Below are 107,500 nucleotides of genomic sequence, written 5' to 3' on the forward strand. Positions count from 1 at the left end.
GCTCCAGCTCAAAGTTCCCACACTTCCTCACGGAAATCCGACGTTTAGTTCAGCTTCCGCTTCATCTCCTGAAATCTGGACACCTTCAGACGACCCGAGAACCCCAGTGAACACCATCATTTCATACGTCAGAGGGGTTTGGACCATTTAGGCCACCATAGTCTTGGTTGGTTTATGCACACGTCCTTCTCTGGTGTAAGGAGTGTGTATATATGTCTGTGTTATGGTCATGTGGCCTTTAGGTTTGGGGGCAAGTGGGCACTGCCTTAACGGTCTGTAACTGTTAAGCGTTTTAAAACAAAGTGGAACCAGTTCGGTTCTCATTTGAAAGAATTCCTAATTAGGAACTATCGGGGCATTTTCCAGCATCGGAAAAGCTCATCCCCAGCTGGAACCAAACATTAGTAAGTTCTTCAGTAGGAACTGTGATGCCGTCCATGGGCGAGTCGTGATAAAGAAGCTCCAGAAAGAGCTCAGAGCCTCAAATAAACCCTTGTAGGGCTTTTCCCATTCAGGGTCGCGGTGGGTCCAGAGCCTACCTGGAATCATTGGGCGCAAGGCGGGAATACACCCTGGAGGGGGCGCCAGTCCTTCACAAGGCAACACACACACATTCCAGAGTGTTATAGAAATAAATAAGAAAGGAAATAAAACAGGAACTTGCTCCGTCATGTGTGTGTTTCTGGGGTTGTGGTCAGTTGGACTCAAGGAGTGTTTAATCTAATTTAATCTTATTTACATCTGACTCTGTCCATTTATCTCTGGCACCAAATTCAAACACAGCGATGCTGGAACCCAGCCACACAGCGCCCCCTGCTGACGACATATCCTTGGTTCCCATCAAAACTGGCGAAAACAGGGTGGGGGGGATAATAGAAAAAGTAATCCAGGTAGAACACCCTCTACCCCCTGACTTGTGTAGGATTGAGCATGCAAAGGCAGGTAAAAGACTAGCAGCTTTAGCCTGCAGAAAGGCCTCTTCATGAACAATGAATGCGAAAGGAGTCGTTTTGAAGAGTATGGGTGTCTGCAGCAGTCCGTGGGTGTATTCATACAGTTCTTATGAAGTCACTCCCACACATTAGGATCTTGTGCCCACCTCATCTAAGACAGGAGGGCTGGGCCTAATCACTGGACCCCAACTTTAACTGCAGTAGTGTGGAAAAAATTATACACTAACATTCTACCTGGACTAAGGTTCAAACGCCAACACAGCCATCTGCAGGCCCCACACCCACCCCCACCCACACACACACACGCGCCGCCCCCGTGATGAATTTGCACCTAGTGCAGGTTGTTTTAAAGCGCCTGGACTCCAGCCTGCAATTAGCAATTAGCCTCCTCCTCAGAGTCTGCAGGCGCTGCTCTAATTAGTATGCGTTATCAATTAACAGCCTTAATGAGCGGCAGATTGATCACATCCTCCATCTCAGAGGCAGCACAGCAGAGCGGGAATGAAAAATCACAGACTCTCTCTCTCCTCTCACTGTCTCTCTTTTTCTCTCTTCTCTCTCTCTCTATTTCTCTTTCTCTCCCACTCCCTGTTCTCAGCCTTTTTCTCCTTCTCTCTCTCTCCTTACCTCTGCTTCTCTCTTGTTCTCTCTCCTTCCCTCTCTCTGTCCTTTTCTCTCTCCCTTTTTCTTCTTCACTCTCCTTCTGTCTCATTTTCTTCTCTCTCTCTCTCTCTCTCTCTCTCTCTCTCAGTGACATTAATCTCAATCCAGCAAACATTTGTTCTGTGATGGACACTGGAACTGTTTTACATGGGAAAGAGTTGCTGAGCGCAGGGGGTGGGGGGGATGATGATAGAGACAGGAGTTTAGAGAGAGAGAGAGAGAGGGAGAGGGAGAGAGGGAGAGAGAGAGAGAGAGAGAGAGAGAGAGGGAGAAAGAGAGAGAGAGAGAGAGAAAGAGAGAGAGAGCGCAAGATTCACTCTCTCTCACCCCTCCTCATCCATCTTTTCTGCTGGGTGTCATTAGCACGCTCTAAATCAAAGCGCTGATGGCGGAGTGTTTTCTGAAGACGGATTGATAGACGGAAAGAGAATTGCTGTCGAGAAAGAAAGAAAACACACTTTTGTTTTACTTTTCCCAAGGAATCAATTTCACACACTCGTCAGCAGAAACCTATGGTGGCCCACATGGTCAAAACCCTGCTTTGTGTTGTGCTGGTGTAGAGTGGATCAGACACAGCATTGCCGCTGGAGTTTTTAAACCCCTCAGTGTCTGAACTGAGAACAGTCCACCGACCAAAAACATCCAGCCGACAGCGTCCTGTGTCACTGATGAAGGACTAGAGGACGAGCGACACACACTGTGCAGCGACAGATGAGCTACTGTCTCTGACTCTACATCTACAAGGTGGACCAACGAGGGAGGAGTGTCTCACAGAGTGGACAGAGAGTGGGTTTAAAAACTCTAGCAGCACTGCTGTGTCTGATCCACTCCAGCACTGAGAACGGTCCACCCCCCAAATCATACCCACTCTGTGGGGGGTCCTGAACATTAGAACAGGGTGAAAGGGGAATAAGAAGGTATACAGGGAGGTGGCTTTAATGTAATGGCTGGTGGGTGAGTCTGTCTACTGAAGGAATGGTGAGTTTTAATGAAGATGAATTGTGAATGTGTTTGTGCTCACTTATTCACTAACTGTTGTTTAAGTGAATGTGATGAAGCTGCTGCCGGAAAAGGAAAAAAAAAACAGACTCCAACTTTAATCAGACGGAGTTCAATCTAAATCTAGACACAGAGGAACAGAGAAGATACTAATGAACATTAAACTCACCCGGTCACTCACACTGGTGGACAGCTTCACACACTCACACCTGTAAACCGTGTCACAACCTACCAACGTGTGTGTGACTGGACTGTAGGAGGAAACCCCTGGAGACACAGTGTGAACACGCGCCTGGTGCTGAACGTCTTGCACTCTCACTTTTTTGCTCTACAAAATAAAAGTTCATAATTTCCTCTTAAATGAGTGGATTAATTTGTTTACTTCATTTGAATAAACATTAAAACAAACAATTAGGCGACTCACGTGGCCTGCGGATTTCAACGTATGCATCAAAACCCACTTTATTTTCATTAGGGGGAATAAAATGAGATGATTATTATATTAATTAGACTGATTACAAACAATTACCCCACTGTGGCGCAGGCTCCCGGAAACCGGCTCACTTTGATGTTTCATTCTGTAACATTACGGGCAGGGAATTGATAAAGGAAACCCATCAAACAAATAATGTGTCACACTTTACGCTGCCTTTATAAGAACGTAGCTAAACCGGATTCATCTTGTGGTTTCAGCACAAAGTATCATTCCGTTTGGACCAATAGAAATGCTCCAAAAGAACTCGGAATAACATCTTTTTTCATTGGACAGTGACAATATGCAAATAAAGCAGTTTATAGGTTTATAAGAAGGCTGTATATCCATAGACACTGAGATATTGCTGTGATGATTTGATGGCACTTAGCCTAGAGAGAATTAATGACATCGGGTGCTCATTTATCATTGGATGATTACTTCTGGGAGGTCATGTGTGTGCTCCATTGCCCAGAGTAAAGCAGAAAAAGAAGGAGGAATCCACACACACACACACACACACACACACTCCTGGGAATTAAACAGAGGCCTGTAGCTGTGGCCCAGTTTCAGGGAGATTATCCCTCCTCAGCTGAGCAGGACCCATTACGCGCAAAACCAGGGCCTCGCTCAGCGTCCGGGAACGTGGCCTCGATTCACAGGGAAACGCTGGAATTGAAGAGTCAAAAATAATACTCGTCACGGGGCGCTCTGGACTGAGGCTGCGGATAGGAGGAGAGGAAGAGGAACAGACCCTCGTCCACTCACCTTGGGGTCACTGGCTTAGAGAACTTCCCACTGCAATGTGGTTTAATGGGTTAATAGCTGTGTAGCATTAAATATAGTGTTCGGGATTTTAATCCAACGCACTGTATAAATCAGCATTTGCTGCTCTCCATTCAGTTTGCGCTGGAAAAAGCTCCGGTGTTCATACATAGCCCTGGTTCAGTACGTGGGAAACAAACTAAATGTCTTGGTCCAAAATGGCTCAGACGTCTCTCTCTATTTCTCACCTGGAATTGTTTGGACGGTGGAGAGACTCTGAACGATGAGAAGCATGAAAAGGGATGAGGATGTTGCTCTATTCCTGCTCCATAGGGGGGTAACACTCACTTATTTTTGCTGTTACAGTTACATTACTTAAGGTGGAACTGACTCTAATTTCCGGAGAGCGCTAACTGCATGAAAGTAAACATAGAGAGAAAGTGCTACAAAACTAAACAGCTCGAGGTAAAAATGAGTTTCTGTGGGAATTCAAAAATCTTACAGACAAGTTACACTTCACACATCAACAAGATGCAGTCACTTCTTACTCAAACACACCATTCCACCTTAAAAGATGAGGAGTTTTGGATTAGCGCAAACGAGATTGACACACACACACACACATATATATATAAACATATACAAACCATAGATACAAAACACAGTCCTTTTTAGACTTTAAAAAATGTCCGGGCGGAATTTCACAAACGTCCGGGATTTAGTTTTTCTAGAGCTTACACAGAACTTCGAGAAGTTTCGTTCACAAACTAGTCCCGCCCTCCCCTACTCCGATTGGTTCGCTTGAGTGAGAAGGGGGCGTGGTGAAGTAGCCTAAAATCTTCTGATTGGACGGTCTGACTGTAGAGCTACCGTTATTGGTCGATAACCTTCTCTGTAAACATTTAATTGGTCAGTCTGCACGTCAGCAGTCGTCCATCTCAGATCTGGTCACCCTACCTTAAACTCTAAACCAAAACCCAGGTTATCTAACCTGTAAACCCAACCCTAACTTTAAACTCTCACCACTAGCCTGACCCCTAAACCTAAACACAAAGCCTAACCCCAGCCCTAAAACACACCTTAAAATGTAAAGATGACCAGTTTGTGGTCCCCAAATGTATGTCCCCACAGTGTAAAAACAGGAGTTGGTGATATATTAGGAGAGAGAGAGAGTTCTGTATAAAATCCTATGGCGGTAAATAAACCCTGCAGCCCGTTGTATCCGTGACAGGAATGGGTGCGTGTGCGCATGCGGAAAAGGCCGAGTCTGGTTGGCTGGTTGGTTGATGTATATTTCATTTTCCAGAAGCTTAATTTTGATTTATCGTCCGTCCACAAATTAGAAAAATATGTTTTAGAATTCCATCTCGCGGAAAAAAACACAGGCGCGCTGCGCTGCCGCCGGGGGAGCGCGCGCTATTTAAGATGTCAGAGATACATATTGGATTAGCGCGCGTGCGCTTTGTTCACCAGCACCCCCCCACCCCCAAAACCCCTGCCCCTTCCCAACACACACACACACACACACACACACACACCTCTTTCCCGCACACCCGTAGCAGGTGTTTAATCACAAGCTGATGCGCGCGCCTAAATGCGTTAGGACAGGAGCGGGAGGCGCGTTCACGCGACCGCGATAAATCACGCGCTGGAAAGAGCTGCTGCTACAACACACACACAAACACACACACACACACACAAATGTCTGGCCTCCAAAGCACATTAAGACAGCGATGCTAAGGATCCAGCTATTAATCGGTCAATAAACTCTCATGCAAAAGTTTTATTAAAAAATCTAGATAATATAAGGTGCAGTCAGTGATTTTTAACTTTCAAAAAGTAGGAAACAATGTGTATGTTCCTTTATTTTACACAGTTCTCTAATGAAAGATTACAGATATTTCCCTCTCCTTCTGGAGAAGAGAATGTAACACCACTGCTGTACCTTTAAATGTACATTTACACTGTTTGTACCTCTAGTGTCAATAATGTACCTGTCTGGTACTTTTTTCTGTATAAAGTCTGGGAAAAGTATTGGGAATCCAAAAAACATTTTCCAGAGTTGTCCTTTCACACATGTAATGAACAATGTGTCCTTAGAGATGGAAATAATGTTCCACTGTTGAGGCAGGAGGCAGGGCCTGTGTAGGGTGTGGTTTGGACATGGGGCGGTGCCTGTGCAGGGTGTGGTTCAGGCAGGGGGCGGAGCCTGTGCAGGGTGTGGTTCGGGCAGGGGGCAGGGCCTGTAGGGCATGTGGTTCAGGTAGGGAGTGCAGCAAGTGTAGGAGATACAGGGCAATACTCCGGAACATTTCCGGCTCTGCTAACACACATTACCCAGATTGTGCACTGAGGGCAGGGAATGTATGGGACATTGTTACAGAGGTTTGTGTTCACACACACAGTTCCGCTGGATAAAGTCTGAAAACAGTTTTGGGAGATGGGGCATGTGTGAAAGAGAGAGAGAGAGAGAGAGAGAGAGAGAGTCATTCAGAGAGCAGACATTTTCAAGGTCATGCAGTGAACCGGAACATGCCACTGGAGGCGTGTGGCGAGATTTTGACACAAGCTCCATGCTTTGATTAAAAGGTAAAGTAATGGGTTTAAACACACGCTCGCTGGAGTCTGTGGGCATTTGCTTTTCCCTTTTTCGCAAATGTCTGAACGCTGTCGTGGCACCACCCTCAGAGTAATGATCTCTAATGGAGGAGGAAAATTATCCCCACCCTCTGTTTTTCTTTTTCTTCTCCTTGTTTTCTGACACACAATAAATTACCCAGGCTAACAGGCATGGTGCATGTACATATTTTTTTATATATTTTACAATATATATATATATATACCAGCCTATCATCCCTCCCCCACTACCCACAACCCCACCATTTGCACACACCTTCAGCACGTGCCCCTTCAGTGTTCCCTTTCAATTCCGTGTTCATTATTTGGCATGATACTTGCTGAAATGATGAAACATCAAATGCCTAACAGACATTAACAGAAAGGTTCGACTGTAAAACACAACAGGTAATGATTTAAAGATGGCCGTCCACACACTGTGCACATTAGCCAACACACACCACTCAATCACGCGGCACAGACACAGTGTGCATCTTTTACCCACAGCTGCAGAAATGAGGAGCCAATAAAAACAGTGTAAACAAACAGTAAATGAGTGCAAACTATTGTTCAGTTACTGACCTCCACTGTTGCTGTTTGCTAAGTATTTTAACATTTACCTTACATTCTCCTCACTGTCTCCAAACACCCAACACACGGGGCTTTTCCACTGTATGGTAGCGACTCTACTGGACTCTGTTTGATCCCTAGTCCCTGGTTGGCCCCTACATACCTGAAATGTATTCAGTGTAGTCCCAAAACCCCACCTCTAATAGAAACAGCAGGCTTTGGAAACGTGAGTCGGATAAAAACAAATGTGATCTCTGCTGTAGCTGGAGATTTTACAGATGGAGAGTTAGTGCTGGTCGTCTGCACTGCGTAGCATAGAGTGACGACTCTCTCTGGACAATCAGCGCTCTGCAGGGTTTACATGCCACGGTTTAGTGCCTACTCTGCTCGCTCGGAACCACGAGAGAACAGGGACTAAAAAAGACCTGCTTCCAGGACAAGTGCTAATGTCCACTCAGTCTCTTTATTAGCAATAATATTTTTATTAGTAATAATAAATAAAATGCTTTGGTTTACCTTTATGTTATGGTTTAGAGTGTGATCACATGGTGCAGAGTTGTCAAGCCTCTGGATCTGGAGCTTCAGTGTGTGTGTGTGTGTGTGTGTGTGTGTCACTTGTAATTAGAAGGCAATTAAAAGGTAGTGGACCTAGGACAAACAGTGGACATTACCGGACAGCATGCGAAAGTGGAATGTCAACTTAACTGCTGTAAAGTGCCACTTTAATGGTGAAGTTACACACACACACAATGTTGTCACCATACCTCTACCTGGTAGGTCTCTATATGGCTTTTAAAATGGGTTCATTGACTCCTTACGATGGTGGAAACATTCTGGTCTCTTTTGATCATTTGAAAAAAACTGTGTTTACAAATTAATGTGGATCATTCTCAGCGCTGCAGTGACACTGACGTGGTGGTGGTGTGTTAGTGTGTGTTGTGCTGGTGTAGAGTGGATCAGACACAGCAGTGCTGCTGGAGTTTTTAAACCCCTCAGTGTCACTGCTCGACTGAGAACAGTCCGCTGATCAAAAACATCCAGCCGACAGCGTCCTGTGTCACTGATGAAGGACTAGAGGACGAGCGACACACACTGTGCAGCGACAGATGAGCTACTGTCTCTGACTCTACATCTACAAGGTGGACCAACGAGGGAGGAGCGTCTCACAGAGTGGACAGAGAGTGGACACAGGGTTTAAACTCCAGCAGCACTGCTGTGTCTGATCCACTCTACACCAGCACAACACACTACCACCATGTCAGTGTCACTGCAGTGCTGAGAATGATCCAATACCCAACTCATATCTGCTCTGTGGGGGTCCTTATCATTGAAGAAAAGGGGGAGAGGCGGATTACAAAGTTTACAGAGCCACAGATGGACAACTGTATGTAAGTGTAGAGCTACAGAGTGACCGGAGTGGACAGTGGAGTTGAGAAAATAGACAATGAGTGAAGAAATAAGGTGGTGATTTTAATGTTATGGCTGATTGATGCACACAAATTAAAGCAGCTGGAGGATATAAATGTAGCGTCTAAGCAGAGGAAGCATTACGCGCTCGCTCCAATCGTTGGATCCATTAAGCCCATTTATTAAGCGCAATTTGCCTTGTGTCATTGCTCTGAGTAATGCAGAACAGAGGAGGCGTGCGACCCACCGGGCAGGACGGGTGTGTGTGTGTGTGTGTGTGTGTGTGTGTGTACGCCTATGAGGACTACACTGTATGTCCAAAGGTTTGTAGACACGGCATGAACTCACATAACATTGATGCACGGTGCAGAACTTCAACCATAAAAGAATTCAATGAAAATTGGCTAAAATCTACCTAAAGTCACAATGCTGTGGTCGAGTACCATCAAATCTTCACAGCAATATTTCAGTATGCAGTGTTAAATCTTCGCAGAAGAGTCTGTGTTACTGCAGTGAAGAAAAGCACACTCCTCAGTAGAGACTTTCAGTTTTGAAGAGATTTCCTGAACTCATCTTCAATTGTTGGATGAAAACCGTGAGTTAATCCTTACTTATGTGTTTACGGTTTACTTCAGTAAGTTATTGTTTACTTATATGTTACTGTTTAATTCAGTAAGTTATTGTTTTCTCATGTGTTACTGTTTACTTCAGTAAGTTATTGTTTACTTATATGTTATTGTTGAATTCAGTAAGTTATTGTTTACTTATATGTTATTGTTGAATTCAGTAAGTTATTGTTTACTTATATGTTATTGTTGAATTCAGTAAGTTATTGTTTACTTCAGTAAGTTATTGTTTACTTATGTGTTACTGTTTAATTCAGTAAGTTATTGTTTACTTCAGTAAGTTATTGTTTACTTATTTGTAACTGTTTAATTCAGTAAGTTATTGTTTACTTATGTGTTACTGTTTAATTCAGTAAGTTATTGTTTACTTATTTGTTACTGTTTAATTCAGTAACTTATTGTTTACTTATATGTTACTGTTTAATTCAGTAAGTTATTGTTTAGTTATGTGTTATTGTTTAATTCAGTAAGTTATTGTTTACTTGTGTTACTGTTTACTTCAGTAACTTATTGTTTACTTATGTTACTGTTTAATTCAGTAAGTTATTGTCTTATATGTTACTGTTTAATTCCGTAAGTTATTGTTTACTTGTGTTACTGTTTAATTCAGTAAGTTATTGTTTACTTATTTGTTACTGTTTAATTCAGTAACTTATTGTTTACTTATATGTTACTGTTTAATTCAGTAAGTTATTGTTTAGTTATGTGTTATTGTTTAATTCAGTAAGTTATTGTTTACTTATGTGTTACTGTTTACTTCAGTAACTTATTGTTTACTTATGTTACTGTTTAATTCAGTAAGTTATTGTCTTATATGTTACTGTTTAATTCCGTAAGTTATTGTTTACTTGTGTTACTGTTTAATTCAGTAAGTTATTGTTTACTTGTGTTACTGTTTACTTCAGTAAGTTATTGTTTAGTTATATGTTATTGTTTAATTCAGTAAGTTATTGTTTACTTCAGTAAGTTATTGTTTACTTGTGTTAATGTTTACTTCAGTAAGTTATTGTTTAGTTATGTGTTATTGTTTAATTCAGTAAGTTATTGTTTACTTATATGTTAGTGTTTACTTCAGTAAGTTATTGTTTACCTGTGTTACTGTTTACTTCAGTAAGTTATTTAGTTATGTGTTACTGTTTAATTCAGTAAGTTATTTAGTTATGTGTTATTGTTTAATTCAGTAAGTTATTGTTTACCTGTGTTACTGTTTACTTCAGTAAGTTATTTAGTTATGTGTTACTGTTTAATTCAGTAAGTTATTTAGTTATGTGTTATTGTTTAATTCAGTAAGTTATTGTTTACTCATGTGTTACTGTTTAATTCAGTAAGTTATTGTTTACTTATGTGTTACTGTTTAATTCAGTAAGTTATTGTTTACTCATGTGTTACTGTTTAATTCAGTAAGTTATTGTTTAGCTATGTGTTATTGTTTAATTCAGTAATTATTGTTTACTCATGTGTTACTGTTTAATTCAGTAAGTTATTGTTTACTTGTGTTACTGTTTACTTCAGTAAGTTATTGTTTACTTGTGTTACTGTTTAATTCAGTAAGTTATTGTTTACTTGTGTTACTGTTTACTTCAGTAAGTTATTGTTTAGTTATATGTTATTGTTTAATTCAGTAAGTTATTGTTTACTTCAGTAAGTTATTTAGTTATGTGTTACTGTTTAATTCAGTAAGTTATTGTTTACTTGTGTTATGTTATTGTTTACTTCAGTAAGTTATTGTTTACTTGTGTTAATGTTTACTTCAGTAAGTTATTGTTTAGTTATGTGTTATTGTTTAATTCAGTAAGTTATTGTTTACTTACATGTTAGTGTTTACTTCAGTAAGTTATTGTTTACTTCAGTAAGTTATTTAGTTATGTGTTACTGTTTAATTCAGTAAGTTATTGTTTACTTATGTGTTACTGTTTACTTCAGTAAGTTATTGTTTACTCATGTGTTACTGTTTAATTCAGTAAGTTATTGTTTACTTATGTGTTACTGTTTAATTCAGTAAGTTGTTGTTAACTTATGTGTTATTGTTTAATTCAGTAAGTTATTGTTTACTCATGTGTTACTGTTTAATTCAGTAAGTTATTGTTTACTTATGTGTTACTGTTTAATTCAGTAAGTTATTGTTTACTTATGTGTTACTGTTTAATTCAGTAAGTTATTGTTTACTCATGTGTTACTGTTTAATTCAGTAAGTTATTGTTTAGCTATGTGTTATTGTTTAATTCAGTAAGTTATTGTTTAGCTATGTGTTATTGTTTAATTCAGTAAGTTATTGTTTAGCTATGTGTTATTGTTTAATTCAGTAATTATTGTTTACTCATGTGTTACTGTTTAATTCAGTAATGATTGTTTACTCATGTGTTACTGTTTACTTCAGTAAGTTATTGTTTAGTTATGTGTTATTGTTTAATTCAGTAATTATTGTTTACTTATATGTTATTGTTTAATTCAGTAAGTTATTGTTTACTTATTTGTTAATGTTTAATTCAGTAAGTTATTGTTTACTTATGTTTTAATGTTTAATTCAGTAAGTTATTGTTTACTTATGTTATTGTTTACATCAATTAAAGTTATTGCTTAATTATGTTATTGTTTACTTCAGTAAAAGGTGTTTAGCTATGTGTTATTGCTTACTCAAATAAACATTGTTTATTTCAATTAAAGTTATTGTTTACTTATGGTATTGTTTACTTCAATAAAATTTACTGTTTACTTCAGTAAAAATGTTTTACTTATGTGGTATTGCTTACTTAAATAAACATTATTGTTTACTTAAATGAAAGATAGTTTTGTGTTATTCTTTATTTTAATAAGTTATGGTTTACTTATGGTTATGTGTTATTGTTAACTTGAACTAGATGTTATTGTTTACATAGATAAACACATTTTACATACAAAATACAATATTTAATTTAATAAAAGCTATTATTTATTTCACTAAAACTGATTGTTCACCTAAATAAATGCTACTATTTACTTGAGTTAAATGAATTGTTTATTTGGATGCTATTGTTTACCTAAATAAATGTTACTCTTTACTCATGTACTATAGTTTACTTTAATAAACTTATCTATGCTTATAAGCTGTTGTTTACTTCATTAAAGTTGTTTACTTATGCACAGTTGTTTAGTTAAATAAGTTATTGTTTATTTTTTTTAAAAAAAGCTACTGTTTACCTAAATAAAAGGTATTGTTTACTTGTGTTATTTTTAATTTAAATTAAAGCTAATGTTTAATTAAGCTATTTTTACTTATACAAAAGCTATTATTTATTTATGTTCTATTGTTACTTTATATAAACCTGTTGTTTACATTTGTGACATAATATTTACCCAACAAAATGAGTTGACCTTTGACCTGAGGTTTCTTTATCAACCCCAGTCCCCCCACCCCCACCCCCCCCGCCCCACAGACGCTCTGAGCTTTACGGCGTCCATGTGCAGCGGCCATTGCAGATGTTACAGATGTTGCTGTAATCAAATTAGCGGCGCATGAAGGGCCCCGTCACCTGCGCGCGTGAGGAGTTATGGGAAAGGACTCTGCGTGCGCTGTGGTGTTGTTTTATGGAGAGTTTGTCTCTGTGTATGGGAGCATGAAGGACTTGGACTGCAGCGCACAGCCACATGCAGCATCGGCCCTCACCGTCATCTCTGTCCATAGGATTATTATTGATTATAAGATCAGGTTTGGCTCAGATTCTAAAGATTGTGTCCAGTGAACTCAACCACAGAAACACACAGAGGGAGCAGGTTCCTGCTTTTATTTCCCTTTTTTTTTTTTTACAAATCAGAAAAACCAATAACGGGTCATTTCCTGTTTTCCATCTCTGCATTTCAGAAGGAGAACCTCTACAGACCTGTCTGGTTATCTGGTCTTTACCCAGAACAACATCAAGGATGTAACTCTGTAAATGACACGTCTAGCCCCAGTGCACCACGATGCTTTATTTGAGGCTCTGAGCTCTTTCTGTAGCTTCTTTATCTCGACTGGCCCACTGACGCAGCCACGGTTCTCGCTGAAAAAAACACTGTTCTTTGGTTCCAGCTGGGGCCTAAATATTCTGAATCAGGAACCAATTTATGTTAGTGGATACTGTGCCAGGTTAGGTTCCATGTTGTTTGAAAAGAGCTATGCGAGTTCTGACCCGGTTCTGTCAGAGCAGCGTTATCTCTTTCAGCAGTGTGTGTTCTGACCCGGTTCTATCAGAGAGGCGTTAACCTTGGTTCTGGACACTGACCAAAACTTTATAACCATGACCACGTCGCCTTTCTCAGTCACGCAACCGGCGGGGAGGGGTGTAAAATTTCAGAAAGACATTCACTGCGTCAAGCCCCTTTAAGACAGCAGTGCGCACGAGAGCGCGGCTGTGCGGCTCGACAGTCTCCCGCGCGAGGTTATTTCGCTGTCACTCTCTCGCGCGCATTAATCGCGCCACAATTAGGTGTCAGCTCGAGGCGCTCTCCGGCTCTGATGATGGCCTCCGCGCGCCCTAATCACGAGAGTAAACTCGCGCTATATTTCAATTTGGGAAGGCGCTCTTCCGCGCGGAGGGCCGCGGCGAGGCGATAAATAAAGCGCCTGTTTACCCGCCATCACACACATACACACACACTCACACACACTCTGACACAGACAAGCGCCCGCCACGGCTCCGGCCCCGTCTAATCACCGCGCGCCTGGCGCAGCCGCCATAAATCAGCCCCTGATCACACGCGCTCATTACTGAAGCTATTTACACACGCGCGCGCTCCAACACCATCCATACTACTTTAAAAAACTAAACACACACACAGTCAGACACCTCTATATCACACACACACACACACATCCAGACACCTCTATATAACACACACACACACATCCAGACACCTCTATATAACACACACACACACATCCAGACACCTCTATATAACACACACACACACATCCAGACACCTCTATATAACACACACACACACACACATCCAGACACCTCTATATAACACACACACACACATACACACACAGCCAGACACCTCTATATAACACACACACACACAGCCAGACACCTCTATATAACACACACACACACACACACAGCCAGACACCTCTATATAACACACACACACACACACACAGCCAGACACCTCTATATAACACACACACACACACACACACAGCCAGACACCTCTATATAACACACACACACACACACACACACAGCCAGACACCTCTATATAACACACACACACACACACACAGCCAGACACCTCTATATAACACACACACACACACACACACACACACAGCCAGACACCTCTATATAACACACACACACACACACACACACAGCCAGACACCTCTATATAACACACACACACACACACACAGCCAGACACCTCTATATAACACACACACACACACACACACACAGCCAGACACCTCTATATAACATACACACACACACCTCTATATAACACACACACACACACACAGCCAGACATCTCTATATAACACACACACAAACACACACACAGCCAGACACCTCTATATAACACACACACACACACACCTCTATATAACACACACACACACACACACAGCCAGACATCTCTATATAACACACACACAAACACACACACAGCCAGACACCTCTATATAACACACACACACAGCCAGACACCTCTATATAACATACACACACACACACCTCTATATAACACACACACACACACACACAGCCAGACATCTCTATATAACACACACACAAACACACACACAGCCAGACACCTCTATATAACACACACACACACACACACACACACAGTCAGACACCTCTATATAACACACACACACACACACACACACAGCCAGACACCTCTATATAACACACACACACACACACACAGCCAGACACCTCTATATAACACACACACACACACACACACACACACAGCCAGACACCTCTATATAACACACACACACACACACACACACAGCCAGACACCTCTATATAACACACACACACACACACACAGCCAGACACCTCTATATAACACACACACACACACACACACACAGCCAGACACCTCTATATAACATACACACACACACCTCTATATAACACACACACACACACACAGCCAGACATCTCTATATAACACACACACAAACACACACACAGCCAGACACCTCTATATAACACACACACACACACACCTCTATATAACACACACACACACACACACAGCCAGACATCTCTATATAACACACACACAAACACACACACAGCCAGACACCTCTATATAACACACACACACAGCCAGACACCTCTATATAACATACACACACACACACCTCTATATAACACACACACACACACACACAGCCAGACATCTCTATATAACACACACACAAACACACACACAGCCAGACACCTCTATATAACACACACACACACACACACACACACAGTCAGACACCTCTATATAACACACACACACACACACACACAGTAAACATTTAGCAAAAGACGTATTTTGAATGTCCAACGTCCATTGACGTTATTCATTGGTCACCATTTAAATGAACTATTAAGACACACGAGACAAAAGTAAACACATTATTTTGAAATATAATGAGTTTAAATAAATAAAAAAATCCCCCCAAAACACAAATATTTCTTTAAAAAAAACTTCTTAAGTACCGTAACGAATTACATTTACATCATTACTGTCCACCACTGCTCTCTGCTGCTGCCATAGGCTACACGCGTGAAGGTCTGCGCATGCTCACATCCACCGCGCATTTTGCTGAGTTTAAAGGATCTGCTGCTAACGTCACATGACGCCTTCGGAGGTCTTCGCCTCGCAGGGTCAGAGGCGTTTCGGTGACATGAGGGGAGTGTTGAGGGGGGTGTGCTCTCAGAGCGGATTACACAGCTCCATTATTCTCTAATCTGCTGTTACACATGCGTCCAACTGATCCCTAAACACCGCCATTCACATGTTAAACACTGCGCTGGGAGCGCTAACTGGATAAGGGTAGTCCATTTGTGTAATCCCCTTATTTAGTGCCCCCCACCAGGACCTAGCACACACACACACACACACACACACACACACACACACATTGATAAACACTACACACACACATTGATAAACACTACACACACACACTGATAAACCTTACACACACACACACATTGATAAAAACTACACACACACACTGATAAACATTACACACACACACACACACACACATTAATAAACACTACACACACACACACATATATACACAGATACTATCATATAGATACAGATACTGTATACACATCTACAATACGCACATATACCAAAAACAGACAACACACACACACACTCTCTCTCTCTCTCTCTCTCTCTCTCTAAACGGAGTGGATTTGCATGAAGTACCGCCCATAATCTCTATTCAAATATCTCCATATGACAAACTGCTCACAATTAGCGTTCACGTCACTCTCCAGTCGAGCCGAACAAAAGGAGCAGGACGCCCCCCGACTCTATTTCACACAACCTGGGGGATTAGAGAGAGAGAGAAGGAGGGTGGGAAGAGAGAGTGATTAAAAGAAAGGGAAAAATTCCCATGCGGCCTGACTGCGAGAGAGAGCGAGAAATCAGATGCACATTTATTACAGGCCCTCAGGACCCTGCTGCTGTTAACTGTTATCAAACCTAAAGGTCCAGGGCATATGTCCACCTCCGCTGGGTGGCGCACTTTTCATCACCAGCCTCTAAACTCACAAAGGGTGATATAAGGGTAAAGGCTCCTCAGGTCGTTTTTATCCTAATGCTAATTATTTAAATAAGATTCTCATTCTCAGGAAATCAACATTAGTTAGTTAAAAACTTACTTTTTAAAAACATTAAGCAGTAAAAATAAAAAAGACCTACATTTCCTTTGCAATGTTCAGTGTGTTCCTGTGGCGATTGGGTCGTGGGTCGTAGTTTCGAGGCATTGGAGGAGGGACAAACTGCTCCAAGTTTTCATTGGTTTAAAACAGGAAATTACATCATCCGAACAAAGGTCGACTTTGATTTGATCAGTTAGCAACTTAGCGTGTGGTGAAAAAATAAGTTCCTCCCCGTAACAGCAGATGAATGAATACCTTTGTATGATTTGTATGAAGCGTGCAAACAGCAGTTAAACATCTAGCTGCTTTAGCCTTCATAGGTGCCTCTTCATGAATAATAGGGGTGAAAAAGTCATCATGAGGGACGTCTGTCTGTGTCTGCAAGGGCAGGGAGGGGAGGGTGTGTAAAGTGTTGGTGGAAGCTGTATTTTATTTTAATATGTTTTAACAAACAATTGAAGCAGTTTATATAAAAACAGTCTGAGCTGCCTATAAAGCAAATGAAGCATTACAGAAGATGAATGAATGAATGAATAATCCTGGTACATTTCGTGCTAAACCTCAGATCTTCACCTTCATCTTAAGCGTTTTGCTACATATTCATTCATTCATTGTCTGTAAGCGCTTATCTGGGTCAGGGTCGGAGTCTACCCGGAATCACTGGGCGCAAGGCGGGAACACACCCTGGAGAGGGAGCCAGCTCTTCACAGGGCGACACACACTCACACGTTCACTCACACATATGGACACTTTCAGCAGCCAATCCACCTACCAACATGTGTTTTTGGAGCGTGGGAGGAAACCGGAGCACCCGGAGGAAACCCACGCAGACACAGAGAGAACACACCACACTCCTCATAGACAGTCACCCGGAGGAAACCCACGCAGACACAGGGAGAACAGACCACAGTCCTCACAGACAGTCACCCGGAGGAAACCCACGCAGACACAGAGAGAACACACCACACTCCTCATAGACAGTCACCCGGAGGAAACCCACGCAGACACAGGGAGAACACACCACACTCCTCACAGACAGTCACCCGGAGGAAACCCACGCAGACACAGGGAGAACAGACCACAGTCCTCACAGACAGTCACCCGGAGGAAACCCACGCAGACACAGAGAGAACACACCACACTCCTCATAGACAGTCACCCGGAGGAAACCCACACAGACACAGGGAGAACAGACCACAGTCCTCACAGACAGTCACCCGGAAGAAACCCACGCAGACACAGAGAGAACACACCACACTCCTCACAGACAGTCACCCGGAGGAAACCCACGCAGACACAGGGAGAACACACAACACTCCTCACAGACAGTCACCCGAAGGAAACCCACGCAGACACAGAGAGAACACACCACACTCCCCACAGTCACCTGGAGGAAACCCACAAAGACACAGGGAGAACACACCACACTTGTAAAATGTCACCAGAAAGTTTAATTTTTCAGACCATAGGCCTTTTATCTGTACATTAGTTTTGGAGAATGTCAGAGTCTAATGAAAGTCACGGTTAAGAGCTGAATGAATGTCCCAAGTACATTTGCGTCTATGCATTCATCTCCAGAGTTGGCTATTTATTTTATTGTTACTTATATATCTATTTATATATTTATTTACTCACTCACTGTCTTCTTTCCATGCATGGACCCATAGCACGAGGGAGGATTCTAAATGGGGAAATTAGCATTCTGATGAGAGCGGTGTGGCGTGCAAAAATGACATGACAAGCGCTCCCCCCCTACACACATGACACCCCCCACCACCCCCAGGGACTCTTGCTAAAGAACCTCTGTGCAAACAGGGCTGTTAGTAATGCACACGGCGGGAGGCAGCTGCTTTTCATTCACTTCTCTGGACAGGAGGAGTGATCAGACTCCAAACAGGCCAATCAGACGGAGTGACATGGTTTTGTGAGGTCACACTTTGGCCCAGGTTAAAATGAAGATCCTCTCTGGTGTTGTGCAGCACACCAGGACCATCAGTAACCGTCAGACACTGGTCATGTGATTTAACATCTGATAGTTAGTGAATTAAACACGGGAGTCTTTAAAGGCCCTAGAGATGATTCTGGAGAGCTACTGTTCTCACAGCAAAACAAACCTCAACTCAACTTTCATACAGAAGCTCCACATCTTTTAAGGTGGAACAGTGTGTTTGAGTAGTAAGCGATTGTAGCTTGATGGTGACTGAAGCGTTTTTTTTTTCGCTATTTGAATTCCCACAGAAACTCATTTGCAACTTGAGCTGTTTAGTTTTGTAGCACTTTCACTCTATGTTTACTTTCATGCAGTTAGCGCTCTCCCGAATTTAGAGTCAAATCCACCTTAAGTAACGTAACTCTAACAGCAAAAATAAGTGAGTGTTACCCAGCTATGGAGCAGGACCAGTGCAACATCACAGAGAGATCATCAACCAGGTCAGAACGAGACACTGAGACTGTTTCCCATTTACAGAGCCTGGGCTGTGTACAAACACTGGCACTTTTTCCAGTGAAAACAGTATGAAGAGTATTAGATTACAATCATGAACATTACCTTTGAATTAAGGGCTTTGGCTCTGAATCTTATGAAATATTTGGAGCTGGAAAAGGAACTGGAGACAAATGAAGAACTTTTACAGGTCGTACAAGATAATATATAATAACGTTGTGGTCCCAGGTTTACATCAGAATGCCTCAGACGAGAGAGAGAAAGAGAGAGAGAGAGAGAGAGACACTTTAATTACAGTACTACTGCTGCCTACTTCTGTGCTCTGTATAAACGTCAGAAGGTGGAGAGTCTGAAGAACACACTTGATTTGGCGGCTGACAACAGCCCCCTAATTGTTTATGAAAGGGGCTTTAATGTAAAAAGCCAAGCCGACTGCAGGGAGCAGATGGGGGTCTTCCACTTCCGCGAGGGAAATGAAGAGAGCGAGGGAGAGAGGGGCGAGCGAGGCCCTGAGACGGAGATGCTTTGTTAAGTCGGGTCTGGAGAGTGTGTGCTGTTAAAGGGGGCTTTTGTGTGGTGTGTTCTGGTCACATTAGAACTGAATAGACCAGTCAAGACCATCACACAGAGCCACTCTCCGCACTCACTTCATTAACCCACATTAACTCACTCATTCACCACTGCTTCCACTTCACACCGGTAAGAAAGCATGTACAGGCACACACACACACACACACACACAAACACTGCTAATACCATACCCTACAATACTATACTGTATATACACACTACAATGTAAAGGTTTTAGGCATCTATCCCAGTAAACATTTAGCCGTTGATTTAACGTTGAAATAACGTAATGACTGCCGTCTAATCAACGTTCTCTTAAGGTTGAAAATGAAAGTTGAAAAGACGTCCAAACACAGACATTGAAAAGACGAGTGTTAGACGTATTTTGGACGTCCATTGACGTTATTAATTGGTCCCGAAATAAATTACTTGTATAAAACGCGTTTTAGACGTCCACTGACGTTATCAATCGGTCACCACTTAAACTTATTAAGATGGATTTTGGACGTCCATTAACGTCTAAAATATATCCTTGACGGACAGACTACTTTTAGACCTATTTTGAACGTCCAGGGACGTTCCTTGTTTACTGGGTAAGATTATTGTTATTATTATTATTAATTTTATTATTATTTAAAATAATTTATTCTCTCAGAAATCGTGGTGCTTGTATAAAATTATAGATAGTCACAGTAAACAAATGCTGAGGCATGATATTATATTTAGCTGTTGAGACTTTTGTATTTATAAATGAATATCTTGTCATGTCTTGTACATTAAATGAAATAAACGAAAAGTGTTTTCTGGTTTTCACACATTGCTGCACACAGATAAGTACACACATACACACACGGGCCTATAAATATTGGCCTGTTTACCTGGAATTAAGAAGCTGAAGTGATTCTTCGCTCGCGCTCCTTCGCTAATTAACACACTGGGAGACGCTGCTTTATGCTAATGCTAACACACACATTTCGGGCCTTTCAGCGCACAATCAGGGCTAATGAAGACACTATAGAGTTAACACGCTGCGTTTACCATTACTGCACTTCCTTTTCTTACACCCTAGTATGTGTGTGTGTGTGTGTGTGTGTGTGTGTGTGTGGGGAGAGGAAAACACCTGCTGAAAAGGCACTTAAGCCGTCATACAGAGCTATAACGGTGAGGCATGTCAACCTTAAATGGAGCTTTAATACGAAAGGAAAACACCCTTAATTATGACACCTCGTTCTATCGCCCAATTACAAGCCCCCCAACCCCTCCCTGAGCAGAATAATATCCTGCTTTTATTCGATGGTCCTCCATCCCTTTAAAGTTTAATCACTTGTACGCATTAATAAATAATAATAATAATATTGCACAAGGGCAACACACTCAAACATAACAGGAAATAAACAGCAGAAATTCACTCTGACCCCAATCGTCTCAGCCAATGAGAGGACAGGTCTGTGTTGAAATTGTGTATTAAGAACAAATTATTCTTGCTTCGTTCATTCATTCATTTATTAATCTGCCCTAACGTCTTCATCCTGATTAAGGTCACTGTGGGTCCAGAGACTACCAGGAACCTTTGGACACAAGGCAGGAACACACATTCACCCAGTCACTTACTCACAAACTCATACCTGTTAAGATTCACACATTCACCCAGTCATTCACTCACACCTGTGGAGTTTCACACACTCACCCAGTCACTCACTCCCACACACCTGTGGAAAGTTTCACACACTCACCCAGTCACTCACTCCAACACTTACACCTGTGGAGGGTTTTACACATTCACCCAGTCACTCACACCTGTGGACAGTTTCACACACTCACCCAGTCACTCACACTCACACCTGTGGACAGTTTCACACATTCACCCAATCACTCACACTCACACCTGTGGACAGTTTCACACACTCACCCAGTCACTCACACTCACACCTGTGGACAGTTTCACACATTCACCCAATCACTCACACTCACACCTGTGGACAGTTTCACACACTCACCCAGTCACTCACACTCACACCTGTAGACAGTTTCACACACTCAACCAGTCACTCACACCTGTGGACAGTTTCACACACTCACCCAGTCACTCACACTCACACCTGTGGACAGTTTCTCACATTCACCCAATCACTCACTCCCACACTTACACCTGTGGAGGGTTTTACACATTCACCCAGTCAATCAAACCTGTGGACATATTCTCACACTCACCCAGTCACTCAATCACACCTGTGGACAGTTTCACACACTCACCCAGTCACTCACACTCACACCTGTGGACAGTTTCACACACTCACACAGTCACTCACACTCACACCTGTGGACAGTTTCACACACTCACACAGTCACTCACACTCACACCTGTGGACAGTTTCTCACACTCACCCAATCACTCACTCCAACACTTACACCTGTGGACAGATTCTCACACTCGCCCAGTCACTCAATCACACCTGTGGACAGTTTCACACACTCACCCAGTCACTCACACTCACACCTGTGGAGTTTCTCACACTCACCCAGTCACTCACTCCCACACTTACACCTGTGGAGGGTTTTACACATTCACCCAGTCACTCACACTCACACCTGTGGACAGGTTCTCACATTCACCCAATCACTCACTCCCACACTTACACCTGTGGAGGGTTTTACACATTCACCCAGTCACTCAAACCTGTGGACATATTCTCACACTCACCCAGTCACTCACTCACACCTGTGGACAGTTTCACACACTCACCCAGTCACTCACTCACACCTGTGGACAGTTTCACACACTCACCCAGTCACTCACTCACACCTGCGGACAGTAACACACTCACCCAGTCACTCTCTCACACACACAAACACACACCTGTGGACAATTTCACTTAGCTTCTCATATACTCAGTCACTCACACACTCAAACGGTCCACCTGCATGGAAAGATGGACACAGCTGTGGATGTGTTCAAATCTGAAGCGAGGATGGAGCTTGACATTCACCGTCTTGAGAAAATGGCTACATATAAGGCCCTGCGTGATTGTTACAAGTCCCGTTTTCTTAATAACGTTATTTAACTCCAGTTTGGACAAGTGGCTTAAAATTTTACACAAGTTATGGCTAATACTTTATTGTGATTTAATAAAAACAGGGAGCTGGATGTGCTCTTGTTGAGAGGAAGATTGATGACGGTGTCTGTGAGCAGGAGGAGGCTGTGTTAGTGCACTGTGGTCATCAGGTCGGATTTTATTGACATTTACAAGACCAACTCTGACCTCTACCTTAAGGCCAATGCATCATCATGAACACGGGTCAGCACAGGTCAGCTATGACAGGTTTCAGAAAAACACACATACATCAGCGAACACTTTCTCGTGGATGTTTAATACAATGAAGCTTGTGTTTCTGTTCTTAGCCTCAATTTAGAACAAGTAAGAACTTTTAGGGAAAAATAAAGTATTCTATTTATGTTTTTGAGTTTATTGTAAACATATATATTTTTATACAAGCACCACATTTGTTAAAAAAATGTATGTCTCTCACCGTCCACCGTCCCAACACTGTGTAAGATTCAGGAAGTCCAGCAAAATCTCAGTCCGTGTTGGACAAGTCTGCACACCCACTGCTGAATGAGACTGACCTTCAAGCCCTCAGACAGCTCTACAGGAGAAGCTGATATATAAAACCACAGGCTCAGGAGGATTTCAGAAAAACACTGTCAATGAACAGAGTCCACCACTGCATCAGAAAATTCATCTACAACTACGTCTACTCCTTTGGGGTAATGCAGTTCTATGCTCTGCGACTTTTAAGGTGGAACAGTGTGTTTGAGGAAAAATATTGACTAAGCTGTTGGTGGCTGAAGTGCAGCATGAGAAGTGTGAGTTTCTTGGATGAGAAACTCATTTGTAACTCGAGTTGTTTAGTTTTGTAGCACTCTCGGTAATGGAGTTAGCCATCACCAAGTTTGGAGACATTTCCACCTTAAGTGATCCGAAACATCAAAAATAAGGCAATATTACTTATTATATAGGGTGATGAGGTCACGCCCCTCGCTGCCGTTGTATGCTTAGCTGAACCTGTGTGTGCTTTTAGGTCCTTTACACCTTTATTTGCTACACAAAACATGGGAATTTCTTTTTTAATTAATCCGAGAACTCACATTTATGTTTCGACAGAGCTGCTCGAGATGAGGGTAGGTTCATGAGCTTTGCCTGAGGTAAACAAGGACTACTGACGTGCAGACTGACCAATTAAATGTTTACAGAGAAGGTTATCGACCAATAACGGTAGCTCTACAGTCAGACCGTCCAATCAGAAGATTTTAGGCTACTTCACCCAGCCCCCTTCTCACTCAAGCGAACCAATCGGAGTAGGGGAGGGCGGGACTAGTTTGTGAACGAAACTTCTCGAAGTTCTATGTAAGCTCTAGAAAAACAAAATCCCAGACGTTTGTGAAATTCCTCCCGGACGTTTTTTTAAGTCTAATAAAGAGGACATGTCCGGGTAAAAGAGGACGTCTGGTCACCCTACATTAAACAATTAAGGTTTTCATTGTTTGGAGTCTCTCCATTGTCTAAAAAGCTCCAGATTCCAATCCTCTGCCGTGAGCAGAGAGAGAGAAAGCCTAGCTTACCGGACCGAGACGCTTTGTTTTTGTAAACACATTAAGCAAGTTTCCAGCACATACCGACTGGAGAGCAGCAAACAGGGAGGCAACATTCTGCTTTAATATTATTTCAGTACCACAACAAGCTGAGGTTCACTTCTTTACATCAGAAAACTGTCTTTTAAGACCTGGGAGGATAGATTTAGGTGAGTAACTGGAACTGGACAGAGCTAAGAACATTTTTATTGCATTAAATCTCAGACGAAAATGTTTTGCTTGGAAAATGCAATAATTGCTGTGCTACTGTGTCAATATTAAAAAAACTTAGCAGGTTATTTTCACCTATTTACATCCTGCTTTATCTTATACGCTGCATATGAAAGAAGTAATTACACAACGCTTGGTTACTGCTTAAAATACAGCGTGGAGGGAGCTGACTTACTGCAGTAATTAGCAGTCATCCTTCTATTATTCTATCATTCCTTTAGTAATTATCGCTCCGGGAGGTTTTTCCTGAAAAAGAAAGTCTAACACTTACACCACAGGCTCCTCTCTTTGTCTTCAGCGCAACACAGAAAGATTTATGTTGTGCTACAGTTCATTTACTAAATTCCAAAGAAATAAATTTTTCAAGTGTGTGTGTGTGTGTGTTCTTCCGGATGCAGCATCTTCTACGACCAAAAGTGTAAATACAAAAACATTTCTTCGGATTGAAAGAGTGTCAATTGAAAGGAGCTGAATTCACTGGTTATTGGAGGAGTGTTAAAATATTTTGACACTGTGTTGTTTAGATATGGTTTGAAAACGGAAATTACAGACACTCCATTCAATCACTACCTTCTCAAAATCCCTTCCAATGTGAATATTACATCAGCATCGTAAAATGTACACATCTTTGTCCTTTAAAACATCATTTTTCTTAGCAATATTTCTTTATGTGTTATTGTTTCTTAGTACTTCATACATTTTAATTCATCTTAATTTGTACGTAGTAAATATTAGTACAGGGGGTCCTCGACTTATGACATTGATCCGTTCCTACGTCGCGTCGTAAACCGGTTTTCGATGTAAGTCGGAACATACGTACATACTGTACGTAAATAGCATACTGTAAGCACTTATCCTATTCCTAACACCTATCGTCCTCGGTCCCGAGCCGCGTAACCGCGTATTCTTCCGCCGCGCCGCACACACCAAACACGACGTTCACGTTACGACGTTTACGACGCAAAACCACTTACGTCAAAACAAGGCTTTATACAGTAAATGGTAGATGTGTCGTAACCACGAAACATCGTAACTCAGGACTGACGTAACCCGAGGACCTCCTGTACTTAATATTTCAAAGTTAACATGTAAATAGTTCTTAGGGAAAGTGTGTATTTTTGTGGTCAAAATAAAAAAAAGCTAAAGCTCCAGAATAATGCGACCCAATCATTAAACAAGTACAACAATAACACACACACACACACACAGGAGGTGAGGATCTCCAGAGCCTGGGGCTCTTAAATTTGTCGTAATTGTAAAAGACCATAGTAAAGTCTAGAGGAGTTGCTGTTTCACTGTGAAGCTCTCACAGCCGAGAGGAGGAGGACCAGCCAGGGTCAATAATGCCCCCAGGTCAGTTTGAGTAAGTGGGTGGGGGTAAGGGGGCAGTTATTATTAATTTAACTGTGGGGAATTGACTTGTATGTTGCGGTAGCGTTAAGTGGTGATAATAAATTTGTTGTTGTCATGAAATGGGAGCTAATGGGTAACATTAGCATTACAACCACATCTGTATTTACATCTGCATCCGTAGATTCTGAAAAATATTTAATTACATTTATAAACTAACACTTGTGAAACAAGCTCTCATCTGGAGGCGTTTGGACGGTGGAGAGATGGGGATGTTGCTCTATTCCTTCTCCGTAGGTGGGTAAATCCGACTTATTTTTGCTGTTACAGTTACGTTACTTAAGACGGAACTGACTCTGAATTCGCTAACTGCATGAAAGTAAACACAGAACGAAAGTGCTACAAAACTAAACAGCTGAGTCTGTGTCCAACACTTCCTTTCATCATCGCTGTGAAAAGCAGTGGAATAACACTGTAATCACAGTGTGTGTGTGTGTGTGTGTTCATTTCTCCATCAGATTTTGAAGAGGAGTGCCAGTGTAAATAAATCACTTTCCTCCTCAGTGTAGTGGAGATGTGCTGCAGAGGCCAGAGATGAGGCATCATGTGCCACAGAGCCTCATTCACCAGAGTAAACCCCACAAACGAGAAATTTGTCTTTGGTCTGTAATGAGAGGCTGATTGAACACTTCAGAAGAGGAACATGCCGCCATTACAGCTTCCCTCCTTACAGATCAGCGGGGGGAAAAAAGAATCTAATTACAATAAAAGAGACATAAAATAGCTGTGAAGCCTCCATTTATGTTTAATCATATCAATTACTACAGCAACTAGCCCTCCTCAGAGAGAGAGAGAGAGAGAGAGAGATGGTTTCATTTAGCTGAAATGCTAACAGCTTGATATTTCCACCGTTTTTAAGTCGTTTCCTCACATTTGAAAGTATTAAGACTTTTTTAGGATTTAAATGATGAAGTAGAAGGGTGATGAACACCTAAACTGCGGGAAAAAAATTGGGTAAACAACTTTATGAGGTCTTCTCCTATAAAAAATACTCTCCAACTGCTGGACCCTCATCTATAAGCAAGACTTCTGAAAGCTGTGGTACTGCCGCGTACTGCACGAGTGTCTGTATAAAACACATCAGCACTGATAATGAGCCACTGCTGGGGAGGGATTTTCTTGCTGTTTTTCTTTTTCATTTTTCTTGTGATGGCAACCCTGTGGTGATGCTGTTACAGCTCAGCAGGGTCTCTGGGTCCTGTGTGGGCTCCTCCCCTCGGGTCACTGTCTGTGAGGACTGTGGCGTGTTCTGTGAGTCTGTGTGGGTGTACTCTGGGTGATCCGCTTTCTCTCCACAGTCCAAACACACTGTGGAGTTGATTGCGGAAGTGTACATAGGTGTGAGTGACTGGGTGAGACTATCCTATCCGTAGGTGTGAGTGACTGGGTGAGACTATCCTATCCGTAGGTGTGAGTGACTGGGTGAGACTATCCTATCCGTAGGTGTGAGTGACTGGGTAAGACTATCCCATCCACAGGTGTGAGTGACTGGGTGAGACTATCCCATCCACAGGTGTGAGTGACTGGGTGAGACTATCCCATCCACAGGTGTGAGTGACTGGGTGAGACTTTCCCATCCGTAGGTGTGAGTGACTGGGTGAGACTTTCCCATCCGTAGGTGTGAGTGACTGGGTGAGACTTTCCCATCCGTAGGTGTGAGTGACTGGGTGAGACTTTCCCATCCGTAGGTGTGAGTGACTGGGTGAGACTATCCCATCCGTAGGTGTGAGTGACTGGGTGAGACTATCCCATCCGTAGGTGTGAGTGACTGGGTGAGACTATCCCATCCGTAGGTGTGAGTGACTGGGTGAGACTTTCCCATCCGTAGGTGTGAGTGACTGGGTGAGACTTTCCCATCCGTAGGTGTGAGTGACTGGGTGAGACTATCCCATCCGTAGGTGTGAGTGACTGGGTGAGACTATCCCATCCGTAGGTGTGAGTGACTGGGTGAGACTATCCCATCCGTAGGTGTGAGTGACTGGGTGAGACTATCCCATCCGTAGGTGTGAGTGACTGGGTGAGACTATCCCATCCGTAGGTGTGAGTGACTGGGTGAGACTATCCCATCCGTAGGTGTGAGTGACTGGGTGAGACTATCCCATCCGTAGGTGTGAGTGACTGGGTGAGACTATCCCATCCGTAGGTGTGAGTGACTGGGTGAGACTATCCCATCCGTAGGTGTGAGTGACTGGGTGAGACTATCCCATCCGTAGGTGTGAGTGGCTGGGTGAGACTATCCCATCCGTAGGTGTGAGTGACTGGGTGAGACTATCCCATCCGTAGGTGTGAGTGACTGGGTGAGACTATCCCATCCGTAGGTGTGAGTGACTGGGTGAGACTATCCCATCCGTAGGTGTGAGTGACTGGGTGAGACTATCCCATCCGTAGGTGTGAGTGACTGGGTGAGACTATCCCATCCGTAGGTGTGAGTGACTGGGTGAGACTATCCCATCCGTAGGTGTGAGTGACTGGGTGAGACTATCCCATCCGTAGGTGTGAGTGGCTGGGTGAGACTATCCCATCCGTAGGTGTGAGTGACTGGGTGAGACTATCCCATCCGTAGGTGTGAGTGACTGGGTGAGACTTTCCCATCCGTAGGTGTGAGTGACTGGGTGAGACTATCCCATCCGTAGGTGTGAGTGACTGGGTGAGACTATCCCATCCGTAGGTGTGAGTGACTGGGTGAGACTATCCCATCCGTAGGTGTGAGTGACTGGGTGAGACTATCCCATCCGTAGGTGTGAGTGACTGGGTGAGACTATCCCATCCGTAGGTGTGAGTGACTGGGTGAGACTATCCCATCCGTAGGTGTGAGTGACTGGGTGAGACTATCCCATCCGTAGGTGTGAGTGGCTGGGTGAGACTATCCCATCCGTAGGTGTGAGTGACTGGGTGAGACTATCCCATCCGTAGGTGTGAGTGACTGGGTGAGACTTTCCCATCCGTAGGTGTGAGTGACTGGGTGAGACTATCCCATCCGTAGGTGTGAGTGACTGGGTGAGACTATCCCATCCGTAGGTGTGAGTGACTGGGTGAGACTATCCCATCCGTAGGTGTGAGTGACTGGGTGAGACTTTCCCATCCGTAGGTGTGAGTGACTGGGTGAGACTATCCCATCCGTAGGTGTGAGTGACTGGGTGAGACTATCCCATCCGTAGGTGTGAGTGACTGGGTGAGACTATCCCATCCGTAGGTGTGAGTGACTGGGTGAGACTATCCCATCCGTAGGTGTGAGTGACTGGGTGAGACTATCCCATCCGTAGGTGTGAGTGACTGGGTGAGACTATCCCATCCGTAGGTGTGAGTGACTGGGTGAGACTATCCCATCCGTAGGTGTGAGTGACTGGGTGAGACTATCCCATCCGTAGGTGTGAGTGACTGGGTGAGACTATCCCATCCGTAGGTGTGAGTGACTGGGTGAGACTATCCCATCCGTAGGTGTGAGTGACTGGGTGAGACTATCCCATCCGTAGGTGTGAGTGACTGGGTGAGACTATCCCATCCGTAGGTGTGAGTGACTGGGTGAGACTATCCCATCCGTAGGTGTGAGTGGCTGGGTGAGACTATCCCATCCGTAGGTGTGAGTGACTGGGTGAGACTATCCCATCCGTAGGTGTGAGTGACTGGGTGAGACTATCCCATCCGTAGGTGTGAGTGACTGGGTGAGACTATCCCATCCGTAGGTGTGAGTGACTGGGTGAGACTATCCCATCCGTAGGTGTGAGTGACTGGGTGAGACTATCCCATCCGTAGGTGTGAGTGACTGGGTGAGACTATCCCATCCGTAGGTGTGAGTGACTGGGTGAGACTATCCCATCCGTAGGTGTGAGTGACTGGGTGAGACTATCCCATCCGTAGGTGTGAGTGACTGGGTGAGACTATCCCATCCGTAGGTGTGAGTGACTGGGTGAGACTATCCCATCCACAGGTGTGAGTGACTGGGTGAGACTATCCCATCCACAGGTGTGAGTGACTGGGTGAGACTATCCTATCCGTAGGTGTGAGTGACTGGGTGAGAGTATCCTATCCACAGGTGTGAGTGACTGGGTGAGACTATTCTATCCACAGGTGAGTGACTGGGTGAGACTATCCCATCCACAGGTGTGAGTGACTGGGTGAGACTATCCCATCCACAGGTGTGAGTGACTGGGTGAGACTATCCCATCCGTAGGTGTGAGTGACTGGGTGAGACTTTCCCATCCGTAGGTGTGAGTGACTGGGTGAGACTTTCCCATCCGTAGGTGTGAGTGACTGGGTGAGACTTTCCCATCCGTAGGTGTGAGTGACTGGGTGAGACTATCCCATCCGTAGGTGTGAGTGACTGGGTGAGACTATCCCATCCGTAGGTGTGAGTGACTGGGTGAGACTATCCCATCCGTAGGTGTGAGTGACTGGGTGAGACTATCCCATCCGTAGGTGTGAGTGACTGGGTGAGACTATCCCATCCGTAGGTGTGAGTGACTGGGTGAGACTATCCCATCCGTAGGTGTGAGTGACTGGGTGAGACTATCCCATCCGTAGGTGTGAGTGACTGGGTGAGACTATCCCATCCGTAGGTGTGAGTGACTGGGTGAGACTATCCCATCCGTAGGTGTGAGTGACTGGGTGAGACTATCCCATCCGTAGGTGTGAGTGGCTGGGTGAGACTATCCCATCCGTAGGTGTGAGTGACTGGGTGAGACTATCCCATCCGTAGGTGTGAGTGACTGGGTGAGACTATCCCATCCGTAGGTGTGAGTGACTGGGTGAGACTATCCCATCCGTAGGTGTGAGTGACTGGGTGAGACTATCCCATCCGTAGGTGTGAGTGACTGGGTGAGACTATCCCATCCGTAGGTGTGAGTGACTGGGTGAGACTATCCCATCCGTAGGTGTGAGTGACTGGGTGAGACTATCCCATCCGTAGGTGTGAGTGACTGGGTGAGACTATCCCATCCGTAGGTGTGAGTGACTGGGTGAGACTATCCCATCCGTAGGTGTGAGTGACTGGGTGAGACTATCCCATCCGTAGGTGTGAGTGACTGGGTGAGACTATCCCATCCGTAGGTGTGAGTGACTGGGTGAGACTATCCCATCCACAGGTGTGAGTGACTGGGTGAGACTATCCCATCCACAGGTGTGAGTGACTGGGTGAGACTATCCTATCCGTAGGTGTGAGTGACTGGGTGAGAGTATCCTATCCACAGGTGTGAGTGACTGGGTGAGACTATTCTATCCACAGGTGAGTGACTGGGTGAGACTATCCTATCCACGGGTGTGAGTGACTGGGTGAGACTATCCTATCCACGGGTGAGTGACTGGGTGAGACTATTCTATCCACAGGTGAGTGACTGGGTGAGACTATTCTATCCACAGGTGAGTGACTGGGTGAGACTATTCTATCCACAGGTGAGTGACTGGGTGAGACCATCCTATCCACAGGTGTGAGTGACTGGGTGAGACTATTCTATCCACAGGTGTGAGTGACTGGGTGAGACCATCCTATCCACGGGTGTGAGTGACTGGGTGAGACCATCCTATCCACGGGTGTGAGTGACTGGGTGAGACCATCCTATCCACGGGTGTGAGTGACTGGGTGAGACCATCCTATCCACGGGTGTGAGTGACTGGGTGAGACCATCCTATCCACGGGTGTGAGTGACTGGGTGAGACCATCCTATCCACAGGTGTGAGTGACTGGGTGAGACTATCCTATCCACAGGTGTGAGTGACTGGGTAAGACTATCCTATCCACAGGTGTGAGTGACTGGGTGAGACTATCCTATCCACGGGTGTGAGTGACTGGGTGAGACCACCTATCCACAGGTGAGTGACTGGGTGAGACCATCCTATCCACGGGTGTGAGTGACTGGGTGAGACCATCCTATCCACAGGTGTGAGTGACTGGGTGAGACTATTCTATCCACAGGTGAGTGACTGGGTGAGACCATCCTATCCACGGGTGTGAGTGACTGGGTGAGACCATCCTATCCACGGGTGTGAGTGACTGGGTGAGACCATCCTATCCACGGGTGTGAGTGACTGGGTGAGACTATCCTATCCACGGGTGTGAGTGACTGGGTGAGACTATCCTATCCACGGGTGTGAGTGACTGGGTGAGACCATCCTATCCACGGGTGTGAGTGACTGGGTGAGACCATCCTATCCACGGGTGTGAGTGACTGGGTGAGACTATCCTATCCACGGGTGTGAGTGACTGGGTGAGACTATCCTATCCACGGGTGTGAGTGACTGGGTGAGACTATCCTATCCACAGGTGTGAGTGACTGGGTGAGACTATCCTATCCACGGGTGTGAGTGACTGGGTGAGACCATCCTATCCACGGGTGTGAGTGACTGGGTGAGATCATCCTATCCACGGGTGTGAGTGACTGGGTGAGACTATCCTATCCACAGGTGTGAGTGACTGGGTGAGACTATCCTATCCACAGGTGTGAGTCACTGGGTGAGACTATCCTATCCACAGGTGAGTGACTGGGTGAGACTATCCTATCCACAGGTGAGTGACTGGGTGAGACCATCCTATCCACAGGTGAGTGACTGGGTGAGACCATCCTATCCACAGGTGAGTGACTGGGTGAGACCATCCTATCCACAGGTGAGTGACTGGGTGAGACCATCCTATCCACAGGTGAGTGACTGGGTGAGACTATCCTATCCACAGGTGAGTGACTGGGTGAATGTGTGACACTGTCCACAGGCTCTGGACTCACCTTGACCCCGACCTTGATGAAGCGGCTGCAGTAATTAATGAATGATTTTTTGGTAATCTGACTGTTTCACTGCTGATCTGAGAGATGTAATCGCCACAGAGAGCGGATCGGCTGATTTCAGGGATTTCACAGCTCTACAGTGTGAAAGGGAAATATAAGCTGTGCATTTATTTCTTTTTTTAAAATCACTGCCCGTGTGTTCTCTTTCTTCTCGTCTTTTGAACCTCTTGTGAGCTGGTTTTATTTCTCCCGCGGACAGACCCCCTCAGCACAATTTATCGTTTGTTCTTAGCGTGGGCTTTTTATGGCCTTTCAACTGCTTGGTGCTGAGTGTATATCAAAAAAAAAATAAAAACACAGCCCCAGCAGGAGCGGCCTCCAGGCAACAGCGGCAGCGACATTATTAGGAGAGTTAGATATAATTCAGCCCATCAGAGCTGCACTTAAGGAAGAAGGCCTGAAAGCCAGGGGAACAGATTTATGGAGCGTTAGTGCCGTCTGGTTAAGGGAGAGGAGGGGAGAAAGCAGCTAAAAGGGCAGTCGGCGGCGTTAAATAAGCGACGGCAGCAGTGTTTCCTGCTTAACGTTGTGCCCGAATATATCCTGAGACAATAAACGGATGCAGAGGCTCTAATGAAGTGTAACACCAACGACTAATTCATTTACTGACATTACACTTAAGAGCCAAGGCCTAAGCTTCATTAATTGTAGGACTTCATTAGCACATTGTGATGCCCAGAGCATATTGGACTGGAGAGTCAGTGGGTCAAAGGAATAGCCTCGGTGTCCTGTGTCTGTGCTATTGACCACCACAGACACACACACCCAGAACATATATATATATATATATATATATATATATATATATATATATATATATATATATATATATATAAAAGCAGTTTTCCTAACTAGATCTCTAAACTGTTGGAGAAAATGCTAAAAACCAGAGCAGCTTCTCCTCACTCCTGTGTGCTCAGGGTCGGGGTGAACAGCGAGCAGCTCAATCATTTAAAGGAACAGAAGCCGAAAGTGGACGTTCTGAACAGGGTAGATATGGTCGGCCAGGTCTCCAGGTTCGACTGCCTTGAATGTAAGGAAAAACTGGGGCAGGAATGAAGGAACATCAACATCACTCCAGCAAGGCACCTAACCCCCAAAACTGCTCCCCCGGTGCTGGGGTAGTTGCCGGCTTCTCTGAATGTGTGTGTGTGTGTGTGTGTATGTGTGTGTGGGATGGGTTAAATGCGGATGAACAATTTTATGTTGTGCCATGACAATAAAAGCACATTCAAGAATGTTAATAAAAATCAGTGGGCTGCTGCTGAATCAACTGCCCATTACCCACCAGCTTCTGCATCTATGAGGTGTACAAATAGGTTTTAAAGTGTTTTTGTGTGGCGTAACTGTAATTCAATATTCAAACATTCTCCCGCTCTTTTGTCATACTGTGGTAACTGTGTAGTATTAAAAATGACAATTTACATTTTATTTAACAAAAATATGTAGAAATACACTACGTTCACAAGCGCTAACATCGAATTCTCCTTCTTTAAACCTTCTGGGTTAGAGCCCGCTAGCATTCGCCTGGTCTGCCCAGAGGTTAGCTGTTTGCTAACTCCGATGCTAACGGCGCGGCCTACTGACCAGGGGAGCTTTATCCATCCCCTGCTGGCCTTCTATGATGTTGACAGGGGGAGTGTTTGCTAACCTGATTCGGCTGAGGAGAGCGCCGGTGCTCAGCGGTGGAACGGTTTTTCAGTCGCCGCTCCTGGTGAAGGCCGGAGACGTTTGTCGTTAATACCCGCTGATTGTGGCTGTAACGACTGGCGTAACGGCCGCTAAACCGGATACTCTTCACAATGACTGTCGACCTTCGGACATTTTGTAGCTCGGTGCTGCTCACTGTCCTCTATGAACTTGTATCGTTCAGTTTTTTTGTGTATGATCTGTTTTGTAACTTTTTGTATTGCTCTGTTATTGTTTGTCATTTAATGATTTTTTTTGTCTTTGTGTCTTAATATTGTCAGCGCTTTGGGATCTTGAAAAGCACTTTATAGATGAAATGTATCATTATTATTACTTTTGGATACGATATTACCCCCAAGAACAGAACAAATCCATCACATGCTTTTCCAGGGCTTTTTTCTGATGCAACTTTTTTTTGTACATTTTTTTATAAAATGAAAATGGTAAATTTTAATACTACACAACAGTGTAATTAATTTTCATTAATTACAATTATACATTACACGAATGCGCTTAAATAGGGTGACCAGACGTCCTCTTATACCCAGACATGTCCTCTTTTTTAGACTTAAAATAACGTCCGGGATTTTGTTTTTCTAGAATTTCGAGAAGCGTTTCGTTCATAAACTAGTCACCGATTGGTTCGCTTGAGTAAGAAGGGGGCGTGGTGAAGTAGCCTAAAATCTTTGGATTGGACGGTCTGACTGTAGAGCTACCGTTATTGGTCGATAACCTTCTCTGTAAACATTTAATTGGTCAGTCTGCACGTCAGTAGTCCTTGTTTACCTCAGGCAAAGCTCCTGTACCTACCCTCATCTCGAGCAGCTATGACCAAACGTAAATGTAAGTTCTCGGATGAATTAAAAAATAAATTCCCATGTTTTGTGTAGCCAATAAAGGTGTAAACGACCTAACTGAAATGTGTCCTTTTTTCACCATCTCAGACCTGGTCACCCTAGCTTAAAAACATTTGTACACCTAACGCAACCACTATTTGCCATTTCCATGCTTCCGGTTTCTCAAACTGGTCTGATGTAGATCTGCAGCTTCCTTCAGGACTGATGTGTTTTCTTTAGTTTTTCCAGTCCTTTAAAATTCAGTCTTAGAAGTTGTTTGCTTTTTTCCCTTCTCAAAACCAAAGCAACATCCGAGAAAACGGTTCCATTGCTCACTTAAGAGTCTCCCTTCTGGCGGACGCTTGGCCTTGCACATGGCGGTCTTAGTCTTAGAGATTATACACACTGTATGATCTCTACTACATCTTAAAACGGCAAAATGGACCAATTTTAAGGGACGTTCCCAAAATCCGAGAAGTGGCGTCGCCCCCTTCAGATCAGGGTTTATAACAACATGTCATAACACTTTGATCACTCCTAATCTAAACTGTGAAATATCACACATTTACTGAAGGTGGAATAAGTATTTGCTGCAGTAATGTGTGTGTGTGCGCGCCCATGCCCTAATGGCATGGTGGCGTCCTTACAGCTTGCAGTTACAGTGATGGAGGGAGATGTCTCCTCCGTCTCCCTCTCGCCGTTTCTCTCTCGTAAAACCATCAGCAGCAGCCTGTTTGATGATGGCGAGAGTGTGTGTTGAGTTATGGCTGTGGTCTAAAAGAATGTGTTGTGTGTGTGTGTGTGTGTTTATGTATCATAATGCTCAATAAAGAGCTGCAGGATACAGAGGCTCTTGCTAAACACCAGCCATCTTTGCTATTGTAATTAATGTTGCCATTACAGAGAAGCCGTCCACACGAGGGAAAGCTGTCTCCGTGTACGCATTACTGTCTGGACCTGGAGCCCACCGACACTCCCAGTGCAAAACAAAACCATCCAGTCACTTTTCTGCAGGCTTTAAGTCAGAAAACATGCAATAAATCGAGCCGTTCTGATTCTGCTCTGCTTCTGACATCACATGCAGAGACTTTAAATTCTCTCGTCTGAGCCTGTCCAATCACAGCGCTGGATCACAGCGTTTACGTGACAGCACAAATACTAGGTTAAATGCAGAAAAACAAACAAGTGCAGAGAAATAAGAGCACTGAATAAAACGGAGAAAACGAGAATGGAGAAGAAAGAACTGCGCGTTTCTCACTGCTGTGCGCTCGGGGTGGGCGTGAACAGTGAGTGGCTCGCTATCATTTAAAGGAGTAGGTGCTGAAAGAGGCCGTTCTGAATAGAACGGGGAGAACACTGCTGTGGGGCTTTGACCAAAGGAGGTCACAGACGTTTCATTAAGAACCAGAAGAGGGAGGACGTGTTTTTGAAATTTTACACCAGTGTCTTAGCACTTAGGAAACAGTTAACCCAAGTCATATTCGGCAGCTTCAGTACTTCTGGGTTTATGTAGCGTAGCTTACTTCAATAACCATCAGGACTTGGGAATATTCACTGATTTAGTGACTGTCTCTCTACAGTGACTCAGGACACATTTGATTCGGCCTAAAAAGCTGCCTAGCTACACTGCACCTCCAAACTTTTGTTCGTCCAACACTGCTTCTGAAAACGACGGTATTAATCTGCCCTCTACACTTCTGCCTTGTTCCACGTTATGCTGGGTCATTTCTGTGAGTATGTGATAGCATTCAGCCATAGGAACACAAGCAATGCCAGGAAACTGGCACTTGGCAGAGCTCCCCCTACAGTTGCAGCATGTAATTCCTATATACAGCACTTTCCTGAAATCAAGGCAGAGGGAGGTGGTGTCCTACTGTCCTCTAAAATTACACAGTGCACTTTCTGCAGTGCTGAACCCAGAGAACCCAGTTCTCCATAATCGCAGCTCAGTGGAGCATCACATTTTTTGAAATTTTAGCTACAAAATATGACAGTGTTGCTTTAAGTTCATTATACTTTTGGACGCAGTCTCGTCTTGGATTCTTTCTTAGAAGAGTTTTGTGTTCACAACACAGAACCAACATCAGAATCATCCGAAAGTAATGAGACGATTGAGTTTAACCGATTTATTTTTTATTATATTGTGTTCTATTGTGTTTGTTTATTGTTTGGGCACTTGAGTTCAAACTGTAGGTATTTCACATACAGGCCTGGAGGACAGGAACAACGTATTCAGAGTGGAATCGCGCCAGGAATGAATAAACACTGATTCGTAAAGCCTTCGCCCCTGGTGGCAGGGAAGGGGAACTGCACACTCTCCTAAAAGCAAGTTCGTAAGGCGAGAAAAAGTGCAGGTGATTCTGAGTTGTGGACTGTAGTTGTGTGTTTAACGGCGTGGCTTCGGTCCTATCGTGCATGTGTGCAGTATAAGAGCACTGTGTACAGTGGGAGGACTCCCTCTAGGGGGCGCTGAGTGCTGTCTGGATCTCACGAAGCAGCATGGAGCCCACTATGGTTTTCTCTGTGTTGATGGTGAGTTGAGCGCTGGATTCCTTCTGGACCACACACACCAACACCAGTGCCCCAGAGCTGACCAACTTCGCCGCAAACCTGAAGAGACAGACACACACACATCAGTATACATTCTTCCAAACAGCGTCTGAGCTCAAGGAGTTTGGACTAGGACACACATTCTGTCTGAACACAAAGAACTTGTGAGAGTCGCGCTGGATAAGAATATCTGCTGAATGCTGTAAATGTCTAGAACAAGGCCTTGATCTGGGGGTTCTAAACTGGCTTTACAATCTGTGGTTCTCATCTAACATCACATTCTCAATGTTTGAGGAGATGTTCCAAGTATTAGCACTGAGTAGGTTTGTGTAAATACACCCCACAGATCTCAAGGTAATACTTGAGGCTATCATTCCATCCATGGTTTTAGTGGTTAATAAACACTTAAATATGTTACATCACACTTGCTCACAACACGGCTACTGTTTTTTGGAACCAATTCTCTTACTGTAAGCACTTATTGAGTTCAGGGTTGCGGTGCGTCCAGAGTTTACACGGAATCACTTGGCAGAAGGCACACTCACACATTCACTCAGACTTATGGACAAGGTTCAGTCAACAAACCACCTACCAATGTGCTTTTTTGGACAGTGGGAGGAACCCGGAGCACCCAGAGGAAACCCACACAGACACAGGGAGAACACACCATGCTTATTGATAAGATATTATTCATTCATTCAATCATTCATTCATTGTCTTTAACCGCTTATCCAGTTCAGGGACGCGGTGGGTCCAGAATCACTGGGCGCAAGGCGGGAACACACCCTGGAGGGAGCACAGTACTTCACAGGGCAACACACACACTCACACTCACACCTACGGACACTTTAGAGTCACCAATCTACCTGCCAACGTGTGTTTTTGGACCGTGCGAGGAAACCGGAGCACCCAGAGGAAACCCACGCAGACACAGAGAGAACACACCACACTCCTCACAGACAGTCACCCGGAGGAAACCCACACAGACACAGGGAGAACACACCACACTCCCCACAGACAGTCACCTGGAGGAAACCCACGCAGACACAGAGAGAACACACCACACTCCTCACGGACAGTCACCCGGAGGAAACCCACGCAGACACAGGGAGAACACACCACACTCCTCACAGACAGTCACCCGGAGGAAACCCACGCAGACACAGAGAGAACACACCACACTCCTCACAGACAGTCACCCGGAGGAAACCCACGCAGACACAGGGAGAACACACCACACTCCTCACAGACAGTCACCCGGAGGAAACCCACGCAGACACAGAGAGAACACACCACACTCCTCACGGACAGTCACCCGCAGGAAACCCACGCGGACACAGAGAGAACACACCACACTCCTCACGGACAGTCACCCGGAGGAAACCCACGCAGACACAGGGAGAACACACCACACTCCTCACAGACAGTCACCCGGAGGAAACCCACACTCCTCACAGACAGTCACCCGGAGGAAACCCACGCAGACACAGAGAGAACACACCACGCTCCTCACAGACAGTCACCCGCAGGAAACCCACGCAGACACAGAGAGAACACACCACACTCCTCACAGACAGTCACCCGCAGGAAACCCACGCGGACACAGGGAGAACACACCACACTCCTCACAGACAGTCACCCGGAGGAAACCCACGCAGACACAGGGAGAACACACCACACTCCTCACAGACAGTCACCCGGAGGAAACCCACGCAGACACAGGGAGAACACACCACACTCCTCACAGACAGTCACCCGGAGGAAACCCACGCAGACACAGGGAGAACACACCACACTCCTCACAGACAGTCACCCGGAGGAAACCCACGCAGACACAGGGAGAACACACCACACTCCTCACAGACAGTCACCCGGAGGAAACCCACGCGGACACAGGGAGAACACACCACACTCCTCACAGACAGTCACCCGGAGGAAACCCACGCAGACACAGGGAGAACACACCACACTCCTCACAGACAGTCACCCGGAGGAAACCCACGCGGACACAGGGAGAACACACCACACTCCTCACAGACAGTCACCCGGAGGAAACCCACGCAGACACAGGGAGAACACACCACACTCCTCACAGACAGTCACCCGGAGGAAACCCACGAGGACACAGGGAGAACACACCAGACTCCTCACAGACAGTCACCCGGAGGAAACCCACGCAGACAGGGAGAACACACCACGCTTATTGGGAAGTTATTATTATTATTATTATTTAAAAATAAAATAACAAAATTAATAGTAAGTGCCTAAGAAATGTGCCTAAGAAAGTTCTGTATATCACACAATCACAGGTATAGTTTGTATATTCTTAAATTTTATAACTTCTTTGACATGTTTTGTCCAGTTGTCACTATTTATTTCATTCTTTCATCCATCCATCTGACATGAACTCCTGGGATGATCAGAACCCATCTGTAGGTGAAGGCAACATCGGGTTTTGTGAGTTAATTCAAATCCGCTTTAAAAAAAGATCCACCTCAGTGGAAAACAGCAAACATAGCTGCCCATATGGTAACGTAGGAGTGTGGGGAGAGTGAGCATGTGGCTGTGTGTGTGTGGAGGAGGCATGGCTAGTCTATTATGCCAGTTGATTAAAAAGCTATTAGGGGCTGAGAGTCTCTCGCCTGTCAATCTCTCTCTCTCTCTCTCTCTCTCTCTCTCTCACACACACACACACTGCTGCCCTGCAGAGAGACAGAGGTCAAAGTGCACTGCAGGAGTGTGTGTGTGTGTGTCTGGAGAAAGAACACTATTGTGCGTATTAAACTCATTAATGGAGATGTGAAAGTAAACATATTTACCGAGCATTTCTCTCTGAGGTTACTAAATCTCAAAGAGGATTAATAGTAAAATACAAATTAAAAACTGAAAAAAAGAAATGAGACTAAAAGACGACAGCCCTGAATGTCACTCTTCTGGATAGTGTAGTGGATAACACTGATGGCACCCTCATATTAAACTGGGGTTCAGTTCCCAGCACAGGTAGGAACCCCCCACTACACAAACAAGGGTTTTATGTCGCTTGAACACTGCAGGTTCGTTACTCATCTGGTTCTGAGCGAGCCGAGTAGGGACTAAACCGTGGTGTGTAAACCTTACAGAGCGTTGATTGTCCAGAGAGAGTCGTCACTCTACGCCACACAGTGCAGACGACCAGCACTAACTCTCCAGCTGCAGCAGAGATCATGTTTGTTTTTATCCGACTCACGACGGCAGCTCGTAAAATGACGCCGTGGTCTTTTTAAGAGGTTCAAACGCTCCTTAGATCGGTGGCCGACGAAAGAATCCAGCGAGAGCTGGACGCTGCAACAAGGAAGGAACAAACTCTACTGATCTGTCTGAACTGATGACGGAGCTGTGTTCAGTCCCAAACAACAACAACAATAACATGTCAATAGACGATGAGTAAACAGCGCTTAATGTTACTACCGCCACTGTTGTTGTTTCCAAAGCCTGCTGTTCCTGTTACAGATGGGGTTTTGAGACGACACTGGATACATTTCAGGGGGGAGCTATGGGAATGGAAATGTAACCAGGGACCAAACAGAGAGTATAGTCCAGTAGAGTATGTACCATGCAGTGGAAAAGCACCAGTACATTCACCTGAATATCTGTAACATGATTATTATTAGTTGCTCTGGATAAGAAAGTTAAAATGTAGTTATATCACAGTAAAGACAGAGACTGCATTTGTTGTGGCTATTTGAACGTAGCCTGGTTTACAGGGCAGTGGGAGAATTCTCTGTGTCCCATAACCTTGGCAACGTCACGGACCGCCTCAGACACACACACACACACACAAACTGGTGCCATGACCCCACGAGCCCCTTTCACTTCTCCCTCCATCATTCCTCCCTCCTCACTCACACCAGGAGCCCCACGTGCCTCAAACGCTGCCATCTGCCTCCATTTACACACTCTTATATTGCAACAATGAACCGTTTAGCACACACACACAGGTCCCCCCCCATTTAGCAGTGACAAGCACACACACACCTCCCACTTCTCACCACAATGAGCCCCTCTCTAATCCCTCCTCTCCACCCACCACCACCATTTAGCGCTGACATCGAGACACAATGCTGTCCACAAGGGCCATCGCCACAAACTGCTCACCAACTGGAGGGGGCGTCACATCAATTACAACACACACACACACGAGAGAGAGAGAGAGTGAGAGAGAGAACGAGTGAGACTTACACAATGATAAAACGCTAACTTGAGAGAACTGAGACAAAACATTTCTCTCAATTAGAGCTAATGGAAGCTGAGATTTACTCTAATGTTAATGTTATGTCTATAATATATTTATGTATATTTAATACATATATGAATTTTGTGAGTGCCTATTCTAATATTGCTTACATTACTGATGACACTGCCATAGTTCCTTTAATCACAACAAAAGCCTGTCATTTTTTACGATTTTCCTCAGTTGTGAAAACCCCAGCAGTTCTTTATTTTTATAAACGAACAGAACCCTGTTTAAACGTCTCTCTGTGGAATCAATATTTTAGTCCTACACTTAACCATCAGAAAAATAAGGGAATTTGTGTTTCTTTATAAAATAAAAGTGAATAAAACTCTGTAAGTGTTTCTAGAAAAGACACACACACACACACACACACACACACACACACACACACACAAATAAATCCTGCTGGTGGTCAGCGGGGTGTGATGTGTTGTGCCCCCTTGTGGCTCTGTTAATGGGATTTGGTTCTTAATAAACCCTTTAGTTATAAACCTACTCAATGCAGTGCTCAGGAACACGGTGTGTGTGTGTGTGTATATGTATATGAGAGAGGGTGAGAGGGATACCCCACCCACCCTTGTTCTGTGCTGTCGGCTCCCTCTGACCTCTACAACTAGCAGATAAAACACAAACACACACACTCATGCAACAGAGATGTACATCTGCACACGCGCACACACACACACACACAAACACACAAACATCCAGACAACCACAGAGTCGTAATACACACAGAACATACAACACAAATGTAGATACACACACTAACAGAGTTCGTGTCATTGGTATTCCCCGCTGTCTCCTTTCTCAAACCATTAATAGTAGACTGAATGGCAGTGTGCACAACACACACACACACACACACACCCTCCAGACCACACGGGAGAGGCAGGGTATTTGTTCCTTTATTTAGGATTGTTATTTTGTTGCTGAAATAAAAACATTTTCCGAAATGCACAGAAAACTCAAAGACACCAACAGAAAGAACCTGCAGTTATTTTTCTTCAGCTTCACATTTATAAGAAAATTTCGATTCGGAATCGATTCGTATGGATTCATAAAGACACGTAACCTTTAGTGGAAACCATTTCGACGACATTAACATGGTTTACATTAATGTTCATGGCACTCAGCTGAAGCTTCAGTCTTACAGGACACTCCCTGGTGTAACGTTACCAAAGCAGGGAAATAAACACTGAGGGCGGTGCTTCCCAAACCGCACCAACTACATCAGTGTTGTCTCTGTCCAGGTCTGGTTAAACACACACACACACACACACACACACACATATATATATATATATATATATATATATATATATATATATATATATATATAAATACACACACATACAGTAGGCACCAGAGATTGAGATTTAAAAAGCTATTTATCTGAGCAGTAAGTGTTTATTTGCTAAATTAAGACAAACAAATAGCACCATAGAATAAAACCAAATCACATTATTCCAGTGTGATCCTCTGTGTGTGAATGTGTTGATTTAAATTTTTCCAAATCTCTCCTCATAGAGTCCGTATTATTTAAGGTTATCATCCAATTCCTAGTTTTAGTGGTTAATAAATAATGAATATTGTTATTAAATAATGTGTGGTGTTGATTCAACAAATTCATGCGATCAAGAAGAATCTGAACAAAATATATTTGTATTTACTGAGATTATATATACACACACACACACATATTCATTTAAATATATAAAATTAACTTAGGAGCCTAAGACTATTTATTTATATAAAATTCCAGGTTTGAAACATCAGGCTAAATTTAACCAATATATTTACTGTACAGCAGAGGTCCCTGAAGGTTCTTTAAATACTCTGTAATATCTAAATTCTCTGGGATATCTGTAACGTCAAATCTTTGGGGATTAAAAGGGGCATGTACAATACACGCACCCTAAAAACCTGCCATTAATACAGAACATGGTAAATTATGTCGCCCAATTTAAGGTCCCAAAGACATGCCCTTCAGGGCACCGCCACAGTGACAGTGTTCCGTTGACGTTACTGTGCGTCAGAATCGGGTTCGCCAAAATAAGAGCGTCTGTGTGGACTGTGTTTAAAGTGCATTGCGATGAGGAAACTCCGTGCATCTGTTTGGTTTTAGATAATGATTATTATCTAAGTGTGTATGAAGTGTGCTGGCGGAATCATAGTCCTCTGTAATAATGGAGGTTAATCTCCACAGATGACCAGCTGTCCTTCTGTCCTGCTGGAAATGAAGGACATCTTAACACACACACACACACACACACACACAGAGCCGGGAATGTAGAAACCCTGTAGCACAAATGCCAGGAAATGTCAGTATCACAGAAATAAAAAATTATGATTCCGTTCCACTGTGCTGGGACCGTACGGAAAAATCTGCATTTCTTCCAGGTTTAATCTTCCTGTTTCTATTAAAACATCACCACCGTTCTTATCACAGGGGCTCATAACCCTGCCATGACCTGGGAAGACGAAGATAATGCAGGAGATAAAGCGGCACGAGCAGGAGGATGAGACGGACACACAGGACACATTGGCAAAAACAGAGAGGGGATAACACCATGTGAGAGTACAGGGTAATTAGCTTTAAACCGTCTGGACTCTGTGTTTGAGTGTGTGTGTGTGTGTGTGTTTTATGTGTGTGTGTCCCTTACTCCATGTTGATTTATTAAAGGCTCACTTTTCCACCATCAATCTGAGATTTTTCAGTGCTTTGAGAATGAGTTTTAAACAGACAAAGCACTGCCCCCTGCTGCTGGACACAGGAACTGACCCACGTCCATGATCTGTGTGAGAGGAAAAGGAACTGAAAAGGGTGTGTGTGTGTGTGTGTGTGTGTATATATGTGTGTGTGTGTGTGTGTCTTGTAGTGGGGTCCAGCACCAACCTTATAGATGGGATCAGAATGTCCTGTAGAACATTATTCATCACTGACCAAATTGTGCAGTTAATTTATTTTAGGTATTCTAATAAATTTACACTCTCCGCTCCAAGGTCAAAAGGTCAGCGCAGCCTCAGAAGGCCCTGCATGGACACGCTGACCTTGGGATGTTACGTTAACAATTTCAAAGCTTGACATAAATACGCTGAAGGGAAATCGTATCGTTATTCCACTTCTGTTTCGTCAATGAAATCGATGTGCGTCACAAAAACACTATTTCAATGTTTTATTGAGAAGGCAGTGATTAGTAAATCCAGAGATAAACAAAACAACGTTTAAAGCAACGCTTTACCTTAAATTTACACCTACCGCAGAAACTGCACTATGTGACTTTTGGGAGGAGAGTAGGAAACCACCCTCATTCCTATCGATTTAAGGATTTCAGGAAGTGGGCAGCGGGGGAAGGAGGCGGAAGGAAAAGTAGTTCCTGTACTTTGCCACTATTTAAGGTGTCATTTTATTATTAATAGACAGCTAGCATCCTACAAAATAAATAAACCAATTCTATCGATATTTCGAAGCCTGAATACTATTCCTAAAAGTATCGTAAAAGCAAGTATCGGAAGTATCAATATTTAAGTATCAATGCACCCACAACTCTATTAGGATACATCTGCTCTGAAAATGATTGAAGATACAGCACTTAGACATAAATCTGTGATTCTACACCTCACTCAAACCCTGGCTGTCTTTGCTGGAGTTAGTTTGGTGTGTGTGTGTGTGTGTGTGTGTGTGTGTGTGTGTGTGTAGGGGGTGGGGGGTATATAAGACAAGAAGAAATCAGTGCTAGCTGCAAAACACACGTATAACCATATTATCCGTACGAATGATGTTTTATTGTAACCAAAGCTCCTGTTCATGTAAAACATTCTGAAAAGCTTGAGGTCCCCAGCGTCCATCTCCACATTCCTGCACACACACACACCTCTGTGGGACACTGCCAGGGAATGTGAGCTGTGATTGATGGGACCTTCTCATTTGTCCTATTGCTTATTCCAAATGAAATATGGGCGTTTTGCAGCAGGGCTTTTTCATGGGTGCGTTTCGATTGATTTCCACTCTTCCCTGCGCCCTTGCCATCGAAGACGCTCACTCTGCTCAAGGTTGCCTCATATTTTATAATAAAATTAAGCGCAATCCTCCTATCCAAAATACCAGAGAGGAACTAAAACCAAGAGAGAGGACCCATATGGATCTGTGTGTGTGTGTGTGGTCATTGTGTAGTCTCACAGTCAGCAAGTATTCAAGACTCCAGAAGAAACTACAGTTTTAAAGTTTGTACTGAGCTCATGAGAGGGAAGTGCTTAGGCACTCGTGCGCACACACACGGCCTTTTAAAACATCATGAGCTGACAGTGGGTGAACACAATGCAAATGAAGATATGACGTAAGTGAAAAGCGCCCTTGTCTCGTACCTGTGTACAGTGTCCTGTCCTGATGGGACCACACCCACATTTGCCACGGACACCACCTTCTTGCTGATTGGCTGGCTGGAGACAGTCTCAGGCTCCATGGTGACGGTGGCCGAGGATTCGTTCATTCCCTGCAGCTTTCCTGTGGGAGATGGAGAGATTCCTGAATGTGGATTCCTGACAGCTAGAAATGACTATGAACATTAGGAGGCTGCACTGAGCCACTCAGGCCCAAAGCTCTGGAACTGTCCTCCTGAGAAGCTCAGTGCAGTTTCATCTCTAAACACATTAAAATATTTCTATACAGCCTTATCAAACATTTGTGTAAGATTAGGCTATTCTATGATAAGCCATCAAGTCAGTTTGTGATATTTAATCTTAATCATTTAATATTTAAAATGATATTATTATAAGTGGAAGCATTTAGAAACCACAGCAACTCGGCCACAAAATGGCAGACCAGGTAAAGTTACAGAGCAGGGTGTGTTGAGTGCTGAGGAACACAGTTGGTAAAAATGTCTATTGACTCAATAACTACAGTTTTTATGCTTCACTCTGGTAGTCTGGTAGATCAGTCTGGGTTTGGGGACTGCCAGGAGAATGTTACCTGCCTGACTGCGTTCCTCTAACCTTAGAGTTTGTTGAAGGAGGGATAAAGGTATGGAGTTGTTTTCTGGGCTTGGCCTAAGCAACTTCCAGCGAAGGTAAATCTTTATGCATTAGAACTGTATGTGGGAACAGGGACAACCCTTTTCTCTTCTAGAATGACTGTGCACCAGTGCACAAAGCAAGGTCTGTAAAACAATTGCGGGGTGTGTTTGGTGTGAAAGAGCTCTAAGCTCACAGCCATCCAACACCTTTTGGGATGAACTAGAAAGGAGATTGCAAGGCAGGCCCTCTCACCCAACATCAGTGAGAGTGGAACTCCATATTAATGTATAGGGATTTAGAATGGGGGTGTCATAAAAACTCCTGCAGCTGTAATGTTTGTCCCAATACTTTTGTCCATACAGTTTATCCTCTAAACATTTGTCTCCTAAAATATAACTTGGACTTAATTGAATGTATATTATTTGTAGCAAAATATTTATGTAAATATGCTCTATATAAACAAAACTGTATTAATATTGCTCTTAAAGATTCAAATTCTTCAGTGAAGCCATTTTATGCAGAAGCCATTTTTTAAAAATAAGTCTATGCCTCTGAACTTTCTTAAACACACACAGAGAGAGACACACACTTTAATATGTGCAGAATGAAAATGGTGCATTTCTGGAGCACGGAGGGCTGCCTGACTCTCACAAAAAACAGCAGCCACTTGAAGCTTTTACTCAACAATAACAAAGAGCAAATACACAAGGGGCTAAACACACACACACATTCAGGGTTTTGCAAGTGCTCATTTGGAGGTCCAAACCAAGCACATTAGGCTCTATTGAGGAGCAAATAGTGAATAAATGAAAGCAGCGGCCCTCGTGGTAAAAGCCTCCGCCATGGCGGCCAATTAACAGGAAATGATTGGAGTATAAAAAGGGTCTCACTTCCTCTTCTGCAAAAAGAGGACTCACTCGATCCCGTTCATTAGAGAAAGTGTGTGCGTGCGGTTGTTACCGTGCTGTTTGTGTGTGCGCGTGATGGTATCGCTACCTTTCAAGCGAACGGGGCAGGAATCCATTGAGTTTAAATGAAAAATCAAACATGTTTCTCTCGAAGAATGCCTGCTTTATTAGAAGCTCACAAAGCCAAGGGCCGTCCAAACAAAGCAGAACCGAACGCATGTGTCGCCGCATCTTAACAAGCCACAACAAGCCTTTATTTTTCAGCCTGGCGCGGTTTTCTGCGTCGTTAAAAGGACAGAGGCGTAAACTCAATCAGCGCTAATTCAGGAGCGCTCTAACAGCTTTACCTTAGCGCGATGCTAAGTGCTGGTATAGTCTCTGTGTCTTCTATTCTGAGACGCTCTTAGGGAGAGCAAACAACAATCAAGAGCCAGATTCAAACACACTCTGTGTTTTTAAAAGCACACTTATCAACCGAACGCTCGCTTCTGCCCAGAATTTGTGGCGCCTTTGAATTCTGGGTGTACTGTGGAGGATTGTTTAGCTAATGTAGTATTTGTCTAGTACAGATACCGTAGTGCATTCTTCAATGACGAAAGTTGGTAGAGCACAACCTGATAGATGTCAGCACTGGTGGCTTCCTCACAAAACAGCAGTTACCACTGTTGTGTAAAATCGTACCTGGACAACTGCAATATCCCCATGCAGAAAAGAAAACAGTGCTGTAAAAAAGCCCTTCAAGCTTCAAGCACAGCCCAAAAGCATCAAAACTCATACTGGCCTTCACTGAAATGGTGATCCTAATTAGGACATGTTTTCTATGGTTTCAAACTCTATCTTTGAAACACAATCTGTGACCAGTTTGAGATGCCAAATTAAGCAGCAGGTCGTACCGCAGTAACACAGCTCCAGGGACCTGGAGGTTGTGTGTTCTCTCTGTGTCTGTGTGGGTTTCCTCCGGGTGACTGTCTGTGAGGAGTGTGGTGTGTTCTCCCTGTGTCTGCATGTGTTTCCTCTGGGTGAGTGTCTGTGAGGAGTGTGGTGTGTTCTCCCTGTGTCTGTGTGGGTTTCCTCCGGGTGACTGTCTGTGAGGAGTGTGGTGTGTTCTCCCTGTGTCTGTGTGGGTTTCCTCCGGGTGACTGTCTGTGAGGAGTGTGGTGTGTTCTCCCTGTGTCTGCGTGGGTTTCCTCCGGGTGACTGTCTGTGAGGAGTGTGGTGTGTTCTCCCTGTGTCTGCATGTGTTTCCTCTGGGTGAGTGTCTGTGAGGAGTGTGGTGTGTTCTCCCTGTGTCTGTGTGGGTTTCCTCCGGGTGACTGTCTGTGAGGAGTGTGGTGTGTTCTCCCTGTGTCTGCGTGGGTTTCCTCCTGGTGACTGTCTGTGAGGAGTGTGGTGTGTTCTCCCTGTGTCCACGTGGGTTTTCTCCGGGTGCTCCGGTTTCCTCCCACGGTCCCAAAAAAAAAAAAAAAAAAAAAAAGGTTTTAGGTGGATTGGCGACTTTAAAATGGTGTGAGTGTTGCCCTGTGAAGGACTGGTGCCCCCTCCAGGGTGTATTCCCGCCTTGCGCCCAGTGATTCTGGGTAGGCTCCGGACCCACCGCGACCCTGAACTGGATAAGGGTTACAGATAATGAAAGAAAACCTCACATATCAAACATCACCACCCAATCAAAGACGTTTACTGAAATAATGCATTATACAGTTTATTTAGCGTCTGCCTCATTAAGTTGTGGCCCTTGAGTACTGAGCATTACGACACCGCTTACACCTGCTGCTGAGTATCCGGATTAAATTCACATAGTGTTTATACATGCAACACAGGTGTAAACACACCCAACAGGTATTTAAATCTCTCCACACCACAATTAGGAACCAATCACATTACTGCGCAACAGATCCATGACTGTGAGGAGGAAATCACGGAGTACACACACGGTTACGACACGATTTTTGAAGAGGTTCAAAACGCCCCTTGTGTCGGTGGCCGATAAAAATCTCCAGCGAAAGCCTGACTTGCAACAAAGAAAAACTGATGTGTGAGAACTGGGGCGTAGACTAATATAAATATTTGTTGAAATGCAGTGTATTTGCACTTATTCTGTACTTAACACTTTATCTTTACTCTTTTATCTTTACTTTGATGGAGCCATCCATCAAAGCTGTATTTGAACTAAAGGGCTACAATCTCAGACTCCATCAGAGCTACGGTGCTTCAGCTTGACCCTGTCAGCGAAAGATGCTTGTACTGCCCCCTCTGGCAAGTCTTGGCATGGGGATGCATGGAAGAAAGCTGTATCTAACATCAGCAGATGCATCATGAGAAGAGACTTGTTCCTCAACTGCTTGCACCAACCTGCTGTCAGAAAACGTACAAAGTGAAGAGACGGTCATCATCTGACTAAATGGACATCTGTAGGAGTGTGTGTGTGTGTGTGTGTGAGAGAGAGAGAGAGAGAGTGTGAGTTCGGAATTTGTTTGTCTCTTCCCATCAGCAGGCCCAGGCAGGGTATGGATGAGGTGAAGGAGGTCGTGTGTCTCCATGTGACGCACATAAACAGAACAAATTTAAATATAAAGCGGTTTATTTGCCTGAGTCTGAACGCTCCACTTCACTCTGGCTTACACCTGCCACTACTGCTAAACCTGCTCATCAAACACATGCCACAAACTCCAGATTCCCTCCAAACACTCCTGGCTCGGTCGCGAGTGTGTGTCGAGATGTGCGAATGGCTTTGTACAGTTGCGTGGCTAATTCAGTCCAGTAGAGTCCATTAAAGTGCAGGAGAGTAGGGACCATGCGGTGGAAAAGTGTGTTGAGTGACTGTGTGTATTCTTTACCTTGCTCCCTGTTAAAATCCTGTTCTGTCATGGTGACAGGCAGCAGCAGCTCTCCCACAGCCGGCTGAATGGACACACTGAAACTCTCTGTTTTAGTACTGTAGGGGAAAAAAAAACACCTTATTATCAAACTGTGTTAAACACACAGTCAAAAAATACTCCACTTCAAAGAGTCATTTTTATCAACAGAAAGAAAAAGATTAATGAAATGTCTATGACATGCCACACACATGGACCCTGAACCAGTTCTTGTTCCATAAAATGGGTCACCGATGATCAAAAAAGGTTCAGTACAGAGTCTGTGATGCATCCAGGGCACTAGGTGTCAGTAGAACAGCCGACTAAGTCAATCAAGAAGAATCATTTTATTCAGGAAAAATGGAAAGTAAACAACTGCTGTGTGTGTGTGTGTGTGTTAGAGACAGATGGGCAGTTCTGAGTGAATTGATCCCCTCCTCTCTCATTAGATTCATCTCTCTGGTTCAGATCAGGTTTCTGATAGAGTTATTGATCTGAGCCCTGCCAATCGCATTCACTCCATTGTGCAACAAGCCAATTAACACTCAGACTAAGTGTTATTGCACAGTCAAAGGATCAATCACATTTCATAGAATACTCAGAGAGAGAGAGAGAGAGAGAGAGAGAGAGGACAGACTGAATGTGAGAGAGGGAGAGAGAGAGGAGAGAGAGAGAGAAAGAGAGAAAGACTGAATGTGAGAGGGGGAGAGTGAGAGGAGAGAGAGAGAGAGAGGACAGACTGTGAATGTGAGAGAGGGAGAGAGAGAGTGGACAGTCTGAATGTGAGAGAGGGAGAGTGAGAGGAGAGAGAGAGAGAGAGAGAGAGAGAGAAAGACTGAATGTGAGAGGGGGAGAGTGAGAGGAGAGAGAGAGAGAGAGGACAGACTGTGAATGTGAGAGAGGGAGAGAGAGAGTGGACAGTCTGAATGTGAGAGAGGGAGAGTGAGAGGAGAGAGAGAGAGAGAGAGAAAGACTGAATGTGAGAGGGGGAGAGTGAGAGGAGAGAGAGAGAGAGAGGACAGACTGTGAATGTGAGAGAGGGAGAGAGAGAGTGGACAGTCTGAATGTGAGAGAGGGAGAGTGAGAGGAGAGAGAGAGAGAGAGAGAAAGAGAGTGGACAGACTGTGAATGTGAGGGAGAGAGAGAGAGAGAGAGAAAGAGTGAGAGGAGAGAGAGAGAGAGTGGACAGACTGTGAATGTGAGAGAGCGAGTGAGAGAGAGAGAGAGTGGACAGACTGAATATGAGAGAGATCGAGTGAGAGAGAGAGAGGACAGACTGTGAATGTGAGAGAGCGAGTGAGAGAGAGAGAGAGAGAGAGAGTGGACAGACTGTGAATGCGAGAGAGTGAGAGGAGAGAAAGAGAGAAACAGAGACAGTCGGAGACGAGAAGTTCAGAATCATAGGCTAAGGATCAGTGTGTAAATAGCTGTAGGTCTTAGTCTCTAATGCAGCATAAGCCTCTTTAAATCCCCCCTCTCTCTCTCTCGCTCTCTCTCACACACACGGCAGTGTCATTGAACTCTCATTGGCGCGATCATTAGCAATAATCCACCTTAGCGTAGCGCTCTGACCCATTTATTTTGATGTTATTCACACCCCTCCATCGTCCAGTATCGATCCCCGCCCCGGCGCTCTAATCGAAAAAAGAAAACAATTATAACCCCCCGCCAACGAAGAGGAAAGAAAAAAAACGTTCACTCCAAATTAGATTATTTTAAAAAATTAAATGCAGATTACGCGCAATCGGGCCACAGAGGTAATAATTTATAAAGAATAAAACACACACACACACAGAAAGGGGAACGGTTAATTCAGGCCTGATCCTGCGCGAGTGTGTGAGAGCATAATCACTCGCAGTAATTCAATCTGTTAATGACACGCTTTCATTATCATAACCAACTGAGTGTGGGAGAGTGTGTTTCTCTCTCTGTGTGTGTGTGTGTGTGAGAGAGAAAGAGAGAGTTGCTGAATATGCTGAGGCCACTGGAGACAAATGAAACCACAGCAAAAAACATCTAAGCAATGCTTTCACACTCCAACACACCGCAGCGTCCACACACTTCTACACCCTTCTGAGCAAAGGGCAAAAAAAGCCTTATTCATAAATACCATTTCATATATATTTTTTTAATTTAATATTTCAGTGTGTAGTGTGTCCACCATTTTCTCTCCATCACAGATTCCATTCCTTAAAACGCTCACTTAAAGCTTCTCAAACAAATCTGCTGCTCTCCTCCAAGCCTGAGAACACAATCATAATCACTCCGCAAACACTCACCCTTAAACTCAGTCAGTCAATCCACAAACACTCTCACACTCATCCAATCACCCCACTCACCCTGTCACTCCACAAACACTCACCCAGTCACTCTTACACTCACCCAGTCACTCTCACACTCATTCAATCACCCCACTCACCCTGTCACTCCACAAACACTCACCCAGTCACTCTTACACTCATTCAATCACCCCACTCACCCTGTCACTCCACAAACACTCACCCAGTCACTCTCACACTCACCCTGTCACTCCACAAACACTCACCCAGTCACTCTTACACTCACCCAGTCACTCTCACACTCATTCAATCACCCCACTCACCCTGTCACTCCACAAACACTCACCCAGTCACTCCACAAACACTCTCACACTTATCCAATCACCCCACTCACCCTGTTACTCCAAACACTCACCCAGTCACTCTCACACTCACCCAATCACCCCACTCACCCTGTCACTCCACAAACACTCACCCAGTCACTCTTACACTCACCCAGTCACTCTCACACTCACCCAGTCACTCCACAAACACTCACCCAGTCACTCCACAAACACTCTCACTCATCCAATCACCCCACTCACCCTGTCACTCCACAAACACTCACCCAGTCACTCTTACACTCACCCAGTCACTCTCACACTCACCCAGTCACTCCACAAACACTCTCAAACTTATCCAATCACCCCACTCACCCTGTCACTCCACAAACACTCACCCAGTCACTCTCACACTCACTCCACAAACACTCACCCAGTCACTCCACAAACACTCTCACACTCATCCAATCACCCCACTCCACAAACACTCACCCTTAAACTCAGTCAGTCAATCCACAAACACTCTCACACTCATCCAATCACCCCACTCACCCTGTCACTCCACAAACACTCACCCAGTCACTCTCACACTCACCCAGTCACTCCACAAACACTCTCACAATCACCCAGCCACTCCACAAACACTCTCACACTCACCCAGCCACTCCACAAACACTCACCCAGTCACTCCACAAACACTCACCCAGTCACTCCACAAACACTCACCCAGTCACTCTTACATTTACCCAATCACTCTCATCCAGTCACTCCACAAACACTCACACTCACCCAGTTACTCCACACTCACCCAGTCACTCTTACACTCACCCAGTCACTCCACAAACACTCTCACACTCACCCAGTCACTCCACAAACACTTACCCAGTCACTCTTACACTCACCCAATCACTCTCATCCAGTCACTCCACAAACACTCTCACACTCACCCAGTCACTCCACAAACACTTACCCAGTCACTCTTACACTCACCCAATCACTCTCATCCTGTCACTCCACAAACACTCTCTCTCACCCAGTCACTCCACAAACACTCACCCAGTCACTCTTACACTCACCCAATCACTCTCATCCAGCCACTCCACAAACTCTCACACTCACTCAGCCACTCCACAAACACTCTCACACTCACCCAGTCACTCCACAAACACTCTCACACTCACCCAGCCACTCCACAAACACTCACCCACTCACTCCACAAACACTCACCCACTCACTCCACAAACACTCACCCAGTCACTCCACAAACACTCACCCAGTCACTCTCACACTCATCCAATCGCTCCACAAACACTCTCACACTCATCCAGTCACTCAACTCACCGTCACTCCACAAACACTCACCCAGTCACTCTCACACTCATCCGATCACTCCACTCACCCTGTAACTCCACAAGCACTCACCCAGTCACACTTACACTCATCCAAACACTCACCCAGTCACTCTCACTCATCCAATCACTCCACACTCACCCAGTCACCCTTACACTCATCCAATCACTCCACAAACATTCACCCAGTCACCCTTACACTCATCCAATCACTCCACTCACCCTGTCACACTTACACTCATCCAAACACTCACCCAGTCACTCTCACACTCATCCAGTCACCCTTACACTCATCCAATCACTCCACTCACTGTCACTCCACAAGCACTCACCCAGTCTTTCTTATACTGATCCAATCACTTCACTCACCCTGTCACTCAAGCCCTCACCCAGTCACTCTTACACTCATCCAAACACTCACCCAGTCACTCTCACACTCATCCAATCCTTCCACTCACTCTGTCACTCCACACTCACCCAGTTACTCTCACACTTATCCAATCACTCCACTCATCATCACTCCAAACACTCTACTCACCCTGTCACTCCACACTCACCCAGTCACACTCTCACTCATCCAATCACTCCACACATCCTGTCACTCCACAAACACTCACCCAGTCACTCTCACACTCATCCAATCATGCCACTCACCGTCACTCCAAACACTCTGCTCACCCTGTAACTCCACAAGCACTCACCCAGTCACACTTACACTCATCCAAACACTCACCCAGTCACTCTCACACTCATCCAATCATTCCACAAACACTCACCCAGTCACCCTTACACTCATCCAATCCCTCCACTCACCCTGTCACTCCACAAACATTCACCCAGTCTTTCTTACACTCATCCAATCATTCCACTCACCCTGTCAGTCCACACTCACCCAGTCACTCTCACACTCATCCAATCACTCCACACACTCCACTCATCCTGTCACTCCACAAACACTCACCCAATCACTTTCACACTCATCCAATCATGCCACTCACCGTCACTCCAAACACTCTGCTCACCCTGTCACTCCACAAGCACTCACCCAGTCACTCCACAAACACCCATCCAGTCACGCTCACAAAAAAAAAAAAAAAAAAACACTTTAAAATGTCTTTAGGGGTTCACCCACAGTCCACCTCTGAGTCAGGACGATGGCCTTTCCACAGTTTGAAACGTTATGGTAGTGTTTGCAAATGCCTGATGGTAACCATGACTCCATGAACCCAGAGACGCTTGTAAAAAAGTAAAACTGTGCTTCGTAGTTTGAGTGTGTCTGTTCTTTCTGAGTCAAAATGACGGAGGTTTACAAAGAGGGAAGAGAGCACTTACCACAGCTGGAAACTGGCGGCCTGGGTGGAGTCATTAAAGTCCACGCCCATGGACACTGTTACTGAGGCCTCTGGCTCCAAACGCTCTGAGAGAGAGAGAGAGAGAGAGAGAGAGAGAACATGATTTTGTGTGTAAGGAGACAAGGACACCCTGGATGAAAAAGTCATCCATCAATCTCACTCCACATGGCGAGATAAAGTGAGCACATCATAGCTCTCAATATGAAGAGGAACATCCGAGAGAATGATACCAAGTGTGTGTGTGAGTGAGTGAGTGAGAGAGAGAGTGCGAGAGGCAAGAGAGAGAGAGACTGACTCTAGGTCTAAATATTTCTTCTGATATTTCTTGTCCTGTATTTTTTTTTCATCACTTGAATCTCACTGGATCTTTGACATTTGGTTTTAATTCCAATCCTCTTCTCTGACTGAAAACAAGGCAATACCGGACAGCTCAACATGCACGGAGGAGAACACTAACTGTGCAGTGCTAGCATCATGCTGTTCCTCTAGAATTCCATCAGTAAACCCCAGGGTCTGGTATCCACCATTTATAAGTGAGATCTTGTGGATGGATGTTAAAGCTTTGGGTGGGATTTTATTTGGAATAATGCATTCAACCAGACATTTTATGATCTAGATACTCTCACATATTCTTAAAAACACTCAGACTAACAATAAAATGTGAAAAAACCAAATCAGTTTCTCCACAGAGGGCTCTTAAGAGTCCTTCAGCGTACTGCAGTGTTTTGGTCCTCACCCACAGGCCTGAAGCAGTGGACACTCTGTCCTGTAGTAGTCTTTTCTGAGATGTGGATGTCCTCCAGCACGTGGTCACTGTGGTTACTCAACGTCAGTTGTAGGGAAACCATGCGCTCGCCGTAAATGCACGGTTGACGGGGGAAGTGATACTGCGCAGACAGGCCTTTCCCGGTCATCCGGTGAAGGAGCTCGTGAGGACGAACAGGTACAAACACTGGATTGCTCACCTGTAACACACACACCAGGGGTATACAGACAGACCTTAGAATCACCCAAGAGGTGTCAACAGATTGTTAAAAATTAACGTTAATCAATGCATCACACTGTTGTACATTTTTTATTGCTACTCCACCCATGGACACTGTCTCAGAAAAGGTCTCGGCTGATCTCGGAGAGCAAGGAGAAACTGAAAACTGACCCACTTTCCAACAACTACAAGGAAACCCAACACACAAACAAGGAATACGTTTAAAACAAGAGCTATCCAAATTCGCCAGCATTGATTTTCATCCGTGTAGTGCTCCTGTTCAAATACAGCTTTTATGAGGATACAGTCAATGGTTGCCCTGGGGATAAATCAACAAGTAGCAAACTAACAAAAGCAACAGCAAAGTACAAAGGTCTTTTTGAGACTTTTGAGTACGTAAAATAAAAATTAAATAAAAACCGAGAAAACGAGTACGGAGAAGATAGAGAATCGAGCAAAAACGGCTAAAACAAGAGCTTCTGCTCCTCACTGCTGTTCGCTCGGGGTTGGGACGAACAGTGAGTGGCAAGACAGGGGGAGAACGCTGCTGTGGGGCTTGTGGGGATTCCACAGGCTTAAACAAACTTGATACAGGCAGGGTTAGAGCATAGAAAATGAGACACACAACCCCCACCCCCATCCCAAACCACACACACAGACTTAAGATGCACCGCCACTCTCCAACAAAGGCATAATCTAACGCTCCTCTTTCGCTATCAGACAAATTAGACTGCAAAAACACTTACGTTTTCCTTCAAATCAAACAGATTAGGAGAGAACACAGACTAAAAATACAGACAATCCCTCCATTCACTTGTTCCACCATTTATTAAGTCACCTGTCGCGTCCTCCTAGTCCCTCATTTTCAGAAGCGAGCGAGCGCGAGCCCCCCACACTCAGGAGAGCAGATAGAGAGAGTGGACTCTCATTATCCAAACATTAGAGGAGGCTACACACGGCCACAAAAGATTTGATGAATGATGTCTTTGAGTGGGGGGCATGCATATCTCCTCATTCAGAATGCATTAATCCATTCATTTCGCTGCTGACGTGTTCCTTCTGACTGAGTGAGTGAGTGTGGTACCGCATTTTTATCATCTGCCGCTCTCATGTTTTACAGCTAAATACAGAGTGATGCTTTTTATTTATTATTATTTTTTGATACTTAACTATTTATTACAATATGCAAAATAAACAAAAAAATCACACAATCATAATATTACGTACAAAAGTGGAAATAGAGAGGAAAAATACAATGTATTAGTTTTGAATGTAGGTTTATACAGTTTTATACGGTTCTGTTGTGTCATAGTGTCTATTTTCTTCAATTATTTGTGATTTTTTTTCTCCTTAGTTGAATAGTCAATTTTCCTAGTAAACATATTTTTTTATTACAATTCCTGCCCATTGTTCCACAGCAGGGAGATCCAAACAATACAGGTTTAGAGTTATATTCACTTTAAGTAAGTACCCACTACCCTCTAAAACATAAATACTGATATCACCAAGATACATGCGTTAGCAATCGGATTCTGTTAGTCTGCTTGTTAATTGAGCACCTGGAGGAAACCCACGCAGACACAGGGAGAACACACCACACTCCTCACAGACAGTCACCCGGAGGAAACCCACGCAGACACAGGGAGAACACACCACACTCCTCACAGACAGTCACCTGGAGCGGGAATCAAACCCACAACCTCCAGGTCCCTGGAGCTGTGTGACTGCGACGCTACCTGCTGCACCACCGTGCCCTGTAACTACAACATATACATTATTATAAATGCACTACAGAGCGCCACAGGAGGTCATTCCTACCTGTGGCTATCAAATTCTTTAACTCGTCCCTCAATGTGTGACAATATGAATCATCCAATCATCCAATACTCAATACTAAATAATACTGTTCATATGTGCAATAACAATAATAATATAATTGATGTTTATTAATTATATGTGTGTAATAACACGCAAAAATTTGAACTGCTTTATATAGTGTATTGCATATTTATGAACAGCCACTGGTACTTTACTGTATCTGTAATGCAAATTTTTCTTTTTTGTTTTAAATTATTACTAGAGTGTGACCTCAAATGTGATCTCAGCTGTAGCTAGAGATTTTACAGAGTTGCTGTGCTGGACGTCTGCACTGTGTGGCAAAGAATGACGAAAGTACTAAAAAACGGGGGCTAAAAAAAGATCCCGGTTCCAGGTACCAGATGTTTTTCAGTTGTTTTTGGGGGGGAAATAAAAAGCAGAGTAGAGTAGAAACCATGTCGAGGTGATGATTCTGGACTTTGGAAGTGCATCTGCAGATTTCTTTGGAAAAACTAAAAGTGAGTCTACTAATGATATAATATTGTTTCTGAGTCTTGTGTGTGATGTGTTCTGTGCCTTCCCCCCCCCCCCCAAACAACATTTTAAAGGGTGGTCTGCGTGTTTCTGACTGTATATAATTCTCCTGCAGTAATAATAATAGTAATAACTCCACGAGTGACTCGAACACAAACACAGCGTACAGGTGAATTTATGTCGGGACATTTGGATGTGTCAGGGCAGTCTGTATTGATAAAGTCAGCTGTAATGTTAACACTCTGATTTACCTCCATCCCTCCCTCGCTCTCTTTTACTCCGGCCAGTTTATCTCGCGTGACGACCGCACCTGTCATTCTGCTCAAGGACCAAACATCCCCATGAACAACAAGGCACTTATCACCACCAATATAACACACACAAACACACACACGTGAACCATGTCCCACAAAGTGATCGCCTCCTCCGGACGCCAAGAGTAAATAACAGGAGAACGGGAAGAGTAACCTTGACCGCGCTGTCAAACACAAGAGCGAAAAAAGGGCTTGGACATGAGCGAGTGTGTACGAGTGTGTGTGTGTGTGAGAGTGTGCAGTGGGGAGAGAGAGAGAGAGAGAGAGAGAGAGAGAGAGAGAGAGAAAGAGAGAGTGTGATTGAGCGCCTCCATTATGGATGAGCCTGAAGGAAGTGATGTGATGGATGGCCACTCGCTGTAGTCACCTTCACATTCCTGCATCCTCTCCAACTCGCTACAAAAAAACCTGCTGACAGACACAAAAGAAACACCATGGAGGGAGGGAGGGAAGGTAGAGAGAGAGAGAGAGAGAGATACAGGAGCTGGAGAAGATGTATTAAAAATCTATTTCTATATGTGCCTGAAATCTAATTCATTTGTGTATAAGACACTTCTGTGTCGACTGAGAAGGGAATTGAGACGCTTTTGGAGCAGGTTTCACGCGTTGAGCCATTGATTTCGTCGATGTCAATGTGACCCACAGCCAAAAAGCAATAAGGAACACACATCGCTTTGGATATTCACTCTTCCTGTAAACACATTGGTCAAATTAGAGGTCATTAAAGGCACATATGTGAAAACAGAACCTTCAAAACTAACACTTTCCCATTAAAATACTGCTAAAATTAGATGAACCTCACTCACACACTCAAAGAAGTTTCCGTACATGACACCAGTACATTCCAGCCACTGCAGATTAGCCCGATTTTAATATGCAAATGAGACTTTGAAATGAATGAAGAGCCTCTAAGAGGTCAAGGACACACTATCCACACCTACTTAGCTGTCAATCATAATCTCTCTCTCTCTGTGTTTTCATCACCCTATTCACTGGGGAAAAAATTGAGCATTGAGCTGCACAGTATTTTTTTTCTGTTAAAGCTTCTGTGTCCGGTGCTAAATTTCTACGTAAAAATACAATAAAACACCAGCAATTTAACTTGTGTTAGTCTCACGGTTATTCTTTAATTTCTATTAAAAAAGCAGGGCTGATGCGATTAATCGTGATAAATCGTGATCTCCGATTAATCAGCTCTTTACTTTTTTAAATTGATCAACAGCGCAAATGTGTATTTATTTAAATTATTCGATTTCTTTTATTTATTCAGATTGTGTGTGTGTGTGTGAGAGCGAGAGAGGGTGTGTGGCTCATAAATATGTGTATTTGAGAGGGTGTGTGTGTGTGCGTGCGCAGGGTATGCATGTGTGTCTCAGACAGGTTTTAGAATGAGGTGTGTGTGTGTGGTTGGTTTATATTTCTTCCATGGTGCTGAGTCATAATGAGGCCTGCACTGAGCGCGCTCCAAGCGAAGTGAGGTCACTGTGGCAACGCCGGTGGCTGATGGGCACCAAATGAACAAATTATGACGCGCCCCCGCGGCGTGATGGGGTCAAACGGCCCGCGGACCTTAGCGAACCTGCACTGACAGTTCAATTTCCCCCCAGCCAACCCCCACCGCCTCGCGCTAATTATGAATGAAAAGTTATCAGGCCACTCCGCCGCACTGTATTTCTCAACAGATCCTAACGTCAAAATGTTATTAGAGAGAAAAGAGCCAGACCATACAGCTGACCCACCCCACCACCCGCACCCCTAACACACCCCAAACAGAGCAGCTAAACACTGCCGATAACACCCGCACACCCCGTGTGCATAAACCCATACGCTTTCATGAGATAAAGGAGCTGGGGGATGCACAGTTCAGTGCTAAAATCATCTACGTCTGAAACGGTTTTTTGTGGAAACGTTCTCCCGCTCTTTTGTCATTTTGATGGTAAATTTCGTGCAGTGTTAAAAATTTGAAAAAAATTCTGTTAAAAACAGAAAAATGGGTGAGTGAAGAATTTAACGGTAGCTGCATTCGTTATGAGCTCCATCAAGAAGCATGTGATGGATTTGTTCGGTTGTTGGGGATAATACTGTATCCGAAAGTACTTGTGTGGTTTGGTTTAAACGAATTAAAGTCGGGGATTTTGATGTTAGCCGTCGCAAACGTAGAGCTACGATTAATACTTTTATCAATATTTATTTTGTTATTTTTAAGGCTACACAAATCTTACCATAAAATGGCAAAATAACGAGAGTTACGCTACACAAAAAACCTAATTTCTACACGTAATAAAAGCGATTCGTAATAAAATTCTTTCCCCCTTTACGCTACGTTGGGAGAAAGTCCCTGTAAAGCATCATCAAAACCTCACTGTAGCTGTACTTACATCCCTATATTGAAGCCCATTACGGACTGTGTATCTATTAATGAAACAAAAGACTCTGGAGCAGCTGCACATGAGCCGAAGACAGCCATGCTCAGTGCCATGTGTCTGCTGGAGAGACTGTTACAGCGGCAAAGAGGAACACACTCCAAACACTTGGCCATGCTGTGTACATTTTGATAAGCACAGGGGATCCTCCACTTACGACACTGATCCGTTCCTACGTCGCGTCGTAAACCGATTTTCGGTGTAAGTCGGAACATACGTACATATTGTACGTAAATAACATACTGTTAGCACTTATCCTATCCTAACACCTATCCTCCTCGGTCCCGGGCCGCGTAACCGTGTATTCTTCCGCCGAGTACACCACACACGAAGTTCACGTTACGACATTTACGACGCAAAACCACTTACGTCAAAACAAGGCTTTATACGGTAAATGGGAGATGTGTCGTAACCACGAAACATCGCAACTCAGGACTGACGTAACCCGAGGACCTCCTGTGTCTGTGATTGATTATTTTACTTGTTTGACAGCTCTAACGTGAACAGATAAATGGAATAAAAAAATAACAACAAAATAAAACCCATACAACAAGGAACCACTTTCTGCAACAGGGTTTTCGATTAGTCCAAACATTTAAAGTCAATACACTAAAATAATCATTTTTCCAAGGCCTTGGCAAACACAGGACGTCTGTAAGTATGATTTAGTGAGGACCTGATTACACATGGCTGTTTCTGCATCGGTTTACCTTTATGAAGTGTATGTGTGTGAGAGAGAGAGAGAGCGCATGTCTGTAAGTACGCCGGTGTCTGTCTGCTTCTCGGAGTGTGTGATGCGTGGGAATGAGATGAGGTTTAGCCACTGTGACCGAGATTATAAAGGCCTGTAATGTATTTATGCATAGCATTGACTTTAAATCAGCCCGCTCTCTCGCTCCTCAATCTCACCCTTTATTTCGACTCTGATTACCCTGCCGCCGAGCCTCGTGGGTAGTATTCTAATGAGGTGTGGCTAACAGCCTATAGCAGCACGGCGCTGACGAGCCTGTCAGTCAAAAACGGTGCTGTGGAAACACACGGACCCCCCTCCTCTGTAGCTATTTAACAGCTGCACAGGTACCCCAGGATACACCGGGACCTCTGGTAACCCACGTAACCATGGTAACTCCAGGATGGACAGGTGTTGGACACACCCACAAAAGATGGAGGCTAAGGTATTTCTGGATTTAAAAAAAAAGGTGCTATCCCATCTCATTTCTATAACTCGCTAATCTCTCGGAAATTGCTGTGAGGATCTGATGGCATTCAGCCACATACTAATAACAGTTCCACTGCTACAGGGTCCGTCTGTGGGGGCTTAGCCCTGAGTATGATTCTTTCAATGAGTGCACACAGTGAAATCTGGCTCATAATTTGCGGCACTGATTGGCTCACAGCAGTAAAAAAATAGCGCCCCAAAAGTGCGAGTGGCGATCAGCCGGTGTTTGTTTAACACCACCAGCCGATCAATAACGCAAAATATTTGTTGGCTGATTGATGGATTATTCCATCTGTTGTAGCTTTATACGTGTACAGGCTTTTTATCCCATTTCTGGGGAGAAAGAAATAGAAACAGAACTGGTGAAGGTATGACACTCCATTCCTCATTCAGAGAGACATCCCGTCTCTCTCTCACTCTCTTACTCTGTCTCTCTCTCTCTCTAAAAACTAGAGGCTGTATATCCCTCTCACTGACACATTTCTCATGGGAGAGGAAGAAACCATCGCACCAGAAAAGGTCAACAATCACACACTTTGACAACACACACACACGAACTATAAAGAGCCAGCTCAGGGAAAGGCATCTGGAGAAAGAGAGATATTTCAGCTAAAAGGTCACCCCCCTCACACACACACACACACGTCAGTGTCACTGCAGCGCTGAGAATGATCCACCACCCGAATCCAACCTGCTCCTCAGGGGTCCTGAGCATTGAAGAACAGGATGGTTGGGGGGGGGGGGGGGACAAAGTATGCAGAGCAACAGAGACTACACTCTCTAGACGTAGAACTACAACGTGACCGATGTGGACAGTGGAGCTGCGAGAGTGGCCCGCGAGTGTAAAAAAAAGCAGGAGGTTATGGTTGATAGCATTCAATAAAAGCTGAAAAGCCGTTACCTGTATGAGAGGTGTGGAGGAGGACAAGGAAAGGCCCTGGAGGTCAGACAGGACACTCGGGGAAAGGAAGGAGCTTTTGGGTGTGGTCACTGCAGCTGGGGAAACTACACACACACACACACACACACACACACACACTTAATCCTAAAAACAATCACAAATATATACAGTTATAGTCATGATATAAGAGAAAATGAGCTCTGTTCTAGGGCTAATACTTAAATTAGAACTAACAGTCATCCAGATCCAGTAGAGAGACTTCTTTCATGGTCTTCGGCTTCTCTTCCACCTGAGAGAGAGAGAGAGAGAGAGAGAGAGAGAGAGAGAGAAAGGGAGAAAAAGGGAGAAAGAAAAAGAGAAAAAGGAAGAGAAAAAGAGATAGTGAGAAAAAAGCGAGAGAAAACAAAAGAAAGAGAGAGAAAAAGAGAGAAATAAAGAGAGAAAGAGAGAGAGAAAGAAAGAGAGAAAGAGAGAAAAAGGGAGAAAGAAAAAGAAAAAGGAAGAGAAAGATATTGAGAGAAAAAAGAGAGAGAAACAAAAGAAACAGAAAGAAAGAGAGAAAGACAGAGAGAGAGAGAGAGAGAGCGAGAAAGAGAAAAAAAGGAAGAGAGAAAAAGAGAGAAATAAAGAGAGAAAGAGAGAGAGAGAGAGAGAGAGAGAGAGAGAGAGAGAGAGAGAGAGACTAAATGAGCTCTATATAGTGTTAATATTAAAACCCCATATTCATTGTGTGTGTGGGTGTGTGTGTTGTTAAAGTCAGTGACATGTTTAAAGGCTGTTTTACTTCATGTACAGCATGTGCTTACACAAAGAACCCACTGTTATTCCAGCTCTGTTACAGTCACGGAATACATTGTGAAAGGGACCCCTGAGGTTTAAAGGTGATGTTCATGATTTTAATGTAATTCAAACCATGTATAAAACTTACAGACAAGTTACATTTCAACCCACCAGCTACCGTCGCTTCTTACTCAAACTCACCATTCCACCTTAAAAGAGGAGGAGCTTCTGAATGAACACAAACTGAAGGGTGGAGTTTGTTCTGCTGTAAGAACAGTAGTTCTCCAGGATCAACCACGGTGCCTTTAAAACACAAGCCTCATAAACCACGTTTAATCAACACCTGGGTTAAGACTCACCTTCTTGACCGGCTTAGGTTTGGTTTTCTTCTTCAGTTCGGTGCCAGAGTCTGAATCGGAACTGGATTCGGAGCTGGATTCAGAGCTGGACTCTTGGGAACTTGACGCACTTCCCGAAAGGGATCCGGATTTTTCCAAACGCCCGTTCTTTTGGCCTTCGTCTGAGTCACTGAAACAACAAAAAGAGATAGTGTCACTGATGAGAAGCACCAAAGGCTTGATACTCTCATTGCACCCCCTTGTGGACAATCTTTACCCTGCTAAATTTGAGTGAGGGAGTGACTGAGATTACACAGTTGATTTCCTCCTCTCTCTCAATAATGAAAGCTTTGGATTCTGAACAGACTTGTGGGGCGTTTCGACTGAGAATTCCTACTAGGAACTCGGAAATTCCGACATCTGATTTCAAACGGAAATGTCCCATAGATTTCTTTGGAAATAAATAGAATACAATAGGAATAAATAGGAAAAAATTCAGTGTAAACCCAAAAATAAAAACATCTCACTGAGGCTTTCTGATCTTTAAGTACCGGCCTACACACACTTACACACACACACACAGACACACAGACACCTGAATGGTGAAGTGACAGCTACGGTGGCCATTAGTGACTAAAATTAAACAAAACTCTTTCAGTCACTCTCTCTCCCTCACACACACACAGCTCTGCTGCTTAATGTAATTAATAGCTCTTATCCTGCATTTCCACAACAAACAATTTCTCATTATCACACACACACATCAGCTACAGCAGAATGCCCTCATTAAGTGCTGTTCATTTCACTCAAAACGTAATCAGTGTGTGGGAATCCTGTGTGTGTGTGTGTGTGTGTGTGGTGTGTGTTTAAAACACACTAATAATCTGAAGGCACAAAAGGGTAATGGCTATTCTGAGACTCAGGGCGATACCTCTGGACTGACACTGCACTAATGTGAAGCAGTAGGATTTACTGATGCCAAATGATGTCAGTCACACTGTGATGCACAGGGCCTCGCATTCTCTCTCTCTCTCTCACACACACAAAAAATAAAAATAAAGCCAAATGTATGCAGACACCTTAACAAGGGAGATATGGGAGGTGATTTTCTGTTGGGATTAAAACTTTAAGAAAATAGTCACTGGGATGTAACAGAAAATCTGTCACACTGCGTTGACAGCAGCAAAAAAATGTTATGAAATGATTGATTTGAGAACTTTGCTTATTCACAGCAAAATGTGAAAGTACACTTACATGGATAAATAATCCCAACAAAATATATTATACGTGTTTATTTATATGTATACTGCAGGAATGTGATTGGTGCATTGGTCAGACTGGAGAAATGTGATTGGTTCATTGGTCAAACTGAAGGAATGTGATTGGTTCATTGGTCAGACTGGAGAAATGTGATTGGTGCATTGGTCAGACTGAAGGAATGTGGTCAGTACCTGTCTTTGTTTGGCTTCTTGCTTTCCTGGAGCTTTTTGTTCTTCAGCGTCTTTTTCTTCTTCTTGTCTGAGCCCGAGTCGCTGCTCTTTTCTGACTGGCTGGAGCTCTGGTCCGACTCCTCACTGCTCTCGCTCTTTTCCTCGCTCCCGCTCTCGCTTCCTGACTCTAGACAAACAAACATTACACTTCAAAATGGGAAGTGCTTAAAGACATAAATCTTCGTTTCACACACACAAAAAAAAAAACCACACAGGTTACCATCACTGCTGCTACTACTGCTGCTGTCCTCACTGCTGCTGCTTTCGCCCGAACCCTCTGCCTCCTCTTCCTCTCCGGAGTCAGAGTAGAATTTATCATCATCCGACTTGGCAGGTTTGGATTTGCTGACGGCTGGAGTCCATTCTCTCACCTGTAAATACAATACAAATAGACACATGCACAAATATACACAACTAGCGTAGAGTGCAGCTGTTATTGCTCCAGAAGCACGCCTTAAACTTCACTGGGTGACAATTTATAAAAGTAGAATTTGGCTCTCACTTGATTTTCTAAAGCAGTGGTTGCAAAAATGTTCTGCAATTACAAACTATATTTAAAGTGGAAATATTTCTAGTGATGTGCAATATGCATCAAGTTATTTAGCTTGCTCCACCCCCTGCAATAGCTCTGCGCCCCCATTTCGAGAACCACTGGATTAGGATTAGGACATATACACAATAAAACTATAGGTGATTTTACAACAGCCCTTCTAAATCCATAGATATTAATATGTGGCTGGTAGCAATATTACAGCTAGCACATGCAGGTAACGTTCTCCTGCCATTCCCCAAACCCAGACTGATCTGTCAGATTGCTAGATAGAGAGGCATGATTTGTTACTCCACAGAACATGTGTTCACTGCTCCAGAGTCCAGTGGCAGAGGCATTACACGACTCCATCTGACACTTGGCTTTGTGCACAATGGAAACACATGCACACAGTTCATGTGCTGATGTAAATGCCTATGGAGGTCAGAAACTTTAGTTATTGAGTCAGAAGAGGGTTTACCGTTCCAATTGGCGACATCACTCTAAATTTACCCGGTCTGCCACTTTGTGGTCGAGTTGCTGTGGTTCCTAAACGCTTTCATGCAATGGTGGCATCTTATTTAGAGTCCAAATGTTTGTAAAAGGCCAACTGCAGGGCTAAGTGCTTGATTTTACACACCTATAGCAAAGGGATTGAAAGAAACACCTGAATTCTATTATTATGAGGTGTGCCCCACTAATTTAGCCCATACAGGTGTATCACAACACAACTCAAGCTTCAGATATTTTTGACTTGTGATTTGATTCAGACTTATATTTTGATTGAGGATATCATCTTATGAAAGTGTAGTTAATTGACTTTGAAGCAAATCTCAGCGACTCCTGAAATGAACTGGATTTCATGAAGGCACATCTCTGCATTTGACTGATCACAGTCCTGGTTCTTACCGCTTCCAACACCTCCACGTTCCTCACAGATTGGTCAGGAGCCTCCGCTGGCCAATCAGAAAGCTCGAGGTAGCCTGTGGCTTTAGAGTTCAGAGTGTGAGAGAGTGTGCCGAGCTGAAAGCGATCACGATCTGAGAAAGGAGAAAACAAAGTAAGAATAGGCAAAAATTAACATTCTGGCATATTATTTAAGCTCCTCTGGATATTAAAGCATCTGTTCACTTGCTTGAGATTATATATGTATGACCTGTAGAATACACCCAATATGCCCCCCGATATTTGGTTGGTGTCAGACGTGACATCATGAATGCTAAATTTAGTCCTGAATAGTTCTCATAATATCATCTGCATCAAAAACATCTCACTTTCCCAAGCTTTGATTTTCAGTGTTTAAAGCAAAACCACAAAGTGGCCTAGAACAGAACCTTGGGGGACACCATAAGTTTATATGTCTGGCATTTCATGTACATTTTTCATATGCAGCTTGAGTCTGCTGTCAATCATGTGTCCTTTAACCCCTCTCTCAGCCAACGCCGATTAGCAGCTGAAACTGTCTGAAATGCCACGACATTCAGCACTGCATAACACTCCCTCACGCCGCCTTAAAGCCCATTAGCCCCTACAGAAGCAGGTCATTAGTCAGTGTTAGGGTGAGCTGTGCTTAAATAATGGACCTTCACCACACAAACACCTGAGGAAAACATACAAAGCCTTTAACCAGGTAGATTAGAAATGACAGCAGCAGCTTAATGTCTTGCAAACATTGTGCTATGAATTTATGCAATATGGATTAATACAGCAACTCTCTCTCTCTCTGGGTGTCCGTCTGTCTGAAAGGTCTGTATTAGCGCAGTAATTTATGTGTTTAATCACAGGGAAGCGAGAGGCGGCTGACCTCAGGGACCTTCAGAAATAGGCAGTCACACCAGAGAAAATGAGATGCTCTGACTACTGGACGGGGGTTAGAGACAGTGAAAAGAAAGGGAGGAGAGAGAGACAGAGAGAGAGAAAGGAAAGGGAGAAAAAAAAGAAAGAAAGACTGGACACAGGCTGAAATTAGTTTCCTTTGCATAACAATCCGACAGGGCTATGATATTAGTTCCTGATGCATAAAAATGTAAACTCTTGGCAAAACTGAAACCAAAACTGAAATTTTGGACGCATTGGGCAGAAAACTGAAGAATGAAGAAAGAAAGAAAAAAAAAAAACTATTACTATAGTTAGGCCTGTCCAGATAGCCATTTATTGTGGTAGATACATTGACACAATATAAGTAATATTTGATAATAATGGTGATACAATAGAATAACATCTATAAAACAGTAAAGAACTTTCACCACAACAAAACCACAAAACAATCCCAGCACAACCTAACTCCTGATGTAAAACAGAAGCTATAGAAGGGCAGCATTTCAGTCCTTACTGCATTCTGAGTGCATTCTGAGTGCATTCTGGGCATAAATCTACAGAGACACAGTCTACTCAGGTTCCTTTAGCTTCTGATTAAGCGCTAGTCACACACAAGAAAAAAAGACGACAACGCTCGGCACAATAAAACATCACGCCAAATGACAGCTAGCATCAATCACGGAGAGTGGTGCATCCTCTACAGTTAACCCCAAATCTGGAGATCCCACTGTCTATGCATTCATGCCTCCATCCATCCATCCATTCATCCAGCTATCCGTCTGCCTGACCATCCATCTGCGAGGGACCCAATCATCAGTAATGTCCCGGCGCTAATGTCTCCATCTGACTAAGTAATTGTATTATCCTGGAGTGAATAAAGTGTGGTGAGTAGGAGGAGGACAGGAGCTAAACGAGGGAGGGAAACCCTCCAGAAAGATCACAGCCAGAGAAATCTACTCACAATCCCACGCTTCATATCAAATTACCACAGACCAGACAATTCAATCAGCTTCGGAGAGACAGAAAGGACTGGATCTGAAGCTGAGATTCAACACGGCCTGAAAACTTGGACCAAGGATATTCATCTGGAGTCCAACCCAGGATTGGACTGTCTAAACAGAACTGTTTCAGATAACCCGCTTTCAGCTCCTGTTCCTTTAAATGATAATGAGCCACTCGCAGTTCACCCCGACCCCGAGTGCACAGCAGTGAGGAGCGAGGAGCAGAAGCTCTAGTTTTTAGCCGTTTTCTCTCTATTCTCTTTCTTCTCCGATCTCATTTTCTCCATTTTTACTCAGTGCTCTTATTTCTCTGCGCTTGTTACAGGTCCAGTGCTGTGATAGGACAGACTCAGAGGAGGAGGCGGGGCAATTCTGAAGGTGGAGCAGAATCAAAACGGCTCGTGACTGAGTCCACAAAAATGGGGCATGTCCCCTTTAAGTTGCCTACATGTTAAGATTAAATTGTAAGTTGCACTGGGTGCAAATGCTTTCATCTATAATTTAACATTTAATCATACAAAATACGCGCTGTATTTAGATTCATAACCATATGGCTCACCCCGTGATGGAAGAAAGGAGAGCGAATGTGGCAAGAGGCATGTAAATGAAGATGATAAGGATGAATTACCTTTAAAGTCCGACTGCAGCACTGGAGCAGGTTTGGGAGCGAGCAGAATCCGGCGAGCGTATTTACTAAGAGCTCCACTCTTCTCGCTGGGCACAATCAGCTGCCGGATAAAACGGGTACGGTCTCTAATGTCGTAGTTCTGATCATACTTCCCCAGGTTCAGAATATACTGCGTCAACAGCTTAGTCTGGGGGTGGAGAGAAGAGAGAAAGGGTAACAAGGGACATACAATATGTTATTATATATAACAAACACAAGCAGAACAAACTTAGGGTGAAATCCTGTTATGAACTCGCATTGGCACTTGTAAATAGTCAAATAGGGCGGCATGGTGGTGCAGCAGGTAGCGTCGCAGTCACACAGCTCCAGGGACCTGGAGGTTGTGGGTTTGATTCCTGCTCCTGGTGACTGTCTGTGAGGAGTGTGGTGTGTTCTCCCTGTGTCTGCGTGGGTTTCCTCCGGGTGACTGTCTGAGAGGAGTGTGGTGTGTTCTCCCTGTTTCTGCGTGGGTTTCCTCCGGGTGACTGTCTGTGAGGAGTGTGGTGTGTTCTCTCTGTGTCTGCGTGGGTTTCCTCCGGGTGACTGTCTGTGAGGAGTGTGGTGTGTTCTCCCTGTGTCTGCATGGGTTTCCTCCCAGAGTCCAAAAACACACGTTGGTCGGTGAGTTGGCGTGTCTCAAAAGTGTCCGTAGGTGAGTGAATGTGTGTGTGTTGCCCTGGCGCCCCTTCCAGGGTGTGTTCCCACCTTGCGCCCAATTATAAAAGTATTCCAGGTAGGCTCTGGACCCACCGCGACCCTGAACTAGATATGCGCTTACAGATAATGAATGAATGAATGAAATAGTCAAATACAGCTCATGTAGAGACATGTAAGGGATGCAGAGACGTTATTTCGAACAAGGGAATATATGGAAAACGGCCAATCGCAACAGCCATTGAACACAAACAGGGCGGTAGTTTAGAAACAGCACTCACAAATATTTCCCTATCTTTGTAGAAAATAGAAAAATTAAGTGTTTCTCAACAAATACTTAAAAAAACACAAACACTCAACATGATGTAAGCGTGGTCTACATTACACCCTCCAAACACACACCCACCTCTTTTACAGGACCTGCAGCGAGTGTGTGCTGGGTTCTCATAAGGTCACACTAGTTTAAAGGTGAGTGATAGAGGTCTCCTCTTAGTTGTCATCATATATGTGTGTGTGTGTGTGTGTGTGTGCGCGCGTGTGTGTGAAGATTATTAAACCACTAGGGCGTAAAGAAAAGCAACATTAAAAAATAATCATGTGGCAAAGCTGCTGACAGATCGACACTGCAGTAATGAAAACACACACACACCTACATTTCAACCATGAAAGTGTGTATCACCGTAGCTAAATGCTGCTACAGTAATATTGACCATTATCATTAATATGATCTCTTATGCCCATAAGGTTTGTCTGTATTAAAAATAAAATACAAAGTTATCTGAAGAAGCTTTTTTTTTATTCGGTAAACATGGTGTTTGTTTTTCTAAAAAGTAGTAACTGTGTTGAGCGAGTGTGAAGTACAAAGTGTGTTTCCAGATGTTCTCCTGATCGTATGGATTTGTTAAATCAAGAGCACACTTGGTTTAACGTAGTGAAGTATTTATTAACCTCTAAAATTAGGAATTGGACGATAACCTCTTGAGGAAAGGTGTGGAAAGGGTTAAACCAACACATTCCCCCAAACACTGGAATAATGGGGTTGGCTTTATTCTGATATTAGAGGGTCTTTGATGCACAGCACTGTATATCAGGTTTTGTACTCAATTTAACCCATCATTTCCCATAAACTGAGGCCCTATTACAGCAGTGCTCTGTGAGAGCGAGGTGAGACGACGTACCTGTTTGGAGTTGGTGAGGTACAGTTTGGCCGCCAGGTTCACGGTCTGGAGTTTGACGATATCCTCTTCGCTGGTGAAGGTTTTGGCCATTTTTCTCAGAACATCTGGAGCTATTCTGGGCACATGTTCGCAGTATTCGCCAATCAGCCACAGAATACTGGCTCTCGCCATAGGTACCTGCACACACGAGGACATCCCCACAAACAAGAAAACACACTGACTATGACAATCTGGATTACATCAACCAGCAGTAAAAGCTGTGACTTAATATATGACTGCCGAGACCTGCAGGTAAGTACATGTGTAGAGTGTGTAGTGTTTACAGGCTAATGCCTCTTTCACACATGCACGGTAATCCAGAAATGTTCCGGAGTTTACCCGGAGGAGTTGTGTGTGTGAATGAGAACAATTGCAACATCCGTCCCAGACGTTACCCGGACTTTATCCTCCTCGTGCTCTAGTAAAGACTCCGGGTGAAACCTGAGTCAGCAGACGTGAGAACAGAACGGGAAATATTCCGGAGATTCTCCTGCATGCACTGCACAGGCTCTGCCCCTACGAGCACATCTGACGCAGAAAATCCCCCGCTGTGCGCGATTTGAAGTGTGGACGACTGCTCCTGGACGTCTCCGGACCTGATACTCCAGAGTTTCACTAAAAATTTTCCGGAATTCAAAGAGGCATAACTGTAATCACTCTCCTTTATTCCAGCGTCATTTGAACACAGCAGCTGTCCTTCACACTGTGTGAAAATTTCATGAAGAATGGACCAATAGAAATGCTCCAAAATGACCTTGCAATAAAATCCTTTTACATTGAAATTCCACTGAAAGTTAATGCTATAAATAAGTAAAGACAGACACTTACAGCTGGTTCGTGTGTGTGTGTATGTCTTACCGTGATGTTATCAAAGAGTTTGGCCATGTGTTTGATGATGTCACTGTGTTGGGACGGCTGAGTCTGCAGCAGTTTCTTAATGACCACCACACTCTCAGCTACAACCGTCTCTGAATAAATAGAAAAAGCTGTTATTTATTTGCTTCCTTTTCATTAATTCCAAAAATTACCAAACTGTCATCTTTATCATCATCACTTGTATTTATATGGTGCCTTTCCCACATTCAGGGTCCCTTTTAATGCGTCTGTGTTGTGTTCATCCATTGCCTTTACTATGGCTTCCTCTCTTTTCAGGAAACGGGGCATTTTTCCACACTTCTAAAGTTCAGTCTTAGAAGATGATGGGATTTAAGAGCACTGGTATCTTTTTTGTGTGTCTGTCTCCTCTGGTCAGTGCAGAATTCTTCTCTCCAGCTCCATGTACTTTCAAGACCCAGTGTTGACTTGGTCTTCTCAAAGCGGAAGGAAGAATGAACACAGTTGATAAACCCTCTAAAGGCTGTTGGTCGGTATTTGTTTGGACAGTTTTGGGGGGAGATAGCAGGTCCCAGATAGGAATCCCATTTTCTCTACTTTTAAATTTTTAGGAAGTTTTGGAAATGAGTTTCATTTATCAATCTTAGATTAATAAAAATTACCTTTACGTCCTAAACATAAACTAAATAAATGAAGAACACTGTGGGCTACCACAGAACAAAACACTGCAGTGTAACACACTATGACAGTAAAGAAATATATTTGCAAAAGTATCTATTTACCGTCTCTGTTGGAGAGCAGCAGCACTAGGCCGTTGAGGCAGGTGTCTGTGATCTCAGAGATGTTGGTGGCACACCGGCCGATGGCCTGGATAGTAGCAGCTGCGAAGGCTTTATCCTGACTCTTGACATAGGTCTGAAACAAGTTACACAAAACCAACCTACATTCACCAACATCGGTAACTGTAATTATAGTGCTTTCCTGATGAGTAATATCTAATTATTCTCTCTCTCTCTCTCACAAACAGAGTACCTGGAACTCTCGGAGTATGGTGGAAATGTTGGCCTCATTCGCCAAGTTTGTCAGAATTTCAAGCTGTGAAAACACATACATAAATATTACACACACTAAGAACTTCAATACGGCTTTAACACTCACATTGCTTTTCCACTGCAGGGTCTCTGCTCTACTTGACTAGTTCAGTTTTATCAGGTATATTTGGTCCTGGAACTGGGTTGTTTTTTTCAGTCTCTGTTCTCTCGTGGTTCCGACTGAGCTGAGCAGAGCGCTGATTGTCCAGAGAGAGTCGTCACGGTACACCACACAATGCAGACGTCCAGCACTAACTCTCCAAAACTCCCGTAAAATTATGGGGTGGTCTTTTGAAGCGGTTCAAACGCTCCTTGGATCAGTGGCCGACAAAAGAATCCAGCGAGAGCTGGACGCTGCAACAAGGAAGAAACAATCTCTAGTGATCTGTCTGAACTGATGACGGAGCTGTGTTCAGTCCCAAACAATAACACACCAATAGACGATGAGTAAACAACTCTTAACGTTACAGCGGCTGTTGTTGTGGTTTCTAAAGCCCACTGTTCTCGTTAGAGGCGGGGTTTTGAGACGACATCAAATACACTTCGGAGGGGAGGAGCTGTGCGAGTGGGAAACCATCCATGAACCAGGGACCAAACAGAGAGTACAGTCAAGGAGAGTAGGTACCATGCAGTGGTAAAACATGTTAATATAGAGTACTTAAGGTTTGGATTTACTACCTTGAGTTTTTTAATGTGTGTAGCATCCGTCGATCTCACGTAGAAACTCTTCATGTACGGCTCAAACATGCCCTGCACACACACACAAACAAGTCAGTCAGTGGTCTTCAGATGTCCTGAAATGTTCATCGTACTGCAGTCTGTTACCCAGATTATATTCAACCAGCTCAGAGCAACAGAACAATCTCATCTGCATTGATAAACACTGTTTTAATTACGGAATGTCCTGCTACGATTACATTCGATTTATGAGCATGTTTTAAACCTCTAGTGAAGCTGTAATTCCATTCACAAAATCAGAGCAAAGCTGACTGATACCTTTCTCTGGATCGACATGGTGGCGATGTTCTGCAGCACAATATACTGAACCTCTCTGAGGAGGAAAACAAGAGCTGTAAGTATTTAGACAATAACTCACAAATGAGTGAAACAGTGTACGAAATACAACCTGTGGCTCCTCAGCAGTCGCACCAGAGACTTTGTAACAACGCTGACTTCATGTTTAGGCGCCAAGTGCCAATAGAGCTGAGCCACAGACATCACCACCTGAGAGAGAGAGAGAGAGAGAGACAGACAGACAGAGAGACAGACAGACAGAGAGAGACACACAGAGACAGAGAGAGAGAGAGACAGACACAGAGAGACAGAGAGAAAGACAGACAGAGAGAGAGACAGAGAGAAAGACAGAGAGAAAGACAGAGAGAAAGACAGACAGAGAGAGACAGAGAGAGAGTTATCTATCAGTGTTAGAGAATGTATTTAAGAATCTGTTGATTGCTCCGTCACCACTTACTTTTAAATTCTTTCTTTATTTGTCTGTTTAATTAAATGCATTGATAGCAAAATTGTTGCATTTATTTTGATTTAATCTTTATAATATTCTCCTTCTCTCAGCTCTTAATGGTGATGTGAGTTTGTTGAATCTGTTACACAGGTTTTCAGAGTGAAACCACCACCACATTTAAAGCATTATTACAGGATTTATAGGCTGATTGTGTGTTTGTGTGTGTGTGTGTGTACACTCACAGCAGTGTTTCTGCTCTGTAGGAGGGGTTTGGTGTTGCGTAACAGGAGTCTGTGGTCCGGGTCCATTATGTATGGCTTTGTAGGAGTTGCACCTTCTTTCTTCTCCTCGTCAGAGTCATAAAAAGTCTTATCACTGTTCTCATCAAACATGGCGTCCTACGGAAATACAAACACATACACACAGTTGAAGTATTTATAAACACAGTATGGTGTAGATGAACTACACTGGTTCTATGAAGCATTTTAAAACATCCCTGACTTCATGTTTAATGCTGTTACTACAATAAAAGAGAGACCACGTTCTCAGTTTACACTGTTGAGCCAAAACATTACAAATACCAGCCTAATATGTTGTTTGTTTATTATTTTTTTAAAATCAATTAATAATATAATTATCCACCAATAAATGTGACCCATTGATGAATCTGGGACCTCACAAAATTTTTCCACTGTAAAGTGACACTCACTGCTTTGTAGGTCCTGAATTGACACTTTCAAAAAGTGGGTACCCAACGTGGGGCAGTTAAGATACATCCAGGCCATATTATGTCAGTACCAAGTATCTTACACTCTCCATCCGCAACATACCAAAGTGGGTAGTTAATATTTTTGCTCTGTGTTGTCCCTTGTGGAAAAAAAAATTGTTTTTTTAGAACCAATATATTTGTACTAAATCACTACAAATATGTAATTCCTGCCTGACCGAAAGTGCTTAATATATATTCTCTCTCTCTCTCTCAACAATGTACCCCTCACTCTCTCAGGAGCCCCACCCCCACCCACTCACCTCTCTCCATGGGCTGGTGAACTGGGTCCGAGCATAGCGAGTTAGCATGCTAATGATGACCACCTGTCCCCATTCCTCCACATCCATCAGCAGGTTGCAGAGCTTACGGTAGTTCTTATGAATCAGATCAATCCGATCCGGACACACCTCCTCGAACGCCATAACCACGCTGCCAGCCACCAGCTACAACACACACACAGACACACACACTTCAGCAAATATCTGATTATTCAGATCAGCCTTATGGAACAAAAAGAAATGGAACAGTATCTGCAGCAAATCAAAACACGTTTTATTTTTCATGTGTGTGATGCGAGAAAACGAGGCCTAGTGTAAGTAGACAGGCATGCCCTGAAACGAAGAGACTATAACTAAACCTAACTACTCGACACCAGCATCGGGTTCTGGCTCTTTTCACAGTCACACAACACAGCACAGATCCTTTTATTTAATTTCCAGTAGAGTACGGTTTATTCATTCATTCGGGAGACAATAAATATAATCTGCCTGCACAAGGACGAGTTTCCAAAACTGGAGTTTAAACCACAGAGAACCTGGTGTCTCACCAAAAACTGCCCCCATCAAATGAACAGCTCTGAAAGCTTCACCTTTGAGAGGGAGGAGACCATCAAGCTCAGCTCTGTCATCAGATCTGGAACATCCACAGCGGTCTGTGTCCTTCCCTCCCCTCCTGAACTCGGCTGGTTCTGATTCAAGAGTCGTTACTGCAGTGCACACCACAACGTTTATTCCCAAAAAGGAGAAGCATCCACGTGGAAAACTACACAGCAGGATTTTCTCTCACGAACACACTTCTGAACATAATGTGTTTTCCGTCAAACAGCAGCATCCAGGGAAACGCGTCCTTATTTTTTAAACCCCCTGTGAAAACCCACAGACCCAACATTTCCAAACTGAGTCCATTTCAGTGTTTCAGAAGAAACGAGAAAATGTGTTGACAACACGAGTCCCCACTGACAGAGCCCTGGACTTTCAGTGACCTTGGCGCGTACGTTGTTGGTAATTTTGTGCCTTATTCTGTATGGGAATAGAGCGCCATGTAAATGAGGCTACACTAGGCCAGGCGTTTTCGTTGTTGCTGCTGTTTGTGAAAATTAAGTTGTTAAGTCCAAATCCAATGTGATCATTTGATGCAGGTACAAACCAAGGCTGAAAATGAACAGCTCCTTGTTGAATAAAGCACAGCTCCATACACAACAGCTTTTGAATTTCACATTGAATTAACCTGATGTCTCTGTAAACCGTCTACACGCCTTACTTCACTGTGGTGCCAAGTGGAAAAAGATGGGGGGGGGGGGGGGGCTGTGATATATGTATAAATAAATACATTGTAATGCAACTCTTGACCTGTGAAGGCCATGGAAGCAGGACTTTGCTTGTAATGTTTAAATTACAATGACAAATACTTGTCATTTAGCTTTCGTGCAAAAATTTACATAGGACATTCATTCATTCATTCATTGTCTGTAAGCACCAGTCCTTCACAGGGCAACACAGACACTCACACATTCACCAATCCACCTACCAACGTGTGTTTTTGGACTGTGAGAGGAAACCGGAGCACCCGGAGGCACACCACACTGAGAACACACCACACTCCTCACAGACAGTCACCCGGAGGAAACCCACGCAGACACAGGGAGAACACACCACACTCCTCACAGACAGTCACCCGGAGGAAACCCACGCAGACACAGAGAGAACACACCACACTCCTCACAGACAGTCACCCGGAGGAAACCCACACAAACACAGGGAGAACACACCACACTCCTCATAGACAGTCACCCGAAGGAAACCCACACAAACACAGAGAGAACACACTGGCTTTCGATGGCTTTCTCCCCACTACAGTGTGTTTCACTGGATCATTACCACGACGCTTTCTGAAACAAGGTGAAAATCATTCCATTTTCCTGTGACACTAACATCTACAAAACTCTATTATTTCATGTAGATTTCATTTAAGCAAAGCTTTTTTATTAACTGTTAATAGTTTGAAAATTAATCTGACTGTCGGTCACCTCTGGCTACTGTTGTACTTGTATAACATCAGTGTTAATACACATGTAATGCTGCTGCTTCACTTTAAATTGTTGCTTTTTGTTGATGTTTATTGGTCTCGATCGTACATTCAGCAGTACTGATTTCTGCATAGAATCTGACACACAGCCACACATTTTACGACTTCATGCGTGCGTTACCGCAGTAACGTGTGTACTAAGTGGTAAATCGCGCATGATTTTGGCTCAGAATGGCCAAATATAATAAGAATGAAGTTGCATGTCAACGTAGCCATTGATTAATATAGAATTGTTTCAGTGCAGTTACAGCATCTGTTGTCAGTGGCTCTCCCTTTGCCTTGTTATTAAATAGGTATCTATCTATGCTTTCCCCTAAAGAAAGAGAGAAGAAAGGTTATTTATTTTCATACAGGACCAAGGCTGGCAAGTTCTGAATTTTTTTCTATTTTATCTTTCAGAATATCCTGCAGGTTGCGAATGAAAGGGAAAGGTCTCCAGACCTGCCGGTGAACGGGAGGGAAGTTAATGCAGTCAGTAACTCATTGTGATAAAGCATTCAATATTTACAACAATAGTTAATAAATAAATTACTAAAATAGCCATGTTGTAGGTAATTAAATAAAGGCGCACATGTACACATCAATCTGTTTTGATAATTGTGTATCATGGCTATGGTGTATAGAATCAGCACTGCTCTTTTAGGTTCAACTAATTACAGGCGCGTAAAGATCCCAACACTAGTGTTACATCTGTGTCCTAATTCAAGGTTTCGAAGCAACACTTTCCACAGAAACTTTCTGCTTGTTTCACAAAGCTTTGAGTCAGAAATAAATGGAGGAAGCATTTGGAAGCATGTACGCCACAGGAGACCTTCCACTTCACCTTTCTATTTTTATATTCCACTTTGCACAGCCCTTTTTTCTGCCAGCTTACATGAACATAACCAGCGCTCGGGCACGGAGGGAAATTGCAAACATCTCCCGCTCTCTCCCAAATCTGCAACATGTATCAACGACTGCGACAAAGACCGAGCCTGAAAAGAATAAAAATAGGGAATCTATTTGGTTCCTATGTGTGTGTGAGAGGAGAGAGAGAGAGAGATGGAAATTTGCCATCATGGAAGATGCTGTGCAGCTCCCAAAGAGATTGTCATGGTTACCCATCGCCTCAGAAACGTGTCTCTGCATTCGTTGGCTGGAGCTGGTGCTACACCCCAGTGCAAACACACACACACACACACACCCAATAACACAGCAATCTGCCAATAGTATGCTGCAAAACAAAAGCATGCACAGTGCACGCAATCTGTCAACACTGACAATACTCTACACATCGACCAGCCACAACATTAACACCACTGCCAGGTAAAGGGAATAACATGGATGATGTGGCGGTGTTTTACTGTTGACAATAAAAACCCGTTTCTGAGAGAGAGCAGATTTCAGTAACTGGTGCAGGAGGAACAGAAAAGTTTGAAAATAAGTGAAATAAGACGGTGTACACTGTTTTGAAGCACAGCTGGCGTTATCAGGCCCTTGTGGTTTAGCACAACAAAGCAGATCTTTCAGTGAACTGAGGCTCAAAACACACATATTCAGAAGATAGAGCCATATACCTGTCTGTTTACAGCTTCCTTCCTCTCTCTTTTAACCCAAACTCAGCGCTAAACTCACGACTGCAGTGGGCTAATGCACTTGTGTTTTTCTCCACTCAGTGCTTGTTGTGTTTATTTTGCTACGCCCCGTTTCCTAGGGTAGAGATTTTAACCACTACACCCTGTAACTCAGCTCTAAGGGGCAAAAACAAGGGGTAAGGGAAAATATAAGAAATGGGATTCACGCTAACCATCCGTCTCAGTGGAAGCATGTGGAGGACAATCATGTCATTCTCCCCATTTTCAGGAACACTTCTGGATTTCAGAAAACGGAGAAAAGCAGCAGAGGAGGAGGCCTCAAGGAAGAGTGCAGATGTCTGTTTATCCTTTGTGTGCTCTTGTTCGTCTGTTATCGTACTTTAATTCCTGCCTTCCCTCTTTACCCACCAGCAGCTTCAAGGTAAACTACACACCATCAACCACACCACCCCCACACTCTCAAACACACACCCATCCAATGCCCCTACAGCCATCCCTGCAGCTTGACAACACCTTAATGGAAACCCACACTAAGCAAATGGCTCCTCTAATAACAATAAATTTCCTATAAAATTATAAAAGGGGGGGAGGAGCACGTTTTCTGTCATGAATTCTAATTAAGGAACAGGGAGTGCTGGGTCATCAGAGACACCGTAGACATTGCCACAGCTATAGCTCCATGATTGATGCTGCGCCTGCTGGTCGGACAATGCTAAGCCAGCTCTCTCTCCCTTTCTCTCACACACACACACACATCACATTTTCCTTAAAGGGACGGCTGCATCGCATTCACCTGTCCCCCTCTAAGAGGAAAGGCGGGGCTGAATGAATGTGAACGTGGAAAGGGACATTTATCTTTTAGCAAAGAAATAATAGATTCATCACAGTAAAGCATCTCACACACACACACAGCACCATTACCTTAAACACTGAGCACACACTTTGGCTCTTGGGCGTTTGTAAATCACAGCCCCCCACCCTTAAAACAGCTCCAGCTTTATGAGATGCTTTTAGACATGCACCAAAACGCATTTTACAGCTTGAATACGGAGGAGTAGATGGGAGCGAGGTGTGGGTGTGTGGGGGGCCTCAGGACACTATGTTTTATACCTACGAGACATTTAATATATTATATCCCATTTTATTTCTTCAGTGGTTTTCTTCAACACCATGTGTGAGCATCGACTATGGACACTCCTCACACAGTCACCCGGAGGAAACCCCCCGCAGACACAGGGAGAACACACCACACTCCTCACAGACAGTCACCCGGAGGAAACCCCCGCAGACACTGGGAGAACACACCACACTCCTCACAGACAGTCACCCGGAGGAAACCCCCGCAGACACTGGGAGAACACACCACACTCCTCACAGACAGTCACCCGGAGGAAACCCCCGCAGACACAGAGAGAACACACCACACTCCTCACAGACAGTCACCCGGAGGAAACCCCCGCAGACACTGGGAGAACACACCACACTCCTCACAGACAGTCACCCGAGGTGGGAACCTAACCCCCACCCCATTACAGTTCAACAAATCTTGAGTTTTCGTTTTTTGTCACAGGGTTCACAATGAATAAGTGCACATGGAGGAGTGCTGCCTTTAGAGAATGAGGGAACAAGGAAACAGGTACCTAAAAATAAAAAAAAGAGCGTGATTAATAGAGTATTAGTGTATGACATAGAAAACAGGACATAGGGAACATAAGCACAGTTTAGAAAGAATCAGCGCAGAGGTCAGCGGGGACAAGGGTACAAGGTACTGCAGTTTAGGGCCTAAAAATAAAGGCAGAGATCAGTGTGAAAAAAATAATTAATTAAGCCAATAGTGATGGCAGGTGGCAACCGTTGATTATTTATTTATTTTTATTTATTTTAAGAGGCCATCTGCTCAACCCCAGGCTGACTCTGATTGCACCTGCGGAGTTGTGGGAGACACAGGCAAAGATGAACTTGAATAGCCACCTGCTTTTGCCGTCCACAAGCGAGAACTGTAAGATGTATTTTGGGATATGAAACTGTGTTGGCAATGTTCCTTATTGTGAATGTGCACTGCTTCAGGTCTCTAAGCTGATATTTGCCCACAACAACAGGCCATAAGGCTTTAGGGTACAGACCAGAGGGAGGACTAACAAAGGGTTCGCTTGGTTTCTGAGTTTCTAGAATTTGTTACATGTTCATAACAACCACAAAAGGCCCAACATATGATCAGGAGCCAGTAAGAAATAATACCTGCTGGAAAAGAGAAGGTAGGTGCTTTTGGGTGGTGCTCAGAAGGACATGAAAAGCCCCAACAGACCGATAGAGCACTGCAGCGATGAGATTCACAAATAAATATATGTTTAGCTACAGTGTCCTCTAGTGGTCTTATAATGCAACTACACAACTACATTATTGATGTATTTTTTTTTCCCACAGCTTCACTCCCCCAACACTCGCACTGTGCTACGCTCCTAGGCTCTTCTCCTTGACCCAAATTTTGAAGGATGGTGAAAAAAATGCAGGACGAACAGGAAGAACTTACTGTGCTTTTGTCTTTCAGCAGTTTCTCAATCACTTCAATGAGGTGCTCCTTCTGATCTGGATCCAGACTGAGAGAGACAGAGAGAGAGAAATGATATATTTTCAAGTAGACAATCTAGATTAGGCTTGTTATCAATGTAAACAAAACCAAGGGGTGTAGAACAGACGTGTGTGTGTGAGTGTGTGTGTTCCTACCTGTAGAGTTTCTGTATGGCATGAGCTGCGGTTTTCCTGACATAAGGCGAGAGGTCAGTAGCTGCTTCTTTGATGGCCAGCATCATGATGGGGACGATGATGGGAACCCGGATACTAGAGAGAACCCTCAGCGCACTCGCCCGGATCAGCTGATTGGGGTCCTACACACAAGAGAAATATAAATAAACATACATTTGTATTACTTTCTTTATCTTTATATATATATATATAGTGTATAAGGTCTGTCCCTTAAGTAGGCACTGACTCAACTGGCAGCTGTTTAAGTCGACCTGTTTCTGTCCTCATGTTGGCAGATTTTCGAGACACTGTAGTTAGAGAGCAATTGCGCCACAGCTTGTTCCCTCAGCTGCTAGCGTCCCTTCAGAGATTTAGCGCGATGAAGTCCTTCCTGTTTTTAATCGCGATTTTAATTATTTATGCTCTGGGAGAAGAGCAAAATAGATGGGAGCTGTGCTTGCATTGCATCATGGGATTGCCTTCGCGGCTGAGGAATAGCTTGATGCTGCCTTATATTTCAGACAAATTAAGGTATCTCAGTAGGCAGCATACTTAAGGCATGTAAGAATATCAGCTGTAAAATGCTCTCTATATACAAAGCTCAATGGGTTTGGGACAGACCTGTAATCTCAAAATGTAGATAAGTCTTTTTGCTAAACTCTGAACCCTGTGATACAATTGGTGTGGCATGCAGTAAGGACCGTAGAAGGCTCTTACCTTGAGGGCGCGCTGAAATGTGCTGATTGACAAGAGAGCAAGATCCTGCTGTTCCTCTGCGTACCTGACCAGGTAAACATACACCAGCTTCTTCAGCTGCAGAGTAAACACACAGGTTAAACCGGGTGAACGCACAGGAACACTCTTCTGTCTCTCTTCTGACTGACCACACACATTAAAAGTGTGTGTGCTGTGTTAGCGTGTTTTGCTGGTCCGAGAGGATCAGACACAGCAGTGCCTCCTGGAGTTTTTACACCCTGTGTCCACTCTGTTAGACAATCCTACCTTGTTGGTCCACGTTGTAGATGTAAAGTCAGAGACCTGCAGAGGTCCTGAGCATTGAAGAACAGGGGGAAAGGAAGCAAACAAAGTGTGCAGAGCAACGGGTGTCTTACAGTCTGTAAATGTAGGCTAAGAAAGTGCTCCTGTATGTGGTAAGGGGAGTTGAGAGAACACAAACGAAGGGAGAGTGTGGGAGACAAATGTGTTGTATCCACAAGTGAAATACACAGTTTAAACTCATTATAGTCCGTTTAGCTTTAATAATTATTATTTGTATAAAAACTGCATTACCTTAAACTAAAGTGAAAAATCATATCAGCTGTAAAAGGTCTGTGTTGGATGGTAGTTCTATATTCAAATTTCTAATTTGGTATCCTCCAACACAGAACATTAAAGCACAATAAAAATCAGGGGCAAAAATAAAATGTCTACAGCAGGTGTGATCCTAATAGTTGTGAAAGCTTCATCAATTATAATGAAAACTAGTGTTGGAGGGCCAGTGCAAAACTAAAGAAGCAAACTTTAAAACACTACTAATAAATCTCACCGTTTGATCGTGATTAATCACACTGCTCCTTCTCAAGACTGAAGCTTTTAATAATGAATATTTAACTCTATAATAAAAGTCATTTTATTTATATTAGTAGTGTCTATCGATTTAATGTGAGAGGAAACCATTATTTATTCTAACATTTCAGTGTAGTTTCATTTTTGAATTTAAATCTCTTAATTTGCTGAGCAAATGTTTCAAAGAGTTTTAGCATTGTACAGCTCAAACAAAGTCAAACATGAAACTGTGTGTGTGTGAGAGAGAGAGAGAGAGAGAGAGAGAGAGAGACAAAGAAAGAGAGACAGAGAGAGAGACACAAAGAAAGAGAGAGAGAGACACAAAGAAAGAGAGAGAGAGAGACACAAAGAAAGAGAGAGAGAGAGACACAAAGAAAGAGAGACACAGAGAGAGACACACAGAGAGAGAGAGAGAAAGAGAGACAGAGAGAGAGACAGAGAGACAGAGAGAGAGACAGAGAGAAAGACAGATAGACAGAGAGAGAGAGAGAAAGAAAGAGAGACAGATAGACAGACAGACAGAGAGAGAGACAGACAGAGAGAGACAGACAGAGAGACAGAGTGAGAGAAAGAGAGACAGAGAGAGAGAGAGAAAGAGAGACAGAGAGAGAGAAAGAGAGACAGAGAGAGAGAAAGAGAGAGAGAGAGACAGAGACAGAGAGAGAGACAGAGAGAGAGAGAGAGACAGAGAGACAGAGAGAGACAGAGAGAGAGAGACAGAATGACAGAGAGAGAGACAGAATGACAGAGAGAGAGAGAGAGAGAAAGAGACAAAGAAAGAGAGACAGATAGAGACAGAGACAGAGAGAGAAAGAGAGAAAGAGAGACAGAGAGAGAGAGAAAGAAAGAGAGACAGATAGAGACAGAGACAGAGAGAGAGACAGAGACAGAGAGAGAGACAGAGAGAGAGAGAGAGACAGAGAGAGAGACAGAGAGAGAGACAGAGAGAGAGACAGAGAGAGAGACAGAGAGAGAGAGACAGAATGACAGAGAGAGAGACAGAATGACAGAGAGAGAGAGAGAGAAAGAGACAGAGAGAGAGAGAAAGAGAGAGAGAGAAAGAGAGAGAGAGAGACAGAGAGAGAGAGAAAGAGAGAGAGAGAGAGAGAGTGAAAGAGAGACAGAAAGAGAGAGAGAGAAAGAATGACAGAGAGAGAGAGAGAGAGAGAAAGAATGACAGAGAGAATGACAGAGAGATATATAGTTATGCTATTTAATACATATTTCAGCATAAATAAAAAGTAATCCCCCTTCTGAACTCAGCAGTACAGAGGCTGTGTTTACATCGTCGAATATAACCACTAGTACGTCACTAGACTCTGTAAAATGAGAGAACTATGGAAGGACGCTGTGGCCAATGATAAAATGATTAATTAGAATTAAAAAAAAATTAACGCATTAAATTCCTGCATGCCTTCCATGCGTAAACATAAATAAAGACAGCACTAACATTTATACCTTTCCTCCTTTGTTTTTCTGTTTGTTTGGTTTACACCATCTAAACCTCCCCTGTGATCTTCTCCAAGTACAAAAGGCGCTGCATAAATAAAGTTAAGGGGCAAAAGCTGCTCACACTCCTCTAAAGTCGGGGTTAAAGGGGTCAGAGGTCGGCCTGTGGTAATTGCGTCCAGCTCTCGGGGTGGCGAGCGGGCAGAAAGTTGCGGCCAGGCGTTCCATCATCATCACAGCGCCGATTAACGGCAAAACGAAACACATCAGTCACTTCATAAAGAGAGACATTACCCATCTGCCCCGGCTGCTAATTACATTTACATACAGCCATCTTCTGAGCAGGGATTGGAGCGTTCAGACGCATATCAATGAGCTGAGGGGCTAATGGGCACAAGCAGTTGCTGAACGGCCCAGAGAAAAAAATAAACAGAGAGAGAGAGAGAGAGAGAGATACAACCAGGGAAGGTGAAAGCAGCACCGACTTCAAACCGTGGCTAACACAATGTCATTGGAGTTCAACACACTTGAAGGAGAACACTAACTTCTAATTCTGTTAAGGTAGCGTACAGATGCTAATTATCGCCCCAGCACTGAATAGAACTGCTTTGTAGAGCAGTGCCTGAGTGTGAGCGAGTGGCGACACCTTGTGGAGAACTATAGGCTAACGAACAGAGTGAGTTCATACACAAGTGAATGAGTGTGTGCGCTGGAACCTCAAGTTCCATGAGGTACTTTACATCTATAAAATGACTTCTTCAAAAGGCTGCTCATGACAAACAATAAAAGTTTTTAATCAACAGAAATCAATCAGCAATAGATTAATCGATAACATGTTTATATCCCAATTTATCCCAAATAAACGGACTGATGTGTCCAATCTCAGCTGCACTGATCACACAGGAGCCCTTTGTACCTCTACAGTTACAGACTTTAGTGCATCCGTTGCTCTGCATACTTTGTTGGCCTCCTTTGCCCCTTTTCTTTAACGGTCAGGACCCCAACAGGGCAGGTATGATTTTCTGTGTGTGAATGTCTCTGGGTATTTAAGTGTGTGTGTGTGTGTCTGTGTGTGTGTGTGTGTGTGTGTGTGTGTGGTTTACACTTCTCTTACCTCAATGTTCTTGCTTGCAACATTCTTCACTACTGCAGGGAACAGCTCTGATGCGTTCTTCCCCTTCGCTACCAGCTGAAAAGACCACAATCATACGATCAGCTGAGAAAAGCGTGTTGGATATTTTACAAAAAACACAGAGCAGATTTATCATCACCTACAGATATTTAACAGGCTTCGAAGACATGCTGATTTTACTAAATATTCATTCATTGTCTGTAACCCTTATCCAGTTCAGGGTCGCGGTGTGTCCAGAGCCTACCTGGAATCATTGGGCGCAAGGCGGGAACACACCCTGGAGGGGGCGCCAGGATACAGGGCAACACACACAGTCACACATTCACACCTACGGACACTTTGGAGTCGCCAATCCACCTACCAACATGTGTTTTTGGAAAGTGGGAGGAAACCGGAGCACCCGGAGGAAACCCACACAGACACAGGGAGAACATACCACACTCCTCACAGAGAGTCACCCAGAGGAAACCCACACAGACACGGGGAGAACACACCACACTCCTCACAGACAGTCACCCGGAGGAAACCCACGCAGACACAGAGAGAACACACCACACTCCTCACAGACAGTCACCCGGAGGAAACCCAGACAGACATGGGGAGAACATACCACACTCCTCACAGAGAGTCACCCGGAGGAAACCCACACAGACACGGGGAGAACACACCACACTCCTCACAGACAGTCACCCGGAGGAAACCCACGCAGACACAGAGAGAACACACCACACTCCTCACAGACAGTCACCCTGAGGAAACCCACACAGACAAGGGGAGAACACACCACACTCCTCACAGACAGTCACCCGGAGGAAACCCACGCAGACACAGAGAGAACACACCACACTCCTCACAGACAGTCACAGGGAGAACACACCACACTCCTCACAGACAGTCACCCGGAGGAAACCCACGCAGACACAGGGAGAACACACCATACTCCTCACAGACAGTCACCCGGAGGAAACCCACGCAGACACAGAGAGAACACACCACACTCCTTGCAGACAGTCACCCGGAGGAAACCCACACAGACACAGGGAGATACTCGTTTGTTTGGACAGCAATTATATTTTATAAATGGAAAAGCTCTAAATATGTTTGGCTTTAACAAATGCATGTTTACACTTCTTCTAAATACTTAGGTACGACCTCTTAATGAGTTAAAAAAGGTAAAGGCGTGTTGTAATTTAATAACAGTGACACATGTCCACACACTCACCCCCACCACCCTCTTCATCGCCTCCAGCTTCAGAGACTCCTTATTGCTCTCCAGCATCTCCTTCAGATCCTCGTTCCTGAAAAAGATTCAATTCACTCAGATTCATTTCACACTCAGGGCCCATCTGAGACAAACACAGACACACATACACACAGAGCCACACACACACACACACACCACTCTTCCTTTCAACGACAGATTCATTTCACACCGATTCACCCCGACTCTGATTCATTGACACGCTCGATTCGTTTTAGGGCCAGATTTAATCAAGCGGGTCGCTTAGAGACAGTATTTTTAACACACACACACCTCTGCTTTGGAGTGCTAAGCCGATACGCTCCACACTGTCCATATCCCCACACGCTGACCATTCCTTCCAAACACAGTCCAAACTACATACTACTTTAAAAAAATAAATAAATAAAAAACAAACGCTACAAACTAGTTTCAGAGATCCAGATGTGTTTGGTTTGAATTGTGAAGGACACAAACAAAACCAAACAAATTCCAAGGTCCAAGATCCGGAAGTGTATGGAATAAGACACACACACACACACACACACACACACACACACACACACACACACAAACCAAGCACAAGGTTCAGAACTCCCAGATGTGTTTGGACACGCAGGATACAAACAAAACCAAAAAATACATAGGTCCAGATGTGTTTGGTTGTTGCAGGACGAAACAAAAAAAACAAAAACAAACTACAAGGTCCTGAGTTCCTGAGGTGTGAGAGACATGCTGCAGCGAAACAACCGATTCCACACTAAAGAAACGAGGGACAGATTAGATTAGCTTAGCTGAGTCAGAGCACATGCTGTTCATTCCCCCAGACCCCCTCCCTCACTGGTGTTCTTATGTATAAGGTCTGATTGTCTGCCCACCCAAGGGACCGAAGAAAAAAGTCTTTCTTCCCAGCATGCTCAGCTGCCGCGGGACCGCCCGAGACAGCTACTCGCATGATGTGCAGCAACCTTAGGGTGAGGGTGTGGTAACTGTGTGGTGTATGCTTCATTATCAAAAGTACGTGTTGAAGTTTTTAGTAATTTCAAGTACTTGCTTATGTGGTTTCTAATGGTGCTTCTCCAATGCATGGTCTCATCTCTCCATGAGGTAAATCTGGTTCTGGGTTCAGAGCGAGCCGAGTAGGAACTAAATTGTGACGTATAAACCTTGCAGAGCGCCGAATGTCCAGAGAGAGTTGTCACTCTACGCCACGCAACGCAGACGACCAGCACTAACTCTCCATCTGAGCTGTGGGAGTGGAAAACCAAGCAGGAACCAGGGACCAAACAGAAGGTAGAGTCCAGTAGAGTAGGTACCATGCAGTCAAAAGATCAAAGCTAATAAATAAACATCCACATGGCTGGGATGTTGTTGCACCTGGATTCTTCTTCTTCACAGTAACAGCACTTACAGTGAACTAGCAGGACACCATTAGCCTTGGAGCTCCATGTCCATGGGCAGCCATGGCCCAGTAGTCAGGGAACTGGGCTTGCAACTGTAAGTTTACCAGTTCAATCCCCAGAGCCGGCAGGTCATAACTGAAGTGCACTTCAGCAAGGCCCCTAACCCCCAACTGTTCCCAGGGCCCCATGGCCATGGCTAGGGCTGCCCACCGCTCTGGGCCTGTGTGTGCTCACTGCCCCCTAGTGTGTGTGTGTAAATGTGTGTTTCACTGCACGGATTGGCTTAAATGCAGAGCACAAATTCCTCTGTGTCCAAGCACTGTGACCAGTAAAGTGATTCTAATTTAACAAAACATCAAACATGTGATTTTTGCAGATCTAGTGCTTTAAACAGAAAAATACAAACAGCTTACATCACTCACTCCTTGATGGGACAAACAGTTCCAGGGTCTTTGTAGTAGAAACCTACTTGGACGGGTATGGGTTTCAAGAGCTTGACGCTAAGGCAGAGGTATTATAAATGCTTTCTTCTGAGCTCCCATGACTTTTTTTTTTTCAGAACTTGGGCCCTAACTTTACCTAAAACAAAGTTGTCTGGACAATACACCCCAAAACCGATATCATTTCTTACGTTTGGCTGATACGATATAATTCTGATACTGACATGGACAATAAAAAAGCCAAGAATAACAAAGTCTTTTGACTTTGACAATTGTAATATATTTAAACTAACTTTAAAGATATAGGAAGTGTGTGTGTGCGTGTGTGTGTATATATATATATATATATTCTGACTATATTTTGACTTAATTCTCTGGATTGTTCTGACTTTTGTTCTCGGAACCCCCCCCCCGCCCCAAAAACTCTGTCGTACCTCTCACACATTCAAAAGCCTCTGACCTGGAGTCAGTGATGAACCGAACAGAGGCACCAACATTGAGTAAAGAGGGAGTGTTTTAGAAATTGTGTCACAGCTCAAACAAAGGAGAAAGGAACACAAACAAGGAAAACACAAATGAGGAACACACACTGGGAATGCTACAAATGAAATGTATCTGAAAGTGAAACACGAATCAACACAGTCCCTGCGTTCTAGTGGCTCTGTTCTGACAGGAGGTGTTGAGGACTCTGATACCAGCCGTCTTCCCTGCACCAAAGGGACCTCGGACGTGGCACAGCCAAAGATTACGAACACCAGAAACATTGTGGGAAACCCAGGTTGAATCCAGGGTTGCATCATGAAATCAGAATTATATCAGCATCATCAGATAACTGCTTTCTTAAAGATTATCGACATTGGGCCAATACTTAGAACCGATAATTGCTAACATTTATTTTATGCCACAGGAACACTGGGCCACTGTCTTGTTCTAAATATTATATATATATTAGAGAAAGTAGGAACTCTTAATTTGTGTATCAAGCTTCTTTTGGAGAACTCCCAGTTTGTGTTCTTCATTTGCGTTTTCCTTGTTTGAGTTCCTCATTCCTATTTCCTTTATTTGAGCTGTTATATCATTTCTAAACCACTCCCTATTTACACAACGTACTCTTTGATGTAGCTGAGACAAATTGTTCCCCTCTGAGTGTGTGGAGAAACACACAGGCAGAGCTGAGGCTCTTACTCCTGTATCACTGGTATCAGAGCAGTTAAGGCTGATTTATACTTCAGTGCTGACTCGACGCAGAGCCTACGCCGTTATGAGCTTTCAAACTGCTGCGTTGGTGTCTGTGTCGCTCTGCAATTACCCCTCCACACCACTAGGACTGACTCTCAAACATCTGCCTCTACACTATGTAGTACACAATGTAGTGATGTGGTAGAATTACTTTTATACATTTTTTAAAGTGCACTATTTAGGGAGTAGGTCTCCTTGCAAGATTCCCATTCCCAATTCCAATTTGTGTGCATTCCTACGTTCTAGGTCTGGGCAATTAATTGCAGATGAAGTAAAAAATTAATTGAATCGACACTGAGAACTTCTAATCAATGTATTCTTGCGTATATAATTAAACACTGTTTTATTCTTTTAATTCTATTAAAACATACCCACTGTGTGTTCATTCACTGTTCCTTTAAAACTACATTACTGCGCTGTAGTAACATGAACCTGCCACATGGAGGAGAACCTAAACATGGAAACGGACCGAGCAATTACAGCAGCCTGGACCAAAGAAAAGCGCTGCGTCTATGTTTTGACTTTAGTGAAGACGACAAAAACGAACAAAAAAAATGTCAAATGTAAACATTCAGAAAAATACTGTTTAAGACCAAAGTTAATCCCTCCGTCTGTTTCACACTGAACACAATCACACGCCAAATATGAACACTGCACGGCTCAAAAACAGGAAATGGTTCTCCCAGCAACGTTAGAAACAAATGTCCCACCTATAATGACTATGAGGAGGGGTTGAGGGAAAAAAAAGTAATTCTTTAATAAAAAGAAAGGTAAAATGTTAATTTAATCGTGATATTGATTCGCGCCAATATCGTCCAGCACTACTACACTCCCCTGCATGTATTTGAGTCAAACTCCTGGAACTGCTGAAGTGTTTTGTGGTGTTGAATACCCTTTGATTTTTGCCTCCGCCGAGCCTCCATACTCCTCATGGTTGCTGAGGGCGCGCTCCTCCAGGCTGATGTCTGACCTCAGCGTGAGCTGAAGATTTTCTGCGGAGACCAGAACGGTCTTCACGACTCCAGCTGCCTCAGAGCGCAGTCCGGACAAGCCGGCGTTCATCTCGCACTAAAAATACGGTCTGAGGAACTTTTGAGAAGCGCTACAGATCCACCCGGAGATGTCAGAGAAGGTATAGATTCATGCAGTCCACCAATCGACACTAAGATCAGGAAAGAGTCTCTCAAAAGTAACCAGTGACAAGAGCTGTAGATTTGATCCTCGTGCCAATGCTTGGAAAACTTGGACTTTAATCCCAAATGAAGATCAGAACCCCCGCCTTGATTCATAACAGGAACAGGACAGCTCCTAAATCCTGAGGAAAAGGACAGCACGATGTCCACTCACTCACTCTTCTGAGCGCTGATGAGCTGGAGAACCACGTGAGATGGTCACACAGCTCAGTGCTGTTCCATCACTCATCAATTACACACCACAAGGGCAACAGAGGGCCTATTCAAAGCTCTGCAGATCCGGTTCCATTTCTCTTCAGTTTAGCAGCTCTACTCCAGTGTCAAGACTCCAACGTTTCTTCCCTAGTGACCACCACTTGCCGTGTTTTTGGACACGCTGTTCTACGGTAGTCACACGCCTCGCACGAAGACTCCAGTCGGGCCGGTTTCCTGTTAATCTTTACCTTGGCAAACACTTCCAAACTCTTCCTCCTAAATGCTGTCCTCAAGACCAAGCGTAAACAGCACAAACAAACAAACCAGACCAACCAAAGTCTCAGGAGGACGCACGCCACAGTCATGTTACGCTGGAATCCAGATCCGTCTCAGGGCAGCGGCTTCTACCTTCAAGGATCCAGGGGAAGCTGGAGGTTCTTATCTCGAGAGGGTAAACACTGAAACCTTTCATCACTTTTACAGCATAAATCTCCTCTTCTTCCTGCAACTACTCCTGTCCCCAAAGCTCTGGAGGGCCAGATAAGAGCCAAACCCAGCCAGAAACACCTTCCTCTCCAACACAATGGTGTACAACCACTGCATTATGGGAAAAATAACAACCTCTGAAGCCAGTTTCACAGTTAGGGCTGCAACGATGTATCGATAAATCAATAAAATCGATTAGTGCAGGTACGTTTTTATTGAAACCGTCCAGTCCTTGCCACCAGTGGGTGCTGTTTTAACCAATGGCAATACTACCTCCCAGCTGAGCGAGTTACAGGTCCATATCGGTGAGGTTCTGTTTCTTATATTACATCAATATAAAGCAGAACCGCTTCATCACTAGCCCACAAAAACTGAAAATTCAAAGCATACAAAATAGACCAAAAAAACACTGCAGTACTCATCCAACTGTAGCAGTAACAACCTGCTTCATCTAAATCCCAATTTATTCCTCTCTAATACAGTCACAAAAAATTCTTCAGCATGAAAACGATCAGCTTGTATCTCAGGCATCATTTCCTCCATCTAAGCCCTTCTCTCTCAGTAGAAGCTGCAGCTCCATCTCCAGCAACGCTTCCCCCACAAGCTTCAACACTCCCAACCCTCATCTCCTCGGCTAATGACGTTGTTCTACAAGCCGCAGAAGTCGTGTCCTGCTTCTGCATAATTTGCCTTCATAATGGCTCCGGTAGTGAGGTTGTGTGTGTGTGTGTGTGTGGAGATTATATCCACAGAAGTCACACAGTAATCAAAAGCTAAATGGGTCGTAATCGTCTCACAGAGCACAATGGTGTTCAAGAAATGCACTTAATGTCTGCTGCTATGCTCCAACACACAAAACCACAGAACCCAAGACTCTGGACAAACACAGGCCATAATATATTTTTAAATGTCTTTAAAAGGCTGCTTTTCCACTGCAAGCACCCAACTCGACTCATCTGTTCTCTCTCTCCATCTGGTAAATTTGGTCCTGGAACCGGGTTCCTCTTCAGACCCTGTTTAGAGTGAGCTGAGTAGGGACTAAACCATTGCGTGTTAACCTTAGAGTGAGCTGATTGTCCAGAGTGAGTCATCACTCTACGCCACACAATCCAGACATCCAGCACTAACTTTTCGGCTACAGCAGAGATCACATTTATTTGTTTTTATACAACTCACAACAGCAGCTTGTAAAATTACGGCATGGTCCTTTGAAGAGGTTCATACGCGAGAGCTGGACACTGCAACAAGGAAGGAACAAACTCTACTGTTCTGTCTGAACTGATGATGGCGCTATAACAACAACATGTCAACACACGATGAGTAAACAACGCTTAATGTTGCTGGTTTCCAAAGCCTGCTGTTCCCATTAGAGATGAGATTTGAGACATTTCGGAGGGGAATCTGTGGGAGTGCAAAAGGGACAAGGAAGCAGGGCTGAAAAACACGTCGAGCTGAGCAGAGCCATGTAGGTACCGTGCAATGGGATAGTACCGAAAGACAAAGAGAAAACATGCATGAGGACATTATTAACAAATCTGTTCATGTCACAGATAGTGCTTTTTTCACTGCATGGTACTGGACTCTGTTTGGTCCCTGGTTGGTTTTCCACTACATTTCTGGGCACATCACTCGGCTCCATATTAGACTGCCTCTGTTCGTGTGTGTGTGTGTGTGTGTGTGGCAGTCTAACAGCAGTCTATGAACAATGGCTCCTGCTCCAAGTCATGTGAGCGAAAGTCTGCTGATTCGATATTAAAAAAAAAACCCACACCAGCCTAAACGGACATACAACACAAAAACTGACCTAATGCAATGGCAGAGGTGGGCGAGTTCAACTATTTAACATATTTACAGTATGACTACATCTTATCGGAATGGATAATCCACTGCAAAATACATGAGACAGAGGTGACCATGCTCAGCGATAAATATTGTTTAGAGGAGTATCAACCCTCAATGTCTTCAGAGCATGGATCTGTGTTCTCTGGAGAACTGAAGCTCCTTCCAATGTCTTCCTGGAGCTGTTGAGAGCGTTTTTTAGGATCCGAAACTAATCCTCCAACACCAGCACCTGGCCTCACTAATGTTTATGTTGCTGAATGCAAATAAATCCACATCCCAACGCACTGTGCATTCATCAACCTGCTCAGCACAGATGGTGCTCCCCTGTTAGAAAACGAAAAGCAAACTCTGGCTTTGAATCAGCCGAGTGCAAACATTTCACACTCTGGGTGAAAGTATTCCACTGTCAGCGATACTGAGAACACCCTCTCCTGGATGTTTACTGCCCCCTGCTGACACAGTAGACACAGAGCATCTTAGGCTTAGTTCAGACAAAAATCATTTCTTGGCTTGAATGAATAATAAATGATAACAAATCAGTACAAAAAGTTAAGGTAAAGACAAGGGTGTTTTTCTCTTTCTAAAAATCAGAGTATCTCTTTAGGAAAGCACTGCCAATACACTTCGCCTCTGTTCACGCCTGGCATTAACCTGCACTGCGGCTGACCTCATCGTAACAGACTCCCAAAATGCATAGATCTGGCATCCCTTATGTCCGCCATTTTGAATGTGTCTGAGGTGAAGACTTCTGATCACATATCTACATCACTTCCGCTGAAGAAAGTACAGCACACATCCTGTAAGGAACAATAAAGCCCTGTCCGAGCAGGGTCCTGGGGTAATTCTCTCTTTTACCAGGGGTCCTCTGTACTTTTATTTCCATCCAAATCGACCATGTCTTTGTTTTTCCCCACCAACATCCTCGGAGAAAATTACAGGCTGAATTTCCTGCTGTTTTTCACTGAACTCAGCAGTGGTCTGATCATTTTAATCCTGTCTGGATGCTAATCTCTGAGTTTAACAGGTCAGATCTCACCTCACAAGGGGCTACTCATCGTATTTAGCCTCTGAGCGCTTGTTTTCATAGATACGAAAATGGAAAAGCTACTTGGAGTATGTGTTAAATGCTAACTGAGAGTGTAGAAACTCGCTCAGCCTCTAGTGTTTTAGTTCTGTCCGAATGCAAGAGTTTTATCACAAACAGGGCTGTAAACCGTTTATTACAGACGTCTTTCTGAAAAACTAATCCAATCTGAATGGGGCTTAAGTAAGAAATATTATGTTGCTTCATTTAACTCGAAAGAAGAGGCCAAAAGGAACCAGGACGGTGACGCAGTGGATGTGTGACGACACATCTGGGCACATTACTGTCCACATTACAGATGTGATATACCCTGATGCATCCCAGACGACCTCTGAACTTAGTGCGGGCCAATTGCTGATCCGATCATCCAGGATGCATGCTAATGCCAGGTGAGAACAGGGTTTGTAGATGACCATGCCTGATGCCGAGTGTCTGGTAAAGTGGTTTAAAGCTTTGTGGAGGTGTGTTTTTTGGAGTCATGGAGCTCCATCCAACGTCTCAGGGAAAAACAAAAGTGGTGTTTGTCCAGAAGAAATTGTGCAACATCCGTTTCTGAAATCATCCATGCTTATATGACTACATGCCATCTAATTCTCACAGAAATGTTCCAACATCTGGTGTAAAGCCTTCTTTCTGGACAATGGGAGAGTTTCTAAGTCCTACACACTTCAAAAAAGCTGCATTGCATACGGGTTTAAAGTATTAATCCAATTTGAGCAGAGAGCTGAAGTCCTCGACTAATCGTTTTGAGAATTAAAGCAAATTAAAATGGTTTACCATTTCTACAACATAACACAGCCACTTAATGTATGATATATATATATATATCTTCATCCTACTACAGGGTCTCGATGTGTCCAGAGCTGTCATAGTGGGTCTTTAATCTACACAGAATCTTTGGGAAAAGCTGAAATGTTGTTTTATATGATGTCATCAAACGTCACACCAACGTCTGGTTACTTTCACCATCTCTGTCAACAATTACGTTTCTGGAAGATTCTCTGGAACGTAGCAATCCACACCAAACTAAACCATTCATACGTTGTTTATATCATAACAACTAAATTTACAAAGAGTTTGAAATATGGGTTGAATATTCCTTTAAAAAAAAATCACACCAATAAACACGTAGCACATCAGCATCATCTCCAAGTTCAAGAAACGCAGATCTATTAAGCATCTCCTTAACCTGGCCCTTAACGGACATGATTTGTGAAGCGAATAAAAACGTTAATCGAACGTCCCCTTTTTTATTATCGCCTGTAAGAGGCGGTGGTGTAATGTGGACGTTTTATATTGTCTTACACGACACAAAGAGCGAGAAAGGAGCAGTAAAGTGTTGTATTTTGTAAAGAAGACGTAAATAAATCCGTTACGTTAGCCGAGAAGCTAACACGACCGTTGGCCAGCGCGCGACAGCAGCAACAGGCTGCCACAGGCAGGCGGTAAAATGCGCTGGTGTTTTTCAGGACTCTCCGTGTTTTAAAGCACACTTACTTCTTAAAATCGGAGGCGAAGAGGCTGAACGCCGTTCCGGTGGTCGGTGTGTTCTCCTGCCCCATCTCCACCGCCGCCTCCACCCCCGTCTGTTCATTGTAAGACAAACTGTTGGCCGACATGGTGTAACGCTACGCTTTAACCGTGGAGTTAACCGTGAGGCGAAACCCGGGCCTTTCGGCGTCGTATGCACAGGAGATTAAATAAAAAATTAAAAATAAAAAACCTCGAAACAAACTCAAACTTCTGCTCAGCAGTGGAAGTTTTTTTCTCCTTCCACACGCAAACGGAAGTGTGAGTTGGAGAAGTTTTAGTCACATGACAGCAGCCTGACACCATCTGACCTGACTGAGCCTTTGTTTTCTTTTACACTTTACCTTCTATTTTTCAATAAACCAGGGAAATATGATTATTAATTAATATTCATGATGTAAAGTTAATACATTTACCTGCCACCACTCTCATGTGGGCCCGTAAGTGCAGCCCAGCTGGTACCAGCGTGTTTTGGACAGATTAAATGTTGGTCCCAGTGTCTCCCAGGGTATGTGATGGGACCAGGGCGGGTTAAACATGGGGTCCTTGTAAATTAAAAAAAAACATAATTTCTCTGCATTAAATCCCAGTTATGGCCCATGTGGACCCCATGTAGAGAGAGCAGATCTGCCCACAGGTTGCCCATAGACCAACCATCCCAGGGTCATGCCCTTCTTGAACCCAGCTACCACATGTTCAACCTGTGCAGGTCACACTATAGATCTAAATGTATTAATTTATGTGTGTTGTACTAACTTTTAAACAATACTTAATACACTGTGTGCACGATATAAATTGTGTACAGTGGATTAAGAAAACCCATGTGGACACAGGGAGAACACACCACACAGACAGTCACCCGGAGGAAACCCACGCAGACACTGGGAGAACACAACAACTCCTCACAGACAGTCACCCGGAGGAAACCCACGCAGACACAGGGAGAACACAACACACCACACTCCTCACAGACAGTCACCTGGAGGAAACCCACGCAGACACTGGGAGGACACACCAACTCTTCATAGACAGTCACCCGGAGCGGGAATCGAACCCCCAACCTCCAGGTTCCTGGAGCTGTGTGACGCCACCAAGCCGCCCCCTCCATAGTTTATTAAGAGCATAATGTACTATAATGTGCAACACCTTTTGGGTCAATTGTCCAACGCTCCATCACTGCATCTTTCTCAGGAGTATTTTTACAAACATGATACAGAGTGTTTTCTTTGAAGAATAAATCACGATGCAGCAGCCATAGCAGAAAACAAACCTAATGTGAAAGGATACATTAATAGTATTCACCGCCAGATGGCACTACAGGTTTGTTAGAGCCGCCTTCTAAAGCGAGAGTGGCCCAGTCACAAATGGAGCTCTTAAGCCCTGTGGTCCTCAAAGTCCACACTCTGGTGATGTCAACAACATGGCGGAAGACCTAAAAGGTGCTATTTGGGTCCAATCTGAAGGGCCTTCAGGTGCCCGTCTGAACTTTTGTTTTTAAAGACTATGTTTAATATTTGGTTCCAAAGTTTTTATAAAATTCAGAAGCTGTTTTATCGCCGTTTGCTGTTGTCCCGTTTGTTTTCTCTGTATAAATCTGGTGTTGAAAAGTTGAGGATGTTGCTCTATACCTGCTCCATAAGTGGGTAACTAACTTGTTTTCCAGGTAGGCTCTGGACCAGTGGCGATTGCTCTAAGACTGCAAGTGAAGCTCAGCTTCCCCTAAAATGTCAAAAAATAAGTGATCAAATATATACTGTTGTGTGTACATGTCACTGAATAAATATGCACTACAACGCGCTCAACTTTTGTTCAGAATCAGCTTCTTATCACTGGTAAAGACGCGGCTTTCCTCTCAATCATTCCCGCAGCTTCACGGTGCTTTAAACAGTGAGGACACTGAGCGTCCACAGAGTTCAATAGCGAAGCAGCGAAGTGCAGCGAAACGAGACGAGTCATTGGATAAATGCTGGGCTTTGTCCCGCCCATCGGACGCTCAGCGTCTCTGGGGGTCTATGGGGCAGTGGGCTGGCCTCGGCTGGCCCGGACGCTCAGCTTCTGCATGATGATTGGATGATCTGTCTGAGGCTGAATCCTATTTTGATTGACAGTGAAATGAGCGAATCAGCGATCCTTTGGTGTAAAGATCCGTGGGAGCATTACATTTTCATTCTGTTCTGAGTTGAACCGGAGACTTCCTTAATCCTCTTAGCGGCATTTTCTTTGTTAAAAACGACTAACGACAAATCGAGCTTCTATTTCTGGTGGGTTTTTTGTAGCTGCTTGTGTCTGGAGACTGACTTCTATCACTCTTTCTGACTTCTATCTCAGTTTCTGTCCAGCGGGTGCTGCTGAGCCCCTCCACCGTCACAAAGCACTCACAGGCGGACACACTTCACATGGGCCAAGCCTAGCTCTGCTGGCCATTGAGAGGACACTAGTCAAGTCCCTGGAAAAGACGCCTTGTTGGTACGACAGGGTCACAGATCATTTTCTTGAAAAGGAACGGAGGGTAGAATTTACGTATAAATAAACCCACACATTTTATGATGTAGGCCGAAATTGAGCTTCCCCTCCTTGAAAGACCAGCATCCGCCACTGGTCTGGACCCACCGCGACCCTGAACTGGATAAGGGTTACAGATAACGAATGAATGAATGAATGAATGAAAGGTGGAACTGACTCTAAATTCTGGAGAGTGCAAAGGTGTTACAAAAAAAACTTACAGACAACTTCAGCCGACAACAAGATATTGTCACTTCTTACTCGGACACACCGTCCCACCTTGAAACACCAACAGGAGATGGGGGTTTGTTTTGCTGTGTCGTTGTCTTTAAAGGAGTTTTATAAGCGTTCACTTCAGATCATAGCAGAACACAGCTCAGAGTTTAGTTAATATACACGTCTATTCATATTCACATATTAATACATAGTAATATCGTCCTCTGGCATTTTGAGTTATAAGCTTTAACCCATAGGCTTTAGAGCCTTCGGTCCACACCTCTGACGTTTGACGTTTGGGACAGAGCCCGGGAGCGTTCTCCACCCTCTGTTCTCTCTGTTTGTCTGACCTCAGGATGACCTTTAAGCTTTAAAGCCTTAAAGAGGTGAAGAGTCACTCTTTTAACCTTTACCAGACCACTCAGACGTTTACACTGCTGGTGTGTGCACGGCTCAGTTCCGTGTGTGTGTACGGTCACAGGTCTGGGGTCAGTCTTTGTTAATGTTTATGTTCCACTGAGGTCAGAGTGCACACTGAAACTGAAACAGGGTCAGTTTTAAGGCCTTGTTTTACGGATATCCATGACACCACTACATCTGATAATAATAATAAAATACCCGGAGGGGTTTAAAGTACCCACAGGTCACTGTCTCTTTGGGGAGTGGTGTGTGAGGGACTAGGGGAGTTTGTGAGGCTCTGGATGAATGTTGAGTGACTGGACAAAAGTGAAGGACTAGTTGAGTGTGTGAATGTGTGAAAGATTGGGTGAATGTGTAAGCGATTGGGTGAGTGTGTGAATGACTAGTTGAGTGTGTGAGTGAGTGGGTGAGTGTAAGGGATTAGTTGAGTGTGTGAGTGAGTGGGTGAGTGTAAGGGATTAGTTGAGTGTGTGAGTGAGTGGGTGAATGTCAAATCAAATCAAAATCAAATCAAATTTATTTATATAGCGCTTTTCACAACTGATGTTGTCACAAAGCAGCTTCACAGAATTCCAGTAAGACAAGATTTGACATGAAATGTAAAGACAAATGTAAAACCCTCAAGTGAGCAAGCCAGGGGCGACAGTGGCAAGGAAAAACTCCCCCAGCTGAGGAAGAAACCTTGGGAGGAACCAAGGCTCACAAGGGGTGACCCATCCTCCTCTGGTCAATCTACTGGTGATGATAGTTAGTAGTCCATGAGAACTTCAGTGTAGGGACAGCTTCAAGGCACTTGGTGGTTGCTGGAGCGTGGGCAGCTGGTCTGAAGAGTGGAGGAGGATCTCGACAGTCATCCATCAGTGTCCAGACAGACAGGTGGGCAGTCGTTTACTCGGAAAGATGTAAAGGGATGGAAATAGTTTTGAACTGTTTTGTGTTTGTAAAGTAGAAAATATGAAAATTTCCAGAGTGTGGCTAATGACTCCGGCAGATCTGACTATGACAGCATTAACTAAAAGGAGAGAACCAGGAGGACACACAGACACGGGAGCATCCTGAAACACTGGCATCCCTCCGCTCCACCGTCAACAAACCTGAGTGATCGCGAGAAGCGGCGGGACGACAGCACCAGCGTCTCAGTATACTATAATTCCCTGTGTCCATGGACCCCCCGGATCTGCCGCCTTTATCTATGGGGGAGCATTAGCTACCAAATGATAAACTAAACAAATGAGTTTTTAGCCTACATTTGAAGATTGCGACTGTGTCTGAGTCCCGAACATTTTTTGGAAGATCATTCCAGAGTTGGGGGGCTTTATAAGAAAAGGCTCTTCCCCCAGCTGAGGCCTTCTGAATTCTGGGAACATTTAAAAATCCAGTATTCTGTGATCTGAGTGAACGTGGAGGCTCATAATAGGAAATTGTATCTTGAAGATATTCAGGAGCAAGCCCATGTAGAGCTTTATATGTTAATAACAAAATTTTGTAGTCAATGCGGAATTTAACAGGCAGCCAATGAAGTGATGATAAAACTGGGCTGATATGTTTAAATTTTCTAGTTTTAGTGAGGACCCTAGCTGCAGCATTTTGAACTAGTTGAAGTTTTCTTAAATTGCTGCTGGTGCATCCTGACAGTAGTGCGTTACAGTAGTCAAGCCTTGAAGTAATAAAGGCATGTACTAATGTTTCTGCGTCCTGGAGGGATAAGGCATTTCTAATCTTAGCAATATTGCGAAGATGTAAAAAAGCTGTCCTAGTGATACTACCTATGTGTTGATCAAATGATAAATCCGGGTCAATTATGACACCAAGATTTTTTGCTGCTGAACCAGGTTTAACTGGAAAGTTAGCTAGATCTAAAATTAAATCTGATAATTTATTTCTTGTCACTTTTGGACCCAAAAGCAGGACCTCTGTTTTGTTGCTGTTTAGAAGGAGGAAGTTACGCAACATCCAGCCTTTCACGTCTTTTACACAGTCCTCTATTTTCTTTAATCTGTGTTTGTCATCGGGCTTGGCTGAAATATACAATTGCGTGTCATCTGCGTAACAGTGAAAGTTAATGTCATGGTTTCTTATAACTGTGCCTAGCGGTAACATGTATAATGTAAATAACAATGGTCCTAAAATAGAGCCTTGTGGAATTCCAAATCTTACTTTAGAATAATTTGAATTTAGATTGTTTACTTTTACGAATTGATAACGTTCCGTTAAGTAAGATTTGAACCATAATAGGGCTGTCCCTGTGATTCCAACCATGTTTTCTAACCTTTCTATGAGAATATTGTGGTCTATTGTATCGAAGGCTGCGCTTAGGTCAAGAAGCACCAACAGGGATACGTGGCCTTGATCAGAGGCAAGAAGAAGATCATTTGTTATCTTGACTAGAGCTGTCTCTGTACTATGATGTTGCCTGAATCCAGATTGGAATTTTTCATATATATGATTCTTATGTAGATATGAACTAAGTTGTTGGGCCACAGCTCTTTCTAAGATCTTAGACAGAAATGGCAAATTAGAAATAGGCCTGTAATTAGACAGTGTACTAGCATCAAGATTTGGTTTCTTGATCATAGGTTTAATAACTGCTAGTTTAAAAGCTTTGGGTACATGGCCCAGACTAAGCGATGAGTTTACTATAGTTAAAAGAGGATCAATAATAGCTGGTAGTACTTCTTTGAGCAACTTTGTGGGAATTGCGTCAAGTGTGCAAGTTGTACAGTTTGCGGAGGTGATAATCTTCTCTAGTTCTAATTGTGGGAGTGGGTAAAAGGTTTCAAGTCTTTCTTTTACAGTTATATTATGTTTTATTTCATTCACATCAGGTGGCAGCCAGGATGGATTTGATCCTGTGGCTTGAGTTCGTTGTCTAATATTCTCAATTTTATTATTAAAAAAGTCCATAAAATCTTTACTGGTGAGAGTTGCTGGAATTAGTTGTTCAGAACCTGCTTGATTTTTTGTAATTCTAGAAAACACACTAAACAGTGCTCTCGGATTATTTTTATTATTGGAGATCAGCGAGGCCAGATATGCTGAGCGAGCTTTAGTGAGGGCATTTCTATACTCTATAAGGCTGTCCTTCCAGGCAGAATGAAACACTTCAAGCTTGGTTGATCGCCATTTCCGCTCTAGTTTTCGTAATGTTTGTTTTAAAGTACGGGTCTTATCGTTATACCATGGTGCGAGCTTTTTCTGTCTTATACTTTTATGTTTAAGTGGTGCTACCTTTTCTAAAGTAGATCGACAGGTATTTTCTAGGTAGTCAGTTAGTACATCTAGGTCCATTGGGTCTGATGGAGTTGGAACTGGGGTCGATAGTTCTGGTAGGTTTTCTATAAATTGTAGGGCGGTAGATGGTTTTATTATACGCCTTGTAGAATAACGAGGGTTCTTACATATATTATGGATAAAACGTAGCTCATATGAAATTAAGTAATGATCGGAGATTGCTGAGGATTGCGGTAAGATATTAATTTTGTCAATGTTAAGACCTAGTGTCAGAACTAAGTCTAAAGTGTGGCTGCAGTAGTGTGTAGGCCCTGTTACATTTTGAGTAATACCAATAGAGTCTAAGATTGAGGTAAATGCCTTTTTTAGTGGGTCACTTTCCTTCTCGAAATGGATATTGAAATCTCCTACAATTATAACTTTATGATTGCACACCGCTAGGTTTGTAGCAAAATCGCTGAATTCTTTCAGAAATTCTAAGTAAGGCCCTGGTGGTCTGTAAATGTTGCATAATAAAAATGCGTCCTTTTTTGTGACCGGATTTGTAATAATAGTGGAGAGAACCTCAAAAGAAGAAAAGGTGTCACATTGTTTAAGACTAATTTCTAGGGTATTTTGGTAAATTACACATACTCCACCTCCTTTGCCTGATATTCTTGGGCTATGTGCATAATTATAGCCTAGGGGGGTGGCTTCATTTAGTGCTAAATATTCATTTGGTTTAACCCACGTTTCCGTGAGACAGAAAACATTGAATTTATGATCACTTATAATATCATTTACGATGAGTGCTTTTGAGTTTAGCGATCTTATGTTGAGTAACCCAAATTTTAGTTCTGAGGTGTTGCTGCTAGGTGTTGTGTATGATTTAATATTGATTAGGTTGCTGAAACAGGCTGATTTTATTTTTGTTTTTGTTTTGTTTTGTTTTTGTTTTTGTTTTTGTTTTTGTTTTTGAATGTGTGAGCGATTGGGTGAGTGTGTGAAGAACTAGTTGAATGTGTGAGTGAGTGGGTGATGGTGAGGGATTAGTTGAGTGTGTGAGTGAGTGGGTGAGTGTAAGGGATTAGTTGAGTGTGTGAGTGAGTGGGTGAATGTGTGAGCGATTGGGTGAGTGTGTGAAGAACTAGTTGAATGTGTGAGTGAGTGGGTGATGGTGAGGGATTAGTTGAGTGTGTGAGTGAGTGGGTGAGTGTAAGGGATTAGTTGAGTGTGTGAGTGAGTGGGTGAATGTGTGAGCGATTGGGTGAGTGTGTGAAGAACTAGTTGAATGTGTGAGTGAGTGGGTGATGGTGAGGGATTAGTTGAGTGTGTGAGTGAGTGTATGAGTGGGTGGGTGAATGTGTGAGTGTGTGAAAGACTGGGTGTGAGAGTGAGAGAGTGTGAGAGAGATTGAGTGAGTGTGTGAAGGAATAGTTGAGTGGGTGAGTGTGAGTGATTGGCTGAATGTGTAAGTGACAGGGTGAATGTGTGTCAGAATGGATGAGTGTGAGAGAGATTGCATGAGTGTGTGAAGGAGTAGTTGAGTGTGTGAGTGACTGGCTAAATGTGTGAATGAATGGGTCAATGTCTGACAGACTGGATGAGTGTGTGAGTTCCTGCCTTGCGCCCAGTGATTCCAGGAACGCTGCGGACATGTCATGGCCCTAGATAACCATACATTCATTCATTATCTGTAACCCTTATCCAGTTCAGGCTCGCGGTGGGTCCCAAGCCTACCTGGAATCATTGGGCGCAAGGCGGGAACACACTCTGGAGGGGGCGCCAGTCCTTCGCAGGGTGACACACACACTCACATTCACTCACACACACCTACAGACACTTTTGAGTCACCAATCCACCTACCAACGTGTATTTTTTGGACTGTGGGAGGAAACCGGAGCACCCGGAGGAAACCCACGTGGACACAGGAAAACACACCACACTCCTCACAGACAGTCACCCGGAGGAAACCCACGCAGACACAGGGAGAACACACCACACTCCTCACAGACAGTCACCCGGAGGAAACCCACGCAGACACAGAGAGAACACACCACACTCCTCACAGACAGTCACCCGGAGGAAACCCACGCAGACACAGAGAGAACACACCACACTCCTCACAGACAGTCACCCGGAGGAAACCCACACAGACACAGAGAGAACACACCACACTCCTCACAGACAGTCACCCGGAGGAAACCCACGCAGACACAGGGAGAACACACCACACTCCTCACAGACAGTCACCCGGAGGAAACCCACGCAGACACAGAGAGAACACACCACACTCCTCACAGACAGTCACCCGGAGGAAACCCACGCAGACACAGGGAGAACACACCACACTCCTCACAGACAGTCACCCGGAGGAAACCCACGCAGACACAGAGAGAACACACCACA

At 43.9% G+C, this 107,500-nt stretch overlaps 1 protein-coding gene across 2 annotated transcripts; it reads right to left on the reverse strand.

Annotated features, from left to right (window-relative positions):
- Positions 1-37,649: 37,649 nt before the first annotated feature.
- On the reverse strand, positions 37,650-99,683 carry ap3b1a (adaptor related protein complex 3 subunit beta 1a). 2 transcript variants are annotated; one of them, XM_066646014.1, is made up of 28 exons: positions 99,588-99,683; positions 99,160-99,288; positions 89,314-89,389; positions 88,074-88,148; positions 84,662-84,757; positions 83,927-84,087; positions 83,733-83,799; positions 77,525-77,707; positions 76,738-76,893; positions 76,160-76,257; positions 76,030-76,084; positions 75,712-75,783; positions 74,975-75,037; positions 74,725-74,857; positions 73,967-74,076; positions 73,070-73,246; positions 71,199-71,385; positions 68,661-68,791; positions 67,443-67,593; positions 67,184-67,349; positions 65,754-65,922; positions 64,849-64,903; positions 64,615-64,718; positions 57,157-57,385; positions 56,401-56,485; positions 51,103-51,200; positions 46,713-46,851; positions 37,650-38,134 (listed from the first exon to the last, which is right to left on the reverse strand). In XM_066646014.1, the coding sequence occupies exons 3-28, from the start codon at positions 89,368-89,370 to the stop codon at positions 37,984-37,986; spliced, it is 3,168 nt and encodes a 1,055-aa protein (XP_066502111.1). In that variant the 5' UTR covers positions 89,371-89,389; positions 99,160-99,288; positions 99,588-99,683; the 3' UTR covers positions 37,650-37,983. The 2 variants fall into 2 exon arrangements, with proteins under 2 accessions (XP_066502111.1, XP_066502110.1); XM_066646013.1 differs by lacking the exons at positions 99,160-99,288; positions 99,588-99,683 and adding an exon at positions 98,711-99,004.
- Positions 99,684-107,500: the final 7,817 nt, after the last annotated feature.

The sequence above is a fragment of the Hoplias malabaricus genome, chromosome 15 (genome assembly GCF_029633855.1).
Source record: "Hoplias malabaricus isolate fHopMal1 chromosome 15, fHopMal1.hap1, whole genome shotgun sequence".
In the NCBI taxonomy this organism is placed as follows: Eukaryota; Metazoa; Chordata; class Actinopteri; order Characiformes; family Erythrinidae; genus Hoplias; species Hoplias malabaricus.

Coding starts and splice junctions, on each gene's coding strand:
- ap3b1a (XM_066646013.1), bottom strand. CDS start 98,832: ATGTCGGCCAACAGTTTGTCTTACAATGAACAGACGGGGGTGGAGGCG. Junction 74,858..74,974: donor CCATACTCCGAGAGTTCCAG/GTACTCTGTTTG, acceptor AACTTGTTTCAG/ACCTATGTCAAGAGTCAGGA. Junction 67,350..67,442: donor CAGTAGTAGCAGCAGTGATG/GTAACCTGTGTG, acceptor TTGTTTGTCTAG/AGTCAGGAAGCGAGAGCGGG.